This window comes from Symphodus melops, assembly GCF_947650265.1.
Source record: "Symphodus melops genome assembly, chromosome: 20".
Lineage (NCBI taxonomy): Eukaryota > Metazoa > Chordata > Actinopteri > Labriformes > Labridae > Symphodus > Symphodus melops.
In genome coordinates, this window is record NC_136710.1 from 3943750 (window position 1) to 4076784 (window position 133035).

The 133035-nt window shown below is 39.2% G+C and overlaps 17 protein-coding genes across 26 annotated transcripts in view; 1 reads left to right on the forward strand and 16 right to left on the reverse strand.

Moving 5' to 3' along the window:
* Positions 1 to 505: 505 nt before the first annotated feature.
* ltb4r (leukotriene B4 receptor) lies at positions 506 to 4698 on the reverse strand. The gene is made up of 4 exons (XM_079371696.1): positions 4087 to 4698; positions 2437 to 2969; positions 1380 to 1656; positions 506 to 1199 (listed from the first exon to the last, which is right to left on the reverse strand). Exons 2-4 carry the CDS (start codon positions 2928 to 2930, stop codon positions 816 to 818), a joined length of 1155 nt encoding a protein of 384 aa, XP_079227822.1. The 5' UTR covers positions 2931 to 2969; positions 4087 to 4698; the 3' UTR covers positions 506 to 815.
* Positions 4699 to 4857: 159 nt separating this feature from the next.
* On the reverse strand, positions 4858 to 12178 carry LOC306841736 (leukotriene B4 receptor 1-like). 2 transcript variants are annotated; one of them, XM_079371698.1, is made up of 5 exons: positions 12147 to 12178; positions 7048 to 7611; positions 6697 to 6897; positions 6536 to 6576; positions 4858 to 5935 (listed from the first exon to the last, which is right to left on the reverse strand). In XM_079371698.1, exons 2-5 carry the CDS (start codon positions 7603 to 7605, stop codon positions 5629 to 5631), a joined length of 1107 nt encoding a protein of 368 aa, XP_079227824.1. In that variant the 5' UTR covers positions 7606 to 7611; positions 12147 to 12178; the 3' UTR covers positions 4858 to 5628. The 2 variants fall into 2 exon arrangements, with proteins under 2 accessions (XP_079227824.1, XP_079227823.1); XM_079371697.1 differs by lacking the exon at positions 12147 to 12178 and adding an exon at positions 8050 to 8311.
* Positions 12179 to 15434: 3256 nt separating this feature from the next.
* On the reverse strand, positions 15435 to 23455 carry LOC306841723 (protein mono-ADP-ribosyltransferase PARP14-like). The gene is made up of 7 exons (XM_079371677.1): positions 23193 to 23455; positions 22087 to 22232; positions 19721 to 21769; positions 19385 to 19621; positions 19051 to 19275; positions 18427 to 18496; positions 15435 to 17638 (listed from the first exon to the last, which is right to left on the reverse strand). The coding sequence occupies exons 1-7, from the start codon at positions 23362 to 23364 to the stop codon at positions 16536 to 16538; spliced, it is 4002 nt and encodes a 1333-aa protein (XP_079227803.1). The 5' UTR covers positions 23365 to 23455; the 3' UTR covers positions 15435 to 16535.
* A 433-nt stretch (positions 23456 to 23888) lies between these two features.
* Positions 23889 to 29815, reverse strand: LOC306841730 (E3 ubiquitin-protein ligase TRIM47-like). 2 transcript variants are annotated; one of them, XM_079371690.1, is made up of 7 exons: positions 29340 to 29815; positions 27739 to 28122; positions 27549 to 27644; positions 26875 to 27108; positions 26463 to 26622; positions 26318 to 26377; positions 23889 to 24587 (listed from the first exon to the last, which is right to left on the reverse strand). In XM_079371690.1, the coding sequence occupies exons 1-7, from the start codon at positions 29589 to 29591 to the stop codon at positions 24319 to 24321; spliced, it is 1455 nt and encodes a 484-aa protein (XP_079227816.1). In that variant the 5' UTR covers positions 29592 to 29815; the 3' UTR covers positions 23889 to 24318. The 2 variants fall into 2 exon arrangements, with proteins under 2 accessions (XP_079227816.1, XP_079227815.1); XM_079371689.1 differs by lacking the exon at positions 23889 to 24587 and adding an exon at positions 25059 to 26063 and having other exon boundaries at positions 29340 to 29811.
* Positions 29816 to 31514: 1699 nt separating this feature from the next.
* LOC306841643 (GTPase IMAP family member 8-like) lies at positions 31515 to 42325 on the reverse strand (the record flags this gene model as incomplete). The annotated part of the gene is made up of 5 exons (XM_079371590.1): positions 31515 to 32476; positions 34391 to 34398; positions 37036 to 38056; positions 39210 to 39306; positions 41588 to 42325. The coding sequence occupies 5 exons, from the start codon at positions 42323 to 42325 to the stop codon at positions 31515 to 31517; spliced, it is 2826 nt and encodes a 941-aa protein (XP_079227716.1).
* A 14873-nt stretch (positions 42326 to 57198) lies between these two features.
* Positions 57199 to 59431, reverse strand: LOC306841644 (GTPase IMAP family member 7-like; the record flags this gene model as incomplete). The annotated part of the gene is made up of 2 exons (XM_079371591.1): positions 57199 to 58118; positions 59425 to 59431. 2 exons carry the CDS (start codon positions 59429 to 59431, stop codon positions 57199 to 57201), a joined length of 927 nt encoding a protein of 308 aa, XP_079227717.1.
* A 7296-nt stretch (positions 59432 to 66727) lies between these two features.
* Positions 66728 to 80302, reverse strand: LOC306841571 (GTPase IMAP family member 7-like). The gene is made up of 2 exons (XM_079371517.1): positions 80217 to 80302; positions 66728 to 68236 (listed from the first exon to the last, which is right to left on the reverse strand). Exons 1-2 carry the CDS (start codon positions 80221 to 80223, stop codon positions 67317 to 67319), a joined length of 927 nt encoding a protein of 308 aa, XP_079227643.1. The 5' UTR covers positions 80224 to 80302; the 3' UTR covers positions 66728 to 67316.
* A 2220-nt stretch (positions 80303 to 82522) lies between these two features.
* LOC306841645 (GTPase IMAP family member 7-like) lies at positions 82523 to 83641 on the reverse strand (the record flags this gene model as incomplete). Its single annotated transcript, XM_079371592.1, has 1 exon — positions 82523 to 83641. A coding segment is annotated over one exon (1119 nt), but the record flags the coding sequence as incomplete, so codon positions are not given.
* A 3924-nt stretch (positions 83642 to 87565) lies between these two features.
* Positions 87566 to 89770, reverse strand: LOC306841646 (GTPase IMAP family member 7-like; the record flags this gene model as incomplete). The annotated part of the gene is made up of 3 exons (XM_079371593.1): positions 87566 to 87702; positions 87919 to 88683; positions 89764 to 89770. The coding sequence occupies 3 exons, from the start codon at positions 89768 to 89770 to the stop codon at positions 87566 to 87568; spliced, it is 909 nt and encodes a 302-aa protein (XP_079227719.1).
* Positions 89771 to 92372: 2602 nt separating this feature from the next.
* Positions 92373 to 93503, reverse strand: LOC306841647 (GTPase IMAP family member 7-like; the record flags this gene model as incomplete). Its single annotated transcript, XM_079371594.1, has 1 exon — positions 92373 to 93503. A coding segment is annotated over one exon (1131 nt), but the record flags the coding sequence as incomplete, so codon positions are not given.
* A 2022-nt stretch (positions 93504 to 95525) lies between these two features.
* LOC306841648 (GTPase IMAP family member 7-like) lies at positions 95526 to 98235 on the reverse strand (the record flags this gene model as incomplete). Its single annotated transcript, XM_079371595.1, has 3 exons — positions 98200 to 98235; positions 96698 to 97398; positions 95526 to 95684 (listed from the first exon to the last, which is right to left on the reverse strand). The coding sequence occupies exons 1-3, from the start codon at positions 98204 to 98206 to the stop codon at positions 95526 to 95528; spliced, it is 867 nt and encodes a 288-aa protein (XP_079227721.1). The 5' UTR covers positions 98207 to 98235.
* Positions 98236 to 100329: 2094 nt separating this feature from the next.
* LOC306841494 (GTPase IMAP family member 7-like) lies at positions 100330 to 102966 on the reverse strand. The gene is made up of 2 exons (XM_079371434.1): positions 102910 to 102966; positions 100330 to 101624 (listed from the first exon to the last, which is right to left on the reverse strand). The coding sequence occupies exons 1-2, from the start codon at positions 102914 to 102916 to the stop codon at positions 100498 to 100500; spliced, it is 1134 nt and encodes a 377-aa protein (XP_079227560.1). The 5' UTR covers positions 102917 to 102966; the 3' UTR covers positions 100330 to 100497.
* Positions 102967 to 105499: 2533 nt separating this feature from the next.
* Positions 105500 to 106586, reverse strand: LOC306841173 (GTPase IMAP family member 7-like; the record flags this gene model as incomplete). The annotated part of the gene is made up of 1 exon (XM_079370884.1): positions 105500 to 106586. Exon 1 carries the CDS (start codon positions 106565 to 106567, stop codon positions 105500 to 105502), a length of 1068 nt encoding a protein of 355 aa, XP_079227010.1. The 5' UTR covers positions 106568 to 106586.
* A 3440-nt stretch (positions 106587 to 110026) lies between these two features.
* LOC306841649 (GTPase IMAP family member 7-like) lies at positions 110027 to 112495 on the reverse strand (the record flags this gene model as incomplete). Its single annotated transcript, XM_079371596.1, has 3 exons — positions 110027 to 110175; positions 110398 to 111186; positions 112489 to 112495. 3 exons carry the CDS (start codon positions 112493 to 112495, stop codon positions 110027 to 110029), a joined length of 945 nt encoding a protein of 314 aa, XP_079227722.1.
* Positions 112496 to 113193: 698 nt separating this feature from the next.
* Positions 113194 to 117573, reverse strand: LOC306841650 (uncharacterized protein; the record flags this gene model as incomplete). The annotated part of the gene is made up of 5 exons (XM_079371597.1): positions 117510 to 117573; positions 116229 to 116555; positions 115591 to 115647; positions 113781 to 115312; positions 113194 to 113352 (listed from the first exon to the last, which is right to left on the reverse strand). Exons 1-5 carry the CDS (start codon positions 117514 to 117516, stop codon positions 113194 to 113196), a joined length of 2082 nt encoding a protein of 693 aa, XP_079227723.1. The 5' UTR covers positions 117517 to 117573.
* A 707-nt stretch (positions 117574 to 118280) lies between these two features.
* On the reverse strand, positions 118281 to 123948 carry LOC306841451 (myeloid-associated differentiation marker homolog). Of its 2 annotated transcripts, XM_079371358.1 has the most exons (3): positions 123819 to 123948; positions 123076 to 123188; positions 118281 to 120923 (listed from the first exon to the last, which is right to left on the reverse strand). In XM_079371358.1, exon 3 carries the CDS (start codon positions 120792 to 120794, stop codon positions 119949 to 119951), a length of 846 nt encoding a protein of 281 aa, XP_079227484.1. In that variant the 5' UTR covers positions 120795 to 120923; positions 123076 to 123188; positions 123819 to 123948; the 3' UTR covers positions 118281 to 119948. The 2 variants fall into 2 exon arrangements, with proteins under 2 accessions (XP_079227484.1, XP_079227483.1); XM_079371357.1 differs by lacking the exon at positions 123076 to 123188.
* A 1462-nt stretch (positions 123949 to 125410) lies between these two features.
* Positions 125411 to 133035, forward strand: part of arhgef11 (Rho guanine nucleotide exchange factor (GEF) 11) — a 20649-nt gene continuing 13024 nt past the window's right edge. For 3 of the 7 annotated variants that reach the window (XM_079371400.1, XM_079371401.1, XM_079371403.1), the window contains exons 1-14: positions 125412 to 127182; positions 128465 to 128479; positions 128723 to 128814; positions 128917 to 129021; positions 129349 to 129398; positions 129481 to 129538; positions 129630 to 129829; positions 129935 to 130006; positions 130085 to 130192; positions 130299 to 130347; positions 131509 to 131546; positions 131668 to 131760; positions 132659 to 132727; positions 132831 to 132935. In XM_079371400.1, coding sequence (XP_079227526.1) covers positions 127148 to 127182; positions 128465 to 128479; positions 128723 to 128814; positions 128917 to 129021; positions 129349 to 129398; positions 129481 to 129538; positions 129630 to 129829; positions 129935 to 130006; positions 130085 to 130192; positions 130299 to 130347; positions 131509 to 131546; positions 131668 to 131760; positions 132659 to 132727; positions 132831 to 132935 — 1089 coding nt within the window. In that variant the 5' untranslated portion in view covers positions 125412 to 127147. Of the gene's footprint in view, positions 127183 to 128464; positions 128480 to 128722; positions 128815 to 128916; positions 129022 to 129348; positions 129399 to 129480; positions 129539 to 129629; positions 129830 to 129934; positions 130007 to 130084; positions 130193 to 130298; positions 130348 to 131508; positions 131547 to 131667; positions 131761 to 132658; positions 132728 to 132830; positions 132936 to 133035 lie in introns of all 7 variants that reach the window. The other 4 variants (XM_079371405.1, XM_079371404.1, XM_079371406.1 and 1 more) reach the window with 3 other exon arrangements.

A 133035-nucleotide genomic window follows, 5' to 3' on the forward strand; every position in this document is an offset into this window, starting at 1 on the left:
ATTTGAAATGTGTATATTTTTGGACACTCATTCTTTGATTTGAACATGAAGCAAACACCTGTTCAGTTGTTTTTGGGGGTGTTGTAACCCTTAAAGGGTATTTTCTGTAAAGGCTAAACTCACACAATAGTGCTTAAAAAATGGACATACTTGATGATGGTTGAAAATTTGAAAAAAATTGAAAAAATTTGAAAAAAAAAAAAAAGGGATCCTCAAAGGGTCTGTATAGAACTCAAATCTAAACCAGTTAGCTGTTTGTTGTATGTTGTTTTATGTGTCAAATAGTAAAAAGGCAGTTCAATACGACTTACAAAGGATCTGCACCCAGTAGACTTGGGTTCAAGTCAAAATAATAATGACAAAATAAGTCATTAGGATTCATCCATTGGGGCTCATAAGACTTTGTACCCAATTTCATGCCAACCCATCCAATGGTTGTTGGAATATTTACAGACATCAAGCTGAACCGGAGTTTTGGAGTGACTCAACCACACACACACCAACATTTAGGTCTTTAAAGCAATGACACAACTTTATTATCCATTTAAATAAATATATACAAATAATCAAGATCCACATATAGTCAAAACATGCAAGGGGCTATCTTAAAAGAGACTCTCCCAGAGGTTGGTTTTGGACAAGCAAAGAGAGAAAAAGGTTGTTTGACATTATGACAATGTTATAACTACCAACAGGAGGCTATTTTTTCAAAATATAATGAGAGTAAAAATTATACAAATATCGAAGCAACACAGTTTGTGTAATTAATCAACAGAAGTAGTCCAAGCAAGGTTACTTTGAGAACAGCTTAAACACTACTCCAACTGCTCCACACTGTCCAGAGTCCTGAGATCTGACTCGTTGAACCCTGTGTCTGCCACACTGCTGCTCCTATCCTTGTCCTTGCCTTTGAAGGGTTTCCCAAGTTTGACCGACAGCGTGTGCAGGACAGACCTCTCGTCCGGTGAAGAGCTGCTTCTGCCACGGCTGAAGGTAGATGTCGTTCTGCTCTCAGAGTAGGTCGCCTCAAAGAGTTTGCCCATGAAGCTGAGACCAGCCTGGCGGATGTGGGAGCTGCCGGCAAACACGTAGAGAATGGGGTTTACAGCGCTGCTGAAGTAGGCGAAGGCCGTGACGTTTGGACGCGCTGTAGTGGCAGCGCCGATCACCGATTTGTTGTCTTTCAACAGACCGACTACCTGGAGAAATGAGAGGGTGAGAGATTTTAGACCAATGGAGAAAAGTTGTATCTTTTTAGTGGCACTGCTCAGCACAAATGCCGCATCATGTAACTTCCATATGCCTCCTTGCTCATTACATCTTACAGAGTCAGAAGTTACTTCCAGTAAATTCAGGAACAGATAGCTTCGCAGAATTACCTCTATGACATTGATGATGTGATAGGGCAGCCAGAATACTGCGAATGTACAGATGATGATCAGGATAAGGCGGTTTCCTTGTCCTCTCTGCTTGAACTTTGCACTCTGCAGACGGCAAATGATGGAGGAGTAACAGGTGTTGATGAGGGCGAAGGGCACCAAGCAGGCCATGAAGGTCTCAAACAGGTACTGGAACACCCGGTGACCCACGCTGCCCCAGTGGCTTACTAAACAAAAGTGTAGAGAGGCATTGCCTGGACATGGTACCTCAACATTGCTGTAAGAAAAGAAGAAAGGGGGAAAAAATATATAAATAGAGGTGAGCATTATAAGTCATAACCAGAGTGTTCAAACAAGTCAAATCAGTGTGTGAAATCTACCACCAGGGGGCTCTCAATCAAAACAATCACAAAAGATGATGTCGAGGCTGGCAGGGGATTCATGGGAATGCTCTCTTCTGCTACTGCTTGCAGTGGCGGCTGTCAAAACAAACGCAACATGTTCATCGTTGCCGTGGAAACACCGGATGGTTACTTATGTCAATAAGGAATCAGTAAAATACTTATACTTGGCTACATCGTCAGTAAACCTGTTCTATCCCTCAGGCCTGTTTCACCTGAGTTAGGGGTTGGAGTAGCAGAAAGAACTCCCATGATTTCCCTCCAGCATCAACGTCATCTTTGGTTATTGTTTCGCTTTAGAGCCCACCGGTGGTGGAATTTACATACCGTGCCTTTACAAGTGAAATATTTGGATATTTCAAAATGTTCTAACCATTTCTAAAATATGATAAAATATGATAATTAAGCAACAGAGATGAGAGCCAAGCAGTTCCAAAGCAGAAGTAACCAGAAGTTTCCAAACTTGTTGGTCACTTCTCAGAGTCCAAGTGTTCAGGCTAAGACATCTTGAAAGTTGAATGAAACCAAAAACTACCAATGAAGCAGCTTCCATTCTTTTCTCTCAGCTTCGTTTGTTTTCCCACCATAGAAAAATACATCACATCCATTCCGACCTTCCCAAAACGTTTAAGGTAACATTGAAATGTTGGTCTCACCTGCGGTAGAAAGGCATCGGCAGTGACAGGAGAAACGCTAACCACCACACCCCCATCAGGAGAATCAGCAGCGTACGTTTGGTTCTCATCCTCTGGGACATGAAAGGTCTGGACACAGCCAACCAGCGGTCCATGCTCATCAGGCAGATCAGGTAAATGGACACGTACATGTTCACACTTGACAGGTAATGCACTAGCTTGCATGCCGCAGATCCAAACTCCCAACCTCGACCTCCAGCCAGGTACCGCAGGAAAAGAGGAGCACTGAGTAGCACGAAAGCATCCGCCAGAGCAAGATTCAGCACCAACAAACAGGTCACGGAGCGCTTCCTCACCCGGCACAGCACCGACCAAACCACAAACAGGTTCCCGGGGAAGCCGAGCAAAAACGCCAGGATGAGGATGATGATGCCGCCCCAGGCTGAGGCACTGATGGGCATAGAACAGGAGGGAAGGGAGAACTGCTGGGAGATGTTGGAGTGGTTCGACTCCATCGGGAAAACCTCTGTAGAATCTGTGTTTGGCTTTGACAACTGTGTAACGGACAGAGTACCATTAGCAACAAAGAAAAGTGTCAGAAAATCTTTTATTCTCACTGCAATACAGATTTTAAAAAAGGCTAGAAAACCAATATGTGTTTACATGCTGTATTTGTGTTTGTACCTATTTCGAGAATCTTTGCTATTTTATGACTTAATGGGAGTCTTGTCTCTCGGGTAAATGTTTGTTTGTTACTGAGCCTCAGTAACAGTTCAAAACAGGCAGGAAACAGGATATGTTGTATAAAGGTTTGTGAGATGTAAGGATGTGTCAATGCTGTGAAACATGGCACAATATCTTTGAGTCAGTTCAGGTATCTCTGCACAGTGTGCTTCTGAAACTTGTTGGAAGACAGAATAGACAGAGTTATCAACCAACATCAAACAAAAATGATCGCGATTGCAAACTATTGGCTTAAGTTTTTCCACAATGTTTTAGCCCTTGAGTTACATGTATTACATTTCTGTACAGCAGGTGAATACCAAGAGAGGCGTGCAAACAGATCAAAAATCTGTACTTCTTGGGGCGCTGGTGGCACAGTGGCTGATGGGTTACTGCTCTTGGTGTTTTTTCTTTTTTTCTTGAATGAAACGTTAGGATAAAATTATCCCGCCTTCCTTCAGCTTTCAAAATAAACCATAAGAATGAAAAGATAAATGAAAGAGAACAGTATGTGTTCAAACGGATGTAAGATTTTTGATTAGACCAAATGATTAATGGAAAAACCCAAACTAAAAAACTTGAACATTCTCCACAATTTCCCTTTTTTTTTTTTTTTTTTTTTTACTTTCAACGTCTGGCAACATGATGATGAAACCCTTCAGAAGGTAGAACACTTTAAATATGTTGGTGTGTGGATTGACTCCTTGCCCTTATCTTTCAAACACACAACGATTATGCTGATATTTATCATTTAACACAAATGTTCAACAAAGGGCGGCTCTTTTAGCTTTAAGCCGAATTCACATATTCAATATGCAGACTCGTTTCATCCAGATTTTAAGTTCCCTCTGTTCTAGGAACAATAAAATCAAATGAGGAAGACAGATTATATTACATAGGAACATTTTATTACATTTAATCCACTTAGAATCATATATATGGACTGACCTTCAACTGCAGATTTCCGTCCGTGTGTAACTGCCTCAGTAAATCCACGTGAAAAGTGAACACCACGTCAACACCTTGTCTGATCTACTGTCAACTCTCAGTCTTTGGATTGAGGACTGCGTGTGGGGAGAAATACAAACCTCGAACGTGTATATTGAGTAAGAGGGTCATTTTAGGGGAAATCCTGTGAGAACAGGAAGCTAGATTGAGCTCACTGGGTTGCGACGCAGGCGATGTTCCACATTTTTCTATTTCTTATCAGTACAAGATACAGAAATGTTATCAACTCAGGTATGCATTTCAGCCTCAGTGAAGAAACAGTTGTCAGTGACTTCCATCTGCTTTTTTTTGGTCAAATTTGGATTATTGAGGCACGCATTACTGGACGCAAAAGAGCAGAAGTTGTGTGAAAAGTTATGAAATGCAAGGTGTACATTTCAAGAAGGTGCAGGAATGAACAGCACAAGAGACAAGTCATGAGGGTGAATACATGTGGGGGAGAATATTCCAGTAAACTTGCAAGAATCTTGTTGATACAAGAGCTTCATATCATACCTCTGTGATGGGCCCGGCGTGCTCTCTTGCAAAAGACATTTTGTCAGATTTACGGTATGTTTCTCTTTCAACACAACCAATATTGATTAACAAAGTTCAGATGTGTCATTCTGTCCGGAAAAGAGACTTTACATCATTTTTTTTTTTAAATTACCAAAATTTGTTTTTGAAGGAGCTATATGAAACTCTGCCCCTAGTGTTGAAAATGGGTGCTGCAGTCCAAATTCAAAACCTGAATTGAGCTGTCGACCCCTCTTTCCGAGACTCAATTTGTATGCACATGGCAGACATACAAGCTTCTGTATGTAACTAGCTCTGCAAAACAGAGTAAACAGGAGAAACATGTCTAAAAATAGAAGCTATTTTAAAGACTTGTAATTTCACCCCACAGTGCCAAGAAGAAAATTGTATACACTTTAAAAGAGAGAAAGACATGCCAAAGAAATGCACAACAATTAAAATGTGAATCTTGTAATACACACGCCTGAGTGAACTGAATGCTTGTCTTTGATGGATAGCAATATTTACTGTTCCTGTTCATTTTGACGTTTTGGTGGTGTTTTACAGAAAGAAAAAAACCCAATGCATTAACAAAATAACTCTTTAAAAATGTCATTAAAAAAAGGTACAGCTTCTATAAAAACAGCTATAATAAAAATTTATAGCAAAAGCATGGCCTCCTCTCGTCTTTGGGGATGAAAGTGATGAGAAGAATTATTTTCTTGGATAAAACTCCAAAGTTTTTCATCATGTGGTTCAGGGTGGAACAAGGCTCATATCTCGTCCAATATGATGCATAGCGTGTCGTTCTGGTATAAGCGCAGACAGAAATCGCTATTTGTTGCATTGGGTGACACAGTTAAGTTGCAGATGCTGAGCAAGGAACCGTGTAGGATCAACCCTCAAGTTTGTCCCATGAAGGATTAAATGGTTCATATGTCTCCTCCAGGGATTCAATACCAGATCCAGTTCTGCTCTGCCGTAGTCCTACTTACCGTTCTTCACTGGTTTGACATTAGAGCTCGAGTTGGTAACAGAGTCTGCTTCTTTGTCCTTTAGCATAACAGCTTCTGCATCTTTGTCTTTGTCACGGCTGCAATTCTGGCTGTTTTGTCGGCTCTTCCTGGAGGCAGAGTCCAGAGCTGTGCCCTCAAACAAGCGGGCCATGAACGCAAACCCTTCTCGCTGGATGTAGGACTTTCCTGCGAAGAAGTAGAGCACCGGGTTGGCACAGCTGCTGATGAAAGCTATGGCAGAGGTGACAGCGCGGCTCCTGGTCCATATTTTATACAATCTGGGAAGAGATCAGAGCATTTTACAAGTTAGATATTACAGAAAAATAGAACGCTTCCAAATTCAGTCAAACACTGCACACTGTGAAGTTAATTCAAAGAGCTAGTTGGCAGCTAGCTTAAATTAGCTTAGCATAATGACTTTACACTGCTTGTTTAAAAATTGACCGTCTGTTATTATTTCAGTGGACCATGGACTATAGTTTTTGTTCTATGAAAAGAAAAACAAGGACAGCGACAAGTTTGCTTCAACCCAAATATAGTTACGGTACATAACACCCATTTTAACTCCCAATAGTTGCTCTAATACCGTTTTTATTACCTGATTTATAAGCCTTTGAGTTGCTGATGTCAGTGTTTCTTAACATTGCACAAGTGTTTGTTATTTTAGTTCTGTAATAACTAAGCTAAACTAAGCTTTGCTAAGCTAATCACCTCTGGGATCGTGGCTAACACTTTACCCAGAGACACTTGCCAGGTGAAATGTTCTCACCGAACTCAGGAACACAAGGCATTACTAAAAATGTCTAAAATGTTAAGCCAGATGGCTTAATGTGACTGTGACTCAACAGTCACTTTAAAATAAAATGCACAAAACTTACATGTCTTTTACGTGACCCTTTGGACACAAAGCCCATGTGACCTGAGAAAAACAATAAATCCAATTAAACACACAGGCGCGATCAATACATTTATATATCCATTCATTATGCATCCATTGGCATGGAAGAAAATTTCACATGTAAAAAGGCAAATGACATACTTGCACCATGTTGATTAAATGGTATGGCAACCAGAAGAGGCAAAAGGTCAACACGATGGCCAGGATGAGCTTCTCACTACGAATGCGTCGCCCAAACTTTGTCTTTCGGATGCGCCGTAAGATACAGATATAGCTGACCACGATGACAGGGTAAGGAATTAAAAAACCCAGCACGAGCTCCAGCGTGTACTGGAGAACCACCTGGGAAGGGGTGATCAAGAAAGAAAAAAGGGCGAGTATAATATTATTAGGTACAGATCCTGATACACAATGACACCTACATTTATAGAAACAACATTGGCTGATATTCAATCTTGATGTAGTGTGCTCAATGTGTATTTGTTCACTCACATCTCTGTTATTATAGTGGAATGAATCACAAACTGCAGTAGTCCCCCCCTTGTTCTTCACCTCTCTGAAGATCATTGCAGGAATTGAGGCGACTATCACCAGCACCCAAACCACCGCTATCACCAGTAATACAGTCTTCCTGTTGCTAAAAGAACTGATGCGCCGCGGCCACAGTATTGCCAACAATCGGTATAAGCTCATCAATGTAATGAGCTGGATGGAGGCGTACATGTTGACCAGACAAAGGTAGAAGAGGACCTTACACATCACATTCCCAAACACCCAGTTTTTCATCACCAGGTAGACAACGAAGAATGGGGTAAGAGCCATTAGCGAGCAGTCTGCAATGGCGAGGTTGAGGATGAGGAGGGTGGTGATGGACTGTTTTCGAGCTCGTGCTAGGATGCTCCAGATAATGAAGAGGTTTCCAGGAAGGCCCAAAAGAAAGACAATGCTCAGGATGAGGGCGCCTAAAGCGGTGGCAGTCGGGCTATCCACAACGGTTTCATTGCCTGCAGAGGAAAGTCTGCTGGAGCTGTTTAAAGGCGGGGGCATCATTGTGACCTGTAAAATAGAGAACAATGGCTGACTCAGTTTATTTATATCTAAAGTCAAGTAAACTTAAGTCAAACACTTAACAACACAATCTGTCTCACATTAAGTATTCATGGATAATAACACTAAAATAAAAGTGCATATTGAGAAAAATCCACAAATTTTACTACAGAAAAAATGGTTATTAAACATACACAACATGCACACCACATATGTGTCCAAGGCAGAAATCTCCAGTGTAGGAAAATTAAGCCAATGCAAAATTTCTCAAAAGCTGTAGTTCCTCAAGTGTCCACTTGAGGCTGGCCCTAAGTGCTATACACGCCCTTGTTAAAATATTCATTTTGCAGAATATAAACATGTTTACAGCCTGGTTCAAAAATCTGTTTTGGTCTGATTAGTGAGTGTTTTTACAATGTGTGTGGATTTTTTAAAAATATAAATTACCTGGATTTTTGTCATGGTTTGGTCTTGTATATGTTGTATTTCTGAGTTTTGAGTTCTGTTTTATTTATTCCCTTGTGTTTTTCCATATTACTTTGTATCCTCATGTCCTTCTATGTTGTATTTTATATTATTGCCTGTTTTACTTGTGCATTAATGTGTCTTAGTGCAGTCTTTAGTGTTTCCTTAGTTTTAAGTTGTGGTTCTTATCTTCAGTGCTTTTTATGTTTTACTGTGTAGTTTTCAGTGTCCCCTGTCTCTCTGGTTTCCCTCCTGTCTTGATTACCCTGATTGCCTTCACCTGTCTTATTAGTCTCACCTGTGTCCGATTACCCCTGTCTATTTAGTCTCTGTGTTTCCTCACCCTCTTGTTGGTTCATTGTCGTTTGTCTCATGCTGTCGGAATGTTTGGATGGTTTCTGTTCCTCGTCTTTGAATTTAGTTTTTTTGAGTAAGTTTTGCCTTTTGTTTAAATAAATATTTTTGTTATGCACTTGGGTCCTCTTTCCTTTTTTCTGCCTGTACCCGTGACATTTTTTTTTTTATTCAATTTTTTTAAATAAATGATGCAAGTTATACACAATTAGGGAATTTGAACTGCAAGTGACAGTAGTGCAGCTGTATGTCAGCGGGCTTAAAGCTCACCTCAGCTCCGGCACTTTGCCTGTTAAAAAAAAAAAGTTTAAATTTCCAAAATGGCAACCATGGATGGACTTTCAAAACAGCCCTTCATAAACCCATGAAAATCTAATAAGCTGTGGTCAATGAACAAGTATGGTTTCAGACACTGTCAGCCCCGGGTCAGATTTTGGAAAATTATAAGGTCATACAAATACAGATATCAGAAATGCTTCCTACAAAAGCCGATAACATCAGCCTGTCCTTATTAGCCTGTTTTAGGTTGCTTGAAAGCAAGGGTGAGACACCATTTGCAGCATGGCGACTTCCATCAGAGGGATTCCAAAACCGCCTGCAGTAACAGAAAGGTGACATCAACTATTAATATTTAAAGTCTACAATCAGGTCATCAGGAGAAGCCTCTAGCTAGTGCAGCACGTAAGCTAGCACTAGTTTATAAATCAGTGTTTCTAATCCTGCATTTTCATGTATGTTCTGTCCCTTTTTATTTTTAGGATAATCAAAACAGGAAATAAAACAGTTTAGTGTGAACAACAAGTGTTTTCTTCAGTGTTTAAATTAAGACAGGATGTCAGGAAAGGCTGTTACACCTTTAGCATAGCTCAGCTTGTTTCCAAGTGTTGTACGTGCTTCAAGATGATCTGACTGATAAAACCTCCCCCTCCTTACTCCCACTCCCTTCTTTGGTTTGACAAAGCAAGTATGAATTTCTGCTGGAAAGTGTAGGAGTGTGGCGCAAGTGTAACAGGTTTTAACGGGGAGTCTTAATTCCTGAACAACGAGACCAGACACGAGCAGGGAGAAACAGTCACTGTTTGTGTCAGTAATTGAACAGTGAGTCAGAGTTAATAAGTTTTTCTGTTTCTCTTTAGATCTGAAAAGGCAATGCTATCAGAAACACAAACGTAGTCTTCAGTCATTATTATGTATTCATTATTTTAAAAGGTAAACGAAAAATGCTAAATCAATAGTGGTAGAAAAACACAGGCATACAATACAGGGGGGAAAACAGACATTGTAGATAGCTAAATGAGCTCCATCTTCAAATGAACTGAAACATCCAATTACTTTATCCATGAATCAAAATCAATTAATTCAATCCAAGTTAATTACTTAAAAGCTAACATTTGGTAAGACTTCAAATTAAGGTCACAATATCCACCATTAACTAGTCGCTTATTAGCATGCTAGTTAGTAGCATGCAGTCTGCTTGGTAGTCTTTCTTATAAGTACCTTGTTCTATTTGACCATAACCTATAGCTAACAGGTCATTCTCTCAATACCATCCTAATCAATGTGCATTGATAAGAAGTTATTGAACATGAATTATGATCCTAATATGCTCTCGCTCACTTCGACCTCATAGGGCCATAATAAGTAGATTATATTAAGATCGTAGAGATTGATGTGTGTAGATTAGATAGACGTAGAGACGTCTGTAGAGGACACCACAGACTCCCCAGAGAGGACGGAGTCTGCACCCGACAGGAAGTGGAAATGGAGCTGCACTTTTTAACCTGTCCGCTGTACCAGGACTTCAGAGAGACTCATTTCTTCTGGCAAGAAATATACAGTACAGCTGCTTCTTCAGCTCACTGGAAAAATGTTATAAAAAATCTTCATGTCATCACTTGTTCAACATATCTGGAGTGTTAGTTTAAGAGCACACCCTTTACACTGCCATCAAACTCTTCAGTGTTGTAGCTTCTGTACATCCAATCAGATATTCACACCCACATGTTCTGTTTGATATTTCCTCTCAACCTTCGCAGTAATTATGGATTACTTTGCATCCGAAAAGTTTAAATTGGCAGCCCTGGAGAGGTCACACCGGGTGATTTACTGTAAGAGGTGAACTCTGACAACAAAAACAGTACAATTATAACACATGCTGTAGCATGCAGTAGTATACGTTTAAGAAGACCCTTTAAGTTTTAGGTACGGAAGCCCGAAGGTGGACATAAACTCAATTCACTCCACATTACATTGATAATGTTACCTCAGGATTAGAGTGCTGGTTTTTACCATTATAACGGATTAATTTATCTGACCATCACCAGATAACGTTTGTTGTCGAACAAGTTCACTTTCCGGTTCTGTAGTAAACAAAACAAAACAAAAGGCCGCGCGCTGTGATAGGCCAGGCCACAACATGTCCTGTTTTCATTGCTCACACTAATGAGGAAAGTTAAGCCTACAGTATTTCTGTTTGTTTGGTGCTTTTGCAACTCTGGAGAAACGAGATATACAAGTCAAGGAAAACGACAGGGAAACTACTAGTAAATAAAATGCATGTCCCTGTAGGGCTTCCGTAGGATGGGACCTTAGAAACAGTCTTGATTTGCTAAAACTTTTTTTATTGAAGTGAGACGTTGAAGTTTGTTTATTGATTTGGCATCTCTGTGGTGTTTTGGACTGTGTCTGTTTGATTTTACACTGTAAGTTAAAGTTGAGTCTTGAGTCTTTGAAATGCATAAATGTACTGTAAGTGGTGAAAGAGCACAATGATTACATTGTCAAAGCTGTTGTGCAATGTTGACTTATTGCAAATATGAAACTGCTGCTAACCTTTGGCAGTCAATTGCCAATGTCAGCCTTCCTTTACGACACCAATAGCATAGACATAAAATTATTGTTTGCATTTAGTGAGTGAAATACACAGTTAAAAAGAGGAAAATAAGGAAATATTTGCATTGCTAAGGAAAAGTCAATTTTCTTCTTGAAAGATGTCGAAATTGTGTTTTTGTTTTTTGTTCTGGCACTAATGTGTCTGTAGCAGCTTTTATTTAAAGCTGTTTCAGGTTTAAGAAGAAGAAACAGGCAGTAAAATGTGACCACACAACAACATGGAAACTGAAAGCCGGTCAAACCACACTGACTGTGGGATTAAAGCGACCGCAGCCACATTTGAAAGGATCAATCTTTCCGTTCCCTTTTTCGGTGGCAGGTTATTTTTCTCAGAAACATGTTCTAATTTTGTTAATAAAACTAGTGAGGATGAAGCTTAGCTCTCGTTGTTCGCGTGCCATCATTTGTAAAAACAGAGCTCCTAAGTCCATTAAACCTGGCTGGCTCAAAAAGGTGTGTTTTGTGTGTTCTGTGTGACTCACAACATACCTCCATAAACACACCTGTTACGCCTACAGAGAAATACTACACATGAGCAAAGCTTTGTTACACAAACCAACTTGCTGCATGTATTTTGAACAAATGACTTCAGCCGACTGAACCTGAGGATTCATGTCAGAAAAAAACACCCAAAAATATGCAACATTTACAGATGAAATATGCAGAAACAGAAGCCCTGTTCATCCTCGAACAGACAGCCAATGTTGCTTGTTTGTCCCTCAACAGTAGCACTAACTGTGGTTGTTTGCAGTGATTTGTTGGCAGGTGTAGCCACAATGTTGTCACTAGCAGAATCAAAACACACTCGTGAAAGAGAGACAGGAGAGACTCACCAGGAGCACCTGTCAATCCAGACAGATTCAGACGGGTGAAAGAGGAACTCCAGGAGCTGGAAAAAGAAGTCCAAATGTGCTAAGAACGTCACACTCTCCCCTCTTTTCTACTCTTCGCCTTTCTCGCTTAGTTTCCTCCGCCACTACTCTCTGTCAATATAGCTTTCCATTCATTGATCTGTCAAACTTGCTGTGACATGCAGGGCAGTGAGAGGGAAAGGTGTGTCCACATTACCTGGCCTGCCTCTGCTCTGGCAGTGTGTCAACGCCTTCACATGTCAAGAGAGGAATTCCATCTGTGTAGTGTCGACCTCGAGGGTTAGTCTACCCTCCATGAGTTTTCTTTTCTATGTAGGGCAGATCTGTGTTGAGCATCTAAACATGATTATTGAGAGTTTGAACTATCTATCTATCTATCTATCTATCTATCTATCTATCTATCTATCTATCTATCTATCTATCTATCTATCTATCTATCTATCTATCTATCTATCTATCTATCTATCTATCTATCTATCTATCTATCTATCTATCTATCTATCTATCTATCTATCTATCTATCTATCTATCTATCTATCTATCTATCTATCTATCTATCACCAAAAATGGTCATTCTGTTAGCCATTGTGTCTAAATTCATAGAATGAGTCTTAATGGCTAAACCACAAAGTCCATGAGGAAGGTGATCTGGGTGAACTTGACCTTTATAGACTTCACATTGACGCACAGATTTTTGTTGCCCCGTAAAAAGTCACTTCAAACTGGCGTGTACAAACCGTGCTGGTTTATTGAAATGTTCAGAGTCAACGAAAGAATGCTGAACTATGAAGCATTCAATAAGGCAAAGGAGACGCGTAACTGTTAATCAGCTGGAATCCAACATGAAGCAAGAATGTGGGACGACATTTTTAAAAGGAAGAGAATTTGGTCTCCGAGGTCAGTGGTTCTCAACTGGCAGGTCGGGACCCCAAAAGTGGGTCGCGGAGCAGCTTTCTGTAGGGTCACGAATGTGTTTCTTGAGGATACAATTATGTCAAAAAGTATAAACTTCTGTCACATGTTTTGTACCGACTCAGTTCCAAACTGCACATAGTTTCATTAAATAAATTATAATAAATAATAAAAATCATGCTTCATGGGAGTTGGTGGTTGGTGGTCCTGAGACTCGCCCAGTTGAGACGCACTGTCCTGGGTTTCCCAAAACACTTGCAGAGTGTTGTTGACCCCGACACCAGAAGTTGAGACTGAACACACTTCTCCAGATTTGTTATAATGTGAGGAAGCGAGGTTGAGGAAGAACACAACATTATTATAGATGGAAGTGCCGACTGGTCTTCAACCAGGACTGTGTCAGGAGCCAGATCTCCTTCTTCTTCTTCCTTTCTGAACATGGCAGTCAGGCTGAAAGACAAACACATGCACAAACAGGATCCTGTGGACGTGATCCGATGGAGAGGTGTCGGAGCGAGGGGGCTGCACACGCCGAGCACTCCTGAGCTGGATGGGCGGAGTTATGTGTCTTGCTCAAGGGCGCCTTTGGCAGTGCTCAGGAAGTGAACTGGCAACTTTCCAGCTATCAGACCAACTTCCAGGCGTGGCCCGCGGACTTGAACAGTTGACTGTCTGGTCCTCAATCTAATACCCTGCAGACTGAGCTATTGCGATATTGAAAAAAAAAAAAACTCCAGCAACATTTGCAGTTAAAAAAAAACCTCTGCTTTGTTCACTTCATAAGAACGACAGGTTTCAGCTTGTTGCTTTTATCAGGCTGATCAAGAAACACATTGCACACATCGTTTAAAAAAATGGGTTGGGAAGGTAGTTTAATGATGTTTGCAATGTGTTTCTTGATGACCCTGATGAAGGCAGCAAGCTGAAGCACGTCGGTCTAATACAGTGAATACATTTGACCCTCATAGTACAAATGTTGTTGGAGCTTTTTGACCTCTTTTAACCTTTAACCCTTCGTGCTCCGTGGTGGCTTCAGTGTTTTGCAGACCATCGCTTTTGGTCTTTGTTTAAAATGTAAATCCCTTGAATTAACCCCCGGGACAAATAAAGTTTTTTTTTTTTTTAAATTGAATTAAATTGTTCCCTGCGTCTCAACTCTTTAGGGAAATGAGGTTGTATTAAAAAAGCTAAACTAAACAATTGGGTAATTTTCCCGCCCACTCTACACTCATTACAGCAAGAATGATGTGTCCATTATAAAAACACTGTCAGGTTATTATCTGAAATTGACCATTTCTGCTTTTGTTTTGTGTTTGATCCCAAAAAAACAACAACATAAAAGTTGTAAATTATTGCAAAAGATAGAAAAAAATAAAACTTTTAAACACCATCATGCTCCTCCGACACCAACACACAAAAACATCACTCAGAGTGGCCTCTCTGTCTGATGTTGTTACGTACAGGACATTTCCCTTAAAGAAGTTTCACAAACCAACAGGAGTGTTGCTCAGCACGATTTACTTCATACCTCGCTGAAACCTGACAAGTGGAAGTATTAAGTGAAGCTCAATTAAACAAAGGTTTAATTTCAATGTCCAAACTTTTTTAAATGGACACCATGTGTGTAGTCACAGATAACCACACAGATTAATATCAGCGGTGAGTAAAGAAGAAAATTCAACCCCACCACTTTGGCCTTTTAAAAAAAAAACCCCAAATGAGTTATATTTGAACAAAACGTTGACGTGACTCACCGCTAATAAAAAGTACTTTAACATTAACAAGACATATTTTTTTATCTCCCATGTGATGAAGATTATGACATTAAGTCGAGCACCTCACTCTTTACAGAGTTCCTGTGTTATTGCTCTGACTTCAGCAGGCGTTCATGTTCATTTTACAACTTAGAAACTCGTCTCTTCAGTTTAAATCGACCCCACATGAATGCACCACGAGTGTGAGACAAACTGTTGGCATGTTGTTTAACACAGTATTTAAGTCTATTTTCAACACATTCATACAATATGTATTTTACATTTGATAAGATAGTTTACTAAGTGCAAAAATATCTGAATGATTGAATGTTTTTATACCAAACAACCAGCTGTCATGGATTAAGAAACAGCTTTAATGGAAACAACCAGCTGTCTCCACACATCCACTCTGTGACTTCACTTTGACCTCAAAGCTTGATTTATACCGCCCCCTGTTGGCCAAAGCTTTTAATGTCAGTGTATGAATACAAATCAAACATTTGACAGAGGTGTTGACCAGTTTGGACCAAAATATAACAAAACACTCCTCAGAAACCGAGCGAGCAATCAAAGAGTTTATTGTTGAAAACTGATTGACAACAAACATCTGTCTAAAGACTAAAATAATTAGTGTGGAAAATCGAGTTATGAATAATCCAACCCACCACTAACATAATCATAGCTTCCAGTCAATTATATAAATACATGCAATTTTATATAATACCCATATTCAAAGAGAACTTTAAACATAGTAACACTTGTTTCACATATTTTCAGATTGATTATCCCCTCCACCTGTTATTACAGTCAAAGTTTTCATAATCTCATAGACCCACCACCTTCAGGAAGACGAGGAATACAAAGGATCTCTGCATCTCCCTCTCCCCCATCTTCAAATGAGTAAGTTCTTTTACCTGCTGTTTGCCAAGCATCTCGGGGTAACGTGTGCTAAGAATTAGCAGTATATAAATAAAGATTGACTGATTAATAGTCCCTCTCCTCTTAAAGTTGCACTGCGATTCACAATTTTTCCATCTACAAAACTTATCAATTCATCATATATGTTACTCAGATTGTCAAACACACACAGCCTTAATGTCAGACTGCACATCTCTTCAGCTCTATGGATCCTTTTTTAGCCTTTTTTTAACTATTAGTGTTTCAATTCACCCTGTTTCCAACCCCACCATACTGTCTTCATTTCAATAAAAACAGTACAAGCTACCTGTCCAGCACCAACCACACAAGACATGTAGCCTTTTTCACACATGCACAAAACTCGTGAAAATGTTCCGAAATTTTCTGGGATGATTTTTTTTTTTTTTTTGCAAATTCTTCAGCTCAACTTTTCCTTCAAGCCATTCTCCTTAAAAATGTCTTTGTGAAGAATCAAGTAAGCAGAGAGCGACAGGTTTGAGTGTTGTTTTAAGAAGTGGCTTAAAGCTGGAGGTGGCTTAGTTGAGAAAGTCGAGGGTTCAATCCCCAGCTCCTGCAACAACATGTCCAATGTGTCCTTGTGCAAGACTTCATCCCAAGTTGCTTCGTCTGCAGTGTATAAACGAGTATAAATGGGAGTTACTTCTGATGGCCTCACTACATCAGTGTGTGAATGTTTAGGCGTGCCGTGTGTAAAAGCGCCTTGAGTAGTCAGACTAAAAAAGCGCGATACAAGCTCAAGTCCATTTTACCATTTTCCTTTAAAGACGTTTTCTCCTTTGTTGATAACAGCTTTGGCTGCTCGGTCAATTCCATCCTTTATTGATTCTGCTCCCTCAGAGGCTTCATGTCCAATAACTCCACCCACAACTGCCCCTGTTGCGGTCAAGCTCACTGCAGTCACACCAGCTACCACTCCCACAACAGTCACACCTACTTCTCCTCCTGCTGCTGCTACTAAAGCTGTGGCTGCTTGTCCTCCTCCTGGCATTCTTTTCATGACAGTGATTAAAGATTTAGAGTTGTGCAGAGCCGTGACAACTAATCCAACCATTGCAGCCACACCAAAGAAAGCCCCCATCAACGCTCCCGTTGCAGTGCCAGCCAGTTGGATCAGAAAATTGTGAGACACTCTGCGTTTCGCTTCTTTCCTGATCTCTACGACGGGCATGTGAACCTGAGACTGTCTAATGTGCTTTTCCTCTTTCTGGATTTCTTTCTCTACTTCCTGAATCATCTTATTGACATAGAAGTCTCCGTTGTTTTCCATCACCATCTCGTCTATCGTGTTGAGCAGCTCCTCCACCTGAAGCTGGTTGCTCCTGTAGCTATTCTGAACTTTGTTCTTCCAGTATTTATTATCAATGACGTGACACCTTCCACCGCACTTCTTCACCAGATCACTCAGATCTCTGTTCTGACTTACAAACTCCTCGATGGTCACCCCTTTAGGGAGCTGGTCGCCATGTGTAAAGACAATGACAGCGTATTTAAAAGCGTCTTCAGAGAAATATTGGCATATTTTAGTGATGACGGCCTGCTCCTGCTCAGTGAACTTCTCCACTTTCAGCACGATGAGAAAAGCATGCGGCCCCGGAGCGCACTCTGTGATACACCTCATTATCTCAGGCTTCATGTCCTCCTCGGACCTTCCTGCATCGAAGAAACCAGGAGTGTCGATCACGGTGATGCTTCTGCCGTTGACAGATTTGGTTTCTGCTTGACATTCGCTTGTTCCAGAGTTGGGGGTGTGGTTTGTGGTAAACAACTTCTCTCCAAATATGGTGTTCGCTAGGTTGCTCTTTCCAGATCCGGTTTTTCCCAGCAGCACAATCCTTTTCGTAGCAGACGCTGTAAGAAAATACACAGTATTATGTTTGCTGCACATTAACAAGCACATTTTACATATATTATAACAGGCTTCTCATATTTGTGGAGTTGTCATGGCACACGTTCTGTGGCCTTCAAAGTCATGTTTTTGACACCTCCTTGTGGCAGTTTGTTGTAAAAATGATGACAACTGTTAAGTCTTTCTTTTATAGGTCAGTACAGATCATGTGACTCAGAGGTCAGAGGTCAACCAGGAAAAACCAGCAGTGTGTGAAAATGTCTCCATGCGATCAGACTGAAAGCTCCCCTCCTGTTTTCCTTTGCGTTGGTGCCTTGGCGAGCCTTTGCTTGTAAGTTTACTTACTTTTTTCTGTATTTTGTGCAAATATGCATTTAAATAATTTGGAATGATTAAAAAGATACTTTTCTGATATTTTCATGTTCTATGCTTAAAAACATATAAAGCAAGCTAAATGTAGTTTATTCTAATAACAGAAACTTTGTAATTTGGATTTATTTCAGTTTTACAAAAAAGAAAAGAGAATCAGTAAAACACCTCAACTTGACTGCTGTGTTCGACTTTCTCTGCTCTTTTTGTTCGCGATCTGTCAGTTTGTGCGTAGACGGAGCACGCTTCAGAGACTGAAAATGATTCATGTCAGAAGATGTGTTGATTTGTTAAGAAAAGGATACAATAAATGCCAATATCTCGCAAAAAGTCCTTCAACACGTTTGTCTTACTATGGGAGACGTAAGCAGAAACACTTAAAATACTGTCTGGGTCTCTGTTGTCATTAATGAGTACTCACCTTGGTACTGCTGTTGAACTTTGCTTTTGCACTCTTTGAGTTGGAAATCTTCCTGGACAGACTTGAAGACCTGCAGAGAGACGTTCCATATGGTATTACAATGATTATACGTCAACAATAATCAACAAAAACCTTTACACTCCAGTCCAAATCCATTCATGTGCATTACCACTTTGAATCTTGATTGACATTATAAATAAAAGTCTGAACACCAATAATGACATGAAATGTAATTTTTCTAAACTGCAACCCAGTAAGATTTTGAGATTGTTAGAAATGGACAGTTTTTCAAATGACCAAGTTTGAATTTTTCTCATGTTGAGAATATAGCTTAGCTTTGTTTATTTTAAATCATTTTAGTCAGATACTGCCACTCTAGGACTTTTTGATGATGAAGGCTGTCCACGTTGTGTTGTGTTGTGCTTGTGCTTGTGTATGGATGTACCATGCCGAAGCACACCTCTTCCTAGCTAGTCAGAGCTGAGGAAGTATAACATGCTTGAGCATGGATTGAAGTACTCACACTAGTCAAACCAACTGGACTTTGGGAGTGAAGCATGCTTAGTGTCAGTGCACTTTTAGAGTTTCACAGTCGGAGCTATTAGAACATTTCACTTCAGTTACCTCAGTAGCTTCTTCGTCATTTTGGTGGATGACAATCCGGAGAGTCAGTAGTGTTCTGCTGGTTCGCACTTGTTCAAAAGCGTGAACCTCTTCCAGTAGAATCCTTGCAACCAAGCTGTCAGGAAATTTCAGAGCGATCCCAGCCCCGAGTACAGGGAGAGCAACAGAAGCAAACCCTCTACTGTCACAAGAGGTAAGGATTTGTTTGATGCCCATTCTCAGAGCCTGAAATGGTCAGAATACAATTACTTAATGAAAGAAATATGAGAAAGTGTTCTCACAAACAGACACCAAAAGTTAAGACCCAACTGGACACACTTCTCCCGATTGGTACCTGAGTAGCAGTTCCTTCTTCGTCATAATCCCAGGGAGCGAGGTTGAGGAAGAACACGGCATTAAATGGAAGTGCAGTCAGGCCCTCCAACAGGACTGTGTCACCAGCCAGAGTTCCTTCTCCTCCTTGCTTTCTGAATATCGCAGTCAGCTGAGGCCCAACCATTTTGAACAAAGTGTTTCCAACACGAGTGGTCAGAGGATCCTGGCCAACCATTGGGGACACGACTGCATCAACCTAATGAGAGGAGGAAATGATGCGTGTTGGACATTTTTTCTAGGTTTATAAGTCCCTTTTCTTTTTCCAAAGGTTTTATTGTGACTCTTAAATTCTCACCTGCTGTGTCTCTATGGTACCCTGAATAATCTCCACATGGACACCATCTCCAGGAGCTCCAGCCTCGTCTTGGACAGAAGCCTCCATTGGAAACCCAATTTCACTTGGTGCTCTTTTTTCGGTAGTTACCCCTTGGAGAAGATCTTCACATGTTTCGTGCATTACCCTAACCACCTCCTCTCTGTTATCAATCAGGATGACTTTTCTTAGACTACGCCCTTCTTGACTTCCAAACTCTTTAACAGCCGTCACAATAGCCTGTGAACACACATGAACAGGGACACCAAAATTCCCTGAGCTGATGCAAGGCATGGCAATGGACTGGAACTCCATCATTTCTGATAAATTCAGAGCAGTGTGGATAGTTTCTTCCAGCAACACTCTTTCTTTTCCGCCGCATTGTCCACCAAGTGGTCCAACAGCATGCAGCAACTTCTTGCATTTCAAGTTCCCACCTGTGGTGACTACCACTTCACCTGTGGGTACTTTCCCCATAGTCTTAACTAAGGAGCTGCTCTCAAGCTGTACTTCAGGGCCGCCTGCTTTGCTCAGTGCGGCAGCAACCCCTCCACAGTGGTCCAAATCTTCATTGGCAGCATTCACAAGAGCGTCAGCATCCTGTTTGGTAATGTCACCTTGACAAACCACCAGTTGAAGCCCTCCACGAAGGCGGTAAGTCGCAACTGTTTTGTTGACTTGATTCAAGCACAACGCTGACAGATTCGCCGCAACACATTGGGGTTCATCATTCCGATGGGAGCTTTGGAAATATCTTACTGACCCGTTCTCATCTGTAGTGACCCTATCCTCATCACAGGAGTCCAAAAATAGACGTAGCCAGTTACCGACCTCCGTCACTTTGCCGGATGGACCCTCCAGCACAACCATGGGCCCAGAGGACGTTGTTAAAGGACGTACAGTAACCCCTAAGGAGTCTACCTTATGCAGCTGCATTAGTTCTGGCAAGTCTTGAGCGAGTTCTGGATACGGCAGATGGAATACGCTTTGCACATTTGAGTCCAAAACAAACTGTTTGACAACTTCACTGAGTAATTCAACTTCTTCGGTGTGGCCCAGCAAGCACACCTTGTTATCTGAGCCAAACACAGCCTGAGCTCTGCATTGCATTTGATTCATCTCATTTATCTTGCACTCGAGCTTTTCGCCAAGCTCAGGCAGTGCAACAGAGCAGTTAGAAATATCAATATTGACTTCCTTGAATATGTCTGTAAGTTTTCTTTCGATTTCATCCAGTTTTTGAGTAGAAAGGGCAAAGAAGCAAAGTTCTGCATTTCTTATCTCTATTTCCACCTTGTCAAAAACCCCTAAAAACTCAGATAGCAACCCTGGACCACCATAGGTTTTCCTCAGGAAGGCCGAAAGGCATGGGCTCATGTCAGAAACTCTCCTCTCTAAGACCACTTTACCCATATTTAAGATCAAATCTCCAGCCTTGACAATTTCCTCCTTGGTTCCCTCCAAACCTATCTGACCTTCATCTCCTTGGGTGACCTTCACTTCTGGAAAAACTTGTCCCAAGCTATTCTCAATGTCTTTCCAGAGGAGGACGAGTTTGGCCTTACCGAGCTGAATGATCCTGGTTTGTTTCTCACTAGCACCTGACTTTTCTTCTAAATCCATCAACATGGCATTCACCTGCGATCGCTTCCCAACAACAACAGCCTTCCCACCCTCTCTGTAAACCTTGACCTCATCTGTGGTCTGAGGGGAGCTGCAGGTCTGAAGCAACGCTTTAATTTTGACAGGTTCAACCTCATAGTGATACACGTAGTCGTCAAAGACTCTGTATACTTCAGCTTTCCAGTTTTTTACGCCATCTTCAACACCAGGTTGAGCTACACTCGTGACTAACACCCGACCCTCGTCTGGGTAAAGCTGGGCAGAGCAGGAAACAGAGGTGAGTTTTTTCTCAAGTTCTTTCCAAGCTTGTGGGTGTTCCTTGAGGTAATGAAGGAGGTGTGTATTAAGTCGTAATTCGTAGTCTTCACCACTTGATGGAGGAGTTGAGGCAGGATTGACCAGAGGGCTCTGTGTATAGAGATATTTTTTTACATGTATGTTAGTATTTAAAATGTTTGGAAAAGGTCATTTTTCTTTGTACTTGTACAGTGACAATAAAGATATCTTATCTTACAGTGTTGGTGATACAGTATGCAGCCTGATTGTTGTTGTTGTTAGTCATGTGATCTTTAAAGGCAAATCATTTTTTTCCATTTCTGAATTAAATATGAATTATACATTAGCATTCAAGGAAACTTGACAGGGTTAAAGGTCATGACATTGTCAGCTGTCTTTGGGATCAAGCCGCGATGACTGAGAAACCTACACTAACATTATAGACTGACCTGTGCTGGAGCTGCTGAATCGGGGGTTTGAGCTGACGTTTTGACAGTAGAGGCGTGAGGTTCAAGGCTGCCTCGGACAATGATCTCCACATGACCATCTTTAAGCTCCACGACATGTTTACGTCTCTGCAGGACGGCCTGCTGATCTAAAATGGAAAAGGGAATCATTATATTTTGAATAGTTGACATTTATCTTTATTTCTTTCTCTGTCTCAAATAGACATGGTCCTCTGACAGCCGCGGCTCCGACACATAAATCAAATGTGTCGAGGCTTGGTTTGGTCATGTGACTGGTGACGTTGGATGTACTTGAGTGATGTATGAACCACTTTACTGTCACTGGTTTGGTTATGTCAGCTGTTAAAGTGAGCTGAGCTTTGGAAGCAAATAGAGACGGAGTCAACAAAGATTTGAGTGTTGCATTACTAAAGATTCTATAATATGACTTCTTCCTCTTTACTAAAACTGTGTTATGGTCTTAACTTATTTTTAATTTAATATGTTATCATGTCAGCTTGAAACCATAAAACCATGTGGTGGAGTCCAACAGGAATGTGCATGGAAAATCAAATCCCCAAACAATCCATAAACTAATGACTAACACATTTTGGTGACCTGGTGCTACTTGGAGCACAGTGTCACTGAAGCCTCAAGTAGAGACCCATTATTTGAATCAAGGGTTGAAGCTTCAGCAAAGCCTCGATCAGTCACGACTAGTCACAAACACTGACAATGAGCCAACTTTTATAAAAACAAACCAAAAAAAGAAACTTCTGACCGCAGTGTCTTAAGTTTCGTTTTCTCAGGAAAGTGAAACTTACGTAATGTTGCTGGACATGTCCTACAGTTCAGAATTCATTGACTGCTGAGGTTTTGTCAACATATTTACATATAACAAAACGTTATTTTATAGGCGAAATTTATTAATAAAATGCTCTTTTGGTTCATCTAAACTTTGCATTTCTAATATGGGTTCAGGTAAAACGCCATTTTGACCTAGTTTTATTTATTTTTGAGGTTATTTAATTTCTGAGATGTTATTTACTAATGTTTATTTATTTGAGACATACTGTATGTTAAATGACGGTCTGGTATTACAGGCCTACCTTTCTGATATCTGAAGGCGACGCTGTAGACGGAGGGCGTCTCTCGTCTCAGGGGTCCGCAGTCCCCCCCTCCGGACCTGCGGCGGACACGGAAATGCGTTTCTATTTTCTTCTGGTCGAGCAGCTCGCTGTGACACTCGAAGAAAACGGGATATCGGTAAATATCAGCCATAGTCGAGCTCCTTCGGAAAGCCGAAGGCAGCGAAACATTGGGCGTCCAATCTCAGAGGCAGTGTTATGAATCTGAAACAGGGAGTGGAGCAGCGCCCTCTCATGCCTGAATGGTCCAAGTTCAAAGCAGTAATAAACAAACATATCAGGCTACTTAAAGAATGTTAGACATTACACCCTGAGCAAGACAATGTTTATTTATTTTTTAGTCTTTTTTAAAGGGAGTCTATAAACTCTTAAGTTTGTCCTTTATATGGTTACTGTATTTCAGTCTTTAAATCAAAGAAGTGAGCTGAGCACAGAAATCACCATGGCACCTTTTTGTTTGTTTGTTTGTTATGAAACCAAATAACTACAGAAAACAAGTTATAGACTTTATTGTCCCCATGGGGAAATTCCTTCTTTTTATACTTTATTTTTTCCAAATGTGACAAAACAAAAATACATTTATGACATATACTATAAAAAACAAAACCAAACAAATCAGTAAGAGCAACAAGCCCACTTCACAAATAATGATACTACTATATACTATACTATATAAATAAGCAAAACAAATTAAACAAATTGATAAAACAAAACAAAACCCCTGCTGCCCATAGTTAAACCCTGGATTCTCCAACTATCACGACATTAAGTTAATGTAGACAGGACGCCAGGAATCAAGAGTTGATAAACAGTCAAGTTAGATTTCTTATTCCAAATAGATAATTCAATGAGAAAGTAGGTTTAGAAATACAAGAAATTCTACCAATAGAAGTAACTGATAGCCAAACTGTGGGAAAATTCTTCTTCACGTCCCTCTTTCTGTACACCAGACAATTCCCACCAAAGAACAGTACATACACAAAAGACAGTTCATAAAACAAAACAAGTTAAACAATCATAAGTTTGCTCTCCTGGCTGTTCAGGGCAGCTATAAACCGCAGGGATCAGGCTTTTCTGCACCTCAGTGTTAGTACCTCGGTCCTGAAGGCAGCCGGGTGAGGAGGGTGTTCAGTGGATCTGTGACGTCCTGTCCTGAGCTCAGGAGCGCCTGCAGCTCACTCTCTTCTTCTTCAGATGATTCTGATTCTTCAAATTCTGATGAGTCTTCGAAGCGTAGGATGTGCCTGCTGTTGACTCCTGCCAGCTTGAGTGCGGGGAGGTTTGTTATTCTGGCAGATGATTTTGTTCTGCGTCTGAGTTTGACCTTCTTTTTATCAGGTCTTTGCTGTCCCCAAACTGTGAATTGGAAAAAAAAACATTTTTGCCAAAAATCATCTGGGGACCTAAAGACGCAAATTTTCATTGCAGTGGTAAACTTGATCGAATAAATTAGCATGATCGATGTCTCTTTCTTAAAACATGTCAAAATAGATTGTAAATCCTCTTAGATTTGATTCAAAGACAAAAAAGTCACCAAGTCATCAAAAAGTACTGGAGGAAAACTGGTGATGTTTAGTAAAAGCTTGTTTTGGGTCATTTGTGAAATAAAGCTGTGCTTATAGCCTATCACAGGTTTGACTGAGGTGGTGGGGGAGGGGCCTCCTTCCTAGAACTATGAAAAAGTTCCTGCGAGCCAAAAACAGCCACAATGTCTCGGTTTGTTTTTTCAAATATACAACATTTCATATTGTTCCCAAGAAATCAAGGTCTAAACAAACACAGATTGATGTAAAGCCTCGTGATGAAAGAAACAGCAACGAGCTGTGATATTGTGAATAAATGTGTTTTATTTTTGCTCAACAAATGAATTTCTGTTTGTATTACATGACACAATGCGAAGTCAGAAAGAAACACAAAGCTGGAATATTCTGTTCTTCCTCGAAGAGATTCAACACTACTTTTACTTTAACATGGGCAAACAAGTCTTTATTTTAAACTGGATAAATGAACATTTTGATTATTTGAACATGCAAAAGACAAAAAACCACTGAAAGGAACAAAGAAACTGTTAGAACATGTGTAATATAAGCACTCAGGTTAATCTTTTCAATTTATTTATGCAATGTCTTTTTAGTTTTTCTTTTGCTCCACGTTTTGTTGATTTGACCTTCCTTTAACCTTTAATGTCACAGGAAATAGCCGGCGCGTGAACCTGGTTCATTACAACCTGATCAACAGTGATGGTAGAAAATGAAGCGAGTCACCATGTCTTGATCAGTTGTGCATAATAAGCTGTGCCTTGCTGAGAGCCATCGTCCTTCAACCCGATGCAAGGGTACAGAGGTTCGGTGAAGGTGGTCTCTTCTTTGTGGAGTAAAGTCATCGACGTGCCAGAGACAGAATAAAAGGACAGAATGCCTTCAAAGCAATCCAGGTACACTCCGATCAGAGAGTATCGAGATCCTCGCACAGTCCTGCTGACATTGTTGTGCTTGAAGTTACAACCATTGCTGGAGCACTCTAAACTCCACGACCTGTTGTCTTTACCAAACTCAGAGTTAAATGTTGGCGTCGGAGTGTTGTCTTTGTATGACACCGCCACACACCAAGTGTAACCATAAAAACGGACCTCCCAGTAACATCGCTCTGTCAAACCCTCTCTGCACCACATCTGCTCTGTACCTGTAAGCCTCTGTGTTATATACGAGGTATGCGAGAAACCTCTATTATAAGACCGTGTCCGTTGTGTTTGACACGTTGCTTGCAGGTTTTCTTGTAAAAGGGACATGTTGGGGGAGACAGACTTCTCATCCAGCTTTAGAGGACAGCAATCTGACAAGAGAAAAGAGGGAGAAAATATTTACGTGACCCTATTTTTGTTGTTGATATTTTTGCCTTTCTTAGATAGGACAGCTAAAGAGACGTGGGAAACATGAGGAGGAGAGAGTGAAATGCAGCAAAGGGCCGAGGTCGGATTCAAACCCTCGGAAGCTGCAACGATGACAGCCGCCTCTGAACATGACGTGCGGGACATAACTTCTAGGTTATTTAGAGCCCGAACATGATTGTCCAAAAATGATACTCACAGCGTAAAAACTCTTCTCTGGTCTTTGGCTCAGGTTGCATCAAAACGTTTATAGTACACGCTAACAACAGAAAGGAAAAAATCATTAATACCACATGACTTGAAAACTCTGTATTTTGACATGTTTCTGTTCGTCTTTGAGTTACCTCTGGCAGAGATGCTGGTCAACATTTTCTTCAGGAGGCTCTCTGTGTCAACCTTCAGCTCAGACATGCGATCTGTCATGGTTCTGAATGTACGTTTGGAGCGGACAGGAATGTTTGCCAAGTCTGGAGATTCACAGGAGGCCGACAGAGACTGGAACGTCTGAAATGGAGAGACCAGTGTATAAAACATCTGCCATGTTTTATGTGGATGTCTAATTGGAGTGTTTTTGATGAATTTGGTGAACTGAAGCATTTCTTCCTCTGAAGGAGCTACGCTGACAGACAAATCTGGGTTCTCCTGCTCACTAAACTGTCTGCTAGCTTAACAGTGTATCGCTGTAGAATATGCTGGAAATCAGTCCATTAAGCCCTGCACACGGCTTCACTTGATGGACAGAGCCTCAGTCAGTACCTGGATGAAGAGGATGTGGTCGTCAATATGGGTCATCTGTTCCAGGTCCGCGTCTCTCTTCCTCAGCTTGTCGATTTCCTCCTCCAGCCGTAGCTGCAGCCCTTCAGCCTGAGCCACCGCCGTCTTCTCCTGGTCTAAGATCAGCTGCTTCGTTAAAGTGCAGCTTTTCTTAAAGGAGGAGATCAGCTTTGCAAAGATCTCGTCGGTGCCCTTCACAGCAGTCTGTGCACATTTCTGGTCAAAGACAAACACTTGTTTTCACTTTCATGCTTTCTGGGTATCATCGTTTTTTTTCCTTAGAGACAGCAGCTGAAATGAACCGTTTCAGGAAGAGGCTAAAATTATGGATTTTACTGGCACATGCGTCAGATAAATAAGACGTTACTGAGCTGCACATCTCACAACACCACTCAATAAGTGCCCAACAATCACTAACACCATAAGAGTGAATAATGGAAGTGAGTACTTTCGATCTCCTTTAAAGGATTTCTATGAAGAGCTGCACTTTGTTCATTCAAACCCTCCAAATTTAGCTGTTTTCTTATTCTCTCTTTTATCTGTTTTTTCCCCCCATAATGCATCTGTTCAGTGTAGACTTATTTGTCCCTACAGGACTTTAAACTGCGTCTGAAGGGCCCTTCCGATAAGCTGTGTTGTATGTGCGCTTTCCGAACCTTGAAATCCTTCAGAGCTTCAAGCAGCGCCGTCAGCTCCACCTCTCTCTCCTTTCGTCTCTCCTGGACTGTGTTTTGGTTCACAGTCAGCTGTTTCTGTAGGTCATGGTTGAGAACAGATAATAAGATTTATCACATGCAATTACAGAGTATGACAGAGTCAACATGTTTCTGTGGGGTTTTTATCTACCTGTTGCTGATCTCTCTCTGCTGCAACCGACACCGTGCTGTGTCTCTTATGCTTGTCGATAACGCACAGAGAGCAGATACACTTCCTGTCAGTCCGGCAGTAGACCTCCATCAGCTTGCTGTGCTTCGTGCACATCTTTTCCTGCAGTGGGACTAAGCAAGAGACCAGCTGGTGCTTCTTCAACGCTGGGACACTGTAGTGAGGCTTGAGGTGAACTGGGCAGTAGGACACCACGCACGTCAGGCACGACATGGTGGCTTTGTTGGGATTGGTCCCACAGCAGAAGTCACATGGGATGTCTGCCGGGCCGGAACAGGTCTCAGCTGACTCAGGATCAAAGAGAGGGGCCGGCTGGGTGTTTGTTCTTTTCAACATCTCCACAACCTGAGCGGGATGAAAAAAGTGCAGCCAAGTTATGCTTCCATGAAGACTTCATATAATATAATGTTTAAAAATGTTGGCTAAAAAGGTCAAAGATCAAGTGTTGCATAGTTTGAACGAACAGAAATCAAACTGTGTTCAATAAATCAGTTGTAATGCTTGCAACATTCCATATAGGAGTGCTATAACAGCCTCTCCCTCAGTTTTCCTTGTGTGCGCTCTCTCAAAGTCTCTCTCATTGCGCTGGTAGGCCACCACCCACATCTCTTCACTCTCTCACTCTCGATCTGCTCACACTGTTACAAATGTCCCACAAAAATCCAAGTACAGCCATCTGCAGCCGCAGGTACAGTACGAGTGACGCCCCCTACAAACCACGCCCACCCAATTGTTTCGGGTTACATTAGATCGGTTAGGGCATGTATTTTGTAGAGGGAGTGGTTTTGCTAGTCTATGTTTGTAGCAGCTGCGGCTGGAGCTAGACTCTTTACCAAAAATCAACAAATCAGGAGTCAAGAAAGCTAAATTATTCTTCTTCTCCAATCGGATCGTTGCTTTAATATTTATGTAGGAGCCAAAATGCTTGTTTCTGTACATTTGTATTTGAGTGTAATTCCAACACTGACCACTGGGTGGTGTCTTGACTTAAACTGTGCATAAATTCAAGGCTCCAGGTAATTGGAGTCAGGTGTATTTGGAAGCATAGAGGTTTTTTGACCATGTCGACTTGATGTAACAGTTTCATGATATGATATATTGGACAGACATTTCTGTGCATTATTGAACCCCGATCATGAACTTGAATAATGTTTCAACGCCAGCAGTATGCGTCTGGAAATCCACATTTCACATCTCAGTAGTGACTGCTTTGGCCAATACAGGGTTTGTTTTAAAACAATTTACATCACCCCTGAATTATTTGACTGATTACTAAATGATTATGTGGCCATGGTGGAGGATGTAATGTATGTCTTTATGTATCTTGAGGTCTGTCTGTTTATGTGTCCCACATACGAGGGTGAAAGCAAAGGACAATAAATCTGAATCTGAATCATCCATGTAACTGACAGAGGAGTGCATCATCCTCATAAGTATTAATACATGTTTGGTAAGTATTTTTGATAAGTTCGGTAAGTATTTCAATCTTTCAAACTTTTTATCATATTTGAAGGTTTTCACTTTAACTTTGAACACCAGCTCTTCATGATCAGCGTTATTACCTCAGCCAGCATGTTGTTCCTCCTCAGAACAGGCCTCGGACTGAAGATCTCCCGGCACTGAGGGCAGCTGAAGTTGCCCTTCTCATTCTGGTCCCAGAAACCCTCAATGCAACCTTTGCAAAAACTATGTCCACAGGGAATTGTTACTGGATCCTTCAGTGGGTCCAGACATACCGAACAACCGAAGTGATTCGGATCAAACTCCTCTAAAACCTCCTCTAAAACCTCCTCAACAGGCTCTGATTCAGCCATTTCAGACCTGTAATGGAAATTACATAATAAGTTTAGTTTTCCTCAAAGAGACTTATCCAGGCAGGGCTGTGGCTGTTTTTCATCGTGTCATCCCCTCAGGGTGTCATAGATTCTCTAGGCGTGGCTAGACAAACACAGCCTACCTGTGAGGCATTTGATGTTTTAAGATCAACTTTATTCACAAATTAGACAGACTCGTTTCGGCTCGTGGCCTTCATTAGGGTCATTAGGAAACATATTTAAAACATAATTTAAATAGGGTACACAATTGAAAGAAAGGTAAAATAAATCACTTAGGTAGGGACAACCAATTAAATGCCTCCACATATGTGTATATCAGCCAATAGGGCACATGCAAAGAGGACTGGTGAGGTTTGCTGGACAGGTGAGACGTAGGTGAGGGGTGTGTCTAACAGAAGCAAGGCTGACACAACAAATCTAACCAGCCGACCTTGCATGTGCCCTATTGGCTGATGTACACATATGTGGAAGTATTTGATTGGTTACGGGTATGGACCATTTTGACTTCTTCTAAGCCTTTCATTCTTGCCAGTTGGTGAAATTTGTGCCAGAAAATCCTCTGCTTCTTCAATAGCTTCTACCTTAAAAAGTTGACAGACCTGGACATAATGAAACGCAGCTTGTTCCAAAACTAGGGTGAACCTTTATTTGTTTGGTTTTTTTACCTACAGATGGTTGGTTTGCTTTCTGTTGGAGAAGCCGAAGGTGCCAAACACCAGTGGTTAACTTGCAGTATAGGTACAAGCAGTAAAGCTGTGTGTACATCTGATGGCGATGAGCCCATGAGAGATGGGGCCCACAATAAATGTTGTGTTTACAAGCTGCAACAAAAAACTGCACACATTTAAAGCACAAGCAATAGCTAGATTAAAAACAGTCAGGGAAAAATCATCTCTGAAGAATTTTTCAAACTAAAGACTGAAGAAAAAAAAACATCAATGGTTTTATTAGCTAATGTTTGAAAGTCATTAGTTCATTATCTACTAATACACCACTGATCATGTAAGACTGTGTGTGTGTGTGTCACATTACATGTTAAATATGGATTTTCTGTAATAGAAGAACAGCAAACCAGAGCAGACATTTCATGCTGTTTAATTGTAATTAAACTTAAAGCAAAATGAAATGCATAAAAACACATTAGAAGTGTAAATTAGAAAAACAAAAATCATTACAAAATCATGTTAAACGTCCTTTATCCTTAATATTTATATTGTTTGAAGCTGTACTTACTAAAATTATTCGGAAAGACTTAAAATCCATGACAGCTGGCCCAACAAAGGACAGACTAAAGAAAAACATGTGAACACATGAAGTCAATCATAACTACATACAACAGGGTTGGAAATTAGCACCCTTTTTTTGCAGTGATGGGTGAATTTTCTGACATCTCTAAGACTCCTTAAAATAGATAGCCTTTACTTCAAAACACAAATCACACAAAGCCAGTCGAGACTGTCAGGACATGGCTGTGTTGGAAACTCTTACCAGCTTAATAATAAAACAAAATAATAAAACATGTTTTGTTTATGAGTGAGAAAACAGTCAAAAAATGATCCTTCATTAAATAGCCAGTTGTTGTGAGCCTTGATTTGGTTTCATACGTCATCACAAAACACAGAAGCAGGTCAAAAAAAAAAGAAAAAGATTGACTGGTAGCTTTTTTTTTTCATCCACCAGTCACAGTGGCAGGTACACAAAAAAGTTAATTTCCAACCCTGATATAAAAACAGAAAAAAAGAGAACCATCCTCATCTAAATGTAATGAGAAGTGTTTGATGAAGTGTGGTACATAAACTGTTCAGATTTTCCACAGGAACAGAGACAGGCAACAGGCAAAGCAGGCACCTGCTTGGGCCCCCCAGACCAGTAGGGGGGGCGCTTGTCCTCATTGCCAATTCTTCATTTGTTGTTTTCATCACCCAGCAACTGCTTCCGCACGGCGTCCGCTGACATCTGCATGGCTTCCCCCGGACTCTGTGCCCCTTCAGCTGCACCGTATCCTGTGACAGCGCCCTTCACTGCCCCATGCAGAACGGTGGCAGCAGCTGCTTGTAATCCGCCTCCTTTGACGAGGGTTGTTCCCACACCAAGCAGAACTTCCAGTAATGCCCCTGTTGCAACACCCGCTGTTTTGATCAATAACTTGTAATAGATAGAACGTTTAGCCTCTTCCTGTGAGCTGCTTCCTGATGACTTTTTGATGCGCTCCTCCTCTTTCTGTATATCACTCTTGATTTTCTGTAGCGCGTCATTGGTGTAATAGCTTCCTTTGTTCACCTCGATCATCTCGTCGAGAGTTTTGAGCAGCTCTGAAACCTGGAACTTGTTACTTCTGTAGCTGTCTGCTTCTTCGGCCTTCCAGTATTTGTTGTCGACGACGTGGCACCGGCCTCCGCACTTCGTCATCAGATCACTCAGATTTTTATTCTCTCCGACGTACTCTTCGATTTTCATTTCTTCTGGGAGCTGATCACCGTGAGTGAAGACAATGACAGCATATTTAAGGGCGTCTTCAGAGAAATTTTGGCATATTTTAGTGACGACGGCCTGCTCCTGCTTGGTGAATTTCTCCACTTTCAGCACAATGAGAAAAGCATGGGGCCCAGGAGCGCACTCTGTGATACACCTCACTATCTCAGGCTTCATGTCCTCCTCAGACCTTTCTGTATCAAAGAAACCTGCGGTGTCGATCAACGTGACGCTTCTTCCACTGATGGATTTGGTTTTTGTGTGACAAAGACCTGTGTCAGAAATGCGAGTATGATCTATCTTGAACACATTTTCTCCCAGTATGGTGTTAGCCAGGCTGCTTTTCCCTACTCCAGACTTTCCCAGCAGGACAATCCTCTTCGATGTCGGCCCTGGAAGAGACAACGTACTCAGTCAGCTTGACACAGCTAGCAGGATGTTAGTTTAGTTTAGTTTAGTTTATTAGTTCATTTGAGCAGCAGACAAAATAACAGAGAACAGATTTACTCACAGGCAATAAAAAAAACAATGCTCTCAAAAGGAGTAGGGTGAAGTTCCCAGAACTTATGTGACCCCTACCCCTGACTTATCAAACATGAAAGAGCAGTGTGTGACAATTTACTTGTGATCATTTCAATTATAAAGAAGAGAGGAATACAACATTTTGTTAATGATGTTAAGGTCCTAAATCGAGTGACTGTGAATCTTTGATTCAGACTATTTCTGCTGGGCTATCTATACTTTGTTCCATGTACATTTATCTGTATTTAAAGAAGGGCTGTCATTATTAACAAGTCAATCACGATTAACTTAGGTCTGAAATGAATGCAATTATTTTTCATACGTTCTATTTCGTCTCTTTAGGTGCACCTTGTATCAGCAACCACCCATTACAATTTGGCTGGAATTATGTAGTTATGATTTGGCCACAAGATGGCAGTGATTATAATTTAAGGCAAATTATAACAGAAAAAGCAGAGACACTAAAATCACTCAGCTGCTTGTCATGTCTACTTTGGCCAAGAGGTGGCAGCATTTCCCTACAAGCTTTTTTCCCTCATTTCATATTGTATATGTAAATATTACATATTTAACTTTAGTCACACACTTTTATTATCAAAAATACTTTTAATATTTAGTTTTTATAGTTTTTTATAAATGCATATCTAAGCTGCAGCAGGTAAATTATCATCTATAATTTACTGGCTTTGATTACGCAGTTTGGTCACAAGAGCACAGTAATTATATTTAAAGCAAATAAAAAACTTTTTTCTTTTTGATTGTTTTTTCACTGTTTATTTCTTCACTTTTTGATTATCCATCTATTATATTTTTGATATTAAAGTTTAATTTTTAGTACAGTTTCATTGGGTCCTGATTAGCTGTGAAAAGAGTGTTGGGTGACATTTCGTATGCATTTGTTCACAAATCAATTACAATTACGGCCAGATGGTGGCGCCAAAATAGAAGCTGAGGGATCTTCAATGGGAACACTGCACAGTATTATAGATAAAATCATATTTACAAATACCTGGCTCAAACATCATGTTTACAATAAACACACTGTTCAGAATTAAACTATTTAAAAAACTAAATTTCCATTGACTAAAATCTGATTTACAAAATGCATGCATAACTATTATTATTTGATAGATAGATGGATAGATAGATAGATACTTTATTGATCCCGAGGGAATTATTTAATAATGGATAAAGAGCATTTTGTTTCTTTCCACTTTGATAACTCTAATCTTATAATGAGGTATTTAACAGTATGGCGGAGACACTTTTTCTGCATAAAACACCTGGAAATTCTACTCACCGTCCATGTTGACGGCAGGGCTGCTTGATGTCTTCGCTGCAAGCTTTTCCTCCCGTTCTCAACTTGAGGTTTGACTGTTGTTTCATTTGCTACCGGTTTGACTTGTTGATTAGCCAAACATGGACGGCAGAACGTGTCACCTGTTCATGCACTCTTCATTTATGTAACAACAAGCCTTTTAAAAGACACATCCTTTTTTAAAAAGGATATAATCACGGTTTTATTTTCATGATAACTTTAGTTCAAGTTTGGAAATTAAAGAGTCAGGTAAATAAAGAGTGAAATAACAAATAATCACTGCAAAGATAAAGACATATTTCTGTAAAAAGAGGCTGATTTGTGGACAAATTAAGTTGCACTGTGCTTCTTTCATCTGAAACTTGAATCTCCTCCAGCAAGAGAAAAAGAAAAACACTCCCATTATTATGTGTAAATATTAAATGTAATATAAAACTGATTTTTTGCTGATACATTTGGCCTTCACACCGAGTCCTGACCGCACACAAGCGTTGGATATTTCGTTATGTCGTTTATGTCAGCGCGCTCGCTGTCCACACTGCAGCCATTCAATATTTAATTATCTGCTCTGTGAATTTCAGAACGATCAGTGTTAGTCGCAGAGCTGACCAGAAAGACAGGTGGGCACATTGTTACAGGTCAAGAAGGTTAAAACCCGCCTCAGCGCTCAGACAGGTCAGGCTGAGACAGGATTTCCAGCATGGCGGCTGCTGCCGATGAGCCTCTGGCGCCCCCTGCTGTAACAGATGGCTGAGGTCACTTTGTCCATTAATATTAACGGTGTACTCGATCGAGAGAGAAAAGAAAGGGAAAAGAAACCGGGGCGTCAGGGCCGCCTAAATATGAAACCGTTAAATCAAGCTGATTTTCTGCTCTGTGGTCTCATGCGTTTGGAGCAGGCTGATAAAGCAGCTTTATTGTACTTTCATACTTGTATGAAACAGGACGTTTTCAGGGTGAGTTACATGTGTGAACAAAGAGCCACGTTTTTCACTCTTACTTTACCCGCACATTGAACGCAGCAGCAAATACTCAGGAAAATTGACTACCAGCAGGTGGGACTGGAAGTTGACTTTTTAATCCAGCGGGCAGTGCACGACTATCGACTGTATGCACGTGACCGATGCGATCTCTGTCACCCTAATTTAACTGCTTCACTATATTCACTGTTCACCAGTATGTTCTTCACAGCTCTTCTCTTGATATTGATTCTCCGTAAAGAGTCCGTCGTTACATTCACTTTTTCGATACAATTTCCCCCTGTGACCCTCCGCCTTCCTCCCTGTTTGACAGGGTTAGTCTCTCGCTGTGAGGTGCATGTGTGAACAACCAGAGCAGGAAGCATTTCAGGGGCAGTTCATCTGAAATGCTCTAGAAACGTCTGGAGTGCAATATTGTGAAAATGGCTTTCATTGAAGTATGCAACTACAGGAAGAAACCCCAGAAGTGATGGATAAAATAAAACAGGAGCATGATGGGAAATCATGTGTATGACTTCAGTGGAGTCTCTGGAGCTGTTTAGGGTGTTGTCTTTGTCTTTCAAAGTACAGACAAAGTACAAAATGTGTTTATAATGTATTTATTTATAGTTACACAGATTCAGATTTAAAAAAGTTGTATAACCAGATATATATATATATATATATATCATATGATACCTATCATACAGTGCCAAAGGTGTGGTTGGCAATGTGAACTCCACCCAGAACAAAACAACAAGTAATTGAAGCTACAATGGACTTTATGCTGCACGTCGTCATTCCTCTTATAGGCGGATTGTTTAATTCCTCATGAGTCAGAACAAGACAAAAGGTTGTCTTTTTGTGGTTTGGTTTTTATTGGCAGCATCTATCTCTAACTTATGGGAACCTGGCGCACAATTAAAACAGAAAGTAAAGGCTTAGTGTTTAAAGGAAGGCCTGTCTCATTTCTTGTAAATGAAGACAGAGTCTTTCTGTGAAGTTCAGATAGTCAGATTTCAAACTTTTACTTTTTTTTTTTTTTTTTTACTGAATTTGTGATCTGAAGAAAGGTCGGTTAATTAGTTAGTTTGGGCTTTTTTTAAAACTTTAATTTAGAGATAGGACAGTGGACGATACATCCTCCATATTATAAACTACATCACAATAAGCCTTGTAACAATTTTTTATTTGTATGCGATCTCTCATGTAGGTCCAGTTTTCATTAACCCTGTGTGGCTTTTAAAACCAGACACAACCCGAGACACACACATTTAGCTCTTTCAAAAAACAAGCCACAAAAAAATGTAGTTTCAGCTCCAGATAATTATAATCCATCTCATTTTCAGCTTGGTGATGTTTTTTTGTTTTTTTTTTATCAGATGTGAAACTGGAGCTGGTAACTGTTCATTGTAAGTATACAGCTGTGTGTTATTAGTTGTTGCTTATTGTCTGAACTTATTGTCCGTATGTGTATCAACAACTTTTCTTCTTTTACAGCAAATTCGAACAATTTAATATGAACAGAAACAACTGGAAAGACTTGTGACCAATCAGCAGCTTTATTGTTACATCAAACATTTGAAAAGGCCAAACATATTGTTCAAAATACAGCAAAGAAAGTAATCACCCTTTAATGGTACACCATGGATTAGGTACAACATGTCCATAAGAATAAGAGATAAACAAAAAGTAGCAATAAAAACAGACTTTGAGTGAGTAACTGAAGCACAAATATTGCTGCAACCAAGATTGCACATTGTAATCCCCCGAATGTCCACCATGTTAAAAGTTTTTTCAATTCTCAAGCCCGAATGTGTTGTGCTTTTTCTCTGTGAACATTTGCTATAAAATAATAGAAGAATAAAATGCAGTTTTACTTTAGGTTGAATTATATTACAAGCAAAGTAATTCAAGCTAACAATCTTGTTTTACATTTCACATGTTTATTACATTAACTCCTGGCTGTGCCAAGGCCACCGCTTCCAAAAGCCACCGATGTCAATGTCATTTTAAAGCCCATTTATTTTAATTGGCACAATTAAAGCCCATTTATTTTAATTGGCCCAATTAAAGACCATTTATTTTAATTGGCCCAATTAAAGCCCATTAAAATAAATTCCAAGGATCATACTTTTCAAACAAAGGATACCAATGGTTGATGAAAACTTCATACGCCGGTGTGATCTCCACTACGGGCTGTATGACTTCTTCGACTGCCTGCACTATTTCGCTGGCTACTGGAGTCACATCTGGAACAACACAACTTATCTCTTCTACTACTGTCACTATTGGTGTTGCTATTATTTCTGTAGTTGCTTCAATCATCTGCCTTCCAACTTTTAAATTGATGATCACAGCCGAGACAGCAGCAAGCACTCCTGCAATGACTGCAAAGCCCACTAAAGCTCTGATCCTTGTTTTGGGTTTTTTTTCTGTCATGATAGTAAAGACATTGCCCTTCGCCTGCCTCCTGATTTCTTCCTGTGAGCTGCTTCCCGATGACTTTTTGATGCGCTCTTCCTCTTTCTGTATTGCTTTCTCTACTTCCTGTAGCTCATCATTGGTGTAGCAGCCTCCGTTGTTCTCCCTCACTATCTCATCTATGGTGTTGAGCAGTTCGGCCACCTGGAACTGGTTACTTCTGTAGTTGTCGTCTTCGTCGGCCTTCCAGTATTTGTTGTCAACGACGTGGCACCGGCCTCCGCACTTCTTCACCAGATCACTCAGACCTTCACTTTGTTCGACGTACTCTTCGATCGTCATTCCTTCGGGGAGCTGGTCACCGTATGTGAAGACAACTGCGGCATATTTTAGAGCATCCTCAGAGAAAAAATCACATATTTTTGCAATGACAGCCCTTTCGTGCTCGGTGAATTTCTCCACCTTCAGCACGATGAGGAAAGCGTGAGGCCCGGGAGCGCACTCTGTGTTACACCTCACTACCTCAGGCTTCATGTCTTCATCAGACATTTCAGCGTAGAAGAGACCAGGAGTGTCGATCAAACTGAGGCTTCTTCCATTGACAGATTTGGTTTCAGCTTGAGTGTCGTTACATGCCAAGCCATTGAGGTGATTTATTTTGAGTATGGCCTCTCCAAATATGGTGTTAGCCAGGCTGCTCTTGCCAACCCCCGTTTTTCCAGCGAGGACGATCCTCTTGGTATCTGGCACTGTAAGAAAATATAACTCTGTTTCAGTTCATCAGTACTCAAGCATTGGTTCTTCAATGGTTTTCCCCATTGGTTTGTGCTGGAGACGTAAACATAGCAATAAGGTTGAAAAAAAAGAAAATCAGATAGTTACCGAAGGTGGGGTGAGTTCAGTGTTTTACTGAAGTAGATAGATTTGAGACCCAGATCACTATATATATATATATATATATATATATATATATATATATATATATATATATATATATATATGTATATATATATATATAGTGATCTGGGTCTCAAATCTTTATATGTAAATATATATGAATAAATATAAATCTCAAAAAAATATATATATATATCATATATAATATATATATATTAATATATGTATATTAACTAGGGTGCAGACGCTCATCTGATTTCATAACACCTTGAAGACCCTTATGCTCATTTGTTGTTTATTATTTTGAGTGCTTCCTTTCAAACTTTGCAGTCATGATTCAGACCGGAGCAAATGAACCGCACTGTAGGTGTGAAACAAACTCAAATCAATTTCTATTTGTGAGCCAGATAAGCAAGAGCATAAGAGACAAAGTTGACTGTTTCGATGCAGTTATCCTTGAGTGGCCTAAATCGCTGTAAAGATTGTCAACGAGTGATTCACTTGACACTTTTAAGAAATCAGGTGGATATTTCTGTTCAATCAGGAAAGACATGAGAGGTAATACTTTGTTCACAGTCTATGAAATTTTTCCTCACAGGAGCTTTAAATGAAAAAGGACTCTGACCTTCATGTCAGGTCCACCTGTGGAGAGTCTTCACTCATCTTATTAACTCATAGATCATCATCATCTGAATTTATACGACAGAGTTCTGTCCAAGGAATTTCAATTGGACAAAGAGCACTCTGTATGTGCTGATGTCAATGCCCAGTTGAAACTAGAAATTATTTCCTCTTATGCACCTGTTTGCTTAAAATGTAATCCAGTTGCATCTATAGATTTCCTTTTTACACGACAGTAAGAAAATTCAGTATATGAACAGTGTTTCACGCCCACTCTCACTACAATGTTCGATTTGTGTCCCAGCCAGCCTTATTTCTAAAAGTTAAATACTTCTGCTTCAAAAACTTAAAAATGCTGAAACGCAACACTAAAACTTGGCTTACCGTCCATGCTGTCAAATGTTGAAATCCTTGCAGACAAATCAGTGTCGTCTCTGCTCTGACTTCTGCTCTGACTCGACTCTCGCTCGCTTTGACTTGTCTGACTTGTTCACCGGCTGATGGAATGATCAACACACATTACGCTACCACAAACACTGTCGCTACAAATGAAGAACAATAATGACTTTGTGTCCGAAATGCATTGTCCAGTTTAGTTCTGCCAAGTACATGACTCAATAATGAAATATAGTCGACATGATATTTAAACATCTACATTGTGACTTTATCTTGTAGGAGGATGGTCAAAACATGTGTTCATGCGTTACTTCTCTCAGGACGAGTTTCAGTTTTTTAAATTGCTTTTATCAGTCTTACAGTCTGAACATTTCCTTTTCCTCAGTTTTTCTGTGTTGTAAGCAGAAATGTACACAGTGAGTATGGATTGATAAACCAGCCCTGAGGTTGGTGTTTTTTCTTTTTTTTTTGTCTCCCTTGTTGTTCTGTGTTTCAGGATCTGAAACAGTGACTCACTCAGGTGAGGTGTGGCTTACAGGTGACGCCAAGAAGCTACAATAAGTGGCAGGTCTGTTTCCATGCAAAACAGAAAACGTTCATGGCAACAATACAATGAAGTTATGTGAGACTTAGTGTCACACTTTGATTATTGTGTGATATTTAACAGCTGTCGTTGATGTGCTTAGACTCTGTGCATCTGTGTGTCTGATCAGACTTAAAGCTGTTTGTTGCACTTACTGACGACGTTTCCTCCTCTCTTGATCCCTACGTGTGTTTTACTTACTCTCTGATGTTTGTCACTTTGGATGAAAAAAGTCTGCTAAATGAAACAAAAGACTCTATAGGAGACACTTGATGGATTTCCTGATTTATTGTGACATATAATATTTGAACAAAGAAAAAAACCTCCATAAAAAATCCAGAATCAGAAGTTAGCACAGAGTTTTGTGCAGCCCACATGTGCTCATTATTCACATCAAAAACATTTCCTCACCTCAATAATAACAATAACCATTCATATCCCATCTAAAAAATAAAGTACAAATATATATATATAAAACATTTTTTTTCCATATAAAGTTTCTTATCTGACACCTTCACCAAACTTAAAAATTAAAAAAATGAATTAAACACAATGAACTCCAAACACAAGTCCAAATCTACTTATTGGACACATTATTATTAAAATATTCAAAACAACAAAAACCTGCTACCTTCTAATTTAACATCTTCTGTACACTCATTTCACAATAAAATGTGTTGCTAATATGACAAGACATGAAAGCATTGAAAACTCTTGGAAATGCACTTTATATAGTTTCCACATACACGATTTTGGCGAGTGCTGTAAAAACTTTGATAAGACGTCTGTATTGAAGTGCTTAAAGTCAAGTTTGGGAAGACTTTGGTCAAAGATACAGAGAAAGACAGAGATGGGTTCATATGTTAAAAATGATCAAGGACAGAAAATACAGCTTGGCAGATAGCCTAGCGGTCATGTTGTGTGCCCATGCATAGAGGCTGTACTGTGCTCCATGCAGGGACCATGGGTTTGAATCAGACTCCTTCCTTAGCTGCATGTCATCCCTCTCTCTCTCCTCCCAACATTCCTTGACTCTCTTCAGCTGTCCTAATGAAGGGAAAATAGCCCAAAACACAACTTAAAGGCAGGGTTGGTAATTTTCGAAAAACTAGCATGTTTGAAAGTAGCATTCCCTCAGTGCTCCCTCTGCACCCACCTCCTCCCTCAAAAGCCACGCCCCCTCACTTACATGCACATGCAACATTGGTCCAGAAGTGCACCTTAGCGCTTTGAGTTTCGCCTTTTTTTTATATACATAAAAAATTCTAATTATATTCATATTTTTCTAATTTTCTAATTATATACATGTTAAAACTCATATCAAGTAATTTTGTTTTTTGTTTCTATTCAACATCACGAGATTAAGTAAGTTTCTCTGCTTTTGCTCCCCTTGTTGCATCAAGCTCCTCCTGCTGCTGTGAAATTACAGCATACAGCTGTAGTTTTGTTGTAATTTGTTGTGAAATATGTACTGTAACTTACCATAAAAATATTCACAACAAATTACTGTGAAAGTAATGCAATTAGTAGCCAGTAATTTACTGTAAATTTACAATGAAAAATGTTACAGTGCTGCTGCTGCTGCTACTCCTACTGCTGTCCCTATTGCTACGCCTCCCACCAATGCTTTTGGTTCCTCTTGGCCCATCCATGTCATTGCTCCACCAACAAAAGCTCCCAACAGTACTCCCACAACTGTACATTTTAACATCTTTGCAAACACTTTGGTTTTAGCCACGGGTATGTTCTCCTCAGGTGACTTGTCTGCAGGTGATTGTCTGACCGTTTCTTGTTCTTGTTGTTGGTTGCTTTCCACAGCTTGTGGCATCTCATTGGTGTGACGTCCTCTTTTGTTCTCTTCATCTGCTGGTACCTCTTGGCTCATCAGTTTATTTTCTCCACCAAGAAAACGTCTCAACAGTGCTACTATTTCAACGTCTGCGAATGTCAACATCTGCTGTTCAAACACGTTGGTTTTAGTTATGTGTCTGACCTCCTCAGGTGACTTGTCTGGAGATGATTTTCTGATTTTCTCTTGTTCTTGTTGTTTGTTGCTTTCCACTGCTTTTAGCATCTCATTGGTGTAACAGTCTCTTGTGTTCTCTTCAATCAGTCTATCTATTGTTTTTAGAAGCTCTTCCACCTGGAACTGATTGTTCCTGTATTCATGCTCTTTGTTCTGCCAGTATTTATTGTCGAAGACATGGCACCGGCCTCCACACTTCTGCACCAAGTCTTTCAGATAGTCGCTCATTTCCACAAACTCCTCAATCTTCTTTCCCTCGGGAAGCTCGTTACCATGAGAAAAGACAACTACAGTAAATTTGAAAGCGTCCTCTGAGAAATAGTTCTTTATCTGTTCAACGACTTCCTGTTCGTGCTTGGTGAATTTCTCAACTTTAAGCAGGATGAGAAAGGCATGAGGCCCGGGAGCGCACTCTGTGATACACCTCACTATTTCAGGCTTCATCTCCTCCTCGGTTCTGTCTGTGTCGAAGAACCCAGGAGTGTCGATCCACATAATGTCTCTGCCATTGACATATTTGACTTTGGCTTGACATTTTTTCGTACCGGATTTGGCTGTTTGGTCTATCTCGAAGTCTTCCTCTCCAAAAAAGGTGTTAGCGAGGCTGCTTTTCCCAGCTCCAGTTTTTCCCAAGACAACGACTCTTCCTGTCGCTTCTGAAAGACAATAAAGACTTTGTGTCAGTGGTACTGATGTCAGAGTTTATTTAAATGTATTTTTCTCTCGATTCCTAAAATCTTGCTGTGAGAACCTTTGCTCATGATATCAACTAAATAAATTACAGACTGCATTATTTTAAGGCAGTCTTTTTGCAAGTTGCAAGAATGCAAGTTGAACTTTCAGCTGTTAGCCTCAGTCATTCTATGTTCAGTTTCATTAATCAATCAATTATTTCTATACAGCATCAAATCATCGCAAAAGTTACAACACTTTACAAAAGATTTCTCAGATTTCCTAAGCAATCATGACAAACACTGTGCTGCACTGTCATGGGCCGATATCCTTTAAACAGGCACCTTGAACAGAACCACACTCATGGTGAACAGCAGTTAGCTTTCACCTGATAGGCTGAGAAAAGCTCAAACCTGCATCCTTGATCATTCATATTGCACATTGTTGTGAGGTTGCTGTTTACACTTGGAAAGGCAGGGTTGGTATTTTTTGCAGACTAGCATGATTATAATAGTAGCATTCCTTCAGCGCTCCATCTGCACCCACCCCCTCCCATCTGTGCTCCCTCATAAGCCACGCCCCCTCACTTACATGCACAATAGCCATTGGTCCAACTCAACTCAACTCAACTTTATTTATAAAGCGCTTTTAAGCAGCCATGGCTGTGACAAAGTGCTGTACATCCATGAGCACAAACATAAAACATAAGTAAAACACTACAGGGTTAAACAATAAAAACAATAAAAACAATAAAACACTAAAACAAGAACAGAGTCTCATGCTGGGTTAAAAGCCAAAGAATAAAAATGTGTTTTAAGATGAGTTTTAAAAATGGACAGTGAGGGGGCGTGTCTTATATGGGGAGGGAGGTCGTTCCAGAGTTTGGGACCGGCAAAAAGAAGCGGTCCAGAAGCGGACCTCAGCTCATGCTTTGAGTGTCGGAGCAGGGAGGCAGGGAACTTTCAAACATTGGTTGAAGTTTTTTCAGAGCACATGAATTATTCATTTCTGTCAGGATCTAAAGACGATTTCAACTAACATCTTAAATCTGGAGAAAATTACCAACCCTGCCTTTAAATTGATGTTAACACACTTAACTGTATTGGAAATTATATTATTCTACAAAACACAGAACAGTTTTAAATATCTTACTATGTGAGCAATTACTGTCACTGTTACAATTGTTCACAAGATGGACTGATGTTGTTTGGCAGAGGTCACTAAAGGTGAAGGTGAAACATAAGAATTTATAGAAAAGTAAAGCAGCCAAATTTCATTTACTAGGGCTTTAACAAAAAACTTAAAATTATTCCATTTTGATTTCATATGTGAAGAATAATGGGGAATAAGTAACCATTACTTACCGGCCATTCTGGTGAAAGTGTAATCAAGGTGAGTGTTTAGAGACTGAATCTGATCTCATGGACGTGACGACGTCTCTTCCTCTGTCTGGCTCCAGTTTCTTCCACCTGTCCGACTTGATTCAGGGCAGCAGGCTAATGAGCGTATCACACAGGAACACTTCTATTTCTATCAGCGTGCGGATGAACAACCAGTTCTGTTGCATGTCAGTGAGCGCCATTATTAAGTTATTATATAAACTTCAAACACAAGTTCTTACATTCTGTTACATACTTAAACGATAGTGTCGGGTCAGAAAGTCTTATGTTTTTAAGGCAGTGATTCATATTTAAAATATAATTTTAGGATTTTAAAGTTGTCGTTTCTAGATTTTTTGCCATAGAAACATGCAGAGACTTTTTAACAGACCTTGCAAACCAAGGTGCGAAGGGAAAAAATGAAATCCTTCTTCTCTTGTCAAAACAAAAACAGACAATTAAAGGAGTCTAATGAATCTAAAGGAGGACATGACTTCAACATAGCATGTTTCCTTAATGTCTACTGAGGTCATTATAGTGTTCAATTCACTATCTGACATATTTGACCTTAAACAATGTTGGTGTTAAAATGTGTTTGTCTTTCAGAGTTTCTTTGGAAAAAGGAAATATGGAAAGAAATTAGTGTTACATTCTTTATTGCTATATTTGATATATATGTTCAGAATACAAAGGATTCAGAGGTTCAATGAAAATCATTCTGTTCACATCAATAATAATGACATCTTGACATTAATCTGCTTCATGAAAAAATAACACCAGATAACATTTAGACATTGAACAGCAGCTCTGACCCTGGAGCTTTAAGATTATATGGACACTAAATACACAACAATGATCAAAATAAAGATTTATATCAATCAACACACTACAAATGACTGAACATGGTCAATACAACACCTTTAACATATCATTAGAATTATGAATGTGAGGCTGTTAGCATGCTGAGATTAGCTTACCCTCTACTTAGTCCTGTTTCACTCTTTGTAAATCTTTCAAAACTTTTTTTTTTAATATCTCAAATACAATCAACACACACTCCTCTGATTTAAACAATTTCAAAGATATTTTTGTCAAACAACTCAAGAAAAAAGACATCTTTGTGTAAGCCCATGAAACTCAGTGAAGGCACTTCAGAACAGATACAGAACTTTTAAAGAGGACATTTACACAATCATAACTAGATCTGTTATATGACTTTGGATAGGAGATTAAATTTATTCTACAAACTGTATAGACATTTTCTCTTTTCACTGTTTATACCGTTTAAACTCTCATCTACATATTATCTAAGATATATTTGGCTTCTTCTTTGACTGCATCTGCTGCCTTCTTTGCTGCTTCCTGTGGTGTTTCTGCTTCTGTAGCTGCAAGACATCCTGTCACACCTCCTGCCACTGCTCCCACTGTAGCAGACCCTACTGCTACTCTCAATGCTATTGTCTTTGCTGCTGCTACAATTGTTGATGGTGCTGCTGGGATTGTTGGTGCTGCTGGGATTGTTGATGCTGCTGGGATTATTGATGGTGCTGCTGGGATTGTTGATGCTGCTGGGATTATTGATGGTGCTGGGATTGTTGATTCTGATTGGACCGGAATTCTCACCCAAAGTGGCAAAGAAATAAGATGAAATTTTAATTGTTATTATTTTCATAAAGAGAGAAAGGACAAATATAAAAGATATATTTTTTTGTTTAAGAGAACAACAGAGAGGGAAAAAAGTGAAGAGAAACAAAGGAGACCACATTTGGAATAGAAAAGAGCCGTCATCATTTCACGCAGGGAGGGACTAACCTGACTGCTATGAGCTTATATTGTGTGTGTTAGCCTCAAGCATATAATCACTTTAAAAGAGACATATCATCCCCCTTTTCACCTTTTCAAACAGTCCCATGTGGTCTAAATGAAACATCTGTGCTGTGCTTTGGTCCAAATATAACATGAATCCCTGTCAGTTTCAGAATTCAGTTTAAAGTTGTTATTCTTGTGTTTGGGGCCTTGCATGGTCAGGCTCCGGTTTATGTCACTGAGCTGCTGAGGCCTGAAAACACCAGCAGGTCCCTGAGGTCCTGTGACCAGGGTCTGCTAGGAGGCTAAAACACATAGGACACAGGGACTTTGAGGTTGTAGCTCCTACATTTTGAACAGTTCTGAGAGCCTTGACCTCTGTGGACACTTTTCAAAATAAGTTAAAGACTTGCCTTTGTTTGATCTGCCTGTATTTAATTTCATTTGAATGTCTGTTTGTATCATCTCTGTTTGTTTTTATGCTCGGACACTTTTGCTCTTGAAAGGTGCTATAGAAACACACTTTACTCACTAAAATAGTCATTTAACTGAAAAACTAAACTTACCGTCCATGTTGTTTAAAGAGAGAAGCTGAAAAACGGTTTCACAGCAGTCCACAGTCCTGGGTGTGTTTTCCGTTAGTCAGACTCTTTATACTTTCGATTTGAGAAGGGGGGGGGGGGGGGGACAAATGTATTGTCCAGTTTAGTCTGAAAGAGAAGAAATCTGCCAAGAACATGACTCAATAATGAAATATAGTCGACATGATATTTAAACATCTACATTGTGACTTTATCTTGTAGGAGGATGGTCAAAACATGTGTTCATGCGTTACTTCTCTCAGGACGAGTTTCAGTTTTTTAAAGTGCTTTTATCAGTCTTACAGTCTGAACATTTCCTTTTCCTCAGTTTTTCTGTGTTGTAAGCAGAAATGTACACAATGAGTATGGATGGATAAACCAGCCCTGAGGTTGGTGTTTTTCTTTTTCTTTTTTTTTTTTGTCTCCCTTGTTGTTCTGTGTTTCAGGATCTGAAACAGTGACTCACTCAGGTGAGGTGTGGCTTTCAGGTGACGCCAAGAAGCTACAATAAGTGGCAGGTCTGTTTCCATGCAAAACAGAAAACAATCATGGCAACAATACAATGAAGTTATGTGAGACTTAGTGTCACACTTTGATTATTGTGTGATATTTAACAGCTGTCGTTGATGTGCTTAGACTCTGTGCATCTGTGTGTCTGATCAGACTTAATGCTGTTTGTTGCACTTACTGACGACGTTTCCTCCTCTCTTGATCCCTACGTGTGTTTTACTTACTCTCTGATGTTTGTCACTTTGGATGAAAAAAGTCTGCTAAATGAAACAAAAGACTCTATAGGAGACACTTGATGGATTTCCTGATTTATTGTGACATATAATATTTGAACAAAGAAAAAAACCTCCATGAAAAATCCAGAATCAGAAGTTAGCACAGAGTTTTGTACAGGCCACATGTGCTCATTATTCATATCAAAAACATTTCCTCACCTCAATAATAACAATAACCATTCATATCCCATCTAAAAAATAAAGTACAAATATATACAAAAAAACATTCTTCCATATAAAGTTTCTTATCTGACACCTTCACCAAACTTAAAAATGAAAAAAATGAATTAAACACAATGAACTCCAAACACAAGTCCAAATCTACTTATTGGACACATTATTATTAAAATATTCAAAACAACAAAAACCTGCTACCTTCTAATTTAACTCCTTCTGTACACTCAGTTCACAATCAAATGTGTTGCTATCAAACAGATATTAATAAAACTAAATATGATAAGACATGAAAGCATTGAAAACTCTTGGAAATGCACTTTATATAGTTTCCACATACACGATTTTGGCGAGTGCTGTAAAAACTTTGATAAGACGTCTGTATTGAAGTGCTTAAAGTCAAGTTTGGGAAGACTTTGGTCAAAGATACAGAGAAAGACAGAGATGGGTTCATATGTTAAAAATGATCAAGGACAGAAAATACAGCTTGGCAGATAGCCTAGCGGTCATGTTGTGTGCCCATGCACAGAGGCTGTACTGTGCTCCATGCAGGGACCATGGGTTTGAATCAGACTCCTTCCTTAGCTGCATGTCATCCCTCTCTCTCTCCTCCCAACATTCCTTGACTCTCTTCAGCTGTCCTAATGAAGGGAAAATAGCCCAAAACACAACTTAAAGGCAGGGTTGGTAATTTTCGAAAAACTAGCATGTTTGAAAGTAGCATTCCCTCAGTGCTCCATCTGCACCCACTTCCTCCCTCAAAAGCCACGCCCCCTCACTTACATGCACATGCAACATTGGTCCAGAAGTGCACCTTAGCGCTTTTGAGTTTTGCCTTTTTTTTATATACATAAAAAATTCTAATTATATTCATATTTTTCTAATTTTCTAATTATATACATATTAAAACTCATATCAAGTAATTTTGTTTTTTGTTTCTATTCAACATCACGAGATTAAGTAAGTTTCTCTGCTTTTGCTCCCCCTGTTGCATCAAGCTCCTCCTGCTGCTGTGAAATTACAGCATTCAGCTGTAGTTTTGTTGTAATTTGTTGTGAAATATGTACTGTGACTTACCGAAAAAATATTTACAACAAATTACTGTGAAAGTAATGCAATTAGTAGCCAGTAATTTACTGTAAATTTACAATGAAAAATGTTACAGTGCTGCTGCTGCTGCTACTACTCCTGCTGCTGTCCCTATTACTACGCCTACCACCAATGCTTTTGGTTCCTCTTGGCTCATCAGTTTCATTGCTCCACCAACAAAAGCTCCCAACAGTACTCCCACAACTGTAAATTTTAACATGCGCTTCGCAAACACTTTGGTTTTAGCCATGTGTATTTTCTCCTCAGGTGACTTGTCTGGAGATGATTTTCTGATTTTCTCTTGTTCTTGTTGTTTGTTGCTTTCCACTGCATTTAGCCTCTCATTGGTGTAACAGTCTCTTGCGTTCTCTTCAATCAGTCTATCTATTGTTTTTAGAAGCTCTTCCACCTGGAACTGATTGTTCCTGTATTCATGCTCTTTGTTCTGCCAGTATTTATTGTCGAAGACATGGCACCGGCCTCCACACTTCTTCACCAAGTTTTTCAGATATCCACATTTTTCCACAAACTCCTCAATCTTCATTCCCTCAGGAAGATCGTCACCATGAGAAAAGACAACTACAGTAAATTTGAAAGCGTCCTCTGAGAAATAGTTCTGCATCTGTTCAACGACTTCCTGTTCGTGCTTGGTGAATTTCTCCACTTTAAGCAGGAGGAGAAAGACATGAGGCCCGGGAGCGCACTCTGTGATACAACTCACTATTTCATGCTTCATCTCCTCCTCGGTTCTGTCTGTGTCGAAGAACCCAGGAGTGTCGATCCACATAATGTCTCTGCCATTGACACATTTGACTTTGGCTTGACATTTTTTCGTACCAGATTTGGCTGTTTGGTCTATCTCGAACGCTTTCTCTCCAAAAAAGGTGTTAGAGAGGCTGCTTTTCCCAGCTCTAGTTTTTCCCAAGACAACGACTCTTCTTGTCGATGCTGAAAGACAATAAAGACTTTGTGTCAGTGGTACTGATGTCAGAGTTTATTTAACTGTATTTTTCTCTCGATTCCTGAAATCTTGCTGTGAGAACCTTTGCTCATGATATCAACTAAATAAATTACAGACTGCATTATTTTAAGGCAGTCTTTTTGCAAGTTGCAAGAATGCAAGTTGAACTTTCAGCTGCTAGCCTCAGTCATTCTATGTTCAGTTTCATTAATCAATCAATTATTTCTATACAGCATCAAATCATTGCAAAAGTTACAACACTTTACAAAAGATTTCTCAGATTTCCTGAGCAATCATGACAAACACTGTGCTGCACTGTCATGGGCCGATATCCTTTAAACAGGCACCTTGAACAGAACCACACTCATGGTGAACAGCCGTTAGCTTTCACCTGATAGGCTGAGAAAAGCTCAAACCTGCATCCTTGATCATTCATATGCACATTGTTGTGAGGTTGCTGTTTACACTTGGAAAGGCAGGGTTGGTCATTTTTTGCAGACTAGCATGATTATAATAGTAGCATTCCTTCAGCGCTCCATCTGCACCCACCCCCTCCCATCTGTGCTCCCTCATAAGCCACGCCCCCTCACTTACATGCACAATAGCCATTGGTCCAACTCAACTCAACTCAACTCAACTTTATTTATAAAGCGCTTTTAAGCAGCCATGGCTGTGACAAAGTGCTGTACATCCATGAGCACAAACATAAAACATAAGTAAAACACTACAGGGTTAAACAATAAAAACAATAAAAACAATAAAACACTAAAACAAGAACAGAGTCTCATGCTGGGTTAAAAGCCAAAGAATAAAAATGTGTTTTAAGATGAGTTTTAAAAATGGACAGTGAGGGGGCGTGTCTTATATGGGGAGGGAGGTCGTTCCAGAGTTTGGGACCGGCAAAAAGAAGCGGTCCAGAAGCGGACCTCAGCTCATGCTTTGAGTGTCGGAGCAGGGAGGCAGGGAACTTTCAAACATTGGTTGAAGTTTTTTCAGAGCACATGAATTATTCATTTCTGTCAGGATCTAAAGACGATTTCAACTAACATCTTAAATCTGAAGAAAATTACCAACCCTGCCTTTAAATTGATATTAACACACTTAACTGTATTGGAAATTATATTATTCTACAAAACACAGAACAGTTTTAAATATCTTACTATGTGAGCAATTACTGTCACTGTTATAATTGTTCACAAGATGGACTGATGTTGTTTGGCAGAGGTCACTAAAGGTGAAGGTGAAACATAAGAATTTTATAGAAACATGTAAAGCAGCCAAATTTCATTAACTAGGGCTTTAACAAAAAACTTAAAATTATTCCATTTTGATTTCATATGTGAAGAATAATGGGGAATAAGTAACCATTACTTACCGTCCATTCTTGTGAAAGTGTAATCAAGGCGAGTGTTTAGAGAATGAATCTGATCTCATGGACGTCTCTTCCTCTGTCTGGCTCCAGTTTCTTCCACCTGTCCGACTTGATTCAGGGCAGCAGGCTAATGAGCGTATCACACAGGAACACTTCTATTTCTATCAGCGTGCGGATGAACAACCAGTTCTGTTGCATGTCAGTGAGCGCCATTATTAAGTTATTATATAAACTTCAAATACAAGTTCTTACATTCTGTTACATACTTAAACGATAGTGTCGGGTCAGAAAGTCTTATGTTTTTAAGGCAGTGATTCATATTTAAAATATAATTTTAGGATTTTAAAGTTGTCGTTTCTAGATTTTTTGCCATAGAAACATGCAGAGACTTTTTAACAGACCTTGCAAACCAAGGTGCGAAGGGATGAAATCCTTCTTCTCTTGTCAAAACAAAAACAGACAATTAAAGGAGTCTAATGAATCTAAAGGAGGACATGACTTCAACATAGCATGTTTCCTTAATGTCTACTGAGGTCATTATAGTGTTCAATTCACTATCTGACATATTTGACCTTAAACAATGTTGGTGTTAAAATGTGTTTGTCTTTCAGAGTTTCTTTGGAAAAAGGACATAAGGAAAGAAATTAGTGTTACATTCTTTATTGCTATATTTGATATATATGTTCAGAATACAAAGGATTCAGAGGTTCAATGAAAATCATTCTGTTCACATCAATAATAATGACATCTTGACATTTATCTGCTTCATGAAAAAATAACACCCGATAACATTTAGACATTGAACAGCAGCTCTGACCCTGGAGCTTTAAGATTATATGGACACTAAATACACAACAATGATCAAAATAAAGATTTATATCAATCAACACACTACAAATGACTGAACATGGTCAATACAACACCTTTAAAATATCATTAGAATTATGAATGTGAGGCTGTTAGCATGCTGAGATTAGCTTACCCCCTACTTAGTCCTGTTTCACTCTTTGTAAATCTTTCAAAACTTTTTTTTTTAAATCCCAAATACAATCAACAACACACACTCCTCTGATTTAAAACATTTTAAAGATATTTTTGTCAAACAAATCAAGAAAAAAGACATCTTTGTGTAAGCCCATGAAACTCAGTGAAGGCACTTCAGAACAGATACAGAACTTCTTACAGAGGACATTTACACAATCATAACTAGCTCTGTTATATGACTTTGAATAGGAGACTAGAGTCATTCTACATGAAGATTAAACTTTTTCTCTTTTCACTGTTTATACCGTTTAAACTCTCATCTACATATTATCTAAGCTATATTTGGCTCCTTCTTTGACTGCATCTGCTGCCTTCTTATCTGCTTCCTGTGGTGTTTCTGCTTCTGTAGCTGCTTGATATCCTTTCACACCTCCTGCCACTGCTCCCACTGCAACAGACACTCATGAAACAGTTGATGTCGATACTGAGTCTGTTGCTGCTCCTGCTGCTAAAGCTCTTTCAACGTCTTCTCCGAATGATTTACTTCCTTCTGCTGACTTTGAAATTCCTCTTACTGATTGTGCCTCTTGAAGATTTTTCAATATTTCAAGAACTCTTTTAACCATCCCTTTCACACCTAAGAGGGCTCCTAACACTGTACCTGTTGCTGTTCCTGTCAATAGGTTGAAAAGCTTCTCAAAGACATTAAGCTTTGCCTTCCCTCTGATGTCTTTCTCTGACATGTTTGGTGATGACTCTTTAATGTCTTCTATCTCCTCTTGTATTTTGTTCTCCACTTCCTGAAGCATCTCATTGGTGTAGCATCCACCTTTGTTGTTGTTTATCGTCTCCTCCACTGACTGAAGGATCTTCTTCACCTGGAACTGGTTGCTTCTGTATTCCTCCTCTGGATTTGTTGGTTTGTCTTTCCAGTATTTGTTGTCGATGACATGGCAGCGGCCTCCACACTTCTTCACCAGATTACTCAGATTCTGATTCTCACAGATAAAATCTTGAATTGTCTTTCCTTCTTCGAGCTGATCACCATGAGTAAAGACAACTGTTGCAAATTTAAAAACTTCTTCAGAAAAGCATTCTTTTATTTTGGCAATGACTTCCTGTTCGTGCTCTGTGAACTTCTCCACTTTCAGCACAATGAGAAAAGCATGAGGCCCAGGGGCGCACTCAACAATACACCTCACTATCTCAGACTTCATATCATCTTCTGATCTGTCTGTATCAAAGAAACCAGGACAGTCAATCAAAGTGAGGCTTTTTCCATGAACAGATTTGGTTACTGCTTTGCATTTACTTGTTTCAGATTTGGGAGTATGGCTGATTTCACACTTCTGCTCTCCCAACATGGTGTTCACCAGGCTGCTTTTCCCATATCCAGTTTTTCCCAAGAAAACAATTCTCCTTGAGTCTGAAAGGGAATAATGTCACATAGTTAACATGAATATTACTACATTTCTCAGGAGCTTGGTGAAACAGTTGCTGATGTTTGAATCACAGTTTTTCAGTAGCTTACAGGCCTGTGTTCACAAACGGTGTATTTTGCACCAACATGAGGCTGCGATATAATTTTCCTTAATGTAAATATGATGAATGTTCGATAAATTTAACCTGCAATTACACCACCCAAAGACTGGGGATAGTGCACCTAAAACGGCAGTTGCCATATTTTAGATATTTACAGTCAGTTCCTTCAGGATGTGGCGATGTTGTAATCGCACCAATTCATGTAAATTCAACCAATCCCTGTGAATTCTAGGCAACCTTGCAATGTTGTCTATTCACCGCAACATTTCTGCAAATGTGAAAAATTTAAATAATTTGCCCCGAGAGTTTCAAGTGAAAGTGGTAGTGTTGTAGTGGCACATCCAGTTTAGGTGCTTGTCTCAAAGGTCAGTATTCAAAGAATTAAAAAAAAAAAAGGAGACAGCACACTTGCTCCCTTTTTGTGCATTTATTCAGAGCACATCCTGTGAGTTTCACCAATCAAAGCAGTCCCCCACAAGAAGAGAGAGCTAATAAATCACCAAAGTTATGTGACCACGGACCAAACTCACTCCCTTGTTTGTATTCACTCGGGACCTATTATTCTTAAGTTGAATCTGTAACTTCTACCTGGGGACAAATGCAGTTTTTTTAATTGAATTATATCTATCCATCTATAAATACATCATAGACACATGTTGTTCTTTGTCTGTTTGAAAGACAAAGACAACGCCCTAAACAGCTCCAGAGACATGCAGCACTCACCCTCCCTTCACGTCAATATGAATGAATGTTTAAAAATCAGCAGAAGATTTTGTATTCTTTTCTATTCGCTGAAGTCATTCACATGATTTCCCATCAAGCTCCTGTTTTATTTTAATCCGTCACTTCTGGGGTTTCTTCCTGTAGTTACTTCATTAAAGCCATTTTCACATCACGCACTCCGGACATCAGCACCAGCCGCAGGATAAAAATGTAATTTTCCAGTTCTACCTGCTGGTGCGTTACCAGGTTACTAAACTTGTCCCAGGCACGACCACTGCCCTTCGTCGTGACCCTTACGTATATTCTGAATCGCTCTTTTTGCTCAATATTTACTTTGTTTCTCTTAAATTATAGAGAACATGTGTGACGTGAGAGTGTCCATCTCCACATTGTAAATTGGTCTTCTTAGCTCAGAGTGAACAGTTTAAATACATTTAAAGAATTGATCATAGCTTACCGTCCATGTTGTTTACAGAGATGTCAGTGATGAGTGGAAAGTGTTTAGAGCTGAAAGTTCACCGTCCTGTTCGTCTTTTCTCTCGTGATCAGACGTGCTTGAAGACAAAATGTCTGCTAACTGATTTCATCTGTCTCTAACTCGTTTGTTTTCCTCATAAGATCGTGAGAGAGCAACAAAGGGCATGATCCAATTATTTTTAGGACTGCTCAATGAAACCTACAAAACCTGTATCATTGCATACCACGATGGGTGTGTTTCGCTTCGTGTACACTTTATATGATCACATGCTTTAAAATAAACTGCTGATTTAAATGAACACTGTCTTTACTCAGAATTCATTATTTCACGTCACAATACTGATATTTTGGTATCAAGATACAGAGATGTCATTTGAAGACATTGTTTGTAAACGACAGTAATGCTAAATGGACTTGAGTATTGTTTTTGACACGTCAGGTAAATTCACATTTGAGGATAAAAACATTTAGAGATAGATGGATGATAGATGGGTACTTTATTAATCCTTTGCAGGAAATGACACGGTCAAAGCAGCAACTGTTATAAAAGTCAAGACACCACACAAACCAAAAAAACAAACAAATACCATTTAAGCACATAAAATCAAAACATTAGAAATACTGTTAAAATGTGTTTATCAATTAATATGAGTACATGTATCCATTGTGTGTTATTCTCCATGAAACAGTCTGATTAAGAGAAAGGCCTTCCTGTTACGCTCACTTCAGACTGAACGTGCTCTGTTGAATAAAGTCCAGGAAGTGTGGAGGCGGCGTGCAGGATTTCTCAGAATGGTCTTGAAGATTTGAAATCCCTCTTGCCTCTGTGACCTGCTGACGGGTTTCCTTTTCAGTCCCAATGATGGAGCTAATAACAGTCTGATAGAAGAAACACAGAAGAGGCCTACGGATGTTAAAAGACTTCAGCCGACTAAAGAAATAGAGCCAGCTTTGTCCCTTCTTGTGCAGTGAATCCGAGTTGGCAGTTATTTTTGATTAAAAAAAAAATACATGACTTCCTCGTTTTTAAAATGTCTGTTCTTCAGACAAAACTATTTACAGACGCAGTAATCCATCATCTAATCAACATGAAGGATCTTATTGTAATATGAAGGTTGATTTTATAGGATGACAACGTAAACAGTCAAACGTAATTTTTGGTTCTTTCCCACTCGGACGAGTTTGATTTCTTGAAGATCTAAGAGTAATGTACTTCTATAAAAGTACCAGTAATAACACTAAACCCGCAAAACATTAGTAATACTCCAATTATTAGGAGGAGGGTTCCCAAAAAATAGTATATTTAATTTAATCTAGATATTTAGGGATAAACAGTCTCATAAAATTCTTCATTCTTCATTGTAGGACCAATATGAAACCTCCTGTGTTTAAAATGTGTACTGTGATCAAAGTTCAAACATTGGAATGAGCTGACTCCTCCCTCGAGTCAAATGCACTCAGGTTTTAAAAAAACATTTCTGTATTCTAACCTTTATCAATCTTTTAAAAGCATCTCCAATATTTATCTTAGTTTGATCACATTTTGGCCTGTGGAGATTATTACAAGCATGCAGAGGCTTTTTAGCAGGCCTTGCTAAACTCAGGAGGCGAGGGGCAAAATGGCCACCTGTGTGTGACTTAAAACCACCTTCTTCTCATGTCAAAACAAAAACAGACCATTCAGGACCAGAATCTAAAGGAGGACATACCAGTACTTCAACATAACATGTCTAATCAGGTCATTTTATCGTTTAATTCACTATCTGACATATTTGACCTTTAGCACTGTTGATTAGTTTGTTTTTTAAAAGTTCACCCTTTTTATACTCAGTCTGAAGTGTAACTACTGGAATACTTTTCTTCTCCTATATATTACAAGAGAACAAATACATCCATGGTGTTTTATGTGTTTGTCTTTCAGAGTTTCTTTGATGAAAAAAGGAAATAAGGAAAGAAGTGTTGATTTTTTTTATTGCTTTATTTGATATATATGTTCAGAATACAAATGATTCAGAGCTTCAATGAAAATCATTCTGTTCACATCAATAATAATGACATCTTGACATTAATCTGCTTCATGATTAAACAACACCAGATAACATTTAGACATTGATCAGCAGCTCTGACCCAGGAGCTTTAAGATTATATGGACACTAAATACACAACAATGATCAAAATAAAGATTTATATCAATCAACACACTACAAATGACTGAACATGGTCAATACAACACCTTTAAAATATCATTAGAATTATGAATGTGAGGCTGTTAGCATGCTGAGATTAGCTTACCCCCTACTTAGTCCTGTTTCACTCTTTGTAAATCTTTGACGAACTTTTTTTTTTTATCTCAAATACAATCAACAACACACACTCCTCTGATTTAAAACATTTTAAAGATTTTTTTGTCAAACAAATCAAGAAAAAAGACATCTTTGTGTAAGCCCATGAAACTCAGTTAAGGCACTTCAGAACAGATACAGAACTTCTTATAGAGGACATTTACACAATCATAACTAGCTCTGTTATATGACTTCAGATAGGAGACTATAGTCATTCTACATGAAGATTAAACTTTTTCTATTTTCACTGTTTGTACAGTTTGAACTCTCACCTCATTTACATCTCATCGAATGTTTTTGAGCTATATTTGGCTCCTTCTTTGACTGCATCTGCTGCCATCTTTATTGCTTCCTGTGGTGTTTCTGCTTCTGTAGCTGCAAGACATCCTGTCACACCTCCTGCCACTGCTCCCACTGCAACAGACCCTAATAAAGCAGTTGATGTCGATATTGGGCCTGTTACTCCTGCTGCTCCTGCTGCTCAAACTGTTTTAACGTCTACTCCTGATGATTTACCTCCTTCTGCTGACTTTGAAATTCTTGTTTCTGATTTTGTCACCTCTTTAGGATTTTTCAATGTTTTAACAACTCTTATAACCATCACTGGCACACCTAAGAGGGCTCCTAACACTGCACCTGTTACTGTTACTGTCAAAGGGATCAAAAGCTTCTCAAAGACATCAAGCTTTGCCATCTCTCTGATCTCTTCCTCTGACATGTTTGGTGATGACTCTTTAATGACTTCTATCTCCTCTTGTATGTTGTTCTCCACTTCCTGAAGCATCTCATTGGTGTAGCATCCACCTTTGTTGTTGTTTATCGTCTCCTCCACTGACTGAAGGATCTTCTTCATCTGGAACTGGTTGCTTCTGTATTCCTCCTCTGGATTTGTTGGTTTGTCTTTCCAGTATCTGTTGTCGATGACATGGCAGCGGCCTCCACACTTCTTCACCAGATCACTCAGATTCTGATCCTCACAGATGAAATCTTGAATTGTCTTTCCTTCGTCGAGCTGATCACCATGAGTAAAGACAACTGTTGCAAATTTCAAAGCTTCTTCAGAAAAGCATTCTTTTATTTTGGTAATGACTTCCTGTTCGTGCTCTGTGAACTTCTCCACTTTAAGCACAATGAGAAAAGCATGAGGCCCAGGGGCGCACTCAACAATACACCTCACAATCTCAGGCGTCAGAGCATCTTCTGATGTGTTGGTGTCAAAGAAACCAGGAGTGTCGATCAAAGTGGGGCTTTTTCCATGAACAGATCCGGTTACTGCTTTGCATTTACTTGTTTCAGATTTGGGTGTATGGTTGATTTCACACTTCTTCTCTCCCAACATGGTGTTCACCAGGCTGCTTTTCCCAGATCCAGTTTTTCCCAAGATAACAATTCTCCTTGAGTCTGAAAGAGAATAATGTCACATAGTTAACATGAATATTACTACATTTCTCAGGAGCTTGGTGAAACAGTTGCTGATGTTTGAATCACAGTTTTTCAGTAGCTTACAGGCCTGTGTTCACAAACGGTGTATTTTGCACCAACATGAGGCTGCGATATAATTTTCCTTAATGTAAATATGATGAATGTTGGATAAATTAAACCTGCAATTACACCACCCAAAGACTGGGGATAGTGCACCTAAAACGGCAGTTGCCATATTTTAGATATTTACAGTCAGTTCCTTCAGGATGTGGCGATGTTGCGATCGCACCAATTCATGTAAATTCAACCAATCCCTGTGAATTCTAGGCAACCTTGCAATGTTGTCTATTCACTGCAACATTTCTGCAAATGTGAAAAATGTAAATAGTTTGCCCTGCGAGTTTCAAGTGAAAGTGGTAGTGTTGTAGTGGCACATCCAGTTTAGGTGCTTGTCTCAAAGGTCAGTATTCAAAGAATTAAAAAAAAGGAGACAGCACACTTTGCTCCATTTTTGTGCATTTATTCAGAGCACATCCCGTGACTGACGTTTCGAGTTTCACCAATCAAAGCAGTCCCCCACAAGAAGAGAGAGCTAATAAATCACCAAAGTTATGTGACCACGGACCAAACTCACTCCCTTGTTTGTATTCACTCGGGACCTATTATTCTTAACTGAATCTGTAACTTCTACCTGGGGACAAATACAGTTTTTTTTAATTGAATTAACCATCTATAAATACATCATAAACACGTTTTGTTCTTTGTCTGTTTGAAAGACAAAGACAACGCCCTAAACAGCTCCAGAGACATGCAGCACTCACCCTCCCTTCACGTCAATATGAATGAATGTTTAAAAATCAGCAGAAGATTTTGTATTCTTTTCTATTCACTGAAGTCATTCACATGATTTCCCATCAAGCTCCTGTTTTATTTTAATCCGTCACTTCTGGGGTTTCTTCCTGCAGTTGCATACTTCATTAAAAGCCATTTTCACATCACGCACTCCGGACATCGGCACCAGCCGCAGGATAAAAATGTGATTTTCCAGTTCTACCTGCTGGTGCGTTACCAGGTTACTAAACTTGTCCCAGGCACGACCACTGCCCTTCGTCGTGACCCTGACGTTTATTCTGAATTGCTCTTTTTGCTTAATATTTTCTTTTTTTCTCATAAATTCTATAGAGAACATGTGTGACGTGAGAGTGTCCATCTCCACATTGTAAATTGGTCTTCTTAGCTCAGAGTGAACAGTTTAAATACATTTAAAGAATTGATCGTAGCTTACCGTCCATGTTGTTTACAGAGATGTCAGTGATGAGTGGAAAGTGTTTAGAGCTGAAAGTTCACCGTCCTGTTCGTCTTTTCTCTCGTGATCAGACGTGCTTGAAGACAAAATGTCTGCTAACTGATTTCATCTGTCTCTAAGTCGTTTGTTTTCCTCATAAGATCGTGAGAGAGCAACAAAGGGCATGATCCAATTATTTTTATGACTGCTCAATGAAACCTACAAAACCTGTATCATTGCATACCACGATGGGTGTGTTTCGCTTCGTGTACACTTTATATGATCACATGCTTTAAAATAAACTGCTGATTTAAATGAACACTGTCTTTACTCAGAATTCATTATTTCACGTCACAATACTGATATTTTGGTATCAAGATACAGAGATGTCATTTGAAGACATTATTTGTAAACGACAGTAATGGTAAATGGACTTGTGTATTGTTTTTGACACGTCAGGTAAATTCACATTTGAGGATAAAAACATTTAGAGATAGATGGATGATAGATGGGTACTTTATTAATCCTTTGCAGGAAATGACACGGTCAAAGCAGCAACTGTAATCAAAGTCAAGACACCACACAAACCAAAAAAACAAACAAATACCATTTAAGCACATCAAATCAAAACATTAGAAATACTGTTAAAATGTGTTTATCAATTAATATGAGTACATGTATCCATTGTGTGTTACTCTCCATGAAACAGTCTGATTAAGAGAAAGGCCTTCCTGTTACGCTCACTTCAGACTGAACGTGCTCTGTTGAATAAAGTCCAGGAAGTGTGGAGGCGGCGTGCAGGATTTCTCAGAATGGTCTTGAAGATTTGAAATCCCTCTTGCCTCTGTGACCTGCTGACGGGTTTCCTTTTCAGTCCCAATGATGGAGCTAATAACAGTCTGATAGAAGAAACACAGAAGAGGCCTACGGATGTTAAAAGACTTCAGCCGACTAAAGAAATAGAGCCAGCTTTGTCCCTTCTTGTGCAGTGAATCCGAGTTGGCAGGTATTTTTGATGAAAAAAAAAATACATGACTTCCTCGTTTTTAAAATGTCTGTTCTTCAGACAAAACTATTTACAGACGCAGTAATCCATCATCTAATCAACATGAAGGATCTTATTGTAATATGAAGGTTGATTTTATAGGATGACAACGTAAACAGTCAAACGTAATTTTTGGTTCTTTCCCACTCGGACGAGTTTGATTTCTTGAAGATCTAAGAGTAATGTACTTCTATAAAAGTACCAGTAATAACACTAAACCTGCAAACATTAGTAATACTCCAATTATTAGGAGGAGGGTTCCCAAAAAATAGTATATTTAATTTAATCTAGATATTTAGGGATAAACAGTCTCATAAAATTCTTCATTCTTCATTGTAGGACCAATATGAAACCTCCTGTGTTTAAAATGTGTACTGTGATCAAAGTTCAAACATTGGAATGAGCTGACTCCTCCCTCGAGTCAAATGCACTCAGGTTTTAAAAAAACATTTCTGTATTCTAACCTTTATCAATCTTTTAAAAGCATCTCCAATATTTATCTTAGTTTGATCACATTTTGGCCTGTGGAGATTATTACAAGCATGCAGAGGCTTTTTAGCAGGCCTTGCTAAACTCAGGAGGCGAGGGGCAAAATGGCCACCTGTGTGTGACTTAAAACCACCTTCTTCTCATGTCAAAACAAAAACAGACCATTCAGGACCAGAATCTAAAGGAGGACATACCAGTACTTCAACATAACATGTCTAATCAGGTCATTTTATCGTTTAATTCACTATCTGACATATTTGACCTTTAGCACTGTTGATTAGTTTGTTTTTTAAAAGTTCACCCTTTTTATACTCAGTCTGAAGTGTAACTACTGGAATACTTTTCTTCTCCTATATATTACAAGAAAACAAATACATCCATGGTGTTTTATGTGTTTGTCTTTCAGAGTTTCTTTGATGAAAAAAGGAAATAAGGAAAGAAGTGTTGATTTTTTTTATTGCTTTATTTGATATATATGTTCAGAATACAAATGATTCAGAGCTTCAATGAAAATCATTCTGTTCACATCAATAATAATGACATCTTGACATTAATCTGCTTCATGATTAAACAACACCAGATAACATTTAGACATTGATCAGCAGCTCTGACCCAGGAGCTTTAAGATTATATGGACACTAAATACACAACAATGATCAAAATAAAGATTTATATCAATCAACACACTACAAATGACTGAACATGGTCAATACAACACCTTTAAAATATCATTAGAATTATGAATGTGAGGCTGTTAGCATGCTGAGATTAGCTTACCCCCTACTTAGTCCTGTTTCACTCTTTGTAAATCTTTGACGAACTTTTTTTTTTTATCTCAAATACAATCAACAACACACACTCCTCTGATTTAAAACATTTTAAAGATTTTTTTGTCAAACAAATCAAGAAAAAAGACATCTTTGTGTAAGCCCATGAAACTCAGTTAAGGCACTTCAGAACAGATACAGAACTTCTTATAGAGGACATTTACACAATCATAACGAGCTCTGTTATATGACTTCAGATAGGAGACTATAGTCATTCTACATGAAGATTAAACTTTTTCTATTTTCACTGTTTGTACAGTTTGAACTCTCACCTCATTTACATCTCATCGAATGTTTTTGAGCTATATTTGGCTCCTTCTTTGACTGCATCTGCTGCCATCTTTATTGCTTCCTGTGGTGTTTCTGCTTCTGTAGCTGCAAGACATCCTGTCACACCTCCTGCCACTGCTCCCACTGCAACAGACCCTAATAAAGCAGTTGATGTCGATATTGGGCCTGTTACTCCTGCTGCTCAAACTGTTTTAACGTCTACTCCTGATGATTTACCTCCTTCTGCTGACTTTGAAATTCTTGTTTCTGATTTTGTCACCTCTTTAGGATTTTTCAATGTTTTAACAACTCTTATAACCATCACTGGCACACCTAAGAGGGCTCCTAACACTGCACCTGTTACTGTTACTGTCAAAGGGATCAAAAGCTTCTCAAAGACATCAAGCTTTGCCATCTCTCTGATCTCTTCCTCTGACATGTTTGGTGATGACTCTTTAATGACTTCTATCTCCTCTTGTATGTTGTTCTCCACTTCCTGAAGCATCTCATTGGTGTAGCATCCACCTTTGTTGTTGTTTATCGTCTCCTCCACTGACTGAAGGATCTTCTTCATCTGGAACTGGTTGCTTCTGTATTCCTCCTCTGGATTTGTTGGTTTGTCTTTCCAGTATCTGTTGTCGATGACATGGCAGCGGCCTCCACACTTCTTCACCAGATCACTCAGATTCTGATCCTCACAGATGAAATCTTGAATTGTCTTTCCTTCGTCGAGCTGATCACCATGAGTAAAGACAACTGTTGCAAATTTCAAAGCTTCTTCAGAAAAGCATTCTTTTATTTTGGTAATGACTTCCTGTTCGTGCTCTGTGAACTTCTCCACTTTAAGCACAATGAGAAAAGCATGAGGCCCAGGGGCGCACTCAACAATACACCTCACAATCTCAGGCGTCAGAGCATCTTCTGATGTGTTGGTGTCAAAGAAACCAGGAGTGTCGATCAAAGTGGGGCTTTTTCCATGAACAGATTTGGTTACTGCTTTGCATTTACTTGTTTCAGATTTGGGTGTATGGTTGATTTCACACTTCTTCTCTCCCAACATGGTGTTCACCAGGCTGCTTTTCCCAGATCCAGTTTTTCCCAAGATAACAATTCTCCTTGAGTCTGAAAGAGAATAATGTCACATAGTTAACATGAATATTACTACATTTCTCAGGAGCTTGGTGAAACAGTTGCTGATGTTTGAATCACAGTTTTTCAGTAGCTTACAGGCCTGTGTTCACAAACGGTGTATTTTGCACCAACATGAGGCTGCGATATAATTTTCCTTAATGTAAATATGATGAATGTTGGATAAATTAAACCTGCAATTACACCACCCAAAGACTGGGGATAGTGCACCTAAAACGGCAGTTGCCATATTTTAGATATTTACAGTCAGTTCCTTCAGGATGTGGCGATGTTGCGATCGCACCAATTCATGTAAATTCAACCAATCCCTGTGAATTCTAGGCAACCTTGCAATGTTGTCTATTCACTGCAACATTTCTGCAAATGTGAAAAATGTAAATAGTTTGCCCTGCGAGTTTCAAGTGAAAGTGGTAGTGTTGTAGTGGCACATCCAGTTTAGGTGCTTGTCTCAAAGGTCAGTATTCAAAGATTTAAAAAAAAGGAGACCGCACACTTTGCTCCATTTTTGTGCATTTATTCAGAGCACATCCCGTGAGTGACGTTTCGAGTTTCACCAATCAAAGCAGTCCCCCACAAGAAGAGAGAGCTAATAAATCACCAAAGTTATGTGACCACGGACCAAACTCACTCCCTTGTTTGTATTCACTCTGGACCTATTATTCTTAACTGAATCTGTAACTTCTACCTGGGGACAAATACAGTTTTTTTTAATTGAATTAACCATCTATAAATACATCATAAACACGTTTTGTTCTTTGTCTGTTTGAAAGACAAAGACAACGCCCTAAACAGCTCCAGAGACATGCAGCACTCACCCTCCCTTCACGTCAATATGAATGAATGTTTAAAAATCAGCAGAAGATTTTGTATTCTTTTCTATTCACTGAAGTCATTCACATGATTTCCCATCAAGCTCCTGTTTTATTTTAATCCGTCACTTCTGGGGTTTCTTCCTGCAGTTGCATACTTCATTAAAAGCCATTTTCACATCACGCACTCCGGACATCGGCACCAGCCGCAGGATAAAAATGTGATTTTCCAGTTCTACCTGCTGGTGCGTTACCAGGTTACTAAACTTGTCCCAGGCACGACCACTGCCCTTCGTCGTGACCCTGACGTTTATTCTGAATTGCTCTTTTTGCTTAATATTTTCTTTTTTTCTCATAAATTCTATAGAGAACATGTGTGACGTGAGAGTGTCCATCTCCACATTGTAAATTGGTCTTCTTAGCTCAGAGTGAACAGTTTAAATACATTTAAAGAATTGATCGTAGCTTACCGTCCATGTTGTTTACAGAGATGTCAGTGATGAGTGGAAAGTGTTTAGAGCTGAAAGTTCACCGTCCTGTTCGTCTTTTCTCTCGTGATCAGACGTGCTTGAAGACAAAATGTCTGCTAACTGATTTCATCTGTCTCTAAGTCGTTTGTTTTCCTCATAAGATCGTGAGAGAGCAACAAAGGGCATGATCCAATTATTTTTATGACTGCTCAATGAAACCTACAAAACCTGTATCATTGCATACCACGATGGGTGTGTTTCGCTTCGTGTACACTTTATATGATCACATGCTTTAAAATAAACTGCTGATTTAAATGAACACTGTCTTTACTCAGAATTCATTATTTCACGTCACAATACTGATATTTTGGTATCAAGATACAGAGATGTCATTTGAAGACATTATTTGTAAACGACAGTAATGGTAAATGGACTTGTGTATTGTTTTTGACACGTCAGGTAAATTCACATTTGAGGATAAAAACATTTAGAGATAGATGGATGATAGATGGGTACTTTATTAATCCTTTGCAGGAAATGACACGGTCAAAGCAGCAACTGTAATCAAAGTCAAGACACCACACAAACCAAAAAAACAAACAAATACCATTTAAGCACATCAAATCAAAACATTAGAAATACTGTTAAAATGTGTTTATCAATTAATATGAGTACATGTATCCATTGTGTGTTACTCTCCATGAAACAGTCTGATTAAGAGAAAGGCCTTCCTGTTACGCTCACTTCAGACTGAACGTGCTCTGTTGAATAAAGTCCAGGAAGTGTGGAGGCGGCGTGCAGGATTTCTCAGAATGGTCTTGAAGATTTGAAATCCCTCTTGCCTCTGTGACCTGCTGACGGGTTTCCTTTTCAGTCCCAATGATGGAGCTAATAACAGTCTGATAGAAGAAACACAGAAGAGGCCTACGGATGTTAAAAGACTTCAGCCGACTAAAGAAATAGAGCCAGCTTTGTCCCTTCTTGTGCAGTGAATCCGAGTTGGCAGGTATTTTTGATGAAAAAAAAAATACATGACTTCCTCGTTTTTAAAATGTCTGTTCTTCAGACAAAACTATTTACAGACGCAGTAATCCATCATCTAATCAACATGAAGGATCTTATTGTAATATGAAGGTTGATTTTATAGGATGACAACGTAAACAGTCAAACGTAATTTTTGGTTCTTTCCCACTCGGACGAGTTTGATTTCTTGAAGATCTAAGAGTAATGTACTTCTATAAAAGTACCAGTAATAACACTAAACCTGCAAACATTAGTAATACTCCAATTATTAGGAGGAGGGTTCCCAAAAAATAGTATATTTAATTTAATCTAGATATTTAGGGATAAACAGTCTCATAAAATTCTTCATTCTTCATTGTAGGACCAATATGAAACCTCCTGTGTTTAAAATGTGTACTGTGATCAAAGTTCAAACATTGGAATGAGCTGACTCCTCCCTCGAGTCAAATGCACTCAGGTTTTAAAAAAACATTTCTGTATTCTAACCTTTATCAATCTTTTAAAAGCATCTCCAATATTTATCTTAGTTTGATCACATTTTGGCCTGTGGAGATTATTACAAGCATGCAGAGGCTTTTTAGCAGGCCTTGCTAAACTCAGGAGGCGAGGGGCAAAATGGCCACCTGTGTGTGACTTAAAACCACCTTCTTCTCATGTCAAAACAAAAACAGACCATTCAGGACCAGAATCTAAAGGAGGACATACCAGTACTTCAACATAACATGTCTAATCAGGTCATTTTATCGTTTAATTCACTATCTGACATATTTGACCTTTAGCACTGTTGATTAGTTTGTTTTTTAAAAGTTCACCCTTTTTATTCTCAGTCTGAAGTGAAACTACTGGAATACTTTTCTTCTCCTATATATTACAAGAAAACAAATACATCCATGGTGTTTTATGTATTTGTCTTTCAGAGTTTCTTTGATGAAAAAAGGAAATAAGGAAAGAAGTGTTGATTTTTTTTCTTGCTTTATTTGATATATATGTTCAGAATACAAATGATTCAGAGCTTCAATGAAAATCAATCTGTTCACATCAATAATAATGACATCTTGACATTGATCTGCTTCATGAAAAAATAACACCAGATAACATTTAGACATTGATCAGCAGCTCTGACCCAGGAGCTTTAAGATTATATGGACACTAAATACACACCAATGATCAAAATAAAGATTTATATCAATCAACACACTACAAATGACTGAACATGGTCAATACAACACCTTTAAAATATCATTAGAATTATGAATGTGAGGCTGTTAGCATGCTGAGATTAGCTTACCCCCTACTTAGTCCTGTTTCACTCTTTGTAAATCTTTGACGAACTTTTTTTTTTTATCTCAAATACAATCAACAACACACACTCCTCTGATTTAAAACATTTTAAAGATTTTTTTGTCAAACAAATCAAGAAAAAAGACATCTTTGTGTAAGCCCATGAAACTCAGTTAAGGCACTTCAGAACAGATACAGAACTTCTTATAGAGGACATTTACACAATCATAACTAGCTCTGTTATATGACTTCAGATAGGAGACTAGAGTCATTCTACATGAAGATTAAACTTTTTCTATTTTCACTGTTTGTACAGTTTGAACTCTCACCTCATTTACATCTCATCGAATGTTTTTGAGCTATATTTGGCTCCTTCTTTGACTGCATCTGCTGCCATCTTTATTGCTTCCTGTGGTGTTTCTGCTTCTGTAGCTGCTTGATATCCTTTCACACCTCCTGCCACTGCTCCCACTGCAACAGACCCTAATAAAGCAGTTGATGTCGATATTGGGCCTGTTACTCCTGCTGCTCAAACTGTTTTAACGTCTACTCCTGATGATTTACCTCCTTCTGCTGACTTTGAAATTCTTGTTTCTGATTTTGTCACCTCTTTAGGATTTTTCAATGTTTTAACAACTCTTATAACCATCACTGGCACACCTAAGAGGGCTCCTAACACTGCACCTGTTACTGTTACTGTCAAAGGGATCAAAAGCTTCTCAAAGACATCAAGCTTTGCCATCTCTCTGATCTCTTCCTCTGACATGTTTGGTGATGACTCTTTAATGACTTCTATCTCCTCTTGTATGTTGTTCTCCACTTCCTGAAGCATCTCATTGGTGTAGCATCCACCTTTGTTGTTGTTTATCGTCTCCTCCACTGACTGAAGGATCTTCTTCATCTGGAACTGGTTGCTTCTGTATTCCTCCTCTGGATTTGTTGGTTTGTCTTTCCAGTATCGGTTGTCGATGACATGGCAGCGGCCTCCACACTTCTTCACCAGATCACTCAGATTCTGATCCTCACAGATGAAATCTTGAATTGTCTTTCCTTCTTCGAGCTGATCACCATGAGTAAAGACAACTGTTGCAAATTTCAAAGCTTCTTCAGAAAAGCATTCTTTTATTTTGGTAATGACTTCCTGTTCGTGCTCTGTGAACTTCTCCACTTTAAGCACAATGAGAAAAGCATGAGGCCCAGGGGCGCACTCAACAATACACCTCACAATCTCAGGCTTCAGATCATCTTCTGATGTGTTGGTGTCAAAGAAACCAGGAGTGTCGATCAAAGTGGGGCTTTTTCCATGAACAGATTTGGTTACTGCTTTGCATTTACTTGTTTCAGATTTGGGTGTATGGTTGATTTCACACTTCTTCTCTCCCAACATGGTGTTCACCAGGCTGCTTTTCCCAGATCCAGTTTTTCCCAAGATAACAATTCTCCTTGAGTCTGAAAGAGAATAATGTCACATAGTTAACATGAATATTACTACATTTCTCAGGAGCTTGGTGAAACAGTTGCTGATGTTTGAATCACAGTTTTTCAGTAGCTTACAGGCCTGTGTTCACAAACGGTGTATTTTGCACCAACATGAGGCTGCGATATAATTTTCCTTAATGTAAATATGATGAATGTTGGATAAATTAAACCTGCATTACACCACCCAAAGACTGGGGATAGTGCGCCTAAAACGGCAGTTGCCATATTTTAGATATTTACAGTCAGTTCCTTCAGGATGTGGCGATGTTGCGATCGCACCAATTCATGTAAATTCAACCAATCCCTGTGAATTCTAGGCAACCTTGCAATGTTGTCTATTTACTGCAACATTTCTGCAAATGTGAAAAATGTAAATAGTTTGCCCTGCGAGTTTCAAGTGAAAGTGGTAGTGTTGTAGTGGCACATCCAGTTTAGGTGCTTGTCTCAAAGGTCAGTATTCAAAGAATTAAAAAAAAGGAGACCGCACACTTTGCTCCATTTTTGTGCATTTATTCAGAGCACATCCTGTGAGTGACGTTTCGAGTTTCACCAATCAAAGCAGTCCCCCACAAGAAGAGAGAGCTAATAAATCACCAAAGTTATGTGACCACGGACCAAACTCACTCCCTTGTTTATATTCACTCTGGACCTATTATTCTTAACTGAATCTGTAACTTCTACCTGGGGACAAATACAGTTTTTTTTAATTGAATTAACCATCTATAAATACATCATAAACACGTTTTGTTCTTTGTCTGTTTGAAAGACAAAGACAACGCCCTAAACAGCTCCAGAGACATGCAGCACTCACCCTCCCTTCACGTCAATATGAATGAATGTTTAAAAATCAGCAGAAGATTTTGTATTCTTTTCTATTCACTGAAGTCATTCACATGATTTCCCATCAAGCTCCTGTTTTATTTTAATCCGTCACTTCTGGGGTTTCTTCCTGCAGTTGCATACTTCATTAAAAGCCATTTTCACATCACGCACTCCGGACATCAGCACCAGCCGCAGGATAAAAATGTAATTTTCCAGTTCTACCTGCTGGTGCGTTACCAGGTTACTAAACTTGTCCCAGGCACGACCACTGCCCTTCGTCGTGACCCTTACGTTTATTCTGAATCGCTCTTTTTGCTCAATATTTACTTTGTTTCTCTTAAATTATAGAGAACATGTGTGACGTGAGAGTGTCCATCTCCACATTGTAAATTGGTCTTCTTAGCTCAGAGTGAACAGTTTAAATACATTTAAAGAATTGATCATAGCTTACCGTCCATGTTGTTTACAGAGATGTCAGTGATGAGTGGAAAGTGTTTAGAGCTGAAAGTTCACCGTCCTGTTCGTCTTTTCTCTCGTGATCAGACGTGCTTGAAGACAAAATGTCTGCTAACTGATTTCATCTGTCTCTAACTCGTTTGTTTTCCTCATAAGATCGTGAGAGAGCAACAAAGGGCATGGTCCAATTATTTTTAGGACTGCTCAATGAAACCTACAAAACCTGTATCATTGCATACCACGATGGGTGTGTTTCGCTTCGTGTACACTTTATATGATCACATGCTTTAAAATAAACTGCTGATTTAAATGAACACTGTCTTTACTCAGAATTCATTATTTCACGTCACAATACTGATATTTTGGTATCAAGATACAGAGATGTCATTTGAAGACATTGTTTGTAAACGACAGTAATGCTAAATGGACTTGAGTATTGTTTTTGACACGTCAGGTAAATTCACATTTGAGGATAAAAACATTTAGAGATAGATGGATGATAGATGGGTACTTTATTAATCCTTTGCAGGAAATGACACGGTCAAAGCAGCAACTGTTATAAAAGTCAAGACACCACACAAACCAAAAAAACAAACAAATACCATTTAAGCACATAAAATCAAAACATTAGAAATACTGTTAAAATGTGTTTATCAATTAATATGAGTACATGTATCCATTGTGTGTTATTCTCCATGAAACAGTCTGATTAAGAGAAAGGCCTTCCTGTTACGCTCACTTCAGACTGAACGTGCTCTGTTGAATAAAGTCCAGGAAGTGTGGAGGCGGCGTGCAGGATTTCTCAGAATGGTCTTGAAGATTTGAAATCCCTCTTGCCTCTGTGACCTGCTGACGGGTTTCCTTTTCAGTCCCAATGATGGAGCTAATAACAGTCTGATAGAAGAAACACAGAAGAGGCCTACGGATGTTAAAAGACTTCAGCCGACTAAAGAAATAGAGCCAGCTTTGTCCCTTCTTGTGCAGTGAATCCGAGTTGGCAGTTATTTTTGATTAAAAAAAAAATACATGACTTCCTCGTTTTTAAAATGTCTGTTCTTCAGACAAAACTATTTACAGACGCAGTAATCCATCATCTAATCAACATGAAGGATCTTATTGTAATATGAAGGTTGATTTTATAGGATGACGAAGTAAACAATCAAACGTAATTTTTGGTTCTTTCCCACTCGGACGAGTTTGATTTCTTGAAGATCTAAGAGTAATGTACTTCTATAAAAGTACCAGTAATAACACTAAACCTGCAAACATTAGTAATACTCCAATTATTAGGAGGAGGGTTCCCAAAAAATAGTATATTTAATTTAATCTAGATATTTAGGGATAAACAGTCTCATAAAATTCTTCATTCTTCATTGTAGGACCAATATGAAACCTCCTGTGTTTAAAATGTGTACTGTGATCAAAGTTCAAACATTGGAATGAGCTGACTCCTCCCTGAAGTCAAATGCACTCAGGTTTTAAAAAAACATTTCTGTATTCTAACCTTTATCCATCTTTTAAAAGCATCTCCAATATTTATCTTAGTTTGATCACATTTTGGCCTGTGGAGATTATTACAAGCATGCAGAGGCTTTTTAGCAGGCCTTGCTAAACTCAGGAGGCGAGGGGCAAAATGGCCACCTGTGTGTGACTTAAAACCACCTTCTTCTCATGTCAAAACAAAAACAGACCATTCAGGACCAGAATCTAAAGGAGGACATACCAGTACTTCAACATAACATGTCTAATCAGGTCATTTTATCGTTTAATTCACTATCTGACATATTTGACCTTTAGCACTGTTGATTAGTTTGTTTTTTAAAAGTTCACCCTTTTTATTCTCAGTCTGAAGTGAAACTACTGGAATACTTTTCTTCTCCTATATATTACAAGAAAACAAATACATCCATGGTGTTTTATGTATTTGTCTTTCAGAGATTCTTTGATGAAAAAAGGAAATAAGGAAAGAAGTGTTGATTTTTTTTATTGCTTTATTTGATATATATGTTCAGAATACAAAGGATTCAGAGGTTCAATGAAAATCATTCTGTTCACATCAATAATAATGACATCTTGACATTAATCTGCTTCATGATTAAACAACACCAGATAACATTTAGACATTGATCAGCAGCTCTGACCCAGGAGCTTTAAGATTATATGGACACTAAATACACAACAATGATCAAAATAAAGATTTATATCAATCAACACACTACAAATGACTGAACATGGTCAATACAACACCTTTAAAATATCATTAGAATTATGAATGTGAGGCTGTTAGCATGCTGAGATTAGCTTACCCCCTACTTAGTCCTGTTTCACTCTTTGTAAATCTTTGACAAACTTTTTTTAATCTCAAATACAATTAACACACACTCCTCTGATTTAAAACATTTTAAAGATTTTTTTGTCAAACAAATCAAGAAAAAAGACATCTTTGTGTAAGCCCATGAAACTCAGTTAAGGTACTTCAGAACAGATACAGAACTTCTTACAGAGGACATTTACACAATCATAACGAGCTCTGTTATATGACTTCAGATAGGAGACTAGAGTCATTCTACATGAAGATTAAACTTTTTCTACTTTCACTGTTTGTACAGTTTGAACTCTCATCTCATTTACATCTCATCTTCTGGGGTTGAGATATATTTGGCTCCTTCTTTGACTGAATCTGTTGCCTTCTTTGCTGCTTCCTGTGGTGTTTCTGCTTCTGTAGCTGCTTGATATCCTTTCACACCTCCTGCCACTGCTCCCACTGCAACAGACCCTAATAAAACAGCTAATGTTGATACTGGGCCTGTTGCTGCTCCTGTTGATAAAACTGTTTTAACGTCTACTCCTGATGATTTACCTCCTTCTGCTGACTTTAAAGTTCCTATTGCTGATCCTGTCTTATTTATAAGACCTTTCAATATATTAGAAACTGTTGTAACCATCACTGGCACACCTAAGAGGGCTCCTAACACTGTACCTGTTACTGTTCCTGTCATTAGGTTGAAAAGCTTCTTAAAGACATTAAGCTTTGCCTTCTCTCTGATCTCTTCCTCTGACATGTTTGGTGATGACTCTCTAATGACTTCCATCTCCTTTTGTATTTTGTTCTCCAATTTTTGAAGCATCTCATTGGTGTAGCATCCTCCCTTGTTGTTGTTTATCGTCTCCTCCACTGACTGAAGGATCTTCTTCACCTGGAACTGGTTGCTTCTGTATTCCTCCTCTGGATTTGTTGGTTTGTCTTTCCAATATTTGTTGTCGATGACATGGCAGCGGCCTCCACACTTCTTCACCAGATTACTCAGTTTCTCATTCTCATAGATGAAATCTTGACTTGTCTTTCCTTCGTCGAGCTGATCACCATGAGTAAAGACAACTGTTGCAAATTTAAAAGCTTCTTCGGAAAAGTATTCTTTTATTTTGGTAATGACTTCCTGTTCATGCTCTGTGAACCTCTCCACTTTCAGCACAATGAGAAAAGCATGAGGCCCAGGGGCGCACTCAACAATACACCTCACTATCTCAGACTTCATATCATCTTCTGATCTGTCTCTATCAAAGAAACCAGGACAGTCAATCAAAGTGAGGCTTTTTCCATGAACAGATTTGGTTACTGCTTTGCATTCACTTGTTTCAGATTTGGATTTATGGCCGATTTCACACTTCTTCTCTCCCATCATGGTGTTCACCAGGCTGCTTTTCCCAGATCCAGTTTTTCCCAAGATAACAATTCTTCTTGAGTCTGAAAGGGAATAATGTCACATCATTAACATGAATATTACTACATTTCTCAGGAGCGTGGTGAAACAGTTGCTGATGGTTGAATCACAGTTTTTCAGTAGCTTACAGGCCTGTGTTCACAAACGGTGTATTTTGCACCAACATGAGGCTGCGATATAATTTTCCTTAATTTAAATATGATGAATGTGAGATAAATTAAACCTGCAATTACACCACCCAAAGACTGGGGATAGTGCGCCTAAAACGGCAGTTGCCATATTTTACATATTTACAGTCAGTTCCTTCAGGATGTGGCGATGTTGTAATCGCACCAATTCATGTAAATTCAACCAATCCCTGTGAATTCTAGGCAACCTTGCAATGTTGTCTATTCACCGCAACATTTCTGCAAATGTGAAAAATTTAAATAATTTGCCCCGCGAGTTTCAAGTGAAAGTGGTAGTGTTGTAGTGGCACATCCAGTTTAGGTGCTTGTCTCAAAGGTCAGTATTCAAAGAATTAAAAAAAAAAGGAGACAGCACACTTGCTCCCTTTTTGTGCATTTATTCAGAGCACATCCTGTGAGTTTCACCAATCATAGCAGTCCCCCACAAAAACAGCGAGCTAATAAATCAAAAAAGTTATGTGACCACGGACCAAACTCACTTCCTTGTTTGTATTCACTCGGGACCTATTATTCTTAAGTTGAATCTGTAACTTCTACCTGGGGACAAATACAGTTTTTTTTAATTGAATTAACCATCTATAAATACATCATAAACACATTTTGTTCTTTGTCTGTTGGAAAGACAAAGACAACGCCCTAAACAGCTCCAGAGACGTGCAGCACTCACCCTCCCTTCACGTCAATATGAATGAAAGGTACCAGGTTACTAAACTTGTCCCAGGCACGACCGCTGCCCTTCGTCGTGACCCTTACGTATATTCTGAATCGCTCTTTTTGCTTAATATTTTCTTTTTTTCTCATAAATTCTATAGAGAACATGTGTGACGTGAGAGTGTCCATCTCCACACTGTAAATTGGTCTTCTTAGCTCAGAATGAACAGTTTAAATACATTTAAAGAATTGATCATAGCTTACCGTCCATGTTGTTTACAGAGATGTCAGTGATGAGTGGAAACTGTTTAGAGCTGAAAGTTCACCGTCCTGTTCGTCTTTTCTCTGTTAATCATATGTGCATGACATCATTTCTCTAAGTCGTTTGTTTTCCTCATAAGATCGTGAGAGAGCAACAAAGGGCATGATCCAATTATTTTTATGACTGCTCAATGACACCTACAAAACCTGTATCATTGCATACCACGAGGGGTGTGTTTCGCTTCTTGTACACTTTATATGATCACATGCTTTAAAATAACATGTTGATTTAAATGAACACTGTCTTTACTCAGAATTCATTATTTCACGTCACAATACTGATATTTTGGTATCAAGATACAGAGATATCATTTGAAGACATTATTTGTAAACGACAGTAATGCTAAATGGACTTGAGTATTGTTTTTGACACGTCAGGTAAATTCACATTTGAGGATAAAAACATTTAGAGATAGATGGATGATAGATGGGTACTTTATTAATCCTTTACAGGAAATGACACGGTCAAAGCAGCAACTGTAATAAAAGTCAAGACACCACACAAACCCAAAAAACAAACAAATACCATTTAGGCACATCAAATCAAAACATTAGAAATACTGTTAAAATGTGTTTATCAATTAATATGAGTACATGTATCCATTGTGTGTTATTCTCCATGAAACAGTCTGATTAAGAGAAAGGCCTTCCTGTAACGTTCACTTCAGACTGAACGTGCTCTGTTGAATAAAGTCCAGGAAGTGTGGAGGCGGCGTGCAGGATTTCTCAGAATGGTCTTGAAGATTTGAAATCCCTCTTGCCTCTGTGACCTGCTGACGGGTTTCCTTTTCAGTCCCAATGATGGAGCTAATAACAGTCTGATAGAAGAATCACAGAAGAGGCCTACGGATGTTAAAAGACTTCAGCTGACTAAAGAAATAGAGCCAGCTTTGTCCCTTCTTGTGCAGTGAATCCGAGTTGGCAGGTATTTTTGATAAAAAAAAAAAACATGACTTCCTCGTTTTTAAAATGTCTGTTCTTCAGACAAAACTATTTACAGACGCAGTAATCCATCATCTAATCAACATGAAGGATCTTATTGTAATATAAAGGTTGATTTTATAGGATGACGAAGTAAACAATCAAACATAAATTTTGGTTCTTTCCCACTCGGACGAGTTTGATTTCTTGAAGATCAAAGAGTAATGTACTTCTACAAAAGTACCAGTAATAACACTAAACCCGCAAACATTAGTAATACTCCAATTATGAGGAGGAGGGTTCCAAAAGATGGTAAATTTGATTTAATCTAGATATTTAGGGATAAACAGTCTCCTAAAATTCTTCATATTATAGGACCAATATGAAACCTCTTGTGTTTAAAATGTGTACTGTGATCCAAGTTCAAACATTGGAGTGAGCGGACTCCTCCCTCGAGTCAAATGCACTCAGGTTTTAAAAAAACATTTCTGTATTCTAACCTTTATCCATTTTTTAAAAGCATCTCCAATATTTATCTTAGTTTGATCACATTTTGGCCTGTGGAGATTATTACAAGCATGCAGAGGCTTTTTAGCAGGCCTTGCTAAACCCAGGAGGCGAGGGGCAAAATGGCCGCCTGTGTGCGGCTTAAAACCACCTTCTCCTCATATCAAAACAAAAACAGACCATTCAGGACCAGAATCTAAAGGAGGACATACCAGTACTTCAACATAGCATGTCTAATCGGGTAATTTTATCGTTTAATTCACTATCTGACATATTTGACCTTGAACACTGTTGATTAGTTTGTTTTTTAAAAGTTCACCCTTTTTATTCTCAGTCTGAAGTGAAACTACTGGAATACTTTTCTTCTCCTATATATTACAAGAAAACAAATACATCCATGGTGTTTTATGTATTTGTCTTTCAGAGATTCTTTGATGAAAAAAGGAAATAAGGAAAGAAGTGTTGATTTTTTTTATTGCTTTATTTGATATATATGTTCAGAATACAAATGATTCAGAGCTTCAATGAAAATCATTCTGTTCACATCAATAATAATGACATCTTGACATTAATCTGCTTCATGATTAAACAACACCAGATAACATTTAGACATTGAACAGCAGCTCTGACCCAGGAGCTTTAAGATTATATGGACACTAAATACACAACAATGATCAAAATAAAGATTTATATCAATCAACACACTACAAATGACTGAACATGGTCAATACAACACCTTTAACATATCATTAGAATTATGAATGTGAGGCTGCTAGCATGCTGAGATTAGCTTACCCCCTACTTAGTCCTGTTTCACTCTTTGTAAATCTTTGACAAACTTTTTTTAATCTCAAATACAATTAACACACACTCCTCTGATTTAAAACATTTTAAAGATTTTTTTGTCAAACAAATCAAGAAAAAAGACATCTTTGTGTAAACCCATGAAACTCAGTTAAGGTACTTCAGAACAGATACAGAACTTCTTACAGATTACATTTACACAATCATAACGAGCTCTGTTATATGACTTCAGATAGGAGACTAGAGTCACTCTGTTAATCATATGTGCATGACATCATTTCTCTAAGTCGTTTGTTTTCCTCATAAGATCGTGAGAGAGCAACAAAGGGCATGATCCAATTATTTTTATGAATGCTCAATGAAACCTACAAAACCTGTATCATTGCATACCACGATGGGTGTGTTTCGCTTCTTGTACACTTTATATGATCACATGCTTTAAAATAACATGTTGATTTAAATGAACACTGTCTTTGCTCAGAATTCATTATTTCACGTCACAATACTGATATTTTGGTATCAAGATACAGAGATATCATTTGAAGACATTATTTGTAAACGACAGTAATGCTAAATGGACTTGAGTATTGTTTTTGACACGTCAGGTAAATTCACATTTGAGGATAAAAACATTTAGAGATAGATGGATGATAGATGGGTACTTTATTAATCCTTTACAGGAAATGACACGGTCAAAGCAGCAACTGTAATAAAAGTCAAGACACCACACAAACCAAAAAACAAACAAATACCATTTAGGCACATCAAATCAAAACATTAGAAATACTGTTAAAATGTGTTTATCAATTAATATGAGTACATGTATCCATTGTGTGTTATTCTCCATGAAACAGTCTGATTAAGAGAAAGGCCTTCCTGTAACGCTCACTTCAGACTGAACGTGCTCTGTTGAATAAAGTCCAGGAAGTGTGGAGGCGGCGTGCAGGATTTCTCAGAATGGTCTTGAAGATTTGAAATCCCCCTTGCCTCTGTGACCTGCTGACGGGTTTCCTTTTCAGTCCCAATGATGGAGCTAATAACAGTCTGATAGAAGAAACACAGAAGAGGCCTACGGATGTTAAAAGACTTCAGCCGACTAAAGAAATAGAGCCAGCTTTGTCCCTTCTTGTGCAGTGAATCCGAGTTGGCAGGTATTTTTGAGGAAAAAAAAAAAAACATGACTTCCTCGTTTTTAAAATGTCTGTTCTTCAGACAAAACTATTTACCAACGCAGTAATCCATCATCTAATCAACATGAAGGATCTTATTGTAATATGAAGGTTGATTATATAGGATGACGAAGTAAACAATCAAACGTCATTATTGGTTCTTTCCCACTCGGACGAGTTTGATTTCTTGAAGATCAAAGAGTAACGTACTTCTACAAAAGTACCAGTAATAACACTAAACCTGCAAACATTAGTAATACTCCAATTATTAGGAGGAGGGTTCCAAAAGATGGTAAATTTGATTTGATCATAAAATTCTTCATATTATAGGACCAATATGAAACCTCTTGTGTTTAAAATGCGTACTGTGATCAAAGTTCAAACATTGGAGTGAGCGAACTCCTCCCTCGAGTCAAATGCACTCAGGTTTTAAAACAACATTTCTGTGTTTTCTATTTTCACTGTTTGTACAGTTTGAACTCTCATCTCATTTACATCTCATCTAATGGGGTTGAGATATATTTGGCTTCTTCTTTGACTGCATCTGCTTCTGTAGCTGCTTGATATCCTGTCACACCTCCTGTCACTGCTCCCACTGTAGCAGACCCTAATAAAACAGTTGATGTCGATACTGGGTCTGTTACTGCTTGTGCTGCTCCTGCTGTTAAAACTGTTTCAACGTCTACTCCTGATGATTTACCTCCTTCTGCTGACTTTGAAATTCCTGTTGCTGATTTTGCACCCTTATTATGATCTTTCAATATTTTAACAACTATTATATCCATCACTGGCACACCTAAGAGGGCTCCTAACACTACAACTGTTAATGTTCCTTTTGCATTTCCTGTCACTAGTTTAAAAAACCACTCAAAGACATTAAGCTTTGCCTTCTCTCTGATCTCTTTCTCTGACATGTTTGGTGATGACTCTCTAATGACTTCCATCTTCTTTTGTATTTTGTTCTCCACTTCTTGAAGCATCTCATTGGTGTGGCATCCTCCCTTGTTGTTGTTTATCGTCTCCTCCACTGACTGAAGGATCTTCTTCATCTGGAACTGGTTGCTTCTGTATTCCTCCTCTGGATTTGTTGGTTTGTCTTTCCAGTATCGGTTGTCGATGACATGGCAGCGGCCTCCACACTTCTTCACCAGATCACTCAGATTCTGATCCTCACAGATGAAATCTTGAATTGTCTTTCCTTTTTCGAGCTGATCACCTTGAGTAAAGGCAAATTTAAAAGCTTCTTCAGAAATGTATTCTTTTATTTTGTTAATGACTTCCTGTTCATGCTCTGTGAACCTCTCCACTTTCAGCACAATGAGAAAAGCATGAGGCCCAGGGGCGCACTCAACAACACACCTCACTATCTCAGGCTTCAGATCATCTTCTGATCTGTCTCTATCAAAGAAACCAGGACAGTCGATCAAAGTGAGGATTTTTCCATGAACAGATCCGGTTACTGCTTTGCATTCACTTGTTTCAGATTTGGAATTATGGCTGATTTCACACTTCTTCCTTCCCAACATGGTGTTCACCAGGCTGCTTTTCCCAGATCCAGTTTTTCCCAAGATAACGATTCTCCTTGAGTCTGAAAGAGAAAAATGTCACATCATTTATTCTGATTGGACCGGAATTCTCACCCAAAGTGGCAAAGAAATAAGATGACATTTTAATTGTTAATATTTTCATAAAGAGAGAAGGGACAAATATAAAAGATATATTTTTCTGTTTAAGAGAACAACAGAGAGGGAAAAAAGTGAAGAGAAACAAAGGAGACCACATTTGGAATAGAAAAGAGCCGTCATCATTTCACGCAGGGAGGGACTAACCTGACTGCTATCAGCTTATATTGTGTGTGTTAGCCTCAAGCATATAATCACTTTAAAAGAGACATATCATCCCCCTTTTCACCTTTTCAAACAGTCCCATGTGGTCTAAATGAAACATCTGTGCTGTGCTTTGGTCCAAATATAACATGAATCCCTGTCAGTTTCAGAATTCAGTTTAAAGTTGTTATTCTTGTGTTTGGGGCCTTGCATGGTCGGGCTCCGGTTTATGTCACTGAGCTGCTGAGGCCTGATAACACCAGCAGGTCCCTGAGGTCCTGTGATCAGGGTCTGCTAGGAAGCTATAACACATAGGACACAGGATCTTTGAGGTTGTAGCTCCTACATTTTGAACAGTTCTGAGAGCCTTGACCTCTGTGGACACTTTTCAAAATAAGTTAAAGACTTGCCTTTGTTTGATCTGCCTGTATTTAATTTCATTTGAATGTCTGTTTGTATCATCTCTGTTTGTTTTTATGCTCGGACACTTCTGCTCTTGAAAGGTGCTATAGAAACACACTTTACTCACTAAAATAGTCATTTAACTGAAAAACTAAACTTACCGTCCATGTTGTTTAAAGAGAGAAGCTGAAAAACGGTTTCACAGCAGTCCACAGTCCTGGGTGTGTTTTCCGTTAGTCAGACTCTTTATACCTTCGATTTGAAAAGGGGGGGGGGGGATTCCCTTTTTAAATACTATAAATACAAGACTGCCATCAAGTGTTCAGACAGGAGGATAAAAACGGTGTTAGAAATGTTTGATTCAAAACTTCACAGAATTGTGTTCATATTAAAATCTCCAGAGGCAGGACAAATAGAAAATGTGTTCAAATGTAGAATTCACTGTTATTCAAGGGAGAGAGCAGAGAGCCCCACACTGTGACAGCAAAACATTCAAACCTAAAAATTAACTCAATTTACATTGGAAAGAAAACACAATTTCTGTTCAAACATTTAGTGGACAACAGATTGATCTCAGGGTTACGACAACATATTTCAAACTTTAGTTTTCTTTTATTGTTGTTTTTCTTGTATTATTTATTCACAAATATGTTTTTCTCTCCTTAGGTTATCTGAATGTTATCATTTTTGTGATTGAGCTTATTAACGTTCCTTATTTAAAGCTTTGTTTTAGACTGCCCTCTAGCGGGTATTTGCTAGTATTGCAGCATAACAGTACCCAGAAACAGAACCACACTCATGGTGAACAGCCGTTAGCTTTGAGCTGATAGGCTGAGAAAAGCTCAAACATGCATCCTTAATCATTCATATGCACATTGTTGTGAGGTTGCTGTTTACACTTGGAAAGGCAGAGTTGGAATTTTTTTTGCAGACTAGCATGATTATAATTGTAACATTCCTTCAGCGCTCCATCCGCACCTGTGCTCCCTCAAAAGCCACGCCCCCTCACTTACATGCACAAGAGGCTGTGATCCTCCAAGTGGGCGGACCAGGCTCGATTCCAACCTCTGGCCCTTTTCCCGCGTGTCATTCCCAGCTCTCTGAGTCTGTCCAACTAAGGCACAAAAAATCCTTATATATAAGTATAGAACAGGTTTGGTAAATTTGATTTAATCTAGATATTTAGGGATAAACAATCTGATAAAATTCTTCATATTATAGGACCAATATGAAACCTCTTGTGTTTAAAATGTGTGCTGTGATCCAAGTTCAAACATTGGAGTGAGCTGACTCCTCCCTCGAGTCAAATGCACTCAGGTTTTAAAAAAACATTTCTGTGTTCTAACCTTTATCCATCTTTTAAAAGCATCTCCAATATTTATCTTAGTTTGATCACATTTTGGCCTGTGGAGATTATTACAAGCATGCAGAGGCTTTTTAGCAGGCCTTGCCAAACCCAGGAGGCGAGGGGCAAAATGGCCGCCTGTGTGCGACTTAAAACCACCTTCTCCTCATATCAAAACAAAAACAGACCATTCAGGACCAGAATCTAAAGGAGGACATACCAGTACTTCAACATAGCATGTCTAATCAGGTCATTTTATCGTTTAATTCACTATCTGACATATTTGACCTTTAACACTGTTGATTAGTTTGTTTTTTAAAAGTTCACCCTTTTTATACTCAGTCTGAAGTGAAACTACTGGAATACTTTTCTTCTCCTATATATTACAAGAAAACAAATACATCCATGGTGTTTTATGTGTTTGTCTTTCAGAGTTTCTTTGATGAAAAAAGGAAAGAAGGAAAGAAGTGTTGATTTTTTTATTGCTTTATTTGATATATATGTTCAGAATACAAAGGATTCAGAGGTTCAATGAAAATCAATCTGTTCACATCAATAATAATGACATCTTGACATTTATCTGCTTCATGAAAAAATAACACCCGATAACATTTAGACATTGAACAGCAGCTCTGACCCTGGAGCTTTAAGATTATATGGACACCAAATACACACCAATGATCAAAATAAAGATTTATATCAATCAACACACGACAAATGACTGAACATGGTCAATACAACACCTTTAAAATATCATTAGAATTATGAATGTGAGGCTGTTAGCATGCTGAGATTAGCTTACCCTCTACTTAGTCTTGTTTCACTCTTTGTAAATCTTTCAAAACTTTTTTATCCCAAATACAATCAACAACACATACTCCTCTGATTTAAAACATTTTAAAGATATTTTTGTCAAACAACTCAAGAAAAAAGACATCTTTGTGTAAACCTATGAAACTCAGTTAAGGCACTTCAGAACAGATACAGAACTTTTAAAGAGGACATTTACACAATCATAACGAGCTCTGTTATATGACTTTGGATAGGAGACTATAGTCATTCTACAAGAAGATTAAACTTTTTCTATTTTCACTGTTTGTACAGTTTGAACTCTCATCTCATTTATATCTCATCTAATATGTTTGAGATATATTTGGCTCCACCTTTGACTGCATCTGCTGCCATCTTTGCTGCTTCCTGTGGTGTTTCTGCTTCTGTAGCTGCAAGACATCCTGTCACACCTCCTGTCACTGCTCCCACTGCAACAGACACTAATGAAACAGTTGATGTCGATACTGGACATGTTGCTGCTCCTGCTGTTAAAACTGTTTCAACGTCTACTCCTGATGATTTACCTCCTTCTGCTGACTCTGAAATTCCTGTTTCTGATTTTGTCACCTCTTTAAGATTTTTCAATATTTTAACAACTGTTATAACCATCACTGGCACACCTAAGAGGGCTCCTAACACTGCACCTGTTGCTGTTCCTGTCATTAGGATCAAAAGCTTCTCAAAGACATTAAGCTTTGCCTTCCCTCTGATCTCTTCCTCTGACATGTTTGGTGATGACTCTCTAATGACTTCTATCTCCTCTTGTATGTTGTTCTCCACTTTTTGAAGCATCTCATTGGTGTAGCATCCTCCCGCGTTCTTGTTTATCGTCTCCTCCACTGACTGAAGGATCTCATTCATCTGGAACTGGTTGCTTCTGTATTCCTCCTCTGGATTTTCATTCCAGTATCGGTTGTCGATGACATGGCAGCGGTCTCCACACTTCTTCACCAGATCACTCAGATTCTGATCCTCACAGATAAAATCTTTAATTGTCTCTCCTTCTTTGAGCTGATCACCATGAGTAAAGACAACTGTTGCAAATTTAAAAGCTTCTTCAGAAAAGCATTCTTTTATTTTGGTAATGACTTCCTGTTCTTGCTCTGTGAACCTCTCCACTTTCAGCACAATGAGAAAAGCATGAGGCCCAGGGGCGCACTCAACAATACACCTCACAATCTCAGGCGTCAGAGCATCTTCTGATGTGTTGGTGTCAAAGAAACCAGGAGTGTCGATCAAAGTGAGGATTTTTCCATGAACAGATCCGGTTACTGCTTTGCATTCACTTGTTTCAGATTTGGGTGTATGGCTGATTTCACACTTCTTCTCTCCCATCATGGTGTTCACCAGGCTGCTTTTCCCAGATCCAGTTTTTCCCAAGATAACAATTCTCCTTGAGTCTGAAAGAGAATAATGTCACATAGTTAACATGAATATTACTACATTTCTCAGGAGCTTGGTGAAACAGTTGCTGATGTTTGAATCACAGTTTTTCAGTAGCTTACAGGCCTGTGTTCACAAACGGTGTATTTTGCACCAACATGAGGCTGCGATATAATTTTCCTTAATATAAATATGATGAATGTGAGATAAATTAAACCTGCAATTACACCACCCAAAGACTGGGGATAGTGCACCTAAAACGGCAGTTGCCAAATTTTAGATATTTACAGTCAGTTCCTTCAGGATGTGGCGATGTTGTAATCGCACCAATTCATGTAAATTCAACCAATCCCTGTGAATTCTAGGCAACCTTGCAATGTTGTCTATTCACCGCAACATTTCTGCAAATGTGAAAAATTTAAATAATTTGCCCCGAGAGTTTCAAGTGAAAGTGGTAGTGTTGTAGTGGCACATCCAGTTTAGGTGCTTGTCTCAAAGGTCAGTATTCAAAGAATTAAAAAAAAAAAGGAGACAGCACACTTGCTCCCTTTTTGTGCATTTATTCAGAGCACATCCTGTGAGTTTCACCAATCATAGCAGTCCCCCACAAGAAGAGAGAGCTAATAAATCACCAAAGTTATGTGACCACGGACCAAACTCACTCCCTTGTTTGTATTCACTCTGGACCTATTATTCTTAACTGAATCTGTAACTTCTACCTGGGGACAAATGCAGTTTTTTTAATTGAATTATATCTATCCATCTATAAATACATCATAGACACATGTTGTTCTTTGTCTGTTTGAAAGACAAAGACAACGCCCTAAACAGCTCCAGAGACATGCAGCACTCACCCTCCCTTCACGTCAATATGAATGAATGTTTAAAAATCAGCAGAAGATTTTGTATTCTTTTCTATTCACTGAAGTCATTCACATGATTTCCCATCAAGCTCCTGTTTTATTTTAATCCGTCACTTCTGGGGTTTCTTCCTGCAGTTGCATACTTCATTAAAAGCCATTTTCACATCATGCACTCCGGACATCAGCACCAGCCGCAGGATAAAAATGTAATTTTCCAGTTCTACCTGCTGGTGCGTTACCAGGTTACTAAACTTGTCCCAGGCACGACCACTGCCCTTCGTCGTGACCCTTACGTTTATTCTGAATCGCTCTTTTTGCTCAATATTTACTTTGTTTCTCTTAAATTATAGAGAACATGTGTGACGTGAGAGTGTCCATCTCCACATTGTAAATTGGTCTTCTTAGCTCAGAGTGAACAGTTTAAATACATTTAAAGAATTGATCATAGCTTACCGTCCATGTTGTTTACAGAGATGTCAGTGATGAGTGGAAAGTGTTTAGAGCTGAAAGTTCACCGTCCTGTTCGTCTTTTCTCTCGTGATCAGACGTGCTTGAAGACAAAATGTCTGCTAACTGATTTCATCTGTCTCTAACTCGTTTGTTTTCCTCATAAGATCGTGAGAGAGCAACAAAGGGCATGGTCCAATTATTTTTAGGACTGCTCAATGAAACCTACAAAACCTGTATCATTGCATACCACGATGGGTGTGTTTCGCTTCGTGTACACTTTATATGATCACATGCTTTAAAATAAACTGCTGATTTAAATGAACACTGTCTTTACTCAGAATTCATTATTTCACGTCACAATACTGATATTTTGGTATCAAGATACAGAGATGTCATTTGAAGACATTGTTTGTAAACGACAGTAATGCTAAATGGACTTGAGTATTGTTTTTGACACGTCAGGTAAATTCACATTTGAGGATAAAAACATTTAGAGATAGATGGATGATAGATGGGTACTTTATTAATCCTTTGCAGGAAATGACACGGTCAAAGCAGCAACTGTTATAAAAGTCAAGACACCACACAAACCAAAAAAACAAACAAATACCATTTAAGCACATAAAATCAAAACATTAGAAATACTGTTAAAATGTGTTTATCAATTAATATGAGTACATGTATCCATTGTGTGTTATTCTCCATGAAACAGTCTGATTAAGAGAAAGGCCTTCCTGTTACGCTCACTTCAGACTGAACGTGCTCTGTTGAATAAAGTCCAGGAAGTGTGGAGGCGGCGTGCAGGATTTCTCAGAATGGTCTTGAAGATTTGAAATCCCTCTTGCCTCTGTGACCTGCTGACGGGTTTCCTTTTCAGTCCCAATGATGGAGCTAATAACAGTCTGATAGAAGAAACACAGAAGAGGCCTACGGATGTTAAAAGACTTCAGCTGACTAAAGAAATAGAGCCAGCTTTGTCCCTTCTTGTGCAGTGAATCCGAGTTGGCAGGTATTTTTGATTAAAAAAAAAATACATGACTTCCTCGTTTTTAAAATGTCTGTTCTTCAGACAAAACTATTTACAGACGCAGTAATCCATCATCTAATCAACATGAAGGATCTTATTGTAATATGAAGGTTGATTTTATAGGATGACGAAGTAAACAATCAAACGTAATTTTTGGTTCTTTCCCACTCGGACGAGTTTGATTTCTTGAAGATCTAAGAGTAATGTACTTCTATAAAAGTACCAGTAATAACACTAAACCTGCAAACATTAGTAATACTCCAATTATTAGGAGGAGGGTTCCCAAAAAATAGTATATTTAATTTAATCTAGATATTTAGGGATAAACAGTCTCATAAAATTCTTCATTCTTCATTGTAGGACCAATATGAAACCTCCTGTGTTTAAAATGTGTACTGTGATCAAAGTTCAAACATTGGAATGAGCTGACTCCTCCCTGAAGTCAAATGCACTCAGGTTTTAAAAAAACATTTCTGTATTCTAACCTTTATCCATCTTTTAAAAGCATCTCCAATATTTATCTTAGTTTGATCACATTTTGGCCTGTGGAGATTATTACAAGCATGCAGAGGCTTTTTAGCAGGCCTTGCTAAACTCAGGAGGCGAGGGGCAAAATGGCCACCTGTGTGTGACTTAAAACCACCTTCTTCTCATGTCAAAACAAAAACAGACCATTCAGGACCAGAATCTAAAGGAGGACATACCAGTACTTCAACATAACATGTCTAATCAGGTCATTTTATCGTTTAATTCACTATCTGACATATTTGACCTTTAGCACTGTTGATTAGTTTGTTTTTTAAAAGTTCACCCTTTTTATTCTCAGTCTGAAGTGAAACTACTGGAATACTTTTCTTCTCCTATATATTACAAGAAAACAAATACATCCATGGTGTTTTATGTATTTGTCTTTCAGAGATTCTTTGATGAAAAAAGGAAATAAGGAAAGAAGTGTTGATTTTTTTTATTGCTTTATTTGATATATATGTTCAGAATACAAATGATTCAGAGGTTCAATGAAAATCATTCTGTTCACATCAATAATAATGACATTTTGACATTAATCTGCTTCATGATTAAACAACACCAGATAACATTTAGACATTGATCAGCAGCTCTGACCCTGGAGCTTTAAGATTATATGGACACTAAATACACAACAATGATCAAAATAAAGATTTATATCAATCAACACACTACAAATGACTGAACATGGTCAATACAACACCTTTAAAATATCATTAGAATTATGAATGTGAGGCTGTTAGCATGCTGAGATTAGCTTACCCCCTACTTAGTCCTGTTTCACTCTTTGTAAATCTTTGACAAACTTTTTTTAATCTCAAATACAATCAACAACACACACTCCTCTGATTTAAAACATTTCAAAGATATTTTTGTCAAACAACTCAAGAAAAAAGACATCTTTGTGTAAGCCCATGAAACTCAGTTAAGGTACTTCAGAACAGATACAGAACTTCTTACAGAGGACATTTACACAATCATAACGAGCTCTGTTATATGACTTCAGATAGGAGACTAGAGTCATTCTACATGAAGATTAAACTTTTTCTACTTTCACTGTTTGTACAGTTTGAACTCTCATCTCATTTACATCTCATCTTCTGGGGTTGAGATATATTTGGCTCGTTCTTTGACTGCATCTGCTGCCTTCTTTGCTGCTTCCTGTGGTGTTTCTGCTTCTGTAGCTGCTTGATATCCTTTCACACCTCCTGCCACTGCTCCCACTGCAACAGACCCTAATAAAACAGCTAATGTTGATACTGGGCATGTTGCTGCTCCTGTTGATAAAACTGTTTTAACGTCTACTCCTGATGATTTACCTCCTTCTGCTGACTTTAAAGTTCCTATTGCTGATCCTGTCTTATTTATAAGACCTTTCAATATATTAGAAACTGTTGTAACCATCACTGGCACACCTAAGAGGGCTCCTAACACTGTACCTGTTACTGTTCCTGTCATTAGGTTGAAAAGCTTCTTAAAGACATTAAGCTTTGCCTTCTCTCTGATCTCTTCCTCTGACATGTTTGGTGATGACTCTCTAATGACTTCCATCTCCTTTTGTATTTTGTTCTCCAATTTTTGAAGCATCTCATTGGTGTAGCATCCTCCCTTGTTGTTGTTTATCGTCTCCTCCACTGACTGAAGGATCTTCTTCACCTGGAACTGGTTGCTTCTGTATTCCTCCTCTGGATTTGTTGGTTTGTCTTTCCAATATTTGTTGTCGATGACATGGCAGCGGCCTCCACACTTCTTCACCAGATTACTCAGTTTCTCATTCTCATAGATGAAATCTTGACTTGTCTTTCCTTCGTCGAGCTGATCACCATGAGTAAAGACAACTGTTGCAAATTGAAAAGCTTCTTCGGAAAAGTATTCTTTTATTTTGGTAATGACTTCCTGTTCATGCTCTGTGAACCTCTCCACTTTCAGCACAATGAGAAAAGCATGAGGCCCAGGGGCGCACTCAACAATACACCTCACTATCTCAGACTTCATATCATCTTCTGATCTGTCTCTATCAAAGAAACCAGGACAGTCAATCAAAGTGAGGCTTTTTCCATGAACAGATCCGGTTACTGCTTTGCATTCACTTGTTTCAGATTTGGATTTATGGCCGATTTCACACTTCTTCTCTCCCATCATGGTGTTCACCAGGCTGCTTTTCCCAGATCCAGTTTTTCCCAAGATAACAATTCTTCTTGAGTCTGAAAGGGAATAATGTCACATCATTAACATCAATATTACTACATTTCTCAGGAGCGTGGTGAAACAGTTGCTGATGGTTGAATCACAGTTTTTCAGTAGCTTACAGGCCTGTGTTCACAAACGGTGTATTTTGCACCAACATGAGGCTGCGATATAATTTTCCTTAATTTAAATATGATGAATGTGAGATAAATTAAACCTGCAATTACACCACCCAAAGACTGGGGATAGTGCGCCTAAAACGGCAGTTGCCATATTTTACATATTTACAGTCAGTTCCTTCAGGATGTGGCGATGTTGTAATCGCACCAATTCATGTAAATTCAACCAATCCCTGTGAATTCTAGGCAACCTTGCAATGTTGTCTATTCACCGCAACATTTCTGCAAATGTGAAAAATTTAAATAATTTGCCCCGCGAGTTTCAAGTGAAAGTGGTAGTGTTGTAGTGGCACATCCAGTTTAGGTGCTTGTCTCAAAGGTCAGTATTCAAAGAATTAAAAAAAAAAGGAGACAGCACACTTGCTCCCTTTTTGTGCATTTATTCAGAGCACATCCTGTGAGTTTCACCAATCATAGCAGTCCCCCACAAAAACAGCGAGCTAATAAATCAAAAAAGTTATGTGACCACGGACCAAACTCACTTCCTTGTTTGTATTCACTCGGGACCTATTATTCTTAAGTTGAATCTGTAACTTCTACCTGGGGACAAATACAGTTTTTTTTAATTGAATTAACCATCTATAAATACATCATAAACACATTTTGTTCTTTGTCTGTTGGAAAGACAAAGACAACGCCCTAAACAGCTCCAGAGACGTGCAGCACTCACCCTCCCTTCACGTCAATATGAATGAAAGGTACCAGGTTACTAAACTTGTCCCAGGCACGACCGCTGCCCTTCGTCGTGACCCTTACGTATATTCTGAATCGCTCTTTTTGCTTAATATTTTCTTTTTTTCTCATAAATTCTATAGAGAACATGTGTGACGTGAGAGTGTCCATCTCCACACTGTAAATTGGTCTTCTTAGCTCAGAATGAACAGTTTAAATACATTTAAAGAATTGATCATAGCTTACCGTCCATGTTGTTTACAGAGATGTCAGTGATGAGTGGAAACTGTTTAGAGCTGAAAGTTCACCGTCCTGTTCGTCTTTTCTCTGTTAATCATATGTGCATGACATCATTTCTCTAAGTCGTTTGTTTTCCTCATAAGATCGTGAGAGAGCAACAAAGGGCATGATCCAATTATTTTTATGACTGCTCAATGACACCTACAAAACCTGTATCATTGCATACCACGAGGGGTGTGTTTCGCTTCTTGTACACTTTATATGATCACATGCTTTAAAATAACATGTTGATTTAAATGAACACTGTCTTTACTCAGAATTCATTATTTCACGTCACAATACTGATATTTTGGTATCAAGATACAGAGATATCATTTGAAGACATTATTTGTAAACGACAGTAATGCTAAATGGACTTGAGTATTGTTTTTGACACGTCAGGTAAATTCACATTTGAGGATAAAAACATTTAGAGATAGATGGATGATAGATGGGTACTTTATTAATCCTTTACAGGAAATGACACGGTCAAAGCAGCAACTGTAATAAAAGTCAAGACACCACACAAACCCAAAAAACAAACAAATACCATTTAAGCACATCAAATCAAAACATTAGAAATACTGTTAAAATGTGTTTATCAATTAATATGAGTACATGTATCCATTGTGTGTTATTCTCCATGAAACAGTCTGATTAAGAGAAAGGCCTTCCTGTAACGTTCACTTCAGACTGAACGTGCTCTGTTGAATAAAGTCCAGGAAGTGTGGAGGCGGCGTGCAGGATTTCTCAGAATGGTCTTGAAGATTTGAAATCCCTCTTGCCTCTGTGACCTGCTGACGGGTTTCGTTTTCAGTCCCAATGATGGAGCTAATAACAGTCTGATAGAAGAATCACAGAAGAGGCCTACGGATGTTAAAAGACTTCAGCTGACTAAAGAAATAGAGCCAGCTTTGTCCCTTCTTGTGCAGTGAATCCGAGTTGGCAGGTATTTTTGATAAAAAAAAAATACATGACTTCCTCGTTTTTAAAATGTCTGTTCTTCAGACAAAACTATTTACAGACGCAGTAATCCATCATCTAATCAACATGAAGGATCTTATTGTAATATAAAGGTTGATTTTATAGGATGACGAAGTAAACAATCAAACATAAATTTTGGTTCTTTCCCACTCGGACGAGTTTGATTTCTTGAAGATCAAAGAGTAATGTACTTCTACAAAAGTACCAGTAATAACACTAAACCCGCAAACATTAGTAATACTCCAATTATGAGGAGGAGGGTTCCAAAAGATGGTAAATTTGATTTAATCTAGATATTTAGGGATAAACAGTCTCCTAAAATTCTTCATATTATAGGACCAATATGAAACCTCTTGTGTTTAAAATGTGTACTGTGATCCAAGTTCAAACATTGGAGTGAGCGGACTCCTCCCTCGAGTCAAATGCACTCAGGTTTTAAAAAAACATTTCTGTGTTCTAACCTTTATCCATTTTTTAAAAGCATCTCCAATATTTATCTTAGTTTGATCACATTTTGGCCTGTGGAGATTATTACAAGCATGCAGAGGCTTTTTAGCAGGCCTTGCTAAACCCAGGAGGCGAGGGGCAAAATGGCCGCCTGTGTGCGGCTTAAAACCACCTTCTCCTCATATCAAAACAAAAACAGACCATTCAGGACCAGAATCTAAAGGAGGACATACCAGTACTTCAACATAGCATGTCTAATCGGGTAATTTTATCGTTTAATTCACTATCTGACATATTTGACCTTGAACACTGTTGATTAGTTTGTTTTTTAAAAGTTCACCCTTTTTATACTCAGTCTGAAGTGAAACTACTGGAATACTTTTCTTCTCCTATATATTACAAGAAAACAAATACATCCATGGTGTTTTATGTATTTGTCTTTCAGAGTTTCTTTGATGAAAAAAGGAAATAAGGAAAGAAATGAGTGTTGATTTTTTTCTTGCTTTATTTGATATATATGTTCAGAATACAAAGGATTCAGAGGTTCAATGAAAATCATTCTGTTCACATCAATAATAATGACATCTTGACATTAATCTGCTTCATGAAAAAATAACACCCGATAACATTTAGACATTGAACAGCAGCTCTGACCCTGGAGCTTTAAGATTATATGGACAATAAATACACAACAATGATCAAAATAAAGATTTATATCAATCAACACACTACAAATGACTGAACATGGTCAATACAACACCTTTAAAATATCATTAGAATTATGAATGTGAGGCTGTTAGCATGCTGAGATTAGCTTACCCCCTACTTAGTCCTGTTTCACTCTTTGTAAATCTTTGACAAACTTTTTATTTAATCTCAAATACAATCAACAACACACACTCCTCTGATTTAAAACATTTCAAAGATATTTTTGTCAAACAACTCAAGAAAAAAGACATCTTTGTGTAAACCTATGAAACTCAGTGAAGGCACTTCAGAACAGATACAGAACTTCTTACAGAGAACATTTACACAATCATAACGAGCTCTGTTATTTGACTTCAGATAGGAGACTAGAGTCATTCTACATGAAGATTAAACTTTTTCTATTTTCACTGTTTGTACAGTTTGAACTCTCATCTCATTTACATCTCATCTTCTGGGGTTGAGATATATTTGGCTCGTTCTTTGACTGAATCTGCTGCCTTCTTTGCTGCTTCCTCTGGTGTTTCTGCTTCTGTAGCTGCTTGATATCCTTTCACACCTCCTGCCACTGCTCCCACTGCAACAGACCCTAATAAAACAGCTAATGTTGATACTGGGCATGTTGCTGCTCCTGTTGATAAAACTGTTTTAACGTCTACTCCTGATGATTTACCTCCTTCTGCTGACTTTAAAGTTCCTATTGCTGATCCTGTCTTATTTATAAGACCTTTCAATATATTAGAAACTGTTGTAACCATCACTGGCACACCTAAGAGGGCTCCTAACACTGTACCTGTTACTGTTCCTGTCATTAGGTTGAAAAGCTTCTTAAAGACATTAAGCTTTGCCTTCTCTCTGATCTCTTCCTCTGACATGTTTGGTGATGACTCTCTAATGACTTCTATCTCCTTTTGTATTTTGTTCTCCAATTTTTGAAGCATCTCATTGGTGTAGCATCCTCCCTTGTTCTTGTTTATCGTCTCCTCCACTGACTGAAGGATCTTCTTCACCTGGAACTGGTTGCTTCTGTATTCCTCCTCTGGATTTGTTGGTTTGTCTTTCCAATATTTGTTGTCGATGACATGGCAGCGGCCTCCACACTTCTTCACCAGATTACTCAGTTTCTCATTCTCATAGATGAAATCTTGACTTGTCTTTCCTTCGTCGAGCTGATCACCATGAGTAAAGACAACTGTTGCAAATTTAAAAGCTTCTTCGGAAAAGTATTCTTTTATTTTGGTAATGACTTCCTGTTCATGCTCTGTGAACCTCTCCACTTTCAGCACAATGAGAAAAGCATGAGGCCCAGGGGCGCACTCAACAACACACCTCACTATCTCAGACTTCATATCATCTTCTGATCTGTCTGTATCAAAGAAACCAGGACAGTCAATCAAAGTGAGGCTTTTTCCATGAACAGATCCGGTTACTGCTTTGCATTCACTTGTTTCAGATTTGGATTTATGGCCGATTTCACACTTCTTCTCTCCCATCATGGTGTTCACCAGGCTGCTTTTCCCAGATCCAGTTTTTCCCAAGAAAACAATTCTTCTTGAGTCTGAAAGGGAATAATGTCACATCGTTAACATGAATATTACTACATTTCTCAGGAGCGTGGTGAAACAGTTGCTGATGGTTGAATCACAGTTTTTCAGTAGTTTACAGGCCTGTGTTCACAAACGGTGTATTTTGCACCAACATGAGGCTGCGATATAATTTTCCTTCATGTAAATATGATGAATGTGAGATAAATTAAACCTGCATTACACCACCCAAAGACTGGGGATAGTGCGCCTAAAACGGCAGTTGCCATATTTTACATATTTACAGTCAGTTCCTTCAGGATGTGGCGATGTTGTAATCGCACCAATTCATGTAAATTCAACCAATCCCTGTGAATTCTAGGCAACCTTGCAATGTTGTCTATTCACCGCAACATTTCTGCAAATGTGAAAAATTTAAATAGTTTGCCCCGCGAGTTTCAAGTGAAAGTGGTAGTGTTGTAGTGGCACATCCAGTTTAGGTGCTTGTCTCAAAGGTCAGTATTCAAAGAATTAAAAAAAAAAGGAGACAGCACACTTGCTCCCTTTTTGTGCATTTATTCAGAGCACATCCCGTGAGTTTCACCAATCATAGCAGTCCCCCACAAAAACAGCGAGCTAATAAATCACTAAAGTTATGTGACCACGGACCAAACTCACTCCCTTGTTTGTATTCACTCTGGACCTATTATTCTTAAGTTGAATCTGTAACTTCTACCTGGGGACAAATACAGTTTTTTTTAATTGAATTAACCATCTATAAATACATCATAAACACATTTTGTTCTTTGTCTGTTGGAAAGACAAAGACAACGCCCTAAACAGCTCCAGAGACGTGCAGCACTCACCCTCCCTTCACGTCAATATGAATGAAAGTTTAAAAATCAGCAGAAGATTTTGTATTCTTTTCTATTCACTGAAGTCATTCACATGATTTCCCATCAAGCTCCTGTTTTATTTTAATCCGTCACTTCTGGGGTTTCTTCCTGTAGTTGCATACTTCAATAAAAGCCATTTTCACATCATGCACTCCGGACATCGGCACCAGCCGCAGGATAAAAATGTGATTTTCCAGTTCTACCTGCTGGTGCGTTACCAGGTTACTAAACTTGTCCCAGGCACGACCACTGCCCTTCGTCGTGACCCTTACGTTTATTCTGAATCGCTCTTTTTGCTTAATATTTTCTTTTTTTCTCATAAATTCTATAGAGAACATGTGTGACGTGAGAGTGTCCATCTCCACACTGTAAATTGGTCTTCTTAGCTCAGAATGAACAGTTTAAATACATTTAAAGAATTGATCGTAGCTTACCGTCCATGTTGTTTACAGAGATGTCAGTGATGAGTGGAAACTGTTTAGAGCTGAAAGTTCACCGTCCTGTTCGTCTTTTCTCTCGTGATCAGACGTGCTTGAAGACAAAATGTCTGCTAACTGATTTCATCTGTCTCTAAGTCGTTTGTTTTCCTCATAAGATCGTGAGAGACCAACAAAGGGCATGATCCAATTATTTTTATGACTGCTCAATGACACCTACAAAACCTGTATCATTGCATACCACGATGGGTGTGTTTCGCTTCTTGTACACTTTATATGATCACATGCTTTAAAATAACATGTTGATTTAAATGAACACTGTCTTTGCTCAGAATTCATTATTTCACGTCACAATACTGATATTTTGGTATCAAGATACAGAGATGTCATTTGAAGACATTATTTGTAAACGACAGTAATGGTAAATGGACTTGAGTATTGTTTTTGACACGTCAGGTAAATTCACATTTGAGGATAAAAACATTTAGAGATAGATGGATGATAGATGGGTACTTTATTAATCCTTTACAGGAAATGACACGGTCAAAGCAGCAACTGTAATAAAAGTCAAGACACCACACAAACCCAAAAAACAAACAAATACCATTTAGGCACATCAAATCAAAACATTAGAAATACTGTTAAAATGTGTTTATCAATTAATATGAGTACATGTATCCATTGTGTGTTATTCTCCATGAAACAGTCTGATTAAGAGAAAGGCCTTCCTGTAACGCTCACTTCAGACTGAATGTCCTCTGTTGAATAAAGTCCAGGAAGTGTGGAGGCGGCGTGCAGGATTTCTCAGAATGGTCTTGAAGATTTGAAATCCCCCTTGCCTCTGTGACCTGCTGACGGGTTTCCTTTTCAGTCCCAATGATGGAGCTAATAACAGTCTGATAGAAGAAACACAGAAGAGGCCTACGGATGTTAAAAGACTTCAGCCGACTAAAGAAATAGAGCCAGCTTTGTCCCTTCTTGTGCAGTGAATCCGAGTTGGCAGGTATTTTTGAGGAAAAAAAAAAAAAACATGACTTCCTCGTTTTTAAAATGTCTGTTCTTCAGACAAAACTATTTACCAACGCAGTAATCCATCATCTAATCAACATGAAGGATCTTATTGTAATATGATGGTTGATTATATAGGATGACGAAGTAAACAATCAAACGTCATTATTGGTTCTTTCCCACTCGGACGAGTTTGATTTCTTGAAGATCAAAGAGTAACGTACTTCTACAAAAGTACCAGTAATAACACTAAACCTGCAAACATTAGTAATACTCCAATTATTAGGAGGAGGGTTCCAAAAGATGGTAAATTTGATTTGATCATAAAATTCTTCATATTATAGGACCAATATGAAACCTCTTGTGTTTAAAATGCGTACTGTGATCAAAGTTCAAACATTGGAGTGAGCGAACTCCTCCCTCGAGTCAAATGCACTCAGGTTTTAAAAAAACATTTCTGTGTTTTCTATTTTCACTGTTTGTACAGTTTGAACTCTCATCTCATTTACATCTCATCTAATGGGGTTGAGATATATTTGGCTCCTTCTTTGACTGCATCTGCTTCTGTAGCTGCTTGATATCCTGTCACACCTCCTGTCACTGCTCCCACTGTAGCAGACCCTAATAAAACAGTTGATGTCGATACTGGGTCTGTTACTGCTTGTGCTGCTCCTGCTGTTAAAACTGTTTCAACGTCTACTCCTGATGATTTACCTCCTTCTGCTGACTTTGAAATTCCTGTTGCTGATTTTGCACCCTTATTATGATCTTTCAATATTTTAACAACTATTATATCCATCACTGGCACACCTAAGAGGGCTCCTAACACTACAACTGTTAATGTTCCTTTTGCATTTCCTGTCACTAGTTTAAAAAACCACTCAAAGACATTAAGCTTTGCCTTCTCTCTGATCTCTTTCTCTGACATGTTTGGTGATGACTCTCTAATGACTTCCATCTTCTTTTGTATTTTGTTCTCCACTTCTTGAAGCATCTCATTGGTGTGGCATCCTCCCTTGTTGTTGTTTATCGTCTCCTCCACTGACTGAAGGATCTTCTTCATCTGGATCTGGTTGCTTCTGTATTCCTCCTCTGGATTTGTTGGTTTGTCTTTCCAGTATCGGTTGTCGATGACATGGCAGCGGCCTCCACACTTCTTCACCAGATCACTCAGATTCTGATCCTCACAGATGAAATCTTGAATTGTCTTTCCTTTTTCGAGCTGATCACCTTGAGTAAAGGCAAATTTAAAAGCTTCTTCAGAAATGTATTCTTTTATTTTGGTAATGACTTCCTGTTCATGCTCTGTGAACCTCTCCACTTTCAGCACAATGAGAAAAGCATGAGGCCCAGGGGCGCACTCAACAACACACCTCACTATCTCAGACTTCAGATCATCTTCTGATCTGTCTCTATCAAAGAAACCAGGACAGTCGATCAAAGTGAGGATTTTTCCATGAACAGATCCGGTTACTGCTTTGCATTCACTTGTTTCAGATTTGGAATTATGGCTGATTTCACACTTCTTCCTTCCCAACATGGTGTTCACCAGGCTGCTTTTCCCAGATCCAGTTTTTCCCAAGATAACGATTCTCCTTGAGTCTGAAAGAGAAAAATGTCACATCATTTATTCTGATTGGACCGGAATTCTCACCCAAAGTGGCAAAGAAATAAGATGACATTTTAATTGTTAATATTTTCATAAAGAGAGAAGGGACAAATATAAAAGATATATTTTTCTGTTTAAGAGAACAACGGAGAGGGAAAAAAGTGAAGAGAAACAAAGGAGACCACATTTGGAATAGAAAAGAGCCGTCATCATTTCACGCAGGGAGGGACTAACCTGACTGCTATCAGCTTATATTGTGTGTGTTAGCCTCAAGCATATAATCACTTTAAAAGAGACATATCATCCCCCTTTTCACCTTTTCAAACAGTCCCATGTGGTCTAAATGAAACATCTGTGCTGTGCTTTGGTCCAAATATAACATGAATCCCTGTCAGTTTCAGAATTCAGTTTAAAGTTGTTATTCTTGTGTTTGGGGCCTTGCATGGTCAGGCTCCGGTTTATGTCACTGAGCTGCTGAGGCCTGAAAACACCAGCAGGTCCCTGAGGTCCTGTGACCAGGGTCTGCTAGGAGGCTAAAACACATAGGACACAGGATCTTTGAGGTTGTAGCTCCTACATTTTGAACAGTTCTGAGAGCCTTGACCTCTGTGGACACTTTTCAAAATAAGTTAAAGACTTGCCTTTGTTTGATCTGCCTGTATTTAATTTCATTTGAATGTCTGTTTGTATCATCTCTGTTTGTTTTTATGCTCGGACACTTCTGCTCTTGAAAGGTGCTATAGAAACACACTTTACTCACTAAAATAGTCATTTAACTGAAAAACTAAACTTACCGTCCATGTTGTTTAAAGAGAGAAGCTGAGAAACGGTTTCACAGCAGTCCACAGTCCTGGGTGTGTTTTCCGTTAGTCAGACTCTTTATACCTTCGATTTGAAAAGTGTGGGGGGGGGGGGGGGGGGGGGGGGGGTTTCCCTTTTTAAATACTATAAATACAAGACTGCCATCAAGTGTTCAGACAGGAGAATAACAACAGTGTTAGACATGTTTTATTCAAAACTTCACAGAATTGTGTTCATATTAAAATCTCCAGAGGCAGGACAAATAGAAAATGTGTTCAAATGTAGAATTCACTGTTATTCAAGGGAGAGAGCAGAGAGCCCCACACTGTGACAGCAAAACATTCAAAACTAAAAATTAACTCAATTTACATTGGAAAGAAAACACAATTTATGTTCAAACATTTAGTGGACAACAGATTAATCTCAGGGTTACGACAACATATTTCAAACTTGAGTTTTCTTTTATTGTTGTTTTTCTTGTATTATTTATTCACAAATATGTTTTTCTCTCCTTAGGTTATCTGAATGTTATCATTTTTGTGATTGAGCTTATTAACGTTCCTTGTTTAAAGCTTTGTTTTAGACTGCCCTCTAGCAGGTATTTGCTAGTATTGCAGCATAACAGTACCCAGAAACAGAACCACACTCATGGTGAACAGCCGTTAGCTTTGAGCTGATAGGCTGAGAAAAGCTCAAACATGCATCCTTAATCATTCATATGCACATTGTTGTGAGGTTGCTGTTTACACTTGGAAAGGCAGAGTTGATATTTTTTTGGAGACTAGCATGATTATAATTGTAACATTCCTTCAGTGCTCCATCCGCACCTGTGCTCCCTCATAAGCCACGCCCCCTCACTTACATGCACAAGAGGCTGTGATCGTCCAAGTGGGCGGACCAGGCTCGATTCCAACCTCTGGCCCTTTTCCCGCGTGTCATTCCCAGCTCTCTGAGTCTGTCCAACTAAGGCACAAAAAATCCTTATATATAAGTATGGAACAGGTTTGGTAAATTTGATTTAATCTAGATATTTAGGGATAAACAATCTGATAAAATTCTTCATATTATAGGACCAATATGAAACCTCCTGTGTTTAAAATGTGTGCTGTGATCCAAGTTCAAACATTGGAGTGAGCTGACTCCTCCCTCGAGTCAAATGCACTCAGGTTTTAAAACAACATTTCTGTGTTCTAACCTCTCTCCATTTTTTTAAAAGCATCTCCAATATTTATCTTAGTTTGATCACATTTTGGCCTGTGGAGATTATTACAAACATGCAGAGGCTTTTTAGCAGGCCTTGCCAAACCCAGGAGGCGAGGGGCAAAATGGCCGCCTGTGTGCGACTTAAAACTACCTTCTTCTCATATCAAAACAAAAACAGACCATTCAGGACCAGAATCTAAAGGAGGACATACCAGTACTTCAACATAGCATGTCTAATCAGGTCATTTTATCGTTTAATTCACTATCTGACATATTTGACCTTGAACACTGTTGATTAGTTTGTTTTTTAAAAGTTCACCCTTTTTATACTCAGTCTGAAGTGAAACTACTGGAATACTTTTCTTCTCCTATATATTACAAGAGAACAAATACATCCATGGTGTTTTATGTTTGTCTTTCAGAGTTTCTTGGATGAAAAAAGGAAATAAGGAAAGAAGTGTTGATTTTTTTTATTGCTTTATTTGATATATATGTTCAGAATACAAATGATTCAGAGGTTCAATGAAAATCAATCTGTTCACATCAATAATAATGACATCTTGACATTTATCTGAACAGACATTGAACAGCAGCTCTGACCCTGGAGCTTTAAGATTATATGGACACTAAATACACAACAATGATCAAAATAAAGATTTATATCAATCAACACACGACAAATGACTGAACATGGTCAATACAACACCTTTAAAATATCATTAGAATTATGAATGTGAGGCTGTTAGCATGCTGAGATTAGTTTACCCCCTACTTAGTCCTGTTTCACTCTTTGTAAATCTTTCAAAACTTTTTTTAATCTCAAATACAATCAACAACACACACTCCTCTGATTTAAAACATTTTAAAGATATTTTTGTCAAACAAATCAAGAAAAAAGACATCTTTGTGTAAACCCATGAAACTCAGTTAAGGCACTTCAGAACAGATACAGAACTTCTTACAGAGGACATTTACACAATCATAACTAGCTCTATTATTTGACTTCAGATAGGAGACTAGAGTCATTCTACATGAAGATTAAACTTTTTCTATTTTCACTGTTTGTATGGTTTGAACTCTCATCTCATTTACATCTCATCGAATGCTTTTGAGATATATGTGGCTCCTTCTTTGACTGCATCTGCTGCCTTCTTTGCTGCTTCCTGTGGTGTTTCTGCTTCTGTAGCTGCTTGATATCCTGTCACACCTCCTGCCACTGCTCCCAATGCAGCAGACCCTAATAAAACAGTTAATGTCGATACTGGGCATTTTAGTGCTCCTGTTACTCCTGCTGTTAAAACTGTTTCAACGTCTACTCCTGATGATTTACCTCCTTCTGCTGACTTTGAAATTCCTGTTGCTGATTTTGTCACCCCTTTAAGATTTCTCAATATTTTAACAACTGTTATAACCATCCCTTTCACACCTAAGAGGGCTCCTAACACTGTACCTGTTGCTGTTCCTGTCATTAGGATCAAAAGCTTCTCAAAGACATTAAGCTTTGCCTTCTCTCTGATCTCTTTCTCTGACATGTTTGGTGATGACTCTCTGATGACTTCTCTCTCCTCTTGTATTTTGTTCTCCACTTTTTGAAGCATCTCATTGGTGTAGCGTCCTCCCTTGTTGTTGTTTATCGTCTCCTCCACTGACTGAAGGATCTTCTTCATCTGGAACTGGTTGCTTCTGTATTCCTCCTCTGGATTTGTTGGTTTGTCTTTCCAATATTTGTTGTCGATGACATGGCAGCGGCCTCCACACTTCTTCACCAGATCACTCAGATTCTGATCCTCACAGATGAAATCTTGAATTGTCTTTCCTTCTTCGAGCTGATCACCATGAGTAAAGACAACTGTCGCAAATTTAAAAGCTTCTTCAGAAAAGCATTTTCTTATTTTGGTAATGACTTCCTGTTCGTGCTCTGTGAACTTCTCCACTTTAAGCACAATGAGAAAAGCATGAGGCCCAGGGGCGCACTCAACAACACACCTCACTATCTCAGACTTCAGATCATCTTCTGATGTGTTGGTGTCAAAGAAACCAGGAGTGTCGATCAAAGTGAGAATTTTTCCATGAACAGATTTGGTTTCTGCTTTGCATTTACTTGTTTCAGATTTGGGAGTATGGCCGATTTCACACTTCTTCTCTCCCAACATGGTGTTCACCAGGCTGCTTTTCCCAGATCCAGTTTTTCCCAAGATAACAATTCTCCTTGAGTCTGAAAGGGAATCATGTCACATCATTAACATGAAAATTACTACATTTCTCAGGAGCTTGGTGAAACAGTTACTGATGGTTGAATCACAGTTTTTCAGTAGTTTACAGGCCTGTGTTCACAAACGGTGTATTTTGCACCAACATGAGGCTGCGATATAATTTTCCTTAATATAAATATGATGAATGTTCGATAAATTAAACCTGCAATTACACCACCCAAAGACTGGGGATAGTGCACCTAAAACGGCAGTTGCCATATTTTAGATATTTACAGTCAGTTCCTTCAGGATGTGGCGATGTTGCACCAATACATGTAAATTCAACCAATCCCTGTGAATTCTAGGCAACCTTGCAATTTTGTCTATTTACCGCAACATTTCTGCAAATGTGAAAAATCAAAATAGTTTGCCCCGCGAGTTTCAAGTGAAAGTGGTAGTGTTGTAGTGGCACATCCAGTTTAGGTGCTTGTCTCAAAGGTCAGTATTCAAAGAATTAAAAAAAAAAGGAGACAGCACACTTGCTCCCTTTTTGTGCATTTATTCAGAGCACATCCCGAGAGTTTCACCAATCATAGCAGTCCCCCACAAAAACAGCGAGCTAATAAATCACTAAAGTTATGTGACCACGGACCAAACTCACTCCCTTGTTTGTATTCACTCTGGACCTATTATTCTTAAGTTGAATCTGTAACTTCTACCTGGGGACAAATACAGTTTTTTTTAATTGAATTAACCATCTATAAATACATCATAAACACATTTTGTTCTTTGTCTGTTGGAAAGACAAAGACAACGCCCTAAACAGCTCCAGAGACGTGCAGCACTCACCCTCCCTTCACGTCAATATGAATGAAAGTTTAAAAATCAGCAGAAGATTTTGTATTCTTTTCTATTCACTGAAGTCATTCACATGATTTCCCATCAAGCTCCTGTTTTATTTTAATCCGTCACTTCTGGGGTTTCTTCCTGTAGTTACTTCATTAAAGCCATTTTCACATCATGCACTCCGGACATCGGCACCAGCCGCAGGATAAAAATGTGATTTTCCAGTTCTACCTGCTGGTGCGTTACCAGGTTACTAAACTTGTCCCAGGCACGACCACTGCCCTTCGTCGTGACCCTTACGTTTATTCTGAATCGCTCTTTTTGCTTAATATTTTCTTTTTTTCTCATAAATTCTATAGAGAACATGTGTGACATGAGAGTGTCCATCTCCACACTGTAAATTGGTCCTCTAAGCTCAGAGTGAACAGTTTAAATACATTTAAAGAATTGATCGTAGCTTACCGTCCATGTTGTTTACAGAGATGTCAGTGATGAGTGGAAACTGTTTAGAGCTGAAAGTTCACCGTCCTGTTCGTCTTTTCTCTCGTGATCAGACGTGCATGACAACATTTCTCTAACTCGTTTGTTTTCCTCATAAGATCGTGAGAGAGCAACAAAGGGCATGATCCAATTATTTTTAGGACTGCTCAATGAAACCTACAAAACCTGTATCATTGCATACCACGATGGGTGTGTTTCGCTTTGTGTACACTTTATATGATCACATGCTTTAAAATAACATGTTGATTTAAATGAACACTGTCTTTGCTCAGAATTCATTATTTCACGTCACAATACTGATATTTTGGTATCAAGATACAGAGATGTCATTTGAAGACATTATTTGCAAACGACAGTAATGCTAAATGGACTTGAGTATTGTTTTTGACACGTCAGGTAAATTCACATTTGAGGATAAAAACATTTAGAGATAGATGGATGATAGATGGGTACTTTATTAATCCTTTGCAGGAAATGACACGGTCAAAGCAGCAACTGTTATAAAAGTCAAGACACCACACAAACCCAAAAAACAAACAAATACCATTTAGGCACATCAAATCAAAACATTAGAAATACTGTTAAAATGTGTTTATCAATTAATATGAGTACATGTATCCATTGTGTGTTATTCTCCATGAAACAGTCTGATTAAGAGAAAGGCCTTCCTGTAACGCTCACTTCAGACTGAACGTGCTCTGTTGAATAAAGTCCAGGAAGTGTGGAGGCGGCGTGCAGGATTTCTCAGAATGGTCTTGAAGATTTGAAATCCCTCTTGCCTCTGTGACCTGCTGACGGGTTTCCTTTTCAGTCCCAATGATGGAGCTAATAACAGTCTGATAGAAGAAACACAGAAGAGGCCTACGGATGTTAAAAGACTTCAGCCGACTAAAGAAATAGAGCCAGCTTTGTCCCTTCATGTGCAGTGAAGTGAAGAAAAAAAAAAGAAGTGAAAACATGACTTCATCGTTTTTAAAATGTCTGTTCTTCAGACAAAACTATTTACCGAAGCAGTAATCCATCATCTAACCAACATGAAGGATCTTATTGTAATATGAAGGTTGATTTTATAGGATGACGAAGTAAACGGTCAAACGTCATTTTTGATTCTTTCCCACTCGGACGAGTTTGATTTCTTGAAGATCAAAGAGTAACGTACTTCTACAAAAGTACCAGTAATAACACTAAACCCGCAAACATTAGTAATACTCTGATTATTAGGAGGAGGGTTCCAAAAGATGGTAAATTTGATTTAATCTAGATATTTAGGGATAAACAGTCTCATAAAATTCTTCATATTATAGGACCAATATGAAACCTCCTGTGTTTAAAATGTGTACTGTGATCAAAGTTCAAACATTGGAGCGAGCTGTCTACTCCCTCGATGCAGGTTTTAAAAAAACATTTCTGTGTTCTAACCTTTATCCATCTTTTAAAAGCATCTCCAATATTTATCTTAGTTTGATCACATTTTAGCCTGTGGAGATTATTACAAATACGCAGAGGCTTTTTAGCAGGCCTTGCTAAACCCAGGAGGCGAGGGGCAAAATGGCCGCCTGTGTGCGACTTAAAACCACCTTCTCCTCATATCAAAACAAAAACAGACCATTCAGGACCAGAATCTAAAGGAGGACATACCAGTACTTCAACATAACATGTCTGATCAGGTCATTTTATCGTTTAATTCACTATCTGACATATTTGACCTTGAACACTGTTGATTAGTTTGTTTTTTAAAAGTTCACCCTTTTTATACTCAGTCTGAAGTGTAACTACTGGAATACTTTTCTTCTCCTATATATTACAAGAAAACAAATACATCCATGGTGTTTTATGTATTTGTCTTTCAGAGTTTCTTTGATGAAAAAAGGAAATAAGGAAAGACGTCAGTGTTGATTTTTTTTATTGCTTTATTTGATATATATGTTCAGAATACAAAGGATTCAGAGGTTCAATGAAAATCATTCTGTTCACATCAATAATAATGACATCTTGACATTGATCTGCTTCATGAAAAAATAACACCCGATAACATTTAGACATTGAACAGCAGCTCTGACCCTGGAGCTTTAAGATTATATGGACACTAAATACACAACAATGATCAAAATAAAGATTTATATCAATCAACACACTACAAATGACTGAACATGGTCAATACAACACCTTTAAAATATCATTAGAATTATGAATGTGAGGCTGTTAGCATGCTGAGATTAGCTTAACCTCTACTTAGTCCTGTTTCACTCTTTGTAAATCTTTGACAAACTTTTTTTTTTATCTCAAATACAATCAACAACACACACTCCTCTGATTTAAAACATTTTAAAGATATTTTTGTCAAACAACTCAAGAAAAAAGACATCTTTGTGTAAGCCCATGAAACTCAGTTAAGGCACTTCAGAACAGATACAGAACTTCTTACAGAGGACATTTACACAATCATAACTAGCTCTATTATATGACTTCAGATAGGAGACTAGAGTCATTCTACAAGAAGATTTAACTTTTTCTATTTTCACTGTTTGTCTGGTTTGAACTCTCATCTCATTTATATCTCATCGAATGTGTTTGAGATATATTTGGCTTCTTCTTTGACTGCATCTGCTGCCTTCTTTGCTGCTTCCTGTGGTGTTTCTGCTTCTGTAGCTGCAAGACATCCTGTCACACCTCCTGCCACTGCTCCCACTGCAACAGACCCTAATAAAAGAGTTAATGTTGATACTGGGCCTGTTGCTGCTCCTGCTGCTCCTACTACTCCTGCTGATAAAACTGTTTCAACGTCTACTCCTGATGATTTACCTCCTTCTGCTGAAATTCCTGTTGCTGATTTTGTCACCTCTTTAAGATTTTTCAATGTTTTAACAACTGCTATAACCATCACTTTCACACCTAAGAGGGCTCCTAACACTGCACCTGCTGCTGTTCCTGTCATTAGGATCAAAAGCTTCTTAAAGACATTAAGCTTTGCCTTCCCTCTGATCTCTTCCTCTGACATGTTTGGTGATGACTCTCTGATGACTTCTATCTCCTCTTGTATGTTGTTCTCCACTTTTTGAAGCATCTCATTGGTGTAGCATCCACCCGCGTTGTTGTTTATCGTCTCCTCCACTGACTGAAGGATCTTCTTCACCTGGAACTGGTTGCTTCTGTATTCCTCCTCTGGATTTGTTGGTTTGTCTTTCCAGTATTTGTTGTCGATGACATGGCAGCGGCCTCCACACTTCTTCACCAGATCACTCAGATTCTGATCCTCACAGATAAAATCTTGAATTGTCTTTCCTTTTTCGAGCTGATCACCATGAGTAAAGACAACTGTTGCAAATTTAAAAGCTTCTTCAGAAAAGCATTCTTTTATTTTGGTAATGACTTCCTGTTCTTGCTCTGTGAACCTCTCCACTTTAAGCACAATGAGAAAAGCATGAGGCCCAGGGGCGCACTCAACAACACACCTCACTAACTCAGGCTTCAGATCATCTTCTGATGTGTCTGTGTCAAAGAAACCAGGAGTGTCGATCAAAGTGAGGCTTTTTCCATGAACAGATCCGGTTACCGCTTTGCATTCACTTGTTTCAGATTTGGATTTATGGCTGACTTCACACTTCTTCTCTCCCAACATGGTGTTCACCAGGCTGCTTTTCCCATATCCAGTTTTTCCCAAGATAACAATTCTTCTTGAGTCTGAAAGGGAATAATCTCACATCATTAACATGAATATTACTACATTTCTCAGGAGCTTGGTGAAACAGTTGCTGATGGTTGAATCACAGTTTTTCAGTAGCTTACAGGCCTGTGATCTTGCACCAACATGAGGCTGCGATATAATTGTCCTTAATGTAAATATGATGAATGTGAGATAAATTGAACCTGCAATTACACCACCCAAAGACTGGGGATAGTGCGCCTAAAACGGCAGTTGCCATATTTTAGATATTTACAGTCAGTTCCTTCAGGATGTGGCGATGTTGTAATCGCACCAATTCATGTAAATTCAACCAATCCCTGTGAATTCTAGACAACCTTGAAATGTTGTCTATTCACCGCAACATTTCTGCAAATGTGAAAACTCAGAATAATTTGCCCCGCGATTTTCAAGTGAAAGTGGTAGTCGCGCACATCCAGTTTAGGTGCTTGTCTCAAAGGTCAGTATTCAAAGAATTTAAAAAAAGGAGACCGCACACTTGCTCCCTTTTTGTGCAGTTATTCAGAGCACATCCCACGAGTTTCACCAATCATAGCAGTCCCCCACAAAAACTGTGAGCTAATAAATCACTAAAGTTTTCACGGACCAAACTCACTTCCTTGTTTGTATTCACTCTGGACCTATTATTCTTAAGCTGAATCTGTAACTTCTACCTGGGGACAAATACATTTTTTTTAATTGAATTAACCATCTATAAATACATCATAAACACATTTTGTTCTTTGTCTGTTGGAAAGACAAAGACAACGCCCTAAACAGCTCCAGAGACATGCAGCACTCACCCTCCCTTCACGTCAATATGAATGAATGTTTAAAAATCAGCAGAAGATTTTGTATTCTTGTCTATTCACTGAAGTCATTCACATGATTTCCCATCAAGCTCCTGTTTTATTTTAATCCGTCACTTCTGGGGTTTCTTCCTGTAGTTACTTCATTAAAGCCATTTTCACATCATGCACTCCGGACATCGGCACCAGCCGCAGGATAAAAATGTGATTTTCCAGTTCTACCTGCTGGTGCGTTACCAGGTTACTAAACTTGTCCCAGGCACGACCACTGCCCTTCGTCGTGACCCTTACGTATATTCTGAATCGCTCTTTTTGCTCAATATTTACTTTGTTTCTCTTAAATTCTATAGAGAACATGTGTGACGTGATCACTTTATGGATAAGTGTCCATCTCCACACTGTAAACTGGTCTTCAAAGCTCAGAGCGAACAGTTTAAATACATTTAAAGAATTGATCGTAGCTTACCGTCCATGTTGTTTACAGAGATGTCAGTGATGAGTGGAAACTGTTTAGAGCTGAAAGTTCACCGTCCTGTTTGTCTTTTCTTTCGTGATCAGACGTGCTTGAAGACAAAATGTCTGCTAACTGATTTAATCTGTCTCTATCTCGTTTGTTTTCCTCATAAGATCGTGAGGAATGCTCAATGAAACCTACAAAACCTGTATCATTGCATACCACGAGGGGTGTGTTACACTTTGTGTACACTTTATTTGATCACATGCTTTAAAATAAAATGTTGATTTAAATGAACACTGTCTTTGCTCAGAATTCATTATTTCACGTCACAATACTGATATTTTGGTTTCAAGATACAGAGATGTCATTTGAAGACATTATTTGTAAACGACAGTAATGCTAAATGGACTTGAGTATTGTTTTTGACACGTCAGGTAAATTCACATTTGAGGATAAAAACATTTAGAGATAGATGGATGACAGATGGGTACTTTATTAATCCTTTACAGGAAATGACACGGTCAAAGCAGCAACTGCCATCAAAGTCAAGACACCACACAAACCAAAGAAACAAACAAATACCATTTAGGCACATCAAATCAAAACATTAGAAATACTGTTAAAATGTGTTTATCAATAATATGAGTACATGTATCCATTGTGTGTTATTCTCCATGAAACAGTCTGATTAAGAGAAAGGCCTTCCTGTAACGCTTACTTCAGACTGAACGTGCTCTGTTGAATAAAGTCCAGGAAGTGTGGAGGCGGCGTGCAGGATTTCTCAGAATGGTCTTGAAGATTTGAAATCCCTCTTGCCTCTGTGACCTGCTGACGGGTTTCCTTTTCAGTCCCAATGATGGAGCTAATAACAGTCTGATAGAAGAATCACAGAAGAGGCCTACGGATGTTAAAAGACTTCAGCCGACTAAAGAAATAGAGCCAGCTTTGTCCCTTCTTGTGCAGTGAATCCGAGTTGGCAGGTATTTTTGAGGAAACAAAAAAAAAACATGACTTCCTCGTTTTTAAAATGTCTGTTCTTCAGGCAAAACTATTTACAGACGCAGTAATCCATCATCTAATCAACATGAAGGATCTTATTGTAATATGAAGGTTGATTATATAGGATGACAATGTAAACAGTCAAACGTAATTTTTGGTTCTTTCCCACTTGGACAAGTTTGATTTCTTGAAGATCTTACAGTAACGTACTTCTATAAAAGTACCAGTAATAACACTAAACCCGCAAACATTAGAAATACTCCAATTATTAGGAGGAGGGTTCCAAAAAAATAGTACATTTGATTTAATCTAGATATTTAGGGATAAACAGTCTCATAAAATTCTTCATATTGTAGGACCAATATGAAACCTCATGTGTTTAAAATGTGTACTGTGATCAAAGTTCAAACATTGGAGTGAGCGGACTCCTCCCTCGATGCAGGTTTTAAAGAAACATTTCTTTAAATGATGTTTGATTTTTTTTTTTTGCTATATTTGATATATATGTTCAGAATGCAAATGATTCAGAGGTGAGTGAAAATCATTCTGTTCACATCAATAATAATGACATCTTGACATTTATCTGCTTCATGAAAAAATAACACCAGATAACATTTAGACATTGAACAGCAGCTCTGACCCTGGAGCTTTAAGATTATATGGACACCAAATACACAACAATGATCAAAATAATGATTTATATCAATCAACACACGACAAATGACTGAACATGGTCAATACAACACCTTTAAAATATCATTAGAATTATAAGCGGCAGGCTGTTAGCATGCTGAGATTAGCTTACCCTCTACTTAGTCCTGTTTCACTCTTTGTAAATCTTTGACAAACTTTTTTTTTTATCTCAAATACAATCAACAACACACACTCCTCTGATTTAAAACATTTTAAAGATATTTTTGTCAAACAACTCAAGAAAAAAGACATCTTTGTGTAAGCCCATGAAACTCAGTGAAGGCAATTCAGAACAGATACAGAACTTCTTACAGAGGACATTTACACATTCATAACAAGCTCTGTTATATGACTTTGGATAGGAGACTAGAGTCATTCTACATGAAGATTTAACTTTTTCTATTTTCACTGTTTGTACAGTTTGAATTCTCATCTCATTTACATCTCATCTAATGGGGTTGAGATATATTTGGCTTCTTCTTTGACTGCATCTGCTGCCTTCTTTGCTGCTTCCTGTGGTGTTTCTGCTCCTGTAGCTGCAAGACATCCTCTCACACCTCCTATCACTGCTCCCACTACAGCAGACACTAATGAAAGAATTGCAGCAGACACTAATGAAAGAATTGATGTCGATACTGGGTCTGTTACTGCTCCTGTTGCTCCTGCTGCTCCTGCTGTTAAAGCTGTTTCAATGTCTACTCCTGATGATTTACCTCCTTTTGCTGACTTTGAAATTCCTGTTGCTGATTTTGTCACCTCTTTAAGACGTTTCAATGTTTTAACAACTGTTGTAACCATCACTGGCACACCTAAGAGGGCTCCTAACACTACACCTGTTGCTGTTACTGTCAAAGGGATCAAAATCTTCTCAAAGACATTAAGCTTTGCCTTCCCTCTGATCTCTTCCTCTGACATGTTTGGTGATGACTCTTTAATGACTTCTATCTCCTCTTGTATGTTGTTCTCCACTTCCTGAAGCATCTTATTGGTGTAGCATCCACCTTTGTTCTTGTTTATCGTCTCCTCCACTGACTGAAGGATCTTCTTCACCTGGAACTGGTTGCTTCTGTATTCCTCCTCTGGATTTGTTGGTTTGTCTTTCCAGTATCTGTTGTCGATGACATGGCAGCGGCCTCCACACTTCTTCACCAGATTACTCAGATTCTGATCCTCACAGATAAAATCTTTAATTGTCTTTCCTTCTTCGAGCTGATCACCATGAGTAAAGACAACTGTTGCAAATTTAAAAGCTTCTTCAGAAAAGTATTCTTTTATTTTGGTAATGACTTCCTGTTCGTGCTCTGTGAACTTCTCCACTTTAAGCACAATGAGAAAAGCATGAGGCCCAGGGGCGCACTCAACAATACACCTCACTAACTCAGGCTTCAGATCATCTTCTGATGTGTTGTTGTCAAAGAAACCAGGAGTGTCGATCAAAGTGAGGCTTTTTCCATGAACAGATTTGGTTACCGCTTTGCATTTACTTGTTTCAGATTTGGGAGTATGGTTGATTTTACACTTCTTCCTTCCCAACATGGTGTTCACCAGGCTGCTTTTCCCAGATCCAGTTTTTCCCAAGATAACAATTCTCCTTGAATCTGAAAGGGAATAATCTCACATCGTTAACATGAATATTACTACATTTGTCAGGAGCTTGGTGAAACAGTTGCTGATAGTTGAATCACAGTTTTTCAGTAGCTTACAGGCCTGTGATCTTGCACCAACATGAGGCTGCAATATAATTTTCCTTAATGTAAATATGATGAATGTGAGATAAATTTAACCTGCAATTACACCACCCAAAGACTGGGGATAGTGCGCCTAAAACGGCAGTTGCCAAATTTTAGATATTTACAGTCAGTTCCTTCAGGATGTGGCGATGTTGTAATCGCACCAATTCATGTAAATTCAACCAATCCCTGTGAATTCTAGGCAACCTTTCAATGTTGTCTATTCACCGCAACATTTCTGCAAATGTGAAAAATCAAAATAGTTTGCCCCGAGAGTTTCAAGTGAAAGTGGTAGTGTTGTAGTGGCACATCCAGTTTAGGTGCTTGTCTCAAAGGTCAGTATTCAAAGAATTAAAAAAAAAGGAGACCGCACACTTTGCTCCATTTTTGTGCATTTATTCAGAGCACATACTGTGAGTGACGTTTCGAGTTTCACCAATCATAGCAGTCCCCCACAAGAAGAGAGAGCTAATAAATCACCAAAGTTATGTGACCACGGACCAAACTCACTCCCTTGTTTGTATTCACTCGGGACCTATTATTCTTAAGCTGAATCTGTAACTTCTACCTGGGGACAAATAATTTTTTTTTAATTGAATTAACCATCTATAAATACATCATAAACACATTTTGTTCTTTGTCTGTTGGAAAGACAAAGACAACGCCCTAAACAGCTCCAGAGACGTGCAGCACTCACCCTCCCTTCACGTCAATATGAATGAAAGTTTAAAAATCAGCAGAAGATTTTGTATTCTTGTCTATTCACTGAAGTCATACACATGATTTCCCATCAAGCTCCTGTTTTATTTTAATCCGTCACTTCTGGGGTTTCTTCCTGTAGTTACTTCATTAAAAGCCATTTTCACATCATGCACTCCGGACATCGGCACCAGCCGCAGGATAAAAATGTGATTTTCCAGTTCTACCTGCTGGTGCGTTACCAGGTTACTAAACTTGTCCCAGGCACGACCACTGCCCTTCGTCGTGACCCTTACGTTTATTCTGAATCGCTCTTTTTGCTCAATATTTTCTTTTTTTCTCTTAAATTCTATAGAGAACATGTGTGACGTGATCACTTTATGGATAAGTGTCCATCTCCACACTGTAAATTGGTCTTCAAAGCTCAGAATGAACAGTTTAAATACATTTAAAGAATTGATCGTAGCTTACCGTCCATGTTGTTTACAGAGATGTCAGTGATGAGTGGAAACTGTTTAGAGCTGAAAGTTCACCGTCCTGTTTGTCTTTTCTTTCGTGATCAGACGTGCTTGAAGACAAAATGTCTGCTAACTGATTTAATCTGTCTCTATCTCGTTTGTTTTCCTCATAAGATCGTGAGGAATGCTCAATGAAACCTACAAAACCTGTATCATTGCATACCACGAGGGGTGTGTTACACTTTGTGTACACTTTATTTGATCACATGCTTTAAAATAACATGTTGATTTAAATGAACACTGTCTTTGCTCAGAATTCATTATTTCATGTCACAATACTGATATTTTGGTATCAAGATACAGAGATGTCATTTGAAGACATTATTTGTAAACGACAGTAATGCTAAATGGACTTGAGTATTGTTTTTGACACGTCAGGTAAATTCACATTTGAGGATAAAAACATTTAGAGATAGATGGATGACAGATGGGTACTTTATTAATCCTTTGCAGGAAATGACACGGTCAAAGCAGCAACTGCCATCAAAGTCAAGACACCACACAAACCCAAAAAACAAACAAATACCATTTAGGCACATCAAATCAAAACATTAGAAATACTGTTAAAATGTGTTTATCAATAATATGAGTACATGTATCCATTGTGTGTTATTCTCCATGAAACAGTCTGATTAAGAGAAAGGCCTTCCTGTAACGCTTACTTCAGACTGAACGTGCTCTGTTGAATAAAGTCCAGGAAGTGTGGAGGCGGCGTGCAGGATTTCTCAGAATGGTCTGGAAGATTTGAAATCCCTCTTGCCTCTGTGACCTGCTGACGGGTTTCCTTTTCAGTCCCAATGATGGAGCTAATAACAGTCTGATAGAAGAAACACAGAAGAGGCCTACGGATGTTAAAAGACTTCAGCCGACTAAAGAAATAGAGCCAGCTTTGTCCCTCCATGTGCAGTGAAGTGAAGAAAAAAAAAAGAAGTGAAAACATGATTTCCTCGTTTTTAAAATGTCTGTTCTTCAGACAAAACTATTTACCGACGCAGTAATCCATCATCTAACCAACATGAAGGATCTTATTGTAATATGAAGAAGTAATTGTAAGGTTGATGTTATAGGATGACGAAGTAAACAATCAAACGTCATTTTTGGTTCTTTCCCACTCGGACGAGTTTGATTTCTTGTAGATCAAAGAGTAACGTACTTCTACAAAAGTACCAGTAATAACACTAAACCCGCAAACATTAGTAAAACTCCAATTATTAGGAGGAGGGTTCCAAAAGATGGAAATTGCACACCAAAAGAAAACAGAAGCATGAAGTAGAAGACAACCACCAGCAGGATGATCCCGATAAGTCTGGGTAGAGTCTTTAAAAACTCGATGAATTGGTAAATCTTATGAGCTATAAAAGCTATTACTCCTGGTACTCCGAGGGAGAGAGCTGCAGTGAATGATGCTGCTGCTGCCGCTGCACCTAAGCCTGCCCCCGCTCCTGCTGCCCCCGCTCCTGCTGCCCCCGCTCCTGCTGCCCCCGCTCCGATTGCCCCCGCTCCTGCTGCCCCCGCTCCGATTGCCCCCGCTCCGATTGCCCCCGCTCCTGCTGCTACAGTTCCTATAACTGCTGCCAGTGATGCTCCGAGTCCTGCCCATACTCCTGCTACTATCCCCAAACAGAGCCCAAGGAGACTTCCTATAACTGTCAATCCTCCACCACCTCCTGCTCCTCCCTGTCCTGCTTTTCTCTCTGGTTCTTTCCCTTTCTCCTGTTCTCTCCCCTTCTTGTCTTCTGCATTTTTTTCTTTCTCTGTTTTGTCTTTCTCATCCTCGTCTTCTGTTTTTTTCTCACCTCCTTCTTCCACTTCGTCCTCCTCTTCTTTGTTTTCTTCTTCTTCATCTTTTTCCTCTTTCTTGTCGGAATCTTCGTCTTCTGTTTTTTTCTCACCTTCTTCTTCCACTTCGTCCTCCTCTTCGTTTTCTTCTTCTTCATCTTTTTCCTCCTTCTTGACTTTGTTTTTGTCTTCTTCTAAATCTTCACCTTCTTCTTCATCATCTCCTCCCTCCGTTTCCTGCAAAACTACAACAGCTGGCCCAAATAATCCAGCCAATGACTTTGCTGCGGGTCCTGTTAGTTTCACCCAGGTACCCTTCGAGGCGTTGTTGTTAGACTTGCTGGGGTCCCCTCGTGGTGCACCACCGTCAGCTTGCCTTTTGCCTCCTGCTCGCTGCATGTTATAACAGCCTCCTTTGTTTTCCATTTGTATCTTGTCTGCTGTGTGAAGCAGCTCTGCCACCTTGTTGCTCCTGTAGTCACCCTGTTGGTTTGTCTTCCAATATTTGTTATCGACGACGTGACAACGGCCTCCGCACTTCTTCACCAGATCACTGAGACATTCATTGTGTTCGACAAACTCCTCAATTTTCATTCCTTCTGGAAGTTGGTCACCGTGAGTGAAGACAACTGCAGCATAATTGAAAGCCTCAGGTAAATATTGAGAGATTCTCTGGATGACATCCTTCCAGTGATCTGGGGATTTCTCCACTTTCAGCACTATGAAAAACGCGTGCGGCCCAGGAGCGCTTTCTGTGATAAACCTTCCTACTTCGCGCCTCAGCACCTCCTCAGGTCTGTCTTTACCAAAAAAATCCGGAGTCTCAATCAGAGTGATTCTTCTTCCATCAAGAGATTTTGATTTTGCTTGACATTCACTTGTTCCACAGATGGGGCTATGTTCGACTTTGAACACGTCCTCTTCAAACATGGCATTGACCAGGCTGCTCTTCCCCACTTTGGTTTCTCCCAGCAGGACAATCCTGCATGTTTTTAGAACTAGAAGAGAAGATTCAAAGAGCTCTTAGCACATGTGCATACAGTATGAAAAACAATGTCTCTAAAGTAGCTAAATGAACAAGTTAGTCTTCACACTGAGACACACACTTTCAGTATCTAATCATTATATTTTTTGCATCTGGGCCAAAGTCTTTGAATTTCCCAATTTAATGCACAGTAAGAAAACCACAGGGCCTGGACGAGCGCTTTGTGGTACACCTGAAGCTGTAGGTTGTTTGTCTTTTAATAATAATCTCTCCACATGGTTTTTTTTTTACCTTTGATGCGTCTTCCTGCTGCTGGTGTTCTTGTGATGACAATCCTCGCTGGTGGCTCTGCAAGGAAAAAATCACTCAGAGTAAGTAGCCTGTTTTTTTATGGCATCTTAACAATTAGAGTATTCATCATGCTGGTTATGGTCAATTGTTTTACACTTTGAGTTACAGCGGATCAGTAACACATATTATTGTTTAAATAAATAAAGGTTTATGTGTAATAGGACTGGTTAAAAAAAATCAATTTATCAATGCATTGCAATTATTGTTTTCCCAATTCTATATCAATTCAGCTCAATCTGAGATAGACTTTTTTATGTAATGACGCCCCTCTCTTCTAGGGGGCACTGTGGATGCTGTGAATTCAAATCAGGCACAATTGTGCACTTCTCATAAAGTTTTTGTCCATGTCATTACAGCACTGTTTATTGATGATGATCTTGTTGGATATCAGCTCAGGCACTTAATATTATACTGTACTTTAATGTTTTATTATTTCATTGGGTCGGAGTTTATGCTAAAAACTTTTACTATGTCCATTTCCTTATTGTCCTTTTGGTTGTTAACTGCTGCTATGTTTGCTAATTGTATTTGGAAATTCACTGAGGTCCAAGCCAATACAAAGCAGGGCTATGTTTTACCTCTTGATGTTGTTCCTTCCCTTATTTCTGGTACTTCTGCAACACCTCCATCAGCTTCTTTTCCTTTTGGCATTGGAATTATATCAGGGAGTTCTTCTGTCTCTCTCCAAGAGCCATTGTTGTCAGGCAAAACAACAAAAGCTGACCCAGAGAAAGCTTTCACCAGAGATTTGGATGCAGGGCCTGACAATTTCAACCAATCAGTCAGAAAGACACTGTTGAGAGCCTTGGAGTTGTTTTCTTCCTTTGGTACACGTCCTGCTGACTGGCTATCGAGCTCCATTTCCTTTTTAACGTCACGCACAGCTTCCCTGGTGAAGTGGCCTTCTGGATGATGAGAGAAACAGTATTTTAGAACGGATTGTCAGCTGCACTTGTATGCAAATAACTGTTCATAGAAAAGTATGAGAGTTGGATTTGCCTCTTTTCCTCTCGACAGATACTTTTTCCTGCATTATGCCAAAGTCATTGGTAAAAACCAGCTGGTTACTCTGGAAATGTGATGATGGCCTACTATACAGTATGTCTACCTATCTATGCTTATTCTGTCACAAAAAAAGACAAGCGACTGCAGGAACAAAAAAGTATCATCTTTGCACCATTCAATATAGAACATGGAAATCAGATTGATTTTTGACACCAGTTGCATTTCCTCTGCTTTACTCTCATCTGTTATTAAAGAACAGGAACATTTGACTTAAAGGCACAGTATGTTAATTCCACCAACAGGGGGCTCTCAACTAATGCAATAACAAAGCATCATGTTGAGACTAGTGGGGAATCATGGGAGTTTTCTTTGCAGCTAAAATCACCTACTACATGTGTCAGTGAAAACCCAATGTTGAATATCTTTTATTTTATTGAATTTTAAATTGGCCCCTGTCTCAACGACGAACACTCACAAACATTACATTCTTTGATTTCTTAATCCTGATTAGACTTTCACCAACCAACACATTTGAGAGTTGTCACCCAAAGAGGCAAACAATTAAGATGAAATGTTTATTTTGCATTCAAAAAGAGATAAGGGCCAAAGTGACATTTTTCAGTGAGCAACAGAGAGAGAAAAAACAGTCAAATCAAACTTAACGTTAGATTCAAAACAGGCGACACCATTTCACGCAGGCAGGGACGACCCTGACTGCTATGAGCTTATATTGTGTACTTTAATAAAGAATTACGTTAGCCTCCAGTATATGATCTCTTTAAGGATAATTATAGCCATTTAGAGTACCTTTCCACAATTTTGAAATGGTAATTTGAAAGATATCCTGAACTTACCGTCCATGTTTTTTAAAGAGAGAAGCTGAAAATGGTTTCACAGCATTCCACTGTCCTGGACTTGTTTTCCGTTAGTCAGACTATTTTCACTTTCGATTTGAAGAGACGGGGTTTCCCGTCTTTAAAATACTGTAAATACAAGACTGCCATCTAGTGTTCAGATAGGAGAATAACAACAGTGTTAGAATTTTTTTTTGTATTCAGAGTCTGATACCAACACGGCAACAATCAGTGTAAAATGACTTACAACCAAAAAGCTTATCTTTACATTTCTGAAATGTAATTCAATGTTCAGACCTCAGTGAAATAAAGTGTCTTACCGTCAGTTTTGCTGAAAGTGGCGTTACCTTGAAGCAACACGTCTTCCAGAGATTGCTTGACCATGTTTTCCATACTCGCTTTTCAGTCTCCAGTTTCTCCTTTTTACTTGCTGCCATAGATGAAGCAGGACAAGTAACACATTCTGCATATTTTCACTTTCTTGCAATGGTCCATCCCATCTCTTTGGCTTAATAAGAAAAAAAGAAAGAAAAACTTCCTTCTGTAATGTTAAAAATAATCCCGGAATTTTTATCCACTCCTTTTTCATCTTGATGCTATTTAACAAACCTGATTAACCATTACGGGTACTTACAGTACTCAACTCAATGTGACATTAGAAAATGAACCAAAAGTCATGTTTTAATAGCAAAACAGAAAGCAAAACACACATTATAATGACCTAACATAGGCCTACCACATGCTTTGAATGATCACATGCTTTGAAATAAATTGTTGGTTCAGTTGAACACTTTATTTGCTCAAACTACATTATTTCACACATCACAATGTAAATATTTTGGATCATGAAACAGGGAATTCTGAAGCATTTTTCTCCTTCAAAACAATTATTCACATAAGACAGTAAAAATGGAGACTGAACATGTTTCTCTAACAATGTGATAACAGTGCCAGAATTTAGTACGAAAAGGTTTCCCCATCAACAAACAGAGGATGTGTGTGCCTCAGATACATTCAATACATTTCTTCCCATTTTACCGATCATTCACTGTTCCAGTGTGTTGACTTTATTGGAGTTTTTAATGCATAACAATTTGAATTGTTTACGACACATCAGGTGAGTTCACATTCGAGGATAAATACTGACATTTCAGATATTTGTGGTGAAAAAAAATTAAATATGGCTTGTTTTGGATTAACAGAATTTCTCATTTTCAAAATTCTCGCCCAGGCACTGTCATGACTATTATCTAAGTCTGTCAAGCTTTTGGTTCTCCCAAAGCTTATAAAGCAAATATCAATGAAATCGTAACAAATACATTCCAAAGACAGATGTGTAGACAAACAAGCATGAACATATGAAAAATGTTGGTGGCAGAATGTCTTAGCTGGTATGCCAGTTAACATGCTAACGACTAGAGGCTAAGCTAACTTTAGCAACATAAAGTTGTTTTAAGTTATACTGGCTGAGCTTTAATATGTTTATGTTACTTGTTTCAAAAGAATATTCTGTGAAAGGTCTGGACGACATCACAGATGACTGCATATGTTTCGCCTATATGTTTCAAAAGCTAAAGTTGGAGAAATGTACAGATTCTGGGGTGTATGTTCATAACTCTACACAAACCTTCATCAGAGGGAAATGTGGGCCCTGTAACTCTATGGTGGTGGGGCCTGCAACAGTGAATATGAAACTCTCCTGGTAGATGTGTTTTAGTTTCAAACAGTGTTCAGATACTGATTTTTTTCTTTTTAGACAAAAAATAAATGATAAACCTGACAAAAACGTGAAATTTTACTCAATTTAAGGACATTTTTGGTTTTGTTAAGTTTTAACTAATAAGCAGGCTAGCCTGACATGCTAATGCTTGCAGATAGCATCATTGAACTTTGTTTCACTTTATTCTTTGACTGGCTAAATTAGAAAAAAAACCAAAAAAAACATTACTCAAAAGTCTTTGAAAGCAGAACACCACTCTTCGAGCACCATTGCACATTGAAAAACAATCTACTTTGACAAGTGGGAAGGGGTTTAGCTAAGGTGCTGAATCGACCATATTCACAGGGTAGCTATTCCCCTCGGTTGCTAACATTAGGAAGCACACGCTAAAAATATGTTACTTTAGTGATACTACTGCTTTGTGACAATGTGCACATCATATAGACATAAATAATTTAACACATCACTATCATCTCATTGACTCTGAAATGTTTTGGACAATTCGATCATTAACTGAAAAGACCACGAATTAGTGGAAATCTGGAGTTAGCTTTAAATGGCTCAATTATAGATCTTCTCACACTGAGCATTATGAAAGAGGAAAATGTCCGCTGTGTGAATATGGTCAATTATGGATTCATTCAACATTAGCTACACGTTTCCATGCACTTAGCCTTAATACTTTTGTTCTGTATCACACAACTTCCTGTCTTTCACTTTCAGCCACTGACAAACACTAGCCTGGCGCTGTAGGCCAGATCAGCAACGTAAAGAAGGAAGTTAAGGCCGGTTAGCACCGCCACAGTGATCAATTTTGACTCATAGCCTCTACCTCGGTACTGCTTATCAAACTGGAAGATGGGCCAGATGATGGTAGCTGTCAGGTACATAATAACCGCCAGGAGCCCAAATGCCGACAGGAATTTTGAGAAAGGTACTGGGAGGCAGCCGGTGCACTCGCCCACGCAGAGCACCACCACAGCCATGGAGAGGATGAAGCAGATGCAGTACACGGCCAAGCACCATTGGAGCGCTGGGTGGTGGTCATACGAGATAGGGTTGCTCACCAGGATGAAGATGATACAAGCCACAAAGGTCTGGCACACCTTCAACAAACCTGGAGCTGTAGCCATGTAGCCTGACACCTCTCCCGGCCTGGCTTTTGTCAGGCTAACCTCCCCCAGGTAGGCTACCGTTGCCAGGCAGGAGAAAACAGTGGAGGTGATGCGATAGTCTCGCATCTTGCCATAGTACCCATCTTTGAGGAAAAAGATTGGGAAGATGACAGAGGCAGAGAGGCACAGGAGGAAGCCGTAGCAGGCCAGAGTGATGGGGAAATTGGACCAGGAGACCGGGGCGCGTGTCTGCAGGTTAAACTGCTCCACCAGCAGGACCAGCAGGGTGCCGGCGAAGCTGAACGCCCAGCAGAAGATGCACCAGTCAGCCATTCCTCCATAAGGCAGGTAAGCTCCATGTGCTGCAACGCTGAAGGCCACGCAGGTGAACAGCAAGGCGGCTGCACGCACCCACATTAGCTGGGTGGTGCAAATAGCAATCACAGGCATGATGGGAAATCCAAATCAATGGAGTGATCAAAGTGGCTTCAGCTGGTGTTAATACAGGTCTTTTTATGGAAAACGTTGGATCTCCTGCTGGCTGCTTTTCACACCCTCTGTTGACATTCGTCACATATTCTGAAAAAAAGAGTAATGAGAGAGAATATTAGGGAGAAGATTTTATAGCTTTAGAACAAACTTAATGCATCCTCAGAGTCCAGGTCCGGTAATGAATCTTCATATTTTGGTTAAGAATCTGCAGTATTACAGTAGTGTACCATATTCTCCTACATGACACCGAAAGGCTTGGTTTTCTAGAAACGCTGTTTTAAGCCGTGAGACTAAATGAGGTAAATGAAGACAAAGCTGTCATGTAAATGGTGAAAACTTCAACATCATGGCTGCTTATCTTATGAATAATGAATTGTTTTTAAATGGCCTACATGTTTGGGCTCATAGTAACGTTGTGTAAGGACTGAGGAATGTGTGAGGAACCTTGGTTGGCAGTTTAACTGAGAGAGCTGTGCAGCGCCCGTTGACAGGAAGTGTAAGACTGCATGCTTAATGTTGAAGGTGCTGGAAAGTCCCTAAGGCTTGAAGGAAGTCAGGGTAACGATTGTGTAACTCCTGTTAAAAACAGTCATGTTTAGATCAAGTGCAGGCAATTTAATATATCTGGAAAATAATGCAAGTACCCCAGAGAGAGTGCTTTATATATATTTGGAAAATGGGCTTTGAAAAATATTTTGTCAATGTAATTTATTTGGATAAATGACTTCATGTATACTTCTGTTCATGCAGACATACAGTTTATCAGATGCATTCAGCCTTTGTTTAATCAGGATGATGTTGTGAGAAGTCCAGATGGCTGGACGTCAGCAACAGATTCAACATCAGACACAAACGTCATAAGTTGTAATTTAATCAAATGTTACTATTACAATAAGGACCTCGGCTGGTATGGGGATTTGTGGGGCTGATATTGATATTATGCTCTAATGAAACTCCTCAGTAATCCTCTGCTAAACAGCATTCATCTTAACTGCAGTCTGATATGGTCTATTAAGCAATGATTTATTATTTGAGGGGTAATATTACGATGCGGCCTCTTCAGAGTAACTTGTTGGACATGGGACATATTTTTAATTCCTGTGCTGGTAAATCCATAAATCAGTTTTGGTTCATATTTCTACACAACATCTTGTTTGTTTTCATCACACTTATAAATTAGCGCTGGACCTTTTCCAGTCTGGCTTTTATTTCAGGGTTTAAAACTAAGATATTATAGAGATTCAAATGTTGTTTTATTGTTTAGTTTATCTTGAAGTATTTATTATTTAAGTCATTTTGATCACATTTTTTTGTGATGATTCGCTTTGGTTTTGTTGTTTTGTGTGTCTGTTCTTGCTTCTCCTTCCCCTCAGCTTTTTGTTCTCTTTCTCCTGCAGGTTTATGAGTGGGGGGGGGGCTGACCTCTCCTCCTATCAGCAGGCGAGGCACACCTGCCTCTACTCAGCTCATCATCGTGACTATAAAAGCCTTCACTACTCTGCCATAGTTTCATCTCATGAGGTGTTGTCTTTTTCCACTGTGTTTTATCTGCTTGGTGCCAATCTGGTCCCCTCGTGATAGAACTTATTGACGGGAGACTTTGAGTCTTTTGTCAAGAAAACCGCTGAACTTTTTTCTATTTAAAACTGTGCAAACATACAACATCAATACTTAGTTTGAATCTGCTACATAAAGCTGCTGTGATTACAGATAAAGTGAAAACCTCATTAAATCCATAGCATGACTGCTGCTCAACAAGTCGAGCCGTGCTGCATCTTTCTCTAAAACATTATGCTCATACTTTTCATGCTTTTTTTCTGATTTTTCTGATTGTGAAGCACTTTGTGACGTTTTTATGCTCTTGAAAGGTGCTATATAAATAAACTTTTACTTACTTACTCAGAACTTAACAGGTTGGACCAAACAATGCATGAATAAAATCAAAGTTGATTTTTTCAACCAAGTATTTAAATGTTAAATGTTATCATATACAGGGGCTATGAAGGGAAACACAATCCCCATTAATCATGCACTGGTATGTCCGTCCATTAATGTGCGTAAATATGCTATTCAGTGTTTGTAGATGTGTTATTATTTCTCCTGAGGGAAAACAAAAAACCATGGATGAATGTCAAAATCCTCTTAACTACGTAACTGGGATTTTCCATGAAATTTCTTCCTAATTAGTAAATGAGGCCCATTGTTCATGTAATCTACAAATGCACACAGTGATGTTTACTTTCTTCTGCAGCCATTAATTGCAATGCCACGCTTCCTGTTCTCTGTAATGAGCACCCACCCAGACACGCACACACGTACGCATGAAGCTTCCCCGACGAGGCACTGGCACATCTGCACACACAGTTCATACTTCATTTAAAGGTCTTCGTATTGATTATCAAACATGAGGTGTCAACCTACAAATCTGCATACTGCTTCGCAATATATCATGCAAAGATGTGGCTTTGAGGTGTGTGGTCTCAAACTCCTGCTGCAGACCGGAAACCAGACTTAGAGGTTTGATTTCATGGTTTGATTGGTTGCCTGTACCATGCATAACTAAACTGGCTCTTAATATTAACAAACCTAAAATGTAGGCTACTACTGTACAGTGCTTAACAGTCTAGTTGATTGTGTCAGAGAGGAGTGAGGGAATAAAACTTAAAAGGAAAAAAAAGAAAAAACAAGCATATGAAGTCTTTCGACCTTCCATTAAACATCTTAATTTAAGACATCCAGCATTTAATTACAACTATGGAGGAAAAGTATCTTCGAAGAGTTTATCCTATAAAAGAGGAACATCATAACGGACATACTAAGTAAGTGATGCGGATGTTTCCGTTTCACATAGCAGACATACCGCGCCCCAGAGAGTTGAGCCTTTGTACCTCTTACTCGCCTTTCTATAAATAAACCACGACAGACGACGCCTGCTGATCTTTGCTCTTTCATTAGAATTACAAGTGTGAAGTCGATTCTTACCGGATCGTGTGCACCAAGTTGTCTTTTGTCTCCTTTCTCTAAAGCGTAAAGTTCCTGGGTCACCGTGCGCACTTGGAGGCGCATCCACTTCTCTCCTCCACCAATACCTCACAGCAGAAAGAGAGGTATCCCACGCCCCGACACGGCCATATTTGGTGATGTGTTGAAATCATCTCCAGGCCTCGGTAAGGTCATCCAAATTCCTCTTCTCAAGAGGTTTGAACGTTGCGTCATTGACAAAAAAAAAAAGGTCAAGCCATGCGTCTGTGTCACATCTCCTCCACTCTGGGAAAGTGGTTGCAAATAGAAATCATGCTGTACTTATTCATCGGTTTGACACGTAGATTTGAAAAAAAAAAAAAAAGAGAGAGAGAGAGGAAAAACACACTAGAACTGTTTAACATCTCCATAGATTTTCTTGAAGTTGTTTTGTTGGGAAATTCTGCAATATAAACTTTTTTCCCTCTTAACATGCAGTTTAACATACATGTTTACAGAAAACAGCAGTTTTAAAGACATCCATACTGGGGCGTGTCCACACCCTTTTTTTTGGGGGGGGGGGGGGGGGCTCTGACTTGTGCAGGGATGGAAACACTTATCTTAGCAATCTTCTTAGTTTATAGTAGTTTAAAATTGATTGAAACGTAGCGCCACCTCAATAAGATTTCAAAGGATGCCACTTATCTGAATGTGCTGCTGCAAGCAAATATTGAATTACAAATAATGGTAGCTCAGACTTTGATGGGTATGTTTTAAGGTAGCATTACACTGTGCTTGAAAATAATTTGCTTTTTGTTTGAATAGTAGTCAAGAGAACATGTTTTGGGGGACATGGCCTCTAAACTCACATTTAGAAACCTAGGGTCAAAATGATTCAATAGTTCATAAAAATCAAAAAGGCGTAACAATAAAAAGTGCACTATTTCTCTTTTTAAAGATATTTACTCTAAAAACTTGTCATCATATTCGTATTTACCTTTGTTGCTCATATGTTTTACGTTGTGTATAGTTTAATGATCATTCGGTTCATATTCATACATCGAGGATTGTTAAGCCAGCGGTGGGAGATGTACAGTATCATGGTCTGTCCACACGAGGGCGCTGTTGTGCTCTGTTTATTTGGAACAGGGTGGTGGATCAGCATCTTGTCAAGACAGTAGAGATCACTTTTTGAAGAACTGGAATTTGAATGGGAAATTAGGCAACTTATTTATCTTCAGTAAAAAAGTATGCTAAATAAAAACTGCAGTTTTTTGCAATAACTAATTTTGGTTAAACATAGTAAAGAGAAATTGGGGAACTCTAAACTCATATTTCCAAAACTTTTTAGCTCATAATGTTTAGATAGTGAGACATCGTCATTCAGAACAATAATTTAAGAAGTCGAAAAGTTATCATAGATGTAAAAAAGGGTTTACTGGATATCATAGTGTCAGAATAATCTTTCCACATTGTAAAACAAAATCAAGACTTAAAGGAAGTTGAAAGAGTTTATATTCCCTCATGAAAGTACATGTGTTATGATCAGTCTGTTCACTGTCTCTTTGCTTTGGCTCTATGTTGTAAGGATTGTAATCTTCATCAGGACTGCAGTGTGAGAAATGTCCAGCACTGTCGCAGACTGTCCACACGAGGGCGCTGCTGTGCTCTGTTTATTTGGAATATGGTGGTGGATCAGCAGCCAGTCAAGACAGCAGGATAACAACACATCAGAGATCACTATTTCAAGAACTGGAATTTAAAAAAAAAAGGGATAATAAATGCATGCAACCAATTTGGATTAACCTTGAGTACCCGGACGTACCAATAACGAGAAGAAGAGATTAAGGATTTTAACTCTGTGCTTTGTTTTTGGGAGAAGTATCTAAGGTGGTAACGTCTTGACTTGTTTAGCCAGTTGGCGAACATTCATTTTTTTAGTGTTTGAATTTGCACGAAAACTGGACTCTGGGACAAAACGAGCAATATTTTTTAGGGGCTTCCACTACGCCTAACACTTGAACATCCATTTATTTCCATTTAAAGTCATGCTGGCTCTTTTTTATTATCCTACATTCATAGCTAGTTAGTTAGCCAGCTACCCCCTAAAGGACCGACTCGTTGGCGCAGCAGAAAGCCGAGCCCACGGCGCTTTCGGTCGGGCCTAAGCACCAACGACATGCCGCGGCTTGCGAACGGGCCTTCTGTAGAGCTAACTCCAGGAAGCTAGCGCTAGCTCGAAATAGCAGGCCCGCTGTAGATGAGCTTTTGCACTGCTGGCTCAGCTTATCAAAGAAAATAATAATAACAACTCAAAGTCGAAGAGCACCCCCTAATGTAATACACCTAGCCTTTAATTTCATATTTAAACCCCGGTGGCCGGGTTAGCTAACGCCGGGTAATCTGCTAATTAGCCACCTAGCTCGTTAACCTTATACAAACCCAACGGCAAACAAGCTATTTGCAGTAAACTAAAACGAACATATCTGCATTTTATTGTTGTTTTATAAGCAAGCAATTTGGGAGTAGTTTGGCTATAAACTTCGTCCTTTAATAGGTGAAATATGAGGTACGTTGTTTTGGTTATTACATAGCCGTTTGCGTTTGAACAATACAGAAAATATCACAACTAAAATCACTTCATGCTAGTTTAATAAACAATTTATGCAGGAACATTAGAAAAAAGACTGGACAGGTTAGGCAGCTGATAGTTTGTGTTGGATAATTTTAGAATTGGCGCAGCTGCTGAGCAAATGTAAACAAATGTGACTGAGTGTATATTGCGGTTCTAGTATTAAATTATAAGCTGACACTAAGTAGTAATTATAATGCTATGATGTTAGACTAACCTCAGCTATGGTTGTTGAATCTGTCACTTTCAATTAAATAATCCAGAGATTATCTTTAAACCGACAATACACTAAAGAGCATGGGACTTTTTGACCTCCTGAAACACGCAGACACAGATCAGCCTTTCATTTATGATTGATGACCTTTGTGCATCCATTTTTTTTCCACTATCATCACTACATCAAGCAACTAATAGCCTTGTTGACTTGTATCTAACCACTAATGTAACCTGCTGGAAAAGGGATTTGAGGGTTAGTGTTTTAGCTGCACTTTATTTTAAATGGAAACATGAGGACCCATCTGAACCCGCATCCCAGCAGCTTGGAGATCTGATCTGAGCACAACAGGGATCCCCATTGTGTGTGTGTGTGCACTGAGAACTGTGAAGATGATGGTGATGACACTCATGGGGATGATGATGATGATGAAGATAAAAGAGGCCCAGTGACAGTGTTGATCCACCGCACCAGGAAGCAGAGGAGCGTCACAAGGCCGCAGACATGAGTGTCCGCCAGCCCACCTCGACTCTGGACAGGTAAGGAAGCCCCGCCAACACCCAGACCGTTTCCCGAGCACCTTAAACAAAAAAAAAAATGCGGTCGTCCCAGATGAGCACACCAACATGCCGCTTGACAGACTTGTCGGACCAGCTGTTTACAGAAGAGCGATGACTGTGTGCAAGTCAGCAGTAGAAGTGGATCTGACCCCTGCAAGCTCATGTTTGTTTCCTCCTCCAGCACAAACAGACCAAACCTGCTGACCTGCTCAGGTGTCGCAAAAAAAAAAAAAAAAAATGCAGGATCTGATCAGACCGGAGCTCTGAGCGTTAAGAGCACACCTCTGACACATCCACATGCGCAGGAGGAATCAAACCCACTTCCACTTAGACGTATTGAACGTGACTTCCACTGTCTCTTTCCTTCTTTAACGTCTCGACGAGGTTCTTCACCTCCTGTGTTTCCGTCTGACGTCCGGTCGTTCCTTCCTGTGTGCATCCGTCACTCTCCCATCACGTACTGGCGTCTGCTAGGTGCATCTTTGTCCTCATCATGTGTCTTTCCTGTTTCTCCTTCTCTTCGCCGTGTGTTCGTCTTGCACACACACGTTTGTGTGATACGTGCTGATATCGTATAGGATCGGTATACGTTGTATGGGGACATCCCTTGTACAAAATGTTCACTACATTTCCTCCTAGAAAAAGTCTTCATTCATTAGAGCTCATGTGAATTCACTCTTCTGAAATTGGTAAAATCATTGACGCCAATTCCCATCACTTATAAGGAAAAAAACAAACTCAGAAAATTGCTCGTCCGCCATCTTGCTTTTACAGGTAAACAAAAGCTTTTATCGGCCAGAATAACAGGAGTCCACTGAACCCTTTATTTAACTTAGAAATCAACTAATCAATAAGAGCGAAAGGCTCCAGGTTAATGTTTAATGTTCGACTCCAACAATCTAAAGTGAAATTCTTTCTGTGTCTTGTCTTTATTTTACTCTCACATTTGTATTTGTGTTGCATAGTGAACGTAGATGTTTCCATGTGGTGTTTGAACACGTTTCACCCTCCAGTGAACCTCCGAGAATCCCTCTGAATCAGTGCTGTGTTTACACACACACACTCACACACCCTTAGATAAATATGCTCTCTGTGTGTTTACATTCTGTTCGAGGATAAAGGGCGTGGGGGATGATTTCAACTCTCTCTTATTGTTTTTTCTTCGATCTTCACTGTGAATATGTTCTCTCTTTTCTCTGCTCCCTCTTTCCTCCCCTTGTTATCTGCTGTTTCCTTCTCTTCTGTCACGCTTCGCTTTCAGCCCTTTTGCTGCTTGGTGAGTTTTCCTTTCCACTGCTTCCTTGTTGCTTTTTTGTGCACCCCCCCGCATCAGATTTGTGACCCTGCACCTCCTCCTCCTCCTCCTTCTGACTTTTTCTTTACATCACAATCAATAATTTTCCCTCTGTTCATTTTCCCTCCCTCTCCCCCTGTCACACCCCTCCCTGTGTGCTTATTCACTTACCTTGATCAGTATTGTTTATTGCTAGAGCTCTATTTCTCTGATCTTTAAACCCAGGCTCAGCAGTCTGACCATCGGGGACTCGGAGCGCAAATCCTCTGCCACCCAGCAGAGGGAGCCACCGGTTGACTTCCCTGTTGATAGTACGGGTAATTACGGCTTCCTTTTTCTTCGCTTATATTTTTATTCGAGGATCAAATTCTCCTGTACGTCACACGCATTTCTATTTCTTCTGTGTCGTCCTCTCCCAGGTCCTGGTCTCGTGCAGAGATGTGTGGTGGTGCAGAAGGACCAGCTCGGCTTCGGCTTCACGGTGTGCGGAGAGAGAGTCAAGCTCGTGCAGAACGTCCGATCAGGTGAGACGCATCCTGAAACTGGAAACAATGAAAAGCTCCTGTGAGGAACTTTGAAGTCGCCCCCGTCTGGACGAAGCCGAGATGATCACTCCCATGATTCCCCTCCAGTCCTCACTTCATATTTGTGTTATTGGTGGGATTGAGAGCCCCCTGGTGGTGGAAATTACAAACTGTTCCTTTAAAGGAGCTTATTGGTTGATGTTTTATTTAAAGATTCAATGAAACCCAAAGGACTTTTTTGTTTGTTTGTTTGTTTTTTGCTATAAACATGCCACCTTTGTATTTATCTACCACATAAACTTCGGTGCGTTCTCATCCTCTCCACAGGTGGTGCAGCAGTCAAGGCCGGCGTCCAAGAAGGAGACCGGATCATAAAGGTTTTTAACTTTTCACTGACGCGTTTGGTTTCCTTCGGTTTTTTTCTTCCTGTTGCTGATTTTCCATCTGTGTCCCTGTCAGGTGAACGGTGCGCTCGTGTCCTCCATGTCCCACCAGGAGGTGGTGAAGCTCATCAAATGTACGTATTTTTTTGTTGTTTGTTTTGTTTTTTAAAGTGTTTTCGGAACTTAGTTGAAGACGATCTGATTCCCTCTTTAATCGTCCCATAGCTGGAACATACGTCGCCCTGACACTTCAAGGACCGCCACCTTCAGCTGCCTCCTTGCCCCTCGAGCCCCTCGCCGCTGTCCTCACACCCAATCAAAGGACGTCTCTCGGTGGGGAAGCTCCGCCCCCTCCGCCCCCACCTTTGCCCTCTGGACTGAGCAGCACACCTTCCCAAAGAATCACAGGACCCAAACCACTACAGGTGAATGAAAGTACAGTACAGTACTCTCAGGACCGAGTGAAAACAAATGATGAACCCGATGAACAAAACAACTCAAACGTTGGTTCTGTTGTGTCTTCTTCTCAGGACCCAGAGGTACAGAAACACGCCACTCAGATACTCAGGAAAATGCTGGAGCAGGAAGAGGCTGAACTGCTGGTACACACACACACACACACACACATTCATCAGTTCTGAGTCGTGGCTGCATCCTGACCCAAACTGACCCCTCTTCAGGACTTGCTGGAGGAGCAGTCGAGGAACCCGTCTCCGTCTCTGGAGGAGCGGATTGAAAGTGCCAAAAGGAGAGCCAACCAAGTCCGAGTGAAGATTCAGCAGGATCTGGTGAGGATGAGATTGATGTCGCTGTGACGGGGAGAGAGAGAGAGCTGAACTGTGTGTGCGTGTTTGAACGTGTTTTGCTGACTGAACCTTTAATTTGCTCCTTCAGGAGGGAACGCGATCAGAATGTACAACCAGCTACGTCATAGCAGGAGAAGGTTTGTCTGTCTTACATTTATCTAGATAATGAAAGTGACCGAGCTGCACACATTCACATCTAAAGTGATTCACACAAAATAAGACCAGAGGGTCAAATAAAAGCAGATTACATCACGAGTAAGACCACCTTTAAGGTGCTGATCCTCACTGATTTAGTATTTTTTTAGACACACCAGCGATCTAAGAAAACTCATTTTTTAATTGTGAATCGTCCCTTTAAAATAAAATAAAATAAAATAAGTAAAAATAAAATACCGTAAATTCCGTACTATTGAGCGCACCTGGATATAAACCGCACCAGCTAAAAATAAGTAAATAAATGTATTAGTACATATATAAGCCGCACTTGATTATAAGCCGCAGGTGTCCACGCTATAACAAGAGCTATTTACACAGACGTAGGCTACCGGTAACATCCGCAAATACTGTAGCGTCCGTACGGACGTTAAAGGACGACGAGAGCGTTCAAATAATAACTTTTAATAACCCGATCACTGTCGGCCGTGACCACGCCGTTTACAGCAGAGAGCAACACATAACTTGCCGTAACAATCCAACTCTCTCCCCCAGCGTTCTCTCATACAGCCACACAACACGTTCTCGCTGGTGCATTCACTGACTCTCCACATAATCGGAATTATGAACACATTATCAACTACTGACTTTACAACATGAACCGTTACAATACGAAGCCTAGCCGACGGTGTCTGTAACACGGCTGATGAAAAAGATGACCGTAATATATTTCACAAGAAAAAGTCCATCCATTCACTGCCTCAGAATGACTTCATTACTCACTTCCTCAGTCTCTGTTGTCGCTGTCAGTGTCATCTTAACGTGCAGCAGCTCTGTTAGCTTCTTTGACAGCCAGGTCGATCACCTTTAACTTGAAAGCTGCATCATATGTATTTCTCCGTGTGTTTTCCATCATGAGGGTGCGTGCATGAAGCGCAAAATGACTGATATTAAGATCCGACGTGACGAAGTCAAATGTTTTTGCGGCACAAGCTCATTGTCCCCCATAAAAAATCCATGCATTAGCCGCACCGGAGTAGAAGCCGCAGTGCTCGAAGTGTGAGAAAAAAGTAGCGGCTTATAGTCCGGAATTTACGGTAGCCTGTTTGGTATTTGTGGTTTCAAACTTCGCTGTGCTCCTGCAGGTCGACTCTCAGTGGACTCGAGTGAAGGAGACGTGGAGGTAGGCTGCGTTTCCTCTTTCCCTAAATCCATTCGGACTGTACGTGTGCGTTTGTGTTTGTGATGTTCCCACTCATCCTCCTCCTCCTCCTCCCCCTCCTCCTCCTCCTCCTCCTGCCCAGGGCTTTGAGAGTCCCCACTCCTCCCCCTCATCCTCCTTCAGGATCCCCCAACACAGACGGCAGAACTCCGACACACACACCCTGTCAGAGCCGGTGAGATGGACACACGAACCCCGCACTCATCACGCCACTCCCTTCTCTGTCTTGTGTTCATTCCTGACGCGTCGAGAGACGAGAACAGCTCCTCCATTAGCAGCATCCTGGACATTTGTGTTTAATGAAGGAGCGGGGCCACTCTCTGATCACTTCATCTTGTCCAACATGTTTCTGTCTTTCACGTCCGGGCTGTCACAGTCCTGATTTGACTCCACTGCAACATCAACACCAGTACCGAGCCTTCGAGCTCAATAAGTGCTGACTGGTGTTTTATGAATGAGTAAGACAGAAGAGAGCAGATTTTGCTGCTCTTTTTTTTTTTTCTTCTTCAAACATCGTGGTCTAAAGAGTTTGGGAAAGAGATTTTTTTCCGTTGTCTTGAAATTATTTTGAAGCCAAACTGTTTCCAAACTGGTCGCCATGGTTACCCTTTATGAAAAGACTGAACTCTACTGCGGTGGAAGAGATCTTGTGCTGCCAGTTTTTTTTTCCCCCCCCCAAAAAAATGAAGTTTGAACAAACTTTGAACATGAAACATTCGACAACACCGCAGTCTTCATTTAGAGAGTGCATGAAAAGGTGACGCTACGCTGAGGGCGCCCTCTGCTGGTTCAAAGTGTAAAGTTCTTCAGACGACTTTCCTTTTTCCAATCTGAACGTCTCATTCCAGTTCCAATGTGAACTTTGTGACCCGGGTTAGTCGTGTCGTGTCATGGTTTGCATATAGTGATGTGACTGTGACAGCCCTGCTCCTCGCCATCACATGTCTGTCTGTACATTCACATTTGATGAATGGAAACTGCAGGTGTGTTTTTTTTTTTTTTTTTTTCTGGAGCCGCCTCCCTGAGCTCTCCCGTCTCTTGAACCCTCTGCACGTGTGTTTCTCTCTTCACAGGGTGGGAAAGCTCAGATCATCGGTCCAGAGGAAGAGGACGAAGAAGACGACGGCTATGCATTCAACGAGGTCAGAAGGACGTCTTTTTCTTCTTCTTCTTTTATTAAATACCCGCCTCCTGTTCTCTCTCCACCCGGACCGTCCGTCATATTTGTCCTCTCGTCCTCCACAGATGGACGGTCCGTTTCAGGACATCGAGCTGCTCAAGTCACGACCTGCACACATGACCGTGTTCATGAGATACATCTTCACGCAGCTTCTTGACCCCAACCCTCTGGTGAGTCCTCGTCTCCTTTAATGTCGCGTGTGAGCGACAATCCTGCATCATTCAGAAACAAAAATCCTCACCTGATCTTGAGCTCTGGTTGTTGTCGTAG

Coding starts and splice junctions, on each gene's coding strand:
- ltb4r (XM_079371696.1), bottom strand. CDS start 2,930: ATGGAGTCGAACCACTCCAACATCTCCCAGCAGTTCTCCCTTCCCTCC. Junction 1,657..2,436: donor CCGATGCCTTTCTACCGCAG/GTGAGACCAACA, acceptor CTTTTCTTACAG/CAATGTTGAGGTACCATGTC. Junction 1,200..1,379: donor ACATCATCAATGTCATAGAG/GTAATTCTGCGA, acceptor TCATTTCTCCAG/GTAGTCGGTCTGTTGAAAGA.
- LOC306841736 (XM_079371697.1), bottom strand. Junction 6,898..7,047: donor TCCACTATAATAACAGAGAT/GTGAGTGAACAA, acceptor ACCCCTTCCCAG/GTGGTTCTCCAGTACACGCT. Junction 6,577..6,696: donor ATTTAATCAACATGGTGCAA/GTATGTCATTTG, acceptor TGTTTTTCTCAG/GTCACATGGGCTTTGTGTCC.
- LOC306841723 (XM_079371677.1), bottom strand. CDS start 23,364: ATGGCTGATATTTACCGATATCCCGTTTTCTTCGAGTGTCACAGCGAG. Junction 21,770..22,086: donor ATTCAGCAGCTCCAGCACAG/GTCAGTCTATAA, acceptor CTCTATACACAG/AGCCCTCTGGTCAATCCTGC. Junction 19,276..19,384: donor AAGAAGGAACTGCTACTCAG/GTACCAATCGGG, acceptor TGACCATTTCAG/GCTCTGAGAATGGGCATCAA.
- LOC306841730 (XM_079371689.1), bottom strand. CDS start 29,591: ATGGCTGAATCAGAGCCTGTTGAGGAGGTTTTAGAGGAGGTTTTAGAG. Junction 27,645..27,738: donor CAGAGAGAGATCAGCAACAG/GTAGATAAAAAC, acceptor CATGACCTACAG/AAACAGCTGACTGTGAACCA. Junction 26,623..26,874: donor ACCACATCCTCTTCATCCAG/GTACTGACTGAG, acceptor TCTCCATTTCAG/ACGTTCCAGTCTCTGTCGGC.
- LOC306841451 (XM_079371357.1), bottom strand. CDS start 120,794: ATGCCTGTGATTGCTATTTGCACCACCCAGCTAATGTGGGTGCGTGCA.